Source organism: Acomys russatus, chromosome 4, assembly GCF_903995435.1.
Source record: "Acomys russatus chromosome 4, mAcoRus1.1, whole genome shotgun sequence".
In the NCBI taxonomy this organism is placed as follows: domain Eukaryota; kingdom Metazoa; phylum Chordata; class Mammalia; order Rodentia; family Muridae; genus Acomys; species Acomys russatus.
In genome coordinates this window covers 14,570,456-14,713,250 of record NC_067140.1, presented here as the reverse complement: position 1 = coordinate 14,713,250, position 142,795 = coordinate 14,570,456, and the positions used below count along the sequence as shown (strand labels likewise).

At 52.7% G+C, this 142,795-nt stretch overlaps 1 protein-coding gene across 1 annotated transcript; it reads left to right on the top strand.

Moving 5' to 3' along the window:
• Positions 1–54,320: 54,320 nt before the first annotated feature.
• On the top strand, positions 54,321–123,736 carry Cdh22 (cadherin 22). The gene is made up of 11 exons (XM_051143803.1): positions 54,321–54,889; positions 64,056–64,350; positions 78,934–79,053; positions 89,465–89,632; positions 92,508–92,701; positions 93,905–94,158; positions 99,676–99,812; positions 111,010–111,131; positions 111,227–111,344; positions 118,751–119,002; positions 123,056–123,736. Exons 1-11 carry the CDS (start codon positions 54,635–54,637, stop codon positions 123,595–123,597), a joined length of 2,457 nt encoding a protein of 818 aa, XP_050999760.1. The 5' UTR covers positions 54,321–54,634; the 3' UTR covers positions 123,598–123,736.
• Positions 123,737–142,795: the final 19,059 nt, after the last annotated feature.

The following is a 142,795-nucleotide window of genomic DNA, read 5'->3' as shown; positions in this document are numbered from 1 at the left end:
GCCAGTCACCAGGGAGGAGTGGCAGGGGTGGTGAGCGGGCCAGGGTGAGCTGGAGTGTAGGTCCCTGGGGGACCCACAGGAGTCAGGGGCTTGGCGTGTGCTGCCAGCTCTTTAACTTCAGGGTCTGTTTTACAGGCCAGGATGCCTGTTAGGGATGGCGTAGCAAAGGCGTACAGCTGCACCGATCTCATGATGCTTCAGCCACCTAGCTGGCACCCATACAGCCAAGAGGAAGAAAGCAGTCCAGGCAGAAAAGACATCGGGCAATGGGCTAGCTGAATTTGAGCAGGATTAAAGCTGTTTTTTCCAGGCCTTTCTGGACAGTGGGAGGATTTTTATCAGACTGATACTAGACGGCACTAAGTTTAGGCCGGGCTGTCTTGTTTGCCTACTTTTTTAAAAAAATTCTGTTTCTTTATTTATTTTTGGCTGGAGGCAGGACTTCCAGAGCTCTCTCCTAAAGAAGAATGGCTGGTGTGGCTCTCTTCCCAGGACAACTGACCTCCTACCTGCCTGCAGACTCCCAGCCCCTGAGCAGGGGCTCTGTCCACCTTGATGTACAATGATTGTTTCTGAAGCCGGTCTGTGCAAAGGGCCTTTCTGGGCAGCCAGCCAGGGGTGGCCACTTGAACAGCCCGCCCCTACCTTCGCTTGCACCCCATTCTTTTGAAGCCAGGCTTTCATAGTGTGTGTGGGGAGCAATGGGGGAGGGGCTAGATGCAGCGAAGTCTGGCTAGGGGAGTAGCGGGGACAGGGTCTAGTCTGCCACGAGTGCCTCGGGGCAGCTGAGCGGCCAGGCAGGGAGGGAACTTGCTCCCCTCCTGGGGGCGCTCCCTTCGCGCGGATCGGGGTTGGGAGGAGGAGGATCACTCCCCCGGGGGCTTTCCCGCTGCCGCGGCAGGGGAGACGAAGCCTCCCGGCCCTACGAGGGAGGGAGGGGCGCGGTCGGGGCGGGGGCCGGGCTCCCCGGCTGGCTTCGGGGTCCGGCCCGGCGGCCGCCTGCGGCTCGGCTCGGCGCGGCACGGCGCGGCGCTCCTGCCCGGCGGGCGCTGCATTCTCTGAGTCTCCACCAGAGGCTGCGGGAGGAAGGAAGGGATCCGTCCCTTGCACACTTCCCCCCTAGTCAGACACGCACACTCCCTCGCTCTCTCGCTCCTCCACACACGCGCGCACTCGCCGCCGCGGCTCCCCCTCTCGCTCCCGCTTTCCCTTGGCTCCTCCAGGCTGACGCCGCGGCCGGACCTGGCCAGGATCCCGCCGCTCTCCGGCGTCCCGAGGCGCCAGGACCAGGGTGCAGCCCAGCCGCTCCCCGAGGTAAGAGCGCGCGGCGCCCGCCGGAGGCCAGCCGATCGCCTCCAGGGGAAGCTGCGGGCCGGGAGGGCGCACGGGCCGGGGAGAGGCGGGCTCGGCGCGGGATCCGGGATAACGGCCCAAGCGCGCCCATCCCGCTCCCCTTCCCCGGCGGGGCGACGGGGACTTTCCCACGTCCAAACTTTCCCCGGCGCGGAGCCCAGCCCGGCCACCTCCCGGCCCCGGAGTCGCGGTCCCTGCGCCTTGAGCTCCGGGATGCCCCTCAGGCCGGGGACTGGGGGGGCGGTGGCGCCGGGGGTTCAGGGCCCGCTCTAGGGGAGGGGTGCGGAGATGGCGAACCCAGCCTCAACACCGGCCGGGACCCCTGCGTTCCTGCCGCCCACCCTACGCCTCCCGGGCTTGGCTCGCGGCCCCTCCCGGAGGCCCGGCGATCGGCGCGGCGGGGAGCGTGTGCGCCGCGCGGGTGCGTGTGCGGGTCGGGCCGTGGCGACACGCGCGGCTGCGGCCACCCCGGGGTGGGGTGAGCTGGACAGGCTATGGGGGGCCTTGCGGCCCTGCCGACGTGACCGCCCCCCCCCAGCTCCTCTCGGCCGTCGGATGGTCGTGGAGATAGAGGGGTAGCACTGCCTCTTCATCCGCACACGACTCGGGGGATTCTATCCCCGTCACGGAGAAGGACCGGGCTTCACATGCTCACGTCCAAAGCGAGCACCAGTCGGGACTGACCTTCGGGGCCAGGGGTGCGGAACACGGTGGATAGTGAGACTGTGCTGGCGTGCGGGCTGCTGGACCCTCGGCGGACACTATCCCTACCCGTGTCGCCCTTGTCTGGGGACCTGACCTCGCCACTCCCGCTGTAGCTAGTCGGGTCCCTGTCCCATCTGAGGCGCTGCGGGAGACTACCCTGTAGGGTGCAGCGAGAGGAACGCAGAAAGGACCCGGAGTCCCCCGAGGTCTCCCCAAGCCGCAGGGGCACCCCCTGCTGGTGGGCACAGCCTCGCCGGCTGAAGCCTGCCCGCCGGTTTTAAGCTTTCCACACTCGCGCTGCTGGGAACCCCACTGCTCTCTCTCTCCCACCCTTCCTGGTCGGTGTCGTTCGGCCGGCCGAGGGTGTACGTTCCAGTTCCTCTTTACCAGGGTCTGATTCTAGAGCTCCCCAGGTCCCAGAATGGCCGAAGTGCCCAGCCTGGCCAGAGGTTTGTTCACTAGCATTGGCTACTGCTTCTGCTGGGATGCTGGCTCACACCCTCTACTTCCCCTACTGTCCTGATTATGTCCTCTGTCCCTCGGTGTACCACCCCACCCACCCATGCTAGCCCGCCAGTGCCCACGCTGACTCTTGGAATGCAGAGGCTTGGCTCATCTCATCCTTAGTGTTTCCACCTTCTTTTACCCAGCGTGCCTCAGTTTCTCTCTGCCAGATCAGGAGGCGCCTTCGTCCCCAACCCAGCCTCCACTCCTCTCTGCTTCAGCAGAGTTCCCTGCTTTTTCTGGTAAGGGTCAGTTAATGTGGTCCCTTAAGCATTGCTTGGGATGCGGGGTGGAAGGTAGGGTAGGGGTGGGGCTCTGTGCTTTCCTTTCCATTACTAGTGACAGTGCCTCTTACTTAGCAGGTGCTTTATCAAGCCAGCTAGGTCTCTCAGCCTAGGCCACCTGCCCCTGGGTCAGGCTGGAGGTCACAAGGCAAGCACCATCAAAGGGCAGAATGGGAACGTGGGTACCCTGATGCCCAGGCCTCACTAAGGCTATGTTGGGTGAGTCTGGGGGAAAAGCAGATCTAATCAGCTTCTTGCCATCAGATTGCAGGCAAAGCAGGTAGACACTTGCTTCCATGTAGTATAGGATGTTTAAGGTAGATCCCCCCTCTCGGGGGACCTCAGCCATTAAATGCCTTTGATAGAGAAACCCAAGTGACAAATTGTTGTGACCCTGGGTACAAGTGTATAAAGTGTGTGTGTGTGTGTGTGTGTGTGTGTGTAAGGTGGCTATGGTTTTGGATGCTTCTCTGACCGTCTACTATTTGCACAGAGGCTGGACCTCAGCCTCTGCCCTCTCTAGGTTGTCTGTAACCTCACCCTGTGGGGTTCTGAGGCTCCCTGTGAGGGGCTGGGCTAGAGCTGGGACAGGGCTCTTCAACACAGCAAAGTTTGGAGCAGTTCATTTACCACACCAAATAGAGGAGTTGTCCAATTAAATTTCCTCTTTTGTCTTGAGTTTTCTCCCTTTTTCTTCCACCCGGAAAATCCATTGGAAATGCAGCCTCAGGTGTGGGGGTGGATAAATTCCTTTTTATGTAACTGCACCGATGCTGGGTGGCCTGGGAGTGGGTAGGAGCTACTAATGGAGGAAGAAGAGGGCCTTTAGGAGGGGCTAGGCTGAGACCCAAGTCAGGGATGTACCAACCCTCCCCAGTGAGCCAGGACAGGCAGCATCAGTCGTACATGGCTGGAAGGAGACCAGGACCTCAGTAGAGGCTCAGGAGGCTTATTTCTCCAATGCCCCCATCCCCAGTGAACAAAGGGGTGGTCCTTTCCACCAGCTTTAATTCCTCAGAGCACCCTTGAGATGGAACGCTTGGTGGGAGGCCTCTGCTTCTCAGAACCTTGAGTTTTGTTTCTGGTATCTCTAAAAACAAAACAAAGCAAAGCAAACAAAAACACAGCATAGGGTCATGCGTCACTAGCCCACCTATTCCTGCCCTGCTCAGACTCTGATCTTAACCTCGTCAACAGGACAATGGGTATTACCAGACTTTGTCTCATGTGGAAAAGGCAAAGACTAATGGGAAAGTTACATCGCAAAGTTACATTTGCACAGTGGCCAGAGTCTCTGTACATGGGAGGGAGACTGCATGGGAAGCTGGGGGGTGGGGTGGGATGGGGGGGTGGTACAGGACAGGAAGGCTGGAGGTTTGGCTGTCTGTACTCAGGCCGACTGTTGACTGTCTTGAGGGCACTCACTTCAGGAGAAGAGTAGGGTCTGTAATCTATTTTAAGCTCCACTCAACAAGCCAGGTGCCCTAAAGGCAACTGCATCTGGCCTGGAGGAAAGCACACTCCTCTCTAATTTGCAAAAAGGCTTGCTATGCTCTTGGGTCCTGGGCCTATGGCGCTGCTTGCCCTGAGAGACTGACTCCTGCTTGATTACCGCAAAGGATACGCATAGCGCCCACCCCTTAGCTGGGTTCTCTTACAGGGTACCATGCCTCCTTCCTACATCTGGGTATAGTCTAGATCTGCACATAGAAAGTTCAGAGCCTGGAGGTGCTACCTTTCACGCGCGTTCTCTCTCCAGGCCCTGCCTGACCTGCTGTCGCATTGAGAACACTTCTTGCTTTCCCATCAAACCCACCAGTCTTTGGCTATCTGTTCACTGCAAGCTGGGTTGGTGACTTGTGGGCTGTGTGGCTTTGGACAAGTTTCTTCACCTCAGCTGTTGGGCTGTACTGGGAAAAAAAAAAAGAAAGAAAGAAAGAAAGAAAGAAAGAAACAGGCACCAAACAGTTCCCTTAGCTCTGTCTGGGCTCTCAGGACATCCATAAACAAAACACTGATTACAGCAATACTCCTCTGTTGATAATCCCAAGCGCAATGGCTTCTCCCTCCTTTGGCGAAACTGTTTGACTACCTGGGAGCTAAGAATCAGGCTTCCTGCTATGCTTCCTGGGTGTGGAAACTACCTGATTAAGCAGCCAGGGGCAAAGGAAGCTTCTAGATTTTCAGGATTTCCTTTTGCCCCAGTTTCTGCCTTCTCTCCCCGAGCCCGTTTCTGTGGTTCCCACTCTGACTCAGGCATCCTGGCTTGGAGAAGTCTAAGCTGTAGTGGCAACCTCCTTGCCGGCCTCCAGGCCTCCGGCCTCCCTCCTACCACAGTCTTTGCTGCAGTCACAGCGAGTTCCCCAGCACAGGTGGGACCGCGTCACTTGCTTGATTAAAACCCCTCCATGGCTCCCCATCGCCTACTGAATTAAGTCCAGACTCCGCACAGTGACATTCAAGGTCCTTGTAATCCGTCTGCAACCTCCTTTATCTTATACCGTGGTGCCTCCGACCAGACAGTCTTGCGCGAGGCCCCACCTACCCTTCCTCAGAGCGTCCTGTGCAAAGATCTTTGGAAGCCTCTTGATCCAACCCAAAGCAGCATCTCTTCCTCATGTCCACGCACGCATCTGCCTGGGTGGCTGCCCATCCACTCATAACCCAGTTGGGAAAATACACGTGAACATGTGTCTGCTAATCATGTATATGTGCTAGGCATCGTGTTGAGCATGGGAGACACAGATGTTCGTCCCAGCCAGCAGGAGGCCAGTGGTCCAGGGTGGCCAGCGGACAATTAAGCAAATCTCATCACCCGTGGTGGTAAGAGCCATGGGTGAGCAGCAGAGATTTTCAGAAAGAGTGTGGTATAAGCAGGGCCCTGAAGGATTAAATAATGGTCCTCTAAGGAGCGAAAAGGAAGGAAAGGCTGGAAGGGAAGGCAGGCTCCCGCCTCAGGGTTGTGGAGGTCCCCTGAGGGGAGGGAGAACTAGGAGTGGGAAACTTCAAGCCCAGCTGCCTGAAGTAACCGCATGGAGGGTGGCGCCTTGGAGTGGGGGTCACAGAGGAGCCACCTATGAGGCTGCAGCAGTCTACGGGAAGCAGGGATGGGATGAGATGTCATCTTTGAGCATTGGGGACTCTGAGGGTTTTCAGAGGGAAGCACCTGGTGGCATTTGCCTGGAGAAGCTTTGGCCCCAGCTGTGGGAAAAGGGTATAGATTGGAAAGCCAGGTCCAAAGCTGCCATGGCTGGGCCTGCTATGAGGGCTTTGTGAATGCAAGACGTAGGGATGCCCATTTCTGGCTCACGAGGACATTGGGTCACAGGGATAGTGAATATGAGTCAAGGGCTACAGAAGTGGTAGGGCCCAGTTGGGGATAGATGCGTGTGAGAAACCAGAGGGACCTGCAAGTGGGAACACAAAGGAGACAGCTCTGAAAAGTCTGGGTTTCCTCGTGGAGGCTGGGAAACCTATCTGTGAGCTCCCGAGGATGAAGGGGTTCACCCTAGGGCTAGTCTAAAGTATGCAAAGGTTTTGTGGGCCTCCTAATTCTCAAGATGAGGTGCTGCCTGGGGAGTCCTGTGTGGCCGCCCAGTGACCACCCCTCTTCCTCAACCCTAGAAGGACAGTTTAGGGTTCCCACCCGCTGCCTCATTGTTGTCCCCAGCATGGGTCGATGTTCCCCAGCCAGGGCCACTTTGGTCCTCAAAGGGCATGAGGTGATGTCTAGACATGTCTCTGTGTCAAAGGCCATTACTGCTACCCAGTGGGTAAAGGCTGACGCTGCCAGATCTCCTACCACCCCCAGGATGTCCCCACCCCTGGCTGCTCCACCGCAGATAGAGAACTCTGACAGAGAATGGTGTGATAGCTGAGGATTCAGCCCTGAGGAAGACTCCGTGGAGACCAGTGTGGACATTTCCTCTGGTCTCCCGGGTGTGGAGCCTGGCATGTGGCACACAGCCAGAACTGCTCCTGCTGCATCAAGCTTGGGCTTAGGGAGGGGCTTAGAGCCACGCAGTGTGAGAGCCAGCACACCTATGGCTCCTGTACAGGGAGACAGCCACGGCTCTGAGGCCAAGGGCTGCTGCCCAGTGTGTAGTTCACTGGTCTTCTGGTCTTGTTTATTTCTATCATTTGTTTGTTTGTTTGTTTTTTCATTAGAGCATGTAGATTTTGTTGTTGTTGGTGGTGGTGGTTCTTTTAAATTTTTTCTTCTTCATCGTCATCATCGTTATCATCATCCTTGTGTGTGATGGATCATGTACATGTGGGCATGTGGACCATGGCACACGTGTGGAGGGCAGAGGGCAGCTTTGCAGAGTCAGTTCTCTCCTGCCGTCTTCACAGGGGCTCTGGGGATTGGACTCAGGTTGTCAGGACTGAGAGGCAAACGCCTTTACTTGCTGAGCCAGCTTGCTATCCCTGCAATGGTTGGTTCTATCTCCCTGCCGTCTATCTATCTGTCTGTCTGTCTGTCCATCGCTTTTTGAGACAGGGTCTCATGTGTCTCAGGCTGATGTCAAATCACTTTGTAATTGAGGGTGGTCTTGAACTTCTGATCCTCCTGCCTCTGCCCCCTTAGGTGCTGGTGTTACAAGCATAAGCCCCCATGCCTGGTTTATGCAGTGTTGTGGATCTATCTTGGCTTCACACATGCTAGGCAAGCACGCTACCAACTGAGCCATACCACCGTTCTTAGATGCTATATATATGTATTTTTTTTAATAGATGAGCTACAGATAAAATGAGAAATAATAACTTGCTAAGAACACTGACTCTGGAGCCCAACAGGGCTGAGCTCACAGTTAAGCGCCACCACTGATCATCTGTAGGACCCTCTGCCTCCTTGTCCAGGAAATCCCCTTACTTAACTTGCCTCCTGAGAGGGTGGGTGGAGATACTGACACAGGGCAGAGCACGTGGCTTAGCTCCTAGGAAGAGTATATTCGTGTGGGTGTTGTGCATGTGTACACAATTCATCCTGGTGTCTTTTTACCCGTGAACGTGTTTTTAATTAGCTGTGATCCCACAACCCCTTGGCCACCATCGATAGGATAGGTATCTTTGTTGACGTAGATGCAAAATATAAACGGCATCATGCTGTGCACATGTGCCTCTGTAGCCTGCCTGGTTGCTGGGTAGTGTGCCGTGAGCATCTCGCCGTTTCGATGAATAGACTTCCACATCACCATGTTTTAATAGCTGCCCAGCCCGCCATTGTGTGGCTGTCCATAATTCACTCGGCCAGCCCCCGCAGTTGGACACTTGGGTTGCTTCCAACCCTTTGCTATTACAAACAATTCTGCCGTGAGCATGCTTGTACACACATCTTCACGCTTGTGTCCAGTGATTTCCTTGGGGACTGCTTGGACATTTTTGGCAGGAGGTACATGGCACTGACCCGATTCCTTAGGCAGAAGTCTTTAAGATCCAGCAAGGCTGGGGCCCTCTGCGGAAATGAGGAGGGTGCTGGGTGCCAGGGGACCATTTGTGTTCTGGAGAGGCAGGCTGTGCTGTTAGGAAGCAGCCAGGTCAGTGAGTAGTAACCACAAAAGGCCTTGCCCCATCTTTGTTGTCACTGGACTGTTGGAAGAACAGGGGGCCAGGAGCGGGAGGTAGACCATGTGCTTGTTTGATGGGCAGAGTGGCAGACACCAGGCAGACAGGGACATGAGGTGGACAGGCTGAAGCAGGCTGATGGATGGGTAGCAGAGGCAGGTGGATTCAGGTCAGCAGACAGACAAGATGATGGACAGATGATGAGCTGGGCAGATTCAGGTGTCTAGAGGAAGGACTGTGGCCTCAGGGTGGAGCCCAAGGAGGCCACGAGCTGATGTGTGGTACAGACTGAAGGAACTGAGGGGAGATGTAGGTGGGGATAAAGGACTCCTGGTGTGCGTCTTCAGCCGCCCAAGCAGCTAAAAGACTTTAAGGTACCAATTGCCAGCTCATTGAGTAGACCGGAACTCTCCCCAAAACAGGGGCCTGCAGCGCCCTCTTTGGTCCAGTGTCAAGTCTGTTAGTTCACAGGACCCTCTTCTGGATGAGTTTGAAGGGAATAAGGGTAGGGCTAGGGACGTGGCTCAGTTTGTAGAGTGCCTGCCTAACAAGTATGAAGCTCTGGGTTTGGTCCCCAGCACAAGATAAAACTAGAGATGGTGGTGTAAACCTATAGTCTGGGCACTCCGGAGGTAGAGGCAGGAGGATCAGAGAAGGTCATGGTCATCCTTGGCTAGGTAGTGAGTTCAAAGCCAGCCTGGACCACGAGAGACTTTGTCTCTGAGCAGAGATAAACAAAACAAGGGAAGGGAAGGAGAGCAGTGGGCAGAGGGGCTGCCACTGCACAGCAAAAGGGGCCCAGCGAAGGAAGAGCCTGCCTCACTTCCAGGACAGTGTGCAATCAATCCCAGGGTCCCCTGAGGGCACAGGAGCCAGACTGCCACTTACCAGCACAGAGATCCCAGACATGTCACAGCCTTTGGGCTTCTGTCCGGACCTCTGATGTTTGTGGAAAGGATAGGAGCATTCTCCCATGGGGAAGGATCTAGAAGCCTTAAATACTGACAGTGTACTATTGGCACTTGTTACACACGCACGTGCATGTGTGCACGCACACACACACACACACACACACACACACACACACACACACACACACACACACACACACGTGGATGTGTCCTAAGAGCATCTCAACAAAGTGGCTCTCTGGACACAGATCATGGGGAACTGCCCTGGAGCACTGCTATGGTTGGAGAGGCTTTTGAGAGAAAGAGCTAAGTACAGTGGAGGTGGCTTGGTGATGTCTGGTGGCCAAGCTGACCAGAGCACAAAGGACATGCAGGGGAGGAGAGAGTGAAGCGCTGAAGGGAGGGCTCCGCAGTGATGTGATGTGACCTCCCGGGCTGAGGAATGCAAGTGATGGGGAGCCACTGCAGGTAGCTGGCTGGATTTTAGGAAGAACTCAAAGGAAAGAGGACACAGGAAACAGGGCACTGGAATGATCTGGAACATAGTGGCATGGGGGTTGCATGAGGTTGTGGAGAACAAGGGCAGAGGGAAAAGATCCAAGCAGTCACCTGGACCCCGGAGCAGCTTGGCTGCAGGAGATGCTGTGGAGAATAGAGAGAAATCTAACAATATGTCAAGCCTGGGTATAGTGTGTGTGTGTGTGTAGGAAAACTAGGACCCATTAATCAAATCAGGGGAGTCCATGCTTGAGAGACTCCCAGAAAAGCTGAGCCTCTGCTGACATGTCTCAGCCACCCAGCACCCTACATATGCCATCCAACCTTTGGTCATTTTCCAACCCATCACCCACCCACCTCCATTCAAGTGCTGAGCTGCGCAACACCTGCCTGCTGCCTCTGCCCACCTAAACACCCCCTGCTGCCCAGCCACTCGCTGTGCACCCACCCACGGCCATCCACCCACACTCGCCATCCACCCACCCACCTCCCATTGCCTTGCTTTGCATCTTCTCCCTGCCCACCTGTCTGCTTCCTCCTATCGGTGAAGTCACCGACATACTCATCCAGTCACAATGCATTTCTTTCAAGCCTACTACGTGCCCAGCTCAGGTGAAATCTTGACACACACAAACACACAAACATTGGCAGGTGCCTGTGGACGGAGACAGGGATTAGAAAAGACAGTGAAAAGAAGTGGACTCTCTAACCTAGAAGAGAGGAATTAGAAGGAGGCTCTGTGTCCTCAGAGCTGTGAAGGGTTCTGATGGACCGTGGCCTGGAGACAAGCTATGTTCCAGAAGTGTTAGCTTCTAACACTGCACAAACTTGGCTTTCCTTGGGTTCTGTGTATATATGCACATGCACAATCTTGCACACACATCTATCTTGAAGCCATAGCTGGTATCTATCTGATTCCACATCTGACATCTCCTCCCACTGGGGCTCCATTGGCCCCAATAATAGGCACAAAGCAGATGCTCTGTAAAGGCGTCTTGAAGGGGTTCACTAGACTCAACTGGCTGAGGAGTGAGGAATGGTTCCTAGGACAGGGCAGAGGAAACTGGCTGCACTTGAAGCTGGGTGGGTGGGGGGGTCAAGGCTAGCTAGATGGGGGGCTGCTATTCTGCTGCTGTTTGGCTCTAAGGGAGGGATTTCAAAACTGTGGGGGTGATTGAGGAAAGAGGATCACAGACCCTGGCTGGGACCTTGATGAGGGTCCAGGAGTTAGTTGCCTATAGAGCAAGAAGATAAGCCTGTGGTAGAGTGAAGGTGGGCTATCGCCTGTGGTACCCGGCCTCAGGGCAGCAGCAAAAGGCTGCGCTGATTCTCAAAAGAGCGCCAGCACAGGGACTTCTCCTTCAGCCCCACGCCTCCACAGCCAACGTTTGTCCCCACTGTGCCTCCTTCCTGTGGAGACTTTGTCCTTTCCTGTCCCCTCAGCCTTCAGCTGAGTGTCGAGCCAGAGCTCCCACTGGCTCCTGAAGGATGCTGTCTTTTGGGCCTAGGCTTCCCTCCCCACTGTCCCTAACAGGACATAGGCTTTATTTTACAAGTGTGCCAACCCCTACCTAGCCCCAGATGGTGTCACTGAGCCTCTGTTACCACCAGCCCTGGATCATGGCACTGTTCCTTTTGCCTTAATGAGCCACTGGCCACTTGGTCCAGCTGCTTGTCAGGTTCCCTTCCTGCTGTGAGCCCGAGTTTCCAGCAGGGGATTTCTGCCCCTCTCCCCATCCCTGTACATTCCCCTTGAAGACTCTTATCCCCCAGTTCAGCCCTGACCCCTCTGGAGGCTGGTGACACGCTCCCTCCCTAAGTGGTAGTACTTGATGTCCTCCATGAGTGGCAGTCAGCCAGTAGAGGTGCCAGCTTCTCCACCACTCCAGGGTCTCTGCATCCACTCCACAGGCCTTGGCAAAAAGCCCCTGGATCTGAGCCTGTGAGACCCTCCTACCACCTGCCCACCACTTCGGGGGCTTTGGAAACAGGGAAACTTGCAGGTTAGCAAGCACGATTGGGCTGGTGGTGGGTACCAGCCTTGCTGGCAGCTCCACTGGGCTTGGCTCACAGGCTGGAGAATCCGGGACTCGCTGTTTCTGGGTTAGGAAAACAATCACAAATTAGAGAAAATGTTTTGGGAAATTGCTCCGCTGCACAAGAGGGAGGCTGCTAAGAGAGGGAGCACAGGAGGGAGGAAGCACAGGAAGAAAGGAGCATGGGAGGGAGGGAGCACAGGGAGGAAGGAGACAGGAGGGAGGGAGCATAGGAAGAAAGGAGCATGGGAGGGAGGGAGCACAGAGAGGAAGGGAGCACAGGAAGAAGAGAACAGAAGAAGGGAGCACAGGAAGAAAGGAGCACAAGAGGGAGGGAGCACAAGGAGGGAGGGGGAACAAGAGGGAAGGAGGGAGCACAGGAGGGAAGGAAGGAGCAAGGAGGGAAGGTCATGGGAGGGAGGGAAAGGTGTGAGAGTGAGGGAGGACAGGAGGGAAGAGTGTGAGAGTGAGGGAGGACAGGAGAGAGGGAGCATGAGAGGAAGGGAGGGTGGGGAGGAGGGAGGGGGAGCCTGGGGAGGGAGAGAGGGAGCATAGGAGAGAGAACAGAAGGAAGGACAAGAGCAACGACTACCTGTCAGCTTCAGACTCTTTGCTTGACATTCAAGGACCCATTTTGTCACATGACACAGTTCTTCATTGACTGAGCCAGACACACCTTCCTCAGCCAGCTTTGCTCCAAGGCCGCCTCCCATCTACCAACTTTGCCAGACCCTTCCAGCTACTCTCTCTGAGTGTCCTTTCTGCCCTTTGTGTCCTGGTGGTCCCTGACTCATCGCTCTTGACAAGCAACATACTGACTGGCTAACATTGGGCAAATCTCTTTGACTCCTTGAGCCTCAGTTTCCCCATCTGTACAATGGGGTTGTTGGTCACAAATGAATGAGTTGACTCCTACATGGTGTCTGTCCCTCCCTCATTGGGCACCACTTTAATGAGGATGCCACTGCATGGCTTCCTGCCTTCCAGAAGCCCCGAGCTCTTGGCAGCAAGGCCAGCAGTTATCTCAGAAACATCCCAGCTCCCCCACTGTGGCCTGCTGTGTTCTTGTCTGTCCAGGTGTTCCCTGCTGAGCAGCTGTAGAGAAAGGTCCAGGAGCTAGTGGGACATGTCCTGAGAGGAGAGGTTGGAAGGTTCCATTTTATAAGTCATCTGGCCATCATACCCCATACCAGGCCTGTTTTCTGTCTGGAGAAATAATGAAAAGAGCAGCCAGGGACAGGAGTTCTGGTGTAGCAGGATCCTCCTGACTGCCAGACTCGGCACAAGTCACATGGCTGCCTCAGTTTCCCCATCTGTAAGAGGATGGCGATAATCAGTTTGTATAGTGCTTAGCATGGTAAGGCAGCAGGCTTCTGCAGAGTGAGCGTCACGTGGGCATTTTCTGTTGGGAAAGCGAGGTTAGTCTCAAAGCTAAGGGCTCTGTTTTAGAGCCTACAGGTGTCTGTCTGCAAAAGGCTGTGCTGGGGAAGGTGTCGGCACAGGTGGCTCTGAGAGAGAAACTCCTCTTCACCCAGTGCTGTGGTTACAGGACCTGGTAAAGCCATGCCTGGCTTTTCACATCGAAGCTAAGGATTCGAACTCAGGTCTTTGTGCTTGCAAGTATTTTTGCACACTGAACCTTCCCAGAGGTGATCTTATTCCCTCAGCTCACTGCCTCAGTTTCCCCTTCTACAGAGTCCTTCCACTTGCCCTTTGCTTCCTCTCTTTCTTCCAAGCCTTTCCCCAAGTGGAAGATGGGAGGGGCCACAGAGGAGAGTTGGAACAAACTGGGACTGCAGACAGAACTTTGGATTGGTTGGCCAGCGCCATTCTTTTTCCCGGTTGCCATAGCAGCCATTTCCCGGGGTTGTCAGTGATGAAACTCATAACATTGTTTTCAAATAATCCGTGTAATTGAAATAACAATTGAGCTGTTAACTCGTCTCTCACACTCAGGCTAGGACAGCTCCTCCTCCCTCCACACCCTCCTCCCCACCCCGGAAGTCTCCGTCCCTTCCTAGCTCCTCCCGTCTCCTGCCTTGGGGTTGGAGGAAGCATGGCTTCCGCGAATCAGTGTATGATCCTCAGAGCTCAGGAACCGCGAGCTGAACTAGGACTTGGAGATAAGACGCCCCCTTTTTTCCTCTACTACTCGAGGTCCAAGGAAGGAAAGAGACATAGCCAGGGCCACAAGAGGTGAACAGAGGAGCAGCCCCGAGTTTTTGGTGAAAGTTGTCAAGCGGTGGGTTGAGAAGAGCAGACAACAGGCCCAAGTCGTCGTCACCCACCCCCGCGCTCCCCCGTCCCCCCTCCCCGCCACTTCGCTGGTAAATAAACTGAGGCCTGCAGAGTAGCATATACAAGTGTTTTTCTAATTTTGGAAAATAGTGAATAGACCCGAAAGAGTGTTAGGCCATCCATCTCTCGCATCGCTGTATCCCCAAAGGAGGAGCTGTGACCTGGTACCCTTAGTCAGAGAGAGGACTTCCTGGAGGAAGATAAGTGACTCAGATTGAGAGGTAGGGACCCATTAAGGAGCTAGTGGGGAAGGGAATGGCTGAACATTCAACGTGCAGGTGTGGGGAACACAGGACCTGAGGCCCCTGCCTGGCGCTCAGAAGGTCTGGGATGAATTGGAGAACGGGAAGTGTCTGGGATCACACAGAAAGGCAGGGCGGGCAGACAGCTCCCTATGGTTGCTTCACAGAGGATAAAAGCATTAAAAAAAAAAAAAAAGTCTGGTCTCTGTCCAAGGTGTTCTTAGCCTGCAGACTGTGTGGGTGGCTGGGGTGGCAGGCACTGGCTAAGACTGGGGGTGGGGCAGTCCTCAGAATGCAAAAACAGGGGACAGCAAGAAGCTGGCTTCTCTCCCTGGAGTCTTGAGAGTGACATCTGCCCCAAGAGCCCTGTCACTCTTCTATCCTGTCATTCACTCTTACTTAATAGTTACTGACTACCTACCTACCCCCAGCCAGGCACCAGTTGGTCCCCCAGGACATAGGGATCAGGTAGACTTACAGACTACCATCCTCAAGGACTCTTTCAGACTAAGAGGATACGAATGCACATGAACACACACACACACACACACACACACACACACACACACACACACACCCCCTGGAACAAATTACTTGAGCGCAGTCTTGAAGGCCAAATAGGCTTCTGGAAGCCCCTTAAACAGAGGCAAGGAAGCACTGACAGTTGAGGGGGACACCTGAAGGCTTATGTGCCTGGTGGGTTGACCACCTGACAACAAATGGCAGAGGAGGAAACTGAGACAGTAGAGATAGGAATGCCACCTGGAATCAGGCCGCATTCAGGACTTTGGTCTGTCAGAAAAGCAGGTGAGAGCTACCTGGCTCAAAACACCTGCTTCGCGGGTTATTTTCACACCACTGTGGCTGGGCTCGATGCAGACCCACCTCAGATCAGCCAAGGGACCCAGGACTGGCGGGGATGGGGTGGGGAGGGGGGACCTGTGTGGACAGGAAGTTGGGGCTGGCTCTTACTGATGTGTGACACTCTCCTGGAGGGCCATGGTTCCCGGAGGAGGCTGGACTGAGCCTGTCACTGATCCCAGTGGCCCCAGTGACCCTGAGGAAGGTACCTCCTCTCTGATCTGGGGTTCATAGGATGCTTCTCCTGGCCTGGTCTTGGGACTGATACCCCATTAAAGTAGGGAACAGTTTGCTCCACCCCACCTCTTGGCAATGACTCGGCACACAGGACTGGAATCATCACAGCTGGGGGACAGCTGCTAAGCATCATCCTGGAACCAGGATGACCCCACAGTAAAGAATGGTCTCTTGGACCAGCAAGATGGCACAGCAGGTCCCTTAGGCCTGACGACCTGAGTTGGATTCCCCAGGACCTACAGAGTTGCAGGAGAGACCTGACTCCCCCCAGCATATCATCTCACTCCACACGTGTGCCATGGCATTCATATACCAATACACACTCCACACATGTGCCATGACATGCATATGCCAATACACACTCCACACATGTGCCACGGCATGCATATGCCAATACACATTTCACACATGTGCCATGGCATGCATATACCAACATAGATAGATAGATAGATAGATAGATAGATAGATAGATAGATAGATAAGATAGGTAGATATACAGATAGATGTGGGAAAAAAATGACCTGGCCCAACCAGCCCTCAGGCTAAGGTGGAAAAACAGAAATCTTTGCCTGTTTGTGCCAATCAGATGCAGCTGTGAGAGTGGGCACCGGTAGCTGTGCAGACGCGCACCCCAGCTGTCACGCAGAGAAGCACAAGTGGCCTTGATGTTGGACAGACCTGGAGGTTTGGAGAGACTCTTGACCTCTCTGGGCTGTGGCTGCTTCATCAAGGATGGTAATCATCGCACATATCCAGCAGACATTGAGAGGTTAGCTGAGAACAGACATGCGAGTGGAGGGCAGGGCAGGGAGGGAGACCGTAGCGTAGGAAACCAGGAGACCCCAGACTGTGAGAGCCTGACCTGAAGTCCTAGCCAGCTCAGAACCAGTTCAGAGCTGGGGAGGGTCTTAGGTAACTTTCCCAGGCTCTCTGAACCCCTATGGCTTCTCAGTGCCCACCGCATAGCATGTGATCCCAGCACTCAGGAGGTAGAGGCAGGAAGATCAGACACTCAAGGCCAGCCTAGGCCCCAGAAGACCCTGTCTCCAAGCAAAGGAAGGGAGAAACTATGGGGCGAAAGGCTGAGCTAGGCTGGAGCTGTGTGGGTACAGGCGGCTGTGGCTCTGAGAACATGAGCCTCTTCAACTACAATTGCCAGGAGGCAGAAGCTACCTCAGACATCCTGTAGGCCCCCCACCCGACAGCCTCATGGACTTTTTGTCACCCTCCCCAGACTGTGGGTTCCTGTCTTTCAGCAGGCCCTGCCCGGCTTTGACTGCAGATTCAGAACCTCAGCTTGTAGGACTGGCTCTCCTCTCCTTCGCCTCCATCCTCTCTACCCTCAGAGACCCTTTGTTCAGGCAGGGCCTGGGATAATGGCAGAGAAGATGAATCCACAGGGACACAGGGACAGATGGCCTCCAAGACCCTGGCCTAGTCGGATGAACCCTTTGCTGGCCTTTGCAGAATGCAGGAATGCTCTGTTTGGGGGGCTTTTCCTGGACACTGGGGTAGGCTGCTGAGCATTGATTAGTGCCAACCTCTGTGCACAATACCAACAGTAGTGCCCCCACCTGCTTATAAGCAAGAAATGCCCAGACAAGTGTCACCTAGGTGGCAAAGTCACCCTGCCAGACATCCGCTGTGCTAGAACATGGCTATAAAATGTGAGCCCTGTCCCAGTGTCCTACAGAGAGGTGTTGTAAAACCAATCAGTGTCCTCCAGTTGAGCTCTTTGTCCCCTCTCACTAGAGTCCCTGTCTCTGACAAAGTCTCCAAGCCAGATGGCGCTCAGCACAGTGTTCCTGCCCCAAACACTCAGCCCATCCAGAAACTGAGCCTACTCCTCACCCTGAGTTCAACCCCAGACCCCGTCCTCAGCTTTTCCCCATCTTTAGACAGAATTCCTAATGCAGAGGACTAGGTTTAGCTCAGCGGCAGAGGGCTTGCCTAACCTACACAGTGCCCTGGGTTTAATCTGTCACAAAAACAAAACAACAAACAAACAAACAATCCAAACAACAACAACAACAACAAAATCTCCCCCATCCAAACTTTCATGCTGAACACTAAGAGCAGGAGGAACAGATTTCTGAAAACTTCCAGCAAGGCAGGAAGGGCTCCAGGAGGGGTCCTTCATCCATGTATTTATCCAAACACTTGACGTACTCTGTGCTTCAGTCTGGAACAACAGTGGAGTGTGGTCCCACTGTCTTCTTGGGGAGACAGACAGACAGGCAGTCAGGTTGTGACAACCAGACATTTCCCTAGTAATTTCAGAGCTAAGCAGAGCAGTGTTAGGGAGCACTGCCCTCCATGTGGGGTCAGCACGCAGCCAGGAGGCCAGCCAGGAGACTCGCTGGTCTTTTGGATGGCTAGAAGAGGAAATGCATTGTAAGGGGACCGCTTGGGAGAAGGGGGGCTGTTGCTGTGGTGATCTCAGGTCAGCCATTTGAGCAGATCCCTGAAGGCTGGGACCGAGAGAGCCAGGAAGACATAAGGGAGGCTGCTATTCCAGGCCAAGAGAGCAGCAAGCGCAAAGGGCCTGAGGCTGGATCATAGCTGGTGAGTTTGGAGAACAGCCAGAGCCTTCTATGAGTAGACTAGAGGAGGAAGGAAAAAGATCAGAAGAACCACATGAGAGCTGAGCTCACTGGCTCTCAGGGGCCATTTCACTCTGAGTAAAGACAAGAAGCCAGAGGACTCACTGCAGAAGGTAGCATTACATTTTAACACCTTGGCTGAGAGTCGACTGCAGGGGTGGGGCAGGAGGGGGGGCAAAGGACAGAAGCAGGGAGACCAGCCAGGGATGCTGTTGTGATAATCCAGGTGAGAGATGACACTCCTTGTGGCCCAGGCTGCTGACAACCACAGGGGCATGATTGGTCAGATTCCGGATCTATTTTAAGACTGGCAGGATTCGCTGATGGATAGGATGTGGGTGTGAGATGGAGCAGAGTCAAGAATGACTCCCAGGTCTTTGGCAGATGCAGCTGGGATAAGGGAGTCACTAGTAAGCAACGGGAGAACGGGAGAGTTCGCGTTTGTGTCATTTCGTCGTCATTTGTGCAACACTGGCTTCAAGAGCCCTTTACTTCTCTGCAGTGGGAAGCCAGGTGATTCGACCGTTTGGCCGCTTTCGGGGAGAGATCTGATTTTGGTTCACGCATATGGGCTTACGGCAAACCTCTGGGCAACCCTCAGACCTTGGGTTGCACGTGGTCACCTAGTGACAGGTACAGACTGAAGAGAGAGTGGTGCTGGAGCCCCTGGGGACCAGAAGGTTCCCAAGCTGAACAGGGAGGTAGGTGCACTAGGAAGGAGAGGCCACTCCTGAGCTAGCCCGATGGTTTTCAGGAGGGAGCTGTGGAGCCTGGTTTTGAGTAAGTAATAAAAAGATTCCTCGCCTAATCAGATCTGGAAGTTTCTAGAGAGGGGAAACAGCCACTGTGATGGCTCAGAGACTCACCTGGCCAAGTGAGGGCGTGGTCCCCAGTCCTCCAAGACCGTGGCTTTCCCTCTTTCTCCCAAAATCAATGAAGAGGCCATCTTGGAAATCTTCATGATTGCTTCCCCTCCCTACTTCTGTGTGTGTCTTGAGAACTCAGTCTTCCGTGTATCTGCAGACAAGAGAGACATGCAACACACACACACACACACACACACACCCCGCCACTGTGGGCATTTACCTAGCCAGCAGCTTCTTTCTGAGCCACTCTGTGGGGGGAAAGATAGCCTTCAACTGCCGCCCGTATTGTCCTGAGGATGAAATTTAAAATTTAACAAGACTCATGGGATCCTGTGTGCTGTCCTCCTCATCTTCCCTGCTTCCTTCCTCCTTTGCCTCAGCTTGGTCTCCATTACCTGACTTGCCTGTTCCTCTTAGTTCATCGGTTTGGTGCGGTTGGTGCGGTCCACCTGCTCTGACCTTTGACCCATGCTGTTTTCTTTCTTCCACCCTTGGTCTAAAAAAAAAAAAAAGCTATCTTCTTGGGGAACCCTTCACTGGACCCCAGACTGGCCCCGTTGTTTGTCACCCCCTCCTGCTCATTTCTGTCTTAGTCATCACCAGGCACATGAGCTCTGAGTTAATGACTCAAGAGCTGACAGTCACGAAATGCTCCACAGCGATCCACAGCGCTAAGTGTTTTACATACTGCATCTGCTGTTATTCCTACGAGGAGGGCCTTCCCTTCTGCAGCGAGAATACTGGGGTGCAGAGGGGCCACTGGGACAACGTCATACAGATAGTGAAGAGCTAACCTGAGCTATGACTTCAGGGGCTCACAGACACTTGTGATTCCTGCTTGATCGTAGATTCTGTGAGCGGGGCTCATGTCTTGCTTACTGCTTCCTCCCAGGTCCCTCAGAGGACTCAGCGGATGGATGTTTGTTGAATCAAGTGAATGATTATCTAAATAGGGGTTTAAACAACACTGGGCTCCCGGTTTAAGAGTGCCAGCAAGAGGCCTGAGCCACAGACAGGATGAGCGCCAAGGGCTTCCAAAGCAGAGGGATGAGTGGAGAGTTGGCTCCGGGCCTTGGAAGCCATGGGCTTTCTTGAGCTGAGGAGGGTAGAGTTTAGATAAGTATTTGAGTAAGAGGCCGCGGCTGGCTGTGGAGAGGGGCGGGGCCAGAGGTGGGGTCCTCAGCCAGGCACCCAGGCAGGCTTTAGCCCCCGCCCCCTCCTACTTGGCCCCATTAGCATTCTGCTTGCGGCTGGGCTCCACAATTAACACAAAGGTACAGTCATTCATTCTGACTGGCGGACTCGGGGGATCAGCTGATGGGGGCTGGCTGCGCCGGGCTTCTGCTGGGAAGGCATGTCACAGCACAGCGGCCACCGAAATGAAAAGCTATTAATAACGATCCCGGAACTTCACTCCCATCAGCTGTTTGTTTAAAGGTGTTCGGTACTCGGGAGCCGCCTGATTTATGTGGGCAATAACGCGCCCCGGTCGGCCCCGCGCTTTTTAAAGCAGTGCTAATGGGGTGCGACGGGAATCCCCGAGGGACGCTGGGGAATAAGGCCCGAGGGCTAGGCCCAGTCAGGCTCTGACCTCAACTCCCTGCGGGGTAATGTCTTAGAAAGGTCTGGAGGTGAAGAGAGAGAGAGGGGGGGGGGGGGGGGTGGGGAGGGAGGGCGGGCGAGAAAGAGAGAGAGAGAGAGAGAGAGAGAGAGAGAGAGAGGGAGGGAGCTGGGAGAGTTGAGTTCAAACATCGTGAGCATGGCTCATGGCTCCTTTCTGCCTCGGTTTCTCCATTTTTACTTTGGGTTTTAAAAAAATGCTTGCATTGCACAGTTGGTGGGAGGAGCCTTAAGCAAACTCCTGGTAAAGTCTTAGTTTTTCTGCTCCTCTGTATGTGCATATATGTGTTAGGGTGTACATTTATGTGTGTAGACTTGTAAAAGATAGAGGGTCAACCTTGTGGGGTGTTGTTTCTCCGGCACTGTTAAGCTTGCTTTTTGAGATAGGGTCTCTCACTGAATTGGAGCTGGCTGAGACAGCTAGTTAATGAACCCCCACTCCCCACCCCACTCCACGTCCTGTCTGTGTGTGGGGCTAGTACTTTACCTACTGACCACCCCCCACCTGACCCCCACCTGCTCAACCCTCTCCTGGAAGGGGAGTCACTCCAGCCGTGCTGTTTTACCAAGCAGAGGCAATTGCACCTGATGCTGCGATGACTGGAGGCCTGCCAGTGAAGCTGGGTGAGAGGTGATGCCATGCTCCTTTTATAGATTTGGAAACTGAGGCTCAGAAGAGGATGTGCGCCTCAGGCCACACAGTCTAAAGCCTGCTGGACTGTGGGGATGGAAGATGTACTGTCCAGCCAGTGACACTTCAGATAGTTAGCAGGAGTCGAATGCGTTGATTTGGGATACAGGGGAGGGGGGACATCAGATGTTCAGCTTGGAGGCCCATGCTGTCCTTTAATCCCAGAAGATCAAGATCCTATCCCCAGCTTTGAGGACTTAAGGGGACATTGGATCAGACTACCTTTGGGCAGGCTTTCTCATCCTTGGGTCCTACTGATTATTAGATTGAACAGTTATGTGCGTGTGTGGGGAAGGGGGGTGTTCTGTGTACTTTGGGGTGTTTGGCAGCATCTCTCACCTCTTCTCCCTGGATACCAGCAGCAGCCTCCCAGGTGTGACCGGAGGAGCTGTCTCTAGATAGAGTAGCTGTTCTGAAATCTTCCATGGCTGAGAACCACTGAGGTCAAAACAACGTCGGCCCAGTAGAGGCTTGCATTGTGGTTGGAGCTACGGCCAGTGAACTGGATGTGTCACCTAGTCAGTGACCAGAGGAGAAATGTCATGTCTCCTTCAGCCTCTAGGGAGAACTTTCTTTTTGTCAGAACCAAACACCATGCATTTCTGTAAATGTCACTGACCTGGTCCACAGACAGGGTAGTCAGAGACCACACAGAGATGAGCTTCCCAGAATACACTGCTGCTACACATGGAGACCAAGGGTCCCTCCCAGGTTCTGAGGTGAATGAGAAAGCGGAAGGCTAGGAGTGCTCAGGGCTGGTAGAGTGTCCCAGCGGAGGAAGGTGCAATCCAAGCCAAGATAGGAGGCAGGGACAGGCAGGATAAGAGATGGGGAATATGGCCTGTGCCATCCTGAGGTGGATGCCCGCCCAGTGGGCCCTCCTTCCCATCAGAAATGCTGTTTCTTCATAGGACACACAGTGGCATCCGGCCCTGGTCATCCCGGGTCAGTCTCCTTTCACAGGCCTCGCTACACAGGTAGCAGAGACAAAAAACACAGCTTCTGGCTTCGGTTTATAGTCCCGTGACCTTGGCAAGTCACAAAACCAAGTGTAACAGCAGCCAAGACATTTAACAGCAGAGGCATCTGGCAGTGGAAACAGGTGACATGCGAAATAGCCAATGTCACTGTCTGGAGATGGGCGGCTTTGTGTCAGTACTTGGGTTTTAGGGGCCAGTCGGTCTGATAGATTAAAAAGCCCTCCAGTACAGTTATGTGTATACAATAGGCACTCAATAAAGCTTCGCGGAGGATTCAGGAGGTGCCCACACCGGAATTCCCTGCTCTAAGCCCCAAGCCTGGCAAGGACCCAGCTGCTGTCTAGATGCTGAAGGCCATCACTTCATGGACCTCTGTTTCCTGCAGACTCTGTGCACAGGAAGCAAAGGGGTGGTCTGGATGTAAAAAATAAAACCAAAACAAAACATGCCACTCACGACCAGAACCCATGGAGCATCTGCTCAACAGAGGCCCCAGCTGAGGCTGCAGACCCTGCATCCCTGTCCCTTCCCCTGGGCTCCTGGAACACTGACTTTCACACACCAAGGGGGACACGGATCTATCACTCCATCCTGGCCCAGCTAGCCCCGGCTCGGCATGTTTAGGTAGCTTGTCATTACAAAAATCCATTTTCTTATCTCTCCTCCCGTATCTATTTTTCTAATTCTTACTTAACGAGCTCCCCTGAAAATAAGAAAATCATTGGAACAATTTTCTTAAGTGTGAAAGATTAGTCTGAAATCGGCATTAAAGGGACTAATTGCCTTCACTCTCCCACCTTTCCCACAGCTGTTTAGGAGCGGCTGGTGAAAGCTCATTCGTCTGCTGCTCCTGGGAGTCAGTCAGCACTGGCTCTTCAGTGCCTGCCTTTGCTTGCAGGGTGCTTGCGTGTATTTGTGTGTGAGCTTGTGACTGAGAGAGGCAGGACACGGGGCAGACCATCCCAGAGCTCTGATTCTGTGTGAAGGGATTCCTTAGGACTCTGGGCGTAGGGAGGGAAGCGGTCAGAATCAGGTATGTGTGGGTACCAGGACAGGGGCAGACACCAGCCAGTTGTACCTAGAGGCAGGGATCCCCAGGTGCTCACGCTCTGAGGTACTATGAGCAAGTCCTTCCACCTCTCAGGGCCTCTGTCTCATCATCTGTCAAATGGGTAGGATAATCTGCAGCCAAGGTAATAACTGCAGTATATGGCTGCTGCAGAAGGCAGGCTCTCTCCACCCGGAGACTCCACCTCCTTGGTCCTCATGGGCAGTATTGTCTTTGACCCGTTTACAGATGGCCGAGTGGAGGATCAGAGAGGCTAGGTGAGGAGGCCACATGGCACAGGGTTTGGTGCCCCCAGATCACTTGGAGAGACATCTGGCTTCCCTCTGACCCTCACTTTTTATCTGTGCTTCTTACGGTGGCCTGGTGTGACGAGAGCCACATTGCTGCACTCCAAACAGGACGTGACTTGGAGAAGTAAAAGAGAGTAATGGAGAAACTTGCTTGAGGGAAGAGGGCTGGGAAAGGGCAAAGTTAGGCGGGAGCCTGTGAGGGAGTCTGGGCAGCCATCGGAAGCAGACTCCACATCTGTGCACCCCAGCTCTCTTGCACCTGACCAGGTCCCCCTTACTCCTGCCTGAAACACGGGAGAAGAGGCTGCAGGGTTTGTGACTGGGGAGTCGGTTGACACATGGTGGTGCCCAGCCGGGGTGGGGGGTTGAGGTGATAGTGCGGGGGGGGGTGGAGAAGGGGCCGCAGGGATTCCAGGCTCAGCCAGGCACCTGGTGCAGGGGAGGGGTGAGCTCCCTGCTCCTACCCACTCCCCTCTCCCTTCCCCAGGGTGGAGAAACTCACTGGGGGAGGTGGATAAGCTCCGAGAAGACCACGAGAACATCTTCCATTTTCCATTTAACCACCCGATATTGAATTATAAATAATTCATACACCTGCCAAACATTTGATTAAAAGAACCCAATTCGCACTGCATTTGTCAAGGGGTAAGAATTGCATGTGGTGTTTTTATTTTAATCTGTCCTTTAACTCTTTTACGAATATTTATTTATACTTGGCTGTCAGGTTTTATTCTATTTGCCCTGATTTTATTCGGGCTGTAGCTGGCATTTTTTCCTTTCCCTTTTTATTTTGTCACTTGTGCCTGGTAGTCGTGCATTTGAGAGCCCAGAGGTAATAAATAAGAAAGCGAGATTCCTTCCCTGCTCGGGTGCACTTCACCCCGCCCCCTTCTCCACCCAGTGTTTATAGACCCCTCTGTCCCTGGTGCCACTCACCATCCAGCAGGCTAATCTGCTGCTGGGCAAAGCCTGGCTTCCTGGCAGTGCCCATTTCTGTGTCCCACCTTTGCCTCTCCGCTGCCTTCTTCCTCCTCTTTGCTGAGCCAGAGACGGCTGTCAATAAGACTATTTTGTATGAATAAATGAAGGAGCATCATTAGAGCATCGGTGTATAGTATCTTTGGGGGATAAAAGAAAGATGGCGGCATCAGAATTCAATAACCAGAGTGACCGGTGGACCCTAGTGCTGGAGAAACCAGCAGTGTGGGCTGCAGCATCTTGCAAGGCACTTACTTCTCTTCCTCTTCTGCAAAAGGTTATCTGCAGCTTGGCGCCCGCATCAGACATGGGCAGAGGCACATAGGCAGCGTGGAGGAAATGGTAGCTGTTGTTTGATCATAAGTGGTCACCTCCCCTCTCATCTCGACAATAGTCCACCTGCCCTTCCTGCTTTTCCCTCGAGAGGGAAATTTCAGGCATGCGTGATCTTATCCTGAATGCCAAGTGTAGGGCGGCAGATGTGTCTGTGACAAACAAGAGAAAGGCACGCTGACCGCTTCCCTCGTTGGCTACCTGCTTTTGAAATAACACACGCACTGTTTGTCAGAGGGCTTACATGGGTCGGTGTGTGAGTTGACATAAAAACTTGTTTCTGCCAAGTGACTCAGGTGAGCTGGGAATTTACTGGAGACCTGTGTCAATGCTGTCTGAATACAAAGGTACAGGAAGTTGGAACATGAGAAAGGCTGCACAGTGACAGCAGCCATCTGGGCAAGAGGAACCTTTATTTTCCTTACATTCTCTTTAAAAATTTTATTATTTTATTTTATTTTTTGAGACAAAGTCTCTCTAGTATGTCCTCTTAGATACATAATATGTATGCAGATCCACCTGTCTATATATCTGAAGCAATGGGATTAAAGGCATGCTCCACCACACCTGGTTACAGAAACATATTCTTTATTTGTTTAATTTTTTTCTTAATTTATGTGTGTTGGTGTGAGGGTGTCAGATCTTGGAGTTACAGACAGTTGTGAGCTGCCATGTGGGTGCTGGGAATTGAACCCGGGTCCTTTGGAAGAGAAGGCGGTGCTCTTAACCACTGAGCCATCTCTCCAGCCCCCAGAAACATATTCTTTTCTTTTTTTTTAACTGGGTTTTCAAGACAGCATTTCTCTGTGTACCCTTGCTGCCCTTGAACTCAGAGATCTGCCTGCCTCTGCTTCCTAGGTGCTGGGATGAAAGGCATGTGCCTCCACCCCCTGACACAAAACCATATTCTTACACACGTAGACCTCAGAACCTTGTCTGTCACACAAACGTCTCACTGTGTTCCTGCTCACGGTCTCCTTGCTTTAGAGTTGTCTCAACGCCAAGTTCCACCCAAAGTGTTGAAAACCATTCTAAACATTTATTTGTTTGTTTATGCATTTATGTGTTTGTGTGTATGTGTCCAGAGGTCAGAGGACAACCCGAGACACTGTGTTCTCTCTTTCTACCATGGAGATCCCGGGGAATCCAACTTAAGTCATCAAGCTTGACAGGGTCATGTCACTTCCTTTACGTAATCTTTAATGGCTCTGTACTGTCTTCAAGGTAGAGTTCAAGATAGCCTCAGGAGCTTGGTTGGCATGGTGATGCAAGCCTATAATCCCAGGACTCAGAAAGTAGAGCCAGGACGCTCATCAGAACTTTGAGGCCCATATGTTCTGCACAGCAAGTCCTAAGATGGCCATGGGCATAGCCAGACCCTGTCTCCAAACAAAACAAATGCAAACAAGAAAGATAACTCCACAAAGATCTGACCCCAGCTGCCACCCAGTTAAACCATGGTAGCTTTGGTCAGCACTCATTGGTAAATCTAGTGCCACAGATTTCAGAAGCCATGGCACGACCTAGCCTGAGCACCTGCTTTCTGTCAGGAACTGTCATTGGCTCAGGGATCAGCAGTGAGTCAGACTCCTGCTTGGGGTGACCTGGCTCCCTCCTTACTGTCAGGGAAGTTTGAAAAAAAAAGAAAGAAAGAAAGAAAGGAACAGGAAGTAGAGCCAGACCAAGGAGGAAGGGGACAGGGAGAGTTCCCTACGGACCCTGTGTCCCCAGAAATCTGCACACTGGACTATTCACAGAGGAAGGAAGCCTCTTAGGCAGGGGAGCTTTCTACCAAAATGACAGGCTGAGACTCAACTCTCCCTCTCCCCAAAGCAGCACTCTGAAGTCTAAGCTCAGAGCCACGTCATCTTCAGATGCATTCCTTTAGAGTCCTGAGCGAGAAGGCAACCCCCACACCACACAGCAGAGATGCATCAGGACCACAGGTCTGCCATGAAGCAGCTCAGGGTGAGGGGACCCTCAACAGCTTAGAAGGTCTTTTCCTTCCAAGCTTGGGAATTGAGGTGATGGCTCAGATAAGGAAAGGGGCAGCCCCAGGTGTGGGTCTCAGCTGTCCTCAGGACAATTCAGTTTGCCTCTCTGTGCCCCGGATTCCTCCCCAGCTAGACATTTTGAGGAACAGGCAGGGCTGGCAAGATGGCTCGGTGAGTAAATGTCACTTGCCACCAAAGCTGATGACCCAACTCCAATCCCTGGGACTTAACACTGTGGAAGAAAAGAACAGACTACTGAAAGTTCTCCTGACTTCCACACGTCAGCCATGCATGTATGTACCCATAGGCATACACACGAGTGCACACTAAAAAAAAATCAATGTTACCTTTAAAAACTGTATAAGAAATATGTAACTCTAATCAGGTATGGTGGCACATAGTTTTAATCGTAGCACTTGGAACACTGAAGCTGAAGAATCATTGTGAGTCCCAGGCTATGTAGCAAGACCTTGTCTCAAACCGCCAAAGAGAGAAAGGTGAGAGAACGCATGAACCCACTAGGGGGGGGAGGAAGGCTAGGAGTAACTTGGCCCCTTCCTCATCACCTCCCAGTCTGGCTTTGTCCCCGCTTCCCCAGGAGCTGTGACAAGCTTGTGTGTCATCTTGTGCCATTTTTAGACTTCAGCACGCATTCCGTGCACCCACAGCATATAAGTAGCATTGTTTTTACGTTTCCTAATGTAAATGCATTCATTCTGGGTGTAGCACCGTGCAATTTGCTTCTCTCTCTCTCTCTCTCTCTCTCTCTCTCTCTCTCTCTCTCTCTCTCTCTCTCTCTCTCTCTCTCTCTCTCTCTCCTCCAACGGTGTTTTGAAAGCTATCTGTGTTGACGTGTTTAACTCCTCCGCCTCAGAAGCAATGCAGTCCTCGTGAGGACTGGGCACCATCCTCCCTCTGTCCACCCACTGCCTCACCTACAAGGGCTATGTCTTCCCTTCCCCCTTCTTACCCACGGGACTTTGGGGACCATCATCTTGTGACAGTCATCTGTGTTCAAGTTGCCAACACATGTCACTTTCTCCAGGCTCAGGAACACGGCCAAACTCTGTGTATTCTTCTTGCTTTACTCAATCTTTTTATCCCTGCATATATATGGGGCGTAGGGACGAGGGTGGCCCACATGCCAAGGCATTTGTGTGGAGGTCAGAGGGCAACTCGGTTGGTTCTCCACTTTACCACTATGTACGTCCTGGGCATTGAACTCAGGTCCTCAGGCTGGGTAGCAAATGCCTTTGCCCACTAAGCCAGATGATCTGAGTGACTCACTGGCTGACTCACTGACTCTGAAGCTGGGTCACATGTAGCCCACACTAACCTCAAATTTACTATATACATAACTGAGGGTGATCTTGAACTCCTGACTTTTCTGCTTCTACTCTTCTAGAACCGATTACAGATGTGAACCACCACACTGGGTTTATGCAGTGCTAGGTCTCAAAGCCAAGGCTTGGTATACTCTAAGTAACTCTACCAGCCGAGCCTCATGCCCAGGCCGTTTCCCCAGGTTTCAGACCAGAGTAGATGCTGAGGCCCAGGGAAGCTGCAGCGTCTACTTCTGCCAAAAGGCATAGGAGACAGGGTCGGTTCTGTCCAGCCCTTGGCTACCCTGAGCCCAGCATATCCCCTTCCCCCAAAGTCACCTTTTTTTCCCACTCCAGAACGTTTAAGACAAGAGCCTCTAGGAAAACAAACTGGGCCGGGTATGTGGAGGACACTGAAGGTCACAGTCTGTGACTGGATTCATAGCATCAGGCAGCCACCTGGGGCCCCGTCTGTGGCCCACAGACTTGAGAGAAGAGGACTTAGAAACATGGTCTGGGGTCAGAGATCACCCCAAAAAGCAAAACTGGTCACTGTCCAACCAAGGCCATTCCCAAGAGGGAGGATCTGGAAGACGGTCCCCAGAGAACCCTAGGAGCCCTGTGCCCAGCATCGTGAACCCCTATAATTCTTCTCCCTTCTGCTCCCGCTTGCCACCTGCACCCTTGGCCAGTGCCTCCCACCGCATCTCTCGCAACTGGACGCTCCTCTCCCTCCTCCCTCTGGGCCCCAGAGTCCTCTCCAGCTACAACCTCTGTCTCCCTCCTTCCCACAAAGGGTGGATTTCCAAGTTGTCTTGTTTCTCTCTCCCACTCACAGCTCAGTCAGCCCACGGCCATCTGTTGTCTCCCCCACCCCCACCTTCATCACAGCCCTTCCGAGGTCACTGGGCCCCCTCCTGCTGTCCAGGAAGGCTCTGTCCTCACCTCAAACCTTCCGAGGACCCTCACCTGGAACCTCTCGTTGCTCTGAACTCACCCCTCCCGTCTGCCTCCCTCCTCCTCTTTACCCACTCCTCTGTCATCTTTGCCAATTCACCCTCTACCAGCCCTTAATCTGTTTAACATTTATTAGCTTTAAAAAAAAAATACACAAATAAGTATACGGAGGAAAACAAATAAAAATGACTTAAAGTTCCACCAACTTGGGATTCTCTCCTTGGTATGTTTCTGGGTGCCTAGCTGTGTTCTGGGCACCACCAGCAGTTTCTATACAGAGAGAAAGGGTCAGAAGATGGGTAGGTCCCCACCCCTACCCCCACCCCTGACCAGGCGAGAGGTGACCCCTATTTATAGCCCTCAGTTCACTCACAAGCATTCTTGTCTGCTTCCTATTCTCAACTTGTGGGCCGTGACCCTTTGGGGGAGGGGTCACCTAAGACCATTGGAAAACGCAGATATTTACATATGGGCTTTACAACAATAGCAAAATTACAGTTATGAAGTAGCAACGAAAATGGCTTCATGGTTGGAGGGGTGCCAGCGCAACATGAGGAGCTGTGTTGAAGGGTCTCAGCATTAGGAAGTTTGAGAACCGCTGTTCTACAGGGATCTTTCTAACAGCCTGTCTCATCACTGACCACCCTTTTAATCTTGGGCCCCAGCTGGACTCCTCTCCTCGACATACTGGCCCCAAGGCACCTCAGCTGCTGTTGCTCAGCATCTGTAGGGTCCAGGTCCAAATCGCTTCCTGCTGGCCATGATTCCTTCTTAACTTTCACTTGCCTCTCCTCCTTCTCTTTTCTTGTCTTTTCTTCTTCTTCCTCTTCTTCTTCTTCCTCCTCCTCCTCCTCCTCCTCCTCCTCCTCCTCCTCCTCCTCCTCCTTCTTCTTCTTCTTCTTCTTCTTCTTCTTCTTCTCTCTCTCTCTCTCTCTCTCCCTCTCTCTCTCTTTGTCAGGGGAACAACCTACACCTCCCCAATTGAACACTGGCTTCTCAGTGCAGTATAGGATCCTGACAGGGACTCTTTCTGTTTCCTTTGATCATCAGATTGAATCCTGGGCTCCACTTCCTAATGGAGTTTAAGCCCCAGCTCACAACCTCTGTAACTCCAGCTCCCGGGGGGGGGGGGGGGAATCCAATACCTTTGACCTCTTTGGGCTCCTGCACACATGTGCACATACCCCTCCACACAGATGCTCATAATTAGAAATAAGATAAACCTTTAAATAAAAATAAAAAGGTAGAGGAGACAATGGCCCTTCCTCCCAGGATGTTCTGGGTGTGTGACGAGAAGGAGGCAAGCCTGTCCCACTCCTGTGGCAGCCCTTCTGAGCACGTGGGCCCTGCTCACTGTGCTGGTGGTGGCTGTGTAGTTACCCACAATCCCTCCTTACCCCAGCCTCCCACATCAGATCCATCACAGCGACTGTCAGGTCTCCCAGCCTGGCAGGCTTAACAGCCTCCCACCTGGTCTTTTTAGATCAACTCTGGTCCCTTCTCAGGGCCGTTCTTTGACAGCTGGAATGATCCTTTAAAAGGAAAATCTAATCACCATCACTCCCCTGTTGAGGACCTCCAGGGATCACCAGGGTGTGGCTGAAGCACAGGGCACCCTTGCTCAGGGCCCTGCAGACACGCATCTGCATGCAGCCGGTACCTTTCCACCGGTGCCTTGTTGAGCTGATGTGACACATTGCAATGTGCTGTGATCCTCTGTACACTGGCACCAGCCACCCTCCCCAGTGACATCTCTCCCCATGCCCTGTTTATTTCAACTAGAAGAGGTATTTTATATTTCCCTAAACCAGATGATACTTTCTCTCTTGCCTCCGGCCTATGCACATGATCTTCCCTTGGCCTGAGCCACACACACACCCCCGACTCCTGCCACCTTCCTCTCTCAATTCAGTTCCCCACACGCGGACATCGCTCTCCAAGAGGGCTTCCTACCTCCTGCTCTCAGAGCAGCCCTGGTAACGTTTAGGCTACTCTGATTTATAAGTGATGGCATCCGGCAGTCCCCTCCACCCGCTGTTTTGTTTTTGTTTTTCTTGCCACATTCCCTCTCTTAACAGGCAATTCCTCTAGGAGTAAAACTCTTGTCCCTCCAGTGCCCATGTGTCCAGCTCCCGGCGCAGAGAGAAATCCGGTGTTTGTGGCATCTCTTATGAATTCAGATACTCAACAAATATTTGTTGGTCATCTTTCTGTGGCAGAGACTCTTCTATGTCCTAAGGGCACGTGAGTGAAAAGAGCCAACAAGGATTCCTATCCCAGGGGTTCAATGTGCCGCGGAGGAGGGGCAAGGGTGACAAAGAGCTCAGTTAAGGGGCTGCATGGATGGCTCAGCCTGCAGCTCTTCCAGAGGACCAGAGTTCAGTCCCCAGCACCCCCATCAGGTAGCTCACAACTGTCTGCAACTCCAGATCTAAGGGATCTGAGGTCCTCTTCTGGCTTCCTTAGACACCTGATGGCACACACATGAGAACACCCACATTTAAAAGCACAGTAAATATGGGAGTATAGGGCCCAGGGCTGTATGAACTACAGAAAGGAGCAAGGGTATTGATGAAGGCTTGGAGAGGGGGCGGGCCTGCTACTCTTAGAGTGTCTGTATTACTTCCCTGAAAGGCGTTATTTGGACAAGGGTGTTCAAGGGCAGTGGTGTGTGTGTGTGTGTGTGTGTGTGTGTGTGTGTGTGTGTGTGTGTGTCTGTGTCTGTGTCTGTGCTTTGGGATACTGGCCTGAAGAGCATCCAGCCAGAGGGATTGACGATGCCAAGGTCCTCAGGTGGGAACAAGGTCAGCAAGCTGGGAAAAGGAGGGAGGAGGAGAGAAGAGGTGGGGCTGTGGTCGCAAAGGTCAAAGGGCAGATCATGTAGGGCCTTGTCCGACATTCTGCCTTTGATTCTGAAAGAAGCAGGGCCATTCTTCCCTGACAGCTTTACTGAGTATAATTTACATACTGTAAAATTCATCCATTGTAAGTGCACATGTAATGATGTCCAGTAAATTACTCTCCGGCACCCACCACCATCCATCCATCAGGATGTCTCCTTTTACTTCTTCTTGCCCATCACACCAGGCCCAGCCTCACCCCCATTACCAGGCCCAAGCAACACCAATGAATCTGCTTTCCTCCGTCTCTGTGGAGATGCCCTTCTGGACATTTCTAGAAAGGAAGGCTTGCAATTGGCATGGCTTTGTTCTTTTTGGCTTTTCTTCCTTCCTGGAGCCGAGTCAGACATGCTGGCTCTCAGAGAGCCCCTGTGTGGGGACAGACCACATTTTGCAGCCCCCACACCCACTGCCATTCAGGAAAGCACATTCTCCCCTCTTTGGCTGACCAGTGCTGCGGTGCTGCCGTGTCTCCGTGTGGGCGTGTGTTCCCTTGTCTCAACCGTAGATACGCTGGAGTGCAATGGCTGGATGGTAACGCTAAATTTGTGTTGAACTTTTTTTAAACTCTGCTTTCAAATGGGACACCATGTGGAGCTTGCTCTAAAATGAGTGGATGGAGGCCACCTTCCCTAGGCTTATTGACATGATTAGGCAAACTGTGCCAGGTGGAGGACAAAGTGGGCCTGGCACAGGTACCCTGGACCCATGCTTCGCTGGCACTAAAGGGCTCTAGGAGGACCTGGTCCAGGCCACCCCAGGCGGCCAATCCGGTTTTCCCAAGCCTGGAAAGGAGCCGAGAGGCCTGCCTCGTCCCCTCCCTCCACGAGGACCAATCCCCAGACAGCTTCGACGCAGCCAAAGCGTGAAAACCTCCGGTTTGGGGAAGCAGCCGCATCAGGCACGGACTGTTCGAAGCTGCGGAGCCCTTCTCCCCCGAGGGAGATGACAAAATTTTCTTTGCAATTAAAATTCCTTTGAAACTGGGACCAAAGAAAACGCAGAGCAGAAAGCTTTTCAAACGGAAGGGAAACGCTTCTCTGTAGCAATTACCATGCCTGCATTCCAACAGGCAGCTTCCTCCTCCTTCCTGCCAGCGGCGACGGCAGGGAGCTGCCCTGCCTGGGCTCTGAGTCTGCATTCACCGAGCCCTCAGGGCGGGGAGGGGGGGCCGGGGGCCCTTTTTCCTGGATGGTCCCTGCTCTTCTGCTCACTCATACCTTCTACGTCCCTCCCACGCAACTACCGTCGGTACAGGCTTTGGTCCACTCTCTGTGAGACACCTTCCAGGCCAGTGAAAGGCTCACCTGCCAAGCCGCAGCTCCCCGGTGTGCTTGCCCTAATCCTTCCTCCTACCGCTGCCTGCCAGTGCCCCTATCCTCACCGAGCACAGTGCTGCCTCTCACTGCGCACCATCTCTGTGGGAATGCCTTTAAAGAGCCAGGACGCAGCAGATTTAACATTATGTCTTTCTTTCAACCAACAAATAGGTTTTGTTTGTTTGTTTGTTTTGTTTTTTTAAGACAAGGTCTTGTTTAATCCAGGCTGAGCTATAGCCCTCAAGGTCTGCTCCCTCCTCCAAACCTGTTTCCTTCAGCTCACACCTCCCCTAAAGGTCACAGGGCTTTCCTAAAGTCTTACCAACTGGGGACCAAATGTTCAAACACATGAACCAATAAAGGACCTTCAAGTTTGCTTTTGTTTTGTTTTTTATTTTATCTTTTTCTTTCTTTCTTTTTTTTCCTACTTATTTATTTTTATTTTTTATTTTATGTGCATTGGTGTATGTCTGTGTGAGGGTGTCAGATCTTGGAGTTACAGACAGTTGTGAGCTGCCATGTGGGTGCTGGGAATTGAACCCTGGTCCTTTGGAAGAACAGTCAGTGCTTTTAACCTCTGAGCCATCTCTCCAGGCCCCCTCCCCCCCTCTTTTTTTTTCTTTCAGTTTTTTGATACAGGGTTTCTCTTGTAGTCCTGTCCTGAACTCACTTGTAGATCAGGCTGGTCTCGAATTCACAGAGATCCACCTGCCTCTGCCTCCCAGGTCCTGGCATTATTAAAGGCGTGTGCCACCACATCCTGCTTCAAGCTTGCTTTTGAGAAAAAGTCTCATGTATCTCAGCCTGGCCGTGAACTCAGCAAGTGCCTGAGGATGACCTTGACCTCCTGATCCCCTACCCTGAACCACCACCTCTAGAGTGCTGCTGAGAGCACAGGTGGGCATCCCATGTCACATTTATACAGTGCTAAGATTCCGGCCCAAGGCTTCTAGCAAGCTAGGGAAGCACTCTCCTGGCTGAGCTATGTCTCTAGCGCAACAAATATTTATGAAGCCATTAAAATATGCCACATGTTGTGCCCCAACCCTTAAAGATTTAGCCATCTCTGTTTAGAAACAGGGCACTGAGGTTTGGGGACAAACCCTTCAGCTAAAAGGAGCTAAGAGTGCCGGATAAAATACAAAAAATCATCTTATTAAAGCATCAAAGAGCTGACAAGCGGGCCCTTTGTAAGGAATTACCAAGAATTATTAGGTCAAAACTGGAGGGAAAACAGAAAGCTGGGACTTTAGAGAGCAGAGGAGCGGCGTTTGCCCTCAGGACACTGGCTGATCCCAGAAAATGTGAATTCGCTTTTTAATGATCTCACAGCATAAGGGAAATGGAAGGCTAAGTTCACAGCCTGAAGGAGGAGGGAGCCGGGCTGCACACCCTCCCCAGACCACTGGGCCTCTCAAGGGCCCTTAAGGTACAGAGGAAACGGGGCGGGGGGGGGGGGGGGGCGGGGAGCAGGTAGGGCTCATCTGAGCCACGCGTGCAGGGAAACCCAAAGCTCTTAAGTTTTAAAGTCGAACCCACATGCAGGTGCTTTTTCAAAAAAGAGAAATGCCACTGTTACGGGCTTCAAGTTCTCTCTGGAGATTGAAAACTAAAATACAGCGGCCATCACATAGTTGAAGGTAACCGGGCACGTGAGAGAACAACACGCAATGAGCTGAGCAGAGGGCACAACACAACAGAACAGGACACCTTTGCCTTTCTGGGTACACGGTCCCCAGGGAAGACAAATGGCAAGCCTCTCCAGGACAGTCGCAGTGCTCCTGTGCCTCCATTTCCCTGGCCTCTCAGCAGCTTTGTTGTCTCTGGTTGATCCCTGGTCAACTCCGTGGCTCAGTGTTTTTGATGGCCCTCAGCCCTCTGCTTCCTCCACTCTACCCCATCTGTGCTTCCTCTCTTATGTGGCGGTGCCCCGAGCCTGCTCCGTCTCTCCTCAGCGACCTCGGCATCCCCTCAGCATTAAATGTCACCCGCAAGCTGAGGAAGCTCTGATTTATATCTCCAGTCTGGGCTTGTCCTTGGAGTTCTTTCCAAACAGTTCCTTGCACCTGCCTGCTACACTGTAGACACGTCTCAGGAACGTGTCAGGCATAGCCCATCCACACGTCTGCTCCCACCCCAGCCCCTGTTTCTCGGTTCCTTCCTTCTCGCTAAATGTTGTCACTGTCTACTGTGAAGCGTAGCCTAAGGGTCACCCTGAGTCCCTGGTTGGAACTGAAGTGGGGGTGGGAGGGCAAGCAAAGGTGGCACCAGGTGGTCAGGTGGAGGAATGTTCAGGACGAAAAGCGAAGGCTCTTGCCAAGATGAGCTCTCAGCCTTCTGGCTTGGGCCGCTGGACACATATTGGGGCCATTCACTGAGGTGACTTTGAGCTTGCTGGCAATGAGGCTTAGTTAGCAGAGGCATCTAAGTAAGGTGGGCATAAAATCCCACACTTAAATTCAGAGGACAGGTCAGGACCAGAGCACTAAGGCTGGCAGCCATCATGACGTTGAGGGTAACTGAGGGCAGCTGCGTGAAGAGGCTTGCCCAGGAACGAGTGAAGGGTCTTGGTGGGACTGAAGAGCGAGCCTATGGTTGCAAAGGAGAAACGGTATGATGGGAGGTGCAAAGGGTGCCACTGTTCGGTATGGTCTCAGATACCATTGAGGAGGAGGGACATGCGGACTGGGGACAGTAGGTGGACTGGGTGGCATAGCAGTCATTGATGACCTCAACGCGTTGAGGGTGAACACCTGGTTCCAATGGGTTGAAAAGGGCATGGGAGATGAGGCAAGGAGACAGGGTCTCTTCGACCTGAGTTTTCTAGCCAAGGGAAGAGGTTGGTAGGAAGAGACATGAGCTTAGTTCTTGCCAACTAGAGTCTTCCGGGGGGGGGGGGTATGTCCAACCCTAATGTTCAGGGGCTCATTAGAGAAAGGTGATGACAAAGTGGGGAGCTTGCCCAGAGATGGAAAGGAAAGAGATTTTTTTGGCTTCTGGTCTGGCCCAAGACAAAAAGGGGACACTTCTAGTGATGACCATCTTGCCATCAGGTCCCAAGGTGGCTTGGAGCATCATGGAAGGAGTCGGGACTCGAGAGACCTAGCCCAAGTGACCCCAAGGCAGACTCCATCTCAGAGAAGCCAGGGATCAACGCTGCCCATTGCTTTCCCCATAGCTATGACCAAATACCGGAATAAAGCAACTGCCGGAGGGTTTATTTTTGGCTTGAGGTTCGAGGAGACGCAGCCCATCATGGTGGGTAAGGCTTCAGGGTGGTGTCTCTGTGGGGCCGGACACACGAGGTAGCTGCCCCATCATGGCTCTGAGGATCAGGAAGCAGAGGGAGGGAGTGCTCATCTGACTTTCCTGTTTAATTCAGTCTGGGAGTCCAGAACACTGGAAGTGGTGCCACCCACACTGCTGAGGTGTTCCCTCCTGGATGAGTCATCCCTGGGACCGCCTTCATAGGTGCGTCTCCCAGGTGATGCTAAAAGTCCAGACAAGATGACAACAAAGCCAGCCATCACATCCGTTAAGCTGGAAGCCACACAGATCCATCAGCCTGACCTATGAGGTCAGACGGAACACCTCCTTACAGGTCCCATATGATCTTGCCTTGTCAAATCTCATCCTGGCATGCCAGCGAGTTGGCTCCGTGAATGGGGGTGCTCACAGCCAAGCCTGACAACCTGGGTTTCATTCCTGGGATCCATATGGTGGGAGGAGAGAGCTGGTTCCCTCAGGTTGTCCTCCGACCTACACGTGGACACTGTGCTAAACACGCTCAATGGGTACATAAATAAAATGTAAAAGAAATTTCGAGAGCCTTGTGCTGGGGTCAAGAGTTCATTGTGCATTCACAGGTAGCAGCAGGGGACAAAAAAGCCAGAGTGTCCAGCTGGCTTCTCAGAGCCTCAGTTCAGGAAGGGGAGAGAGCTTTGCTGCAAAACCAGGGGCAGAGACAAGGGGACAGGTGGACAGGTGTTACCTGTATGGTTTGGTCACATTGCCGGGCAGCAGGTGGGGGGGCTTCTGTGTGGAGACTTGCAGGGGTCTCAGAACTGGAGGTGAACCCCCCCACCCCCACACACACAGCGGCTGCCATGATTGCCCGTTCACTCTCTCAGGCTCTGATCCTCTCTCGCCTGTGGAAAATAATAGTCACGGCCCACCTGGCTCAGGCACTCGACTTTCCAGAGATTGACTTTTGTATTTACTGTCTACTTGAGCTTTAAAAGAAAAAAAAAAGTCTTGGAGGATTTATTTTCCCCATTTTACATAGAAGAGCACTGAAGCTCAGAGAGGGCAAGTAACTTCCCTTAGGTCACATGGCTGGCAGGAGCAAGTCTGGGGACCCAGCCCAGCCCAAGTGTGACTCCTGCATGGGCCCCACCAGCCCCATTCCTACCTTCTCTGTAGCAATGAGCAGATTTTACACAGACTTGTGTGTGAGTTGGCTTGGACCTCAACAGCATCCCCCGGAGACAGCTACCAAAAACCCATCACTGTCTTCCACAGCTTTCAATGCAGGAAGAAAAGGATTAAGCCTTGAACGCAGTGTCAGCCTGAGCAGGGAGATCAGGGAAGAGTCCTTATCTGCCAGCTCCATTGCTAGTCAGGAGAGGAAATGGAGGAATGCCCCTCAGGCTTGCCTATCTCAGCATTGTCTATCTGTTGCCCCAGATGGGACCCTGGCTCACAGTCCACTAGGCCAAATTGGATTGCAACATATAACTCCAAGCATCCAACCTGCAGCCATGGGACCTGGTAGTAGCAGCCACTCCCCGTGCCCTTTGCCCACCTGACTGGGACACACTCAGCTCAGTGAGAAGGTTTCCCTGGCAAGGCGCCCAGTCTAGCTGCATCTCCCCCTCTCAGCTTTCCGTGGGCTGATACATCCTCCCCAAGACTTCACACGAGCTCCTCCCCAGGGCCCGCAATGCCTACAGAGTCTTCCAGGACAGCTCAAATGTCTCCTCGTGCAGAACCCCCCAGGAACTAGTATTAAGCAGCCTGGATTGAGCTGATGCCCCAATTAGACTCCATTTAAGAGATATAAGAGATGAACTGGCTACACAGAGAACCCCTGTCTCGAAAAACAAACAAACAAAAAACAAACAACAACAACAACAAAAAGAGATGAACTGACCCTGGCCTTGGCCTGCACAGGTCTAAGGATACTGTATAGCAGGAAGTTATAAGCCCAGATGTCCCCAAAGGTGCAGATAGGTAGGGATAGTTCTTCGTGAGCACAGTCTGGGTGAGAGAGCATCTAACTCACAGCAGGCCCCAGGAGAAAAAAGGTAGGCCATGTTCCCGGCATCCGTTCTTGTGTCTCCCGGGCATGTAGAGCAGGTAACGTAGACCGTGGAGCCCCAGGGTAGATATGTGGCTGGGACATCAGACCGTGTGATCTTGGGCAAGCCATTTGCCCTCTCTGTGCTTCACATCCACAGGGGGTTGAGGGGGTGTTGGTATGAAGGTAAGGGGTAGGGAGAGTGAAACAAGAGGAAGAAAAGCCCCAGAATCAAGCAGAGAAAACCTGGGTTGAACAAGGCAGCGTGCAGCCAGAAAGAAGGCAGAGGGCCTTAAATGCTGAAACAGTGTCAGTGAGGGGCAGCCAATCCTGGTCCAGCCTTAGGTAACTGTGCTAATCATTAGAGAAAATGCTCTGCTGCCAAGGGAGTGATCTCCTGGTCGCTGGAGGAATGTGAGCAGAAGCTGAGCTCTGCAATGGCCACCATGTCCCAAGACTGCAATAACCGGTTCTGGAAAGAGACCTGGTCCCGTCTACAGCAACCGCAGCCCCAGAACCAAGGGCTTCTCTAAGTTGACCTCACAGCCCAAGCCCCAGATGTTCATACATATCCTGGGACAAGGATGGCACCTGTATCAGTAGTGAACAGGAAGATGGGACGTGCTGGCTGGTGTGATGGGTCAGTGATGGTGTCTGTGCCATGGTGACAGGGGAGACTGGGCGTGTGAGATGGAAGCACTCGGTGTGGCCAGTGCTGCTGTTATCACAACCTCAAGTTTCTAGAAGCCCACACTCCTGCCTTTTCCTCTCCCTGCCGTGTAGGCGGTGGTGGCCGAGCTGAAGCCTGGGGCTGCCGAGGAGGCTCCAGCCTGCAGCCTCCCCAAGGAGCCTACCATGGTTACCAGCTGCCTGCAAGGAAAGGCCATAAATCCTGAGCAGGCTGGAGGGAGGGGGGAGCCACGTGGGGGGGCGGGAAGGGGGGGCAGCTAAGTGGAATTGAATCTTGTTTAAGGAGGAGACCCACGCCTCCCCGGGCCTGTAATTTACTGCGAGGTTGACAAGATGAAAGCGGAATGTTCAGTGGCATAATCGCCGGGACCTCAGGGAGCTGCGGGAGATGAGCCGCGAGGCCAGTGGTGTCGGCCTGGCTTTGAGAGAGATCTGGGGCGCTGATCCCGCTGTGAGCACAGCAGGCGGTAGGCCTGGGGCTCCCTCCTCTGCGACTGGCAGGGCCTGGCTGGCTAAGCCCTGGCTCAGGCGGCATCCTGCCTGCTGTCATCTCTAGAGCTGAGGTCAGGTCCCAAGTCCGTGGCGGATCTGAGTCAGTGGAATGCACCGCCCCCCAGGATGCCTGTGTCTGCAGCTGCAGACAGTTGGTGCTGAGGCCTTAATGTGGAAATGTCCCAGCCACAGTGAGCATCGGACCCTAGGCTGTTGGTGGGCTGGACAATGCAGCATCTGGTGGATGCAAAAGCCTTGTCCACAGAGGCTTCCATAGGACTTTCAACTAGCACACAGAGATCAACCTCAGTGCCCTCTTCCAGGCAGCAGACCCCTGCCCACCTGCCATCACGGTGTGCGCATACCCATGCATGTTAGTGTGTGTGTGTGTGTGTGTGTGTGTGTGTGTGTGTGTGTGTGTGTGTGTGTGTGTGTGTGTGTTGAGAGTGGTGGAACTGTGGAAACTTTTTTTAACAGATGAGGGAGGAGACTCAGTCCCAGAGAGGAAAGAGATATTATGGTAGCCACAGAAGCTGGGTTTGCGACTGTCACCTCTTTTCATCCAGCTCTGCCACTTTGCAGAAGGGAAGTGAGGCCCAGAAGGTTAGGGGTGTGGGGTAGCCTGGGTCAGAGTGAAGATGTGGAGGAAGTGGTCTGAGGAGCTAGGATCTGTCTCAGGGGCTGGCCCCACACTAGGGGCACAGCCTACCATCCCGTGCCTTGGTAACTAAAGACGGAAGCCTGGCAAACACTGTGCCAGTTCCCAAAGCCGAAACAGTAAATTAAGCATGGCGACTCTTGCCTGTGGTTCCAGTATTCGGGAGGCAGAGGCAGGAGGATCAGAAATTCAAAGTCATTTTTTTTTTTTATATTGTGAATTTGAGACCAGCCTGGTTTGTTAAGAGCCCATCTCAAAACATAATGTAGGGTCGAAGAGATGGCTCAGGAACCTGCTTGCCACCCAACTAATGAGGACCTGAGATGGTGTCCTCAGCACCCACAAAAGACTGGGCACAGTGTGTGCATCTGTAAGACCAGCCCTGGGAAAGCAGAGACAGGGAGACCTCTGGGCCATAACGGCCAGGCAGTCTAGTCAATCCACAGTCTCCAGTTTTACTGAGAGACCCTGTCTCAAAAGAATTAAGTAGAGGAGCTGAAACAACGATTCAGCAGTTAAGAGCACCGGCTGCTCTTGCAGAGAACCCAGGTTGAGTCCCCAGCATCCACTTGGCAGCTCACAGCCACCTGTAACTCCAGGTCTAAGGTATGCAAGGCCCTCTTCTATCCTCCACAGGTGCCACGTGTGCCCAGACATACATGCAAGGAAAACAGCCACACACACAAAAGGAAAGATAAACGAATAATGGAGAAAAAGCAGTTGAGGATGACACTGGGCATCAACCTCTGGCCTCTACATGCAGTAGAGTGTGCACGCACAGACACAGACACACACACACCCACATCCACCCCCATGTATATACCCACACGTATATACATAGAAACTTGCACACACAAAAATGAATAAAATATAAAACAGTAAGAGTTCGCCCTGGTTATGGAAGTGAGCTAAAACATGTCAGAGATGCCTTGGGTGCTAGATGCCTGATTCCCTGGCCAGGGTTGGCAACTCTGTGCCAAGAGTTGCTTCAGAGCCTTCCCAGAGCGGCCAGGCCAGGCTGTGCAGCCAGACTTCCTCCTCCAGGTCCTGGCTTCCCTGCTTACTGGCTAGCTGTCACCCTCGTCAAGTTACTCTACCTTTCTGTGCCCTAATTTCTAGAGGTGACCATGAACTTCCTAGTGGCTTGGACAGCACCAGGATCCCTGTGGAGTAGTCGGCCCAGCAGGCAGAAAACACAGGTTTTTACTTTCAACTCATCCAATGTACATGCCCTAGCCTGTGGAAAGTTCTGGAAATAGTCTGTGTCTTCTAATGCTGTGGTCGTTATCAGATGTATCAGATGCCCCAGGCCTGGGTGGGGGCTGAGTCCTAAATAAGCCTCCATATGTGGCTGCCAAGGCCTGAGATGAGCACTGGGAATCAGTTATGGCCTTCTGTTGTGTAGAAGCACAGAGAAGACAGAGACTGGCCAAAGGTTACCCAGCATGGTGGGATTGGAGCCAGCTCCTGCCCTGTCTACCTTGCCTTCCTGCCCAGGGAGCTTTCTCCTATCCTGCAAAGGCACCGACGCCTTAATGTCATCTGCTTGGGTTGCAGTAAAAATTAACTACCCTGAATACGAGCCTCATCACACAGCTTCTGAGACCAGGGAAGCTGGCAGGAACGTGTCACATGAACCCCTGGGATATCCAAGTGATCCCCTCTTGACCCCTAGAGGCTCTCCTCCCCCAGCAGCTCACCTCTGCCTTGCTGAGACCCACACACAAGGTCCACAGCGGGTGGTGGTTGAGACTTTGAGTGACAGAGCTGAGGGAGGGGGTGAGGTAGGCTTCTGTCCCCACACCCAGCTCCCTTCTGAATTTGACTGCAGGGTCCCTCAGGTCCCTCCATCCTCTTTTCAGTCTGGGAGGTAAGTTTATCATGAGGTGAAGCTTCTTGCCAAGGAAGAGGCAGGATGTGGGCACAGGGACCTCTCTGTGCCCCCAGGGCATCTGCTCTGGCTGCAGTTGCCTAGTCCAGCAGCTGGGAAAAGTAGAAAGCACCCCAGAGGGGACATCAGGACCCTGGTAGCACGGAGAAGCCGGGACCAAGTGTATGCTCAGTGAGCGTGTGCTGAACTCCTAGAGATCGCAGACAACACCAGGGGACACACAGCTAAGGAGTAAGACGAAGGAAGAAAACAAAGAAGGAAAGAATAGAAAAAGCCAGAAGGAAGAGCAGGAAGACGGCAGATGGGAATAATGTAGTGGAACACTATACAGCAGTAAAAAAGATCCGGATACAGGAGCAAAGAGGAATCTTGTAGATACGATTTGGAGGGAAAGGCCTGAAGGAATGTATATAGTAGGAGCTCAAAAGCAAGTAAAACAACAAAATAGCCAAACTGCAGGGAAGCAGGCCCCAGGCAAGCAAGTCAAGGGGCTATTCTCAAAGGCAGGGCAAGGGACTTGTTGCTGGGTCTCAGGGGACAGAGGGCAGGGTTTCTGGAGAGGCGGTGACTTTCAGGGTTTTGATCGAAGGGTAGATCCATTTTTCCATTTTGTAATTATTAGTTACAGCATGCGTTAATGATTTGTGCCTTTTTCAGCATCAAGACTGAAATTCAATTTTAACCGATTACGAAAAGTCCAGAAGGAGGGGAGGGTGAAGGAGGAAGAGAAAGCTGGAAGAGAGGTGGTGATCCACAGGGGGGGGGGGGCAGGCAGCCTCCCTCCTGGGGCTTTGCTTGGCTGGCACCTCAGCGGGTCCCTGCCCCCCATCCGGCCACGTTTGTAAAATGGAATAAATATTGACACGGCCAGGATGGTATTCAATTTGTCCTGATCACTGGGCTGCGGTGAGTTCTGACAGGGTGCGGTGTAAAACAGCAGCCGGGATGTAATTTCTACTGTCAACATGATGTACAGCGAGGCTGTGCCTGCAGCACTGCAAGCGGGCAGGGCGGGGGCGGGGCACCAGGCAGGTACAACCCGGACACCTGGGACAGGGAGTGAGCATGCTGGCCCTGGCAGGTGAGCAGCAGCCAGCCCCAGGAAGTACTTGTGTGTGTGTGTGTACACGTGTGCGTGCGTGCACGTATGTACGTAGGCACAGAGCTTCTAGCTGGCATGGGAAGTCAGGCCTTGAGCGTCCACGTTGGCTTGGGTCAGAGAAGAATATAGTCCAAACTCAAGTGTGCCCTTCCCAGCAGCCACTGGGCCCCTGCCCTTTGCCCATCTTTAATCGTCTTTCCATGCCACAGCCTATGGGAATTCCAGATCTACCACCAACTAGCTGTGTGACCTTGGGCAAGTCCTCAGCCTCTCTGAACCACTGGCCCTGCTTTCTGTAATAGAAATGCGGAAGCCCGCTGTTGGAAAATACAATGAGACGGTTGATGTGGAGTGTCACCGCGTTTAGCTGTCACCTCTTATTATTAGCTAATTGGATGACTCCCTGCCTGGCACAAAGAAGAGGCTCTGTGAGTGTGGCCCAGCATCGTCTGCACTGACTCATCGTGCCTCTCTTCCTTCTCCGTAGCTGTGACCTGTGGAGGCTCATTCCCCAGAGGACCCAGCTCCCGTTTCCCACAGCCTCCTTCTCAGAGGATGAGGGGGACGGTGATGACTTAGTTTATGGGGTTACATGAAGAACAGAGAAGGTGGCGCTTGCGAAGTGCAGGACGCGCCTGGCTCTTAGTAGGTGATCAATAAACGTCAGTGAAAACAGAAAAAAAAATAAAATAAAATAAAACCGGGAAGCCGTCCTCTGGCTGCCTCCTCCCACCTCCCTCAGGTCAATCCATCATGGAGTCTGCTTCATTCTGCTTCCTAAATATTTCAGAGCTGTCAGTTTCTCTCCTCCCACAGCGGCCTCCCAGGTCTGAGCCGCCACCGCTGTCGCCCGCCCCCCCCCCCCAAGACGCCACCTCCGCCTTCTGAGGTTGCTTCTCAACCACAGGCACAGCCGCCTCTTCAAATGCAAGCTCACTCAAGACCCCCCCTACCTTCTGGCTCTCCAGTCTGAATCCCAAACCCTGTGTTCCTCTCTACAAGGTGGCTAGTTTTGTTTTTGTTTTTGTTTTTGTTTTTGAAGACAGGGTCTTCTAACCCGGCACAGTGGTTCACTCCTTTAATCCCAGCACTGGGGAGGCAGAGGCAGGTGGATCTCTCTGAGGCCAGCCTGCTCTACAAAGTGAGTCCAGGACAGCCAAGGCTACACAGAGAAACCCTGTCTCGAAAAACAAAACAAAATTAAAAATACAGAAACAAAAATGGGGGCAGGGTCTCCTGTAGCTCCTGTTAAGTCCTAACCTTGAACTCCCGATCCTCCGGCCTCCAACTTCCACACCCTAGGATAAGTGTGCATTACCTTGACAAACAAGGAAAGTTCATTTTTATTGCAACTTGGCCATGACCTTTCAGCTCCTACCTTGGCCTGGAATGCTCTTTAGACTGTCCCTGAGTGTATCTCATGGGGCTGCCTGTGCTTTATCAATTGGCAATAGTACATGTATGTCTGTGGGATCAGGGCATGGGTGAGTGTATACGTGTACCATCTGTACACACGCAGGGTGGTGGTGGGGGCGCAGTGTTGGGACATGCACTGAGCTCAGTGGACACCTCAGCCTCCGGTATGCATCTGGCATGTAGTAGCTACTACAAGGTAGGGGGCAGCCGTGGGACATACACTGAGCTCAACGGACACCTCAGCCTCCAGTATGTGTCTGGCATGTAGTAGCTACTCAGTTAATATTTCATAAGCCCATAAATGGAAGTGGCAGAGGGAAAGGAAACTGCAGCCCTGCGGTCCAGGGAAAGAGGTGGGGCAGCAGCTGACATGCCTGCCTTTCCTGTCTTTCTTCCCCTGGACCATACAGCCATACAGCTGTGCCACCTTTCTCAAGCCCTCACATGCTCAGGGCCCTGAAATAAAGTGGGAATGAGGTTAGAGGGCAGTGGCTGAGGTGCCCACAGCCAGCAAGCTAACACTGAAAGCTAGATAAAGCCAATCTCTGAGCTCTGGGCTCAGGAGACTGTGAACTCCCTAGGGCAGGACAAAACAGAGGAAGTGGATGAGGGAGAGAGTCACTGGGCACGACAGAGGACACACCCACCCTAGTGACAGGAGCAAAGGCAGCAAGCACATCCTAAATAATGACGCCAGATAAAGATGTCGTTGGTCAGTGCAGACTGCTGCTGTGACGGAATGCTTCCCCAACTCGGCTTTCTGGACCCAAGGTTGATTTGGAGCTCAATGTCTCAGGGGCTTTCATCCATGGTTGATTGGTTCAGAGTATCATAGCAGGGAACAGGTGATGAGGCAAAGCTGCTCCCTATGCAGTCTCCAGGAAGCAGAGCAAGAGAGGCAGAGTGAAGGTAGGGGCTGGGCAAAGTATGTCCTTCAAAGATGTGTCCTAGTGACCTGCTTTCTCCTCACAGCCCATTGAATTAGAGTCTAGGAGTGACTGACCACTAATGAGGTCAGAGCCCTGATGATCTTATCAGACCCCCAAGGCCCTACTTCTGGTCCCCTCCTCATTGGGGTTAGAACTTTCTACCTGTGAGCACCAGCAGGAATTTCAGATCCAGAGCACAGTGAGCCCCTGGAGATAGGTGCATGACACCAGGCAGTGACAGAGTGTAGAGATCGTAAGTTCAGGTCCTGAAGGGATAGCCACATGCCTAGTGGCAAACAGTCTGAGCTTTGGATCTGACAGATCCAAGTTCAAATCTAGGCTCCAAAGCAAGTCTGAGTGTGACCTGGGCAAGTCATAGAACCTTTCTCTGCCACAGTTTCCTTATCTGAAAAAGGACTGGACCCCTCCAAAGTCTGGCAGCGAGCAGGCAGAGCCTGTGACCTACATGGGAACAGGTGAACCCAGCTTGACTCTACAGAAAGAGGCCGGGGAGATTTTTGAACATGTTGATGGTGCCCCATGGCATGCTCAGCAAAGATGAGGTGGCTGAGACTCTGGGTGGCCTTTGTACATTCAAGTTAAAGGGGCTGTACCTGGGGCAAGGAGATGCAGGGTAAGGGTGTTCGTTTATTCATTCATCTATCCACCCACCCATCCACGTGTTGTGTTGGCAGTGAAGGGTCTCAGCTCTGATCCTCCCTCCCTGTCTCCCATCTATGCTCACTGGGTACATCTAGCCTCCAAGCCGAGAAGTCCTAGAAGGCCCTGATCCCACAACAGTACCGATGCTGGGGATGTGACCTGACTCGGGCAACACATATACTCTTCACTGCCTAAACTCATGCTCCATGTGCAGCAAGTTTGCTGAGGGCTGGACCAGCTGTATTTTTATTTACAGTCCCAATGTACCTTCTGCTTGGAGTCCTGAGAGGGAACCAGGTGCAGGGAGGCTGTCTGTCTCCACTCCTGTCTGGGAGACCCATTCTCCCCAAGGGTAAAAACTAACTTGGTGGAAATCACAGCCCCCAGGGAACAGGCTGCAGCTGGACACAGTGTGCTCCAGGCTCAGGATCCAGCAGGCATTGTGCCCTTGGGACTTGAATAGGGCAGACAGGTGCCAGCCTGCCAGGCAAAGTGCCCACTGGCAGCCCTGAGAGCCAGGAAAGCATGGAGAGAGGACACAAGTGTGCCTACAGTGCCAAGGGGAAGGAGTAAGGGAATGAGAGAATAAATGGATGGATGGATGGATGGATGGGTGGATGGGTGCATGCATGGATGGATGAGTGCATGCATAGATGCATGGATGGATGCATAGATGAATGGGTGCATGGATGGATGGGTGCATGAATGAATGGGTGCATGGATGGATGCATGGGTGCATGGGTGGATTGGTGCATGGATGAATGGGTGTGCGGATAAATGGATGGGTGGGTGCATGGGTGCATGGATAGATGCATGGATGGATGGATGGGTGCGTGGGTGCATGGATAGATGCATGGATGGATGGATGGGTGCGTGCATAAATGAACATTCTACCCAGCATCTTCCTGCCCCAGGAACCAGCCCCTCCCAATGGCTCAGGCAGCTGTGTTCTGCTGTGTCAATCAAATCAAATCTCTACTCTCCTTGGCACAGGACCTCAACATTGGTCACATGTGGCCCTGAGTAGCAACTGTTCACCAAAAAAAAATGTATGAGCGAATTAATGAATGAGTGTGTGACAGTCTCTCTGAACCCCTTTCCTGGCCAGGATACTTGGAATGCATTAGGAGTCCAAAGGAAGGCAGCAAGTGTCCAGAAACAGAGGGACTGCTGGTTCTCCAACATTACTGCTCAACACACCAACCTCCGCATCTGACCTTGTCCCCCTAAGGCCAGCACAGCCACCCTTAGTTCCAGACAAGAAAAGTGAGGCTCGGAGAACCAGTTGGTTACCCAGGCCCCTCACAGCAACAGCCAGAAGTCAGGCCCCAGCCTGGCCATGTGGCCTCAGGAGTGCTAAGGGTTCGATTCTGCCCCTGCAGCTGGGGCTAGGAGATGACCTGGAGCCTGAAGGCACCTGAAGGGGCAGACCGGTGTGACTAGCCCTAGGCTGCACCGTGGTGTCGTCTCTTCTACTTTGTCCGGCCTGGAAGTCACTGTGCCCAGCCCTCTTCTGGCTCCTGGCAGGATGATCAGCTGGGAGACAAATATCAAACAGGCATGAGAAGCCCTTGTCTGTCCCCAGGGAGACAGCCAGATGACAAAAGAGAGTTGGCACCCTTGCCTTGGCAATGGTGGTGCCAGGGTACTGAGGAATCCAGACAGGATGTGCTGGCCACGCCACTACTGCAGGGTACAGAAGGACAGAAATAGCATGACAGCAGTGGCCATGCCCAGAGCACAGGCAGAGCAGAGGACAGCCGAGTCAGAGCTTCTCTGTGATGGGGAAGGTCACCTTCTCCCAGGCAGTCTGAACTCTGTCTAGAGCAAGCCTCTCCTGAGGCTTGTACTTCACCCTGGAAATAGGCGTAGTCCCCACTGCCTTAGAAGCTTGTCCTCACAGCTGATGGCAAGCCCAAGATGTAGCCTCAGCTAGACAAGTCTAAGGGTGTCCTGGGGAAGAGGATGACAACCTAGAGGAAGCAGGCACAAGATAATGCAGTGGTTCCCCAAGATCAGTAGAAATGAATTTCTCTGTCCTTTCTCAGTAGAACTTTCCAGCCTGGAGTAGCTAGCTCTCTTTATCATTCCAAAATGGCTGCTGTTGCGCCAGGCATTGCCTACTCACACACGCAGAAAGCAAAAACTATCTTCTTAAGGCATTCCCTTTTACTAGGAGTAGAGATGTTTTCCAAGAAGCTTCCCAGAAGATAGCCCTTTTTATTTTATTGGCCAGAACTGTGTTATAGGATACTCTGTAAGCCAATTACTAGTGGGGAGAAGGAAAAAAACGGCTCTTACTGGTGTACAGAGGAGAAGCTCAGCGCACAAGGCCCCAGGAAGAGTGGATGTCGAAATGAAACAGAAACAAGAAAGGACAGAGGTCGAGCCAGCTCTTCCCAGCCAGCTGTGGTTTTTCACTCCTCATCAAGCTCTTCTGCCCCGTTCTCTTTCTCCCCTCCCCCCGACTTTCGTCTTCCTCTCCTACCCATGCTTGAATCCTCCACTCCTGCGGTCTGCTCACTGTGCTTTTCGTTTCTTTTAAGTGTTCTCTGCTACTCATCCGGGGCATGTGCATCTCATCCACAGGGCTTGGCTCGGAGTCAGCATTCAGTACGTATCACTGAAGAGATGACTGGGAAGTGATACATTTCCCCAGTGCAAGGAAAGTGATGCAAGAGTGCGCTAGCACCCAGATGGGGACTTCTTGAGGGCACGAGAGTGTCTTTATTGTCACCATCATTATAGGAGTCTGAGCTCCCTGTCTGGCTTGTCTGGTGTTCAGAGGGTTTGGGAAAGGATGGATGGATGGATGGATGGATGGATGGATGGACGGATGGACGGACAAATAGTTGAATTAAGTGGAATGAATAGATGGATGGAATGGATGGTTGGATGGATGGCTAAGTGAAATATTGGACAGATGGATAAGTAGATGATTGGATATACAAATGAATGGCTGGCTGGATGAATGTGTGGGTGAAAAGATGGATGGATGGATGAATGGAGGGATAAATAGGTGTACGCATGGATAGATGGATGGACGCATGCAAGCATGGACAACAACTCTCCCCTCTAGATAGCGATTTCCCTATGGTATCTCTGAGGCAGACTACTACCCTTTTCAGTGTCCTTTGCTGGTCCCTTCTCTCTAGCTTCGCTGTATACTTCTGGGTTTCTACACGATCTCACCTGAATTCCTCGTCCGGATCTCAAGCTCACCCTGCTGCTGGAACTCAACCCTGAGCACCTGACCCTGGGCAGCATGGCGCTGCCTTCCATAGGCTGCCAGCTGTTTAACCGATAGTCTGACACATCCAGCTGTGACTGTGAAGTGCTAACACGGGCCTCTCCCTCTCCTTACACCCTCTCCCCACAATGTCTTCAGCTCCACAAAAGGAGACCCCACTGTGCCATGTCCAGGCCACTTGGGCCCCCTTTCAGACCTGCCAACACTTTCCACAGTTAAGCCATACATCTCAGCATCTGCTTATACTTTCCCAGCTGCCATGACTCTGCATGTATACACATGTGTATTTCTCTGTGTGTGTGTGCACGCGCTTACCATAGTCCTATGCTCTCAAAAGTCGAGAGACCCTACAGTTTCAACATCCCCACCCCCACACTCTTTACCCCCCCCCACCTGCTGCCCTGATGTTCTCCCGCTTTCAACATGCTTGGATCTCAGGGCCTTTGCTCTACCTCGGGCCAGACCGGTCTTTTTAGTTTAATGGCAGCTCCTCCCTGCCTGAACAGATCTCTTTTCAAATAGCATCTTAACGGCAAGGCCTTCCTTGGCCACTCTGTACAAATTAGCATTTAAAATAATTGATGAGTTGATAGATGACAGATAAGTAGATGGATAGATGATAGAGAATGCATAAATTTTTGCATAAATTGTTGTCCTGCTTTGTTTTCTCCACAACAGTTGACCATTAGCTAATACAGTTTTCTGTTACCTTAACAGAATAGTGAAGGCTGGATAAGTTATGAATAAAAGAGGTAGCCGTGCCTGATGACCCATGCTTTTGATCCCAACACTCAAGAGGCAGAGACAAGCATATCTGTTAGTTTGGGGACAGCCTGGTCTACATAGGGAGTTCCTGGCTAGCCAGGGCAACATAAAAAGACCCTGTCTCAAAACAAATAAACAAAAAACACACAAGATTTTTTCCCCATCCATGGTCCCTAGAGGTTGGGAGGTCTGAGGATATGTTGAAAGTGTCATGATGGCCCAAGGTAAAAGAGCAAACAAGAAAAGAGACTTGGGGCTGCAGAGATGGCACAGCGGTTAAGAACACTGACTGCTCTTCCAGAGGTCATGAATTCAATTCCCAGCAACCACATGGTGGCTCACAACCATCTATAACAAGATCTGATGTGCACTGTATACATAATAAATAAATAAATAAATCTTAAAAAAAAGGAAGAAGAAGAGAGACTTGCTCTGTCTCCTAAGAAACTGAGCTCTAGAGATCTGCATTAATTCTTCAAGATGACCCAACCACTCCTTGAAAGCCCTGCATCCCAACACCCCCACAGTGACACTCAAATCTGAAGGCAGACTGTATCAGAAATGTCCACTGTTCGTGTCTGTGTCTCCTGTTCAGAAACAAGGTCTCTGTTTGTTCTGCCTGAGCCTAGGTCAGTGACTGGCAGAGCCTCATAACCTGTGTGACAAACTCCACTGCTGAGTGTGAAATGGTGTGTATGCACTCGCATCCTGAGCAGGGAGAGATGCTGTAAGAGGCCAGGCCAGCTTCAATTGAGACTCGGTTTCTTAATCCCATTTGGGATTAAAGAGTTTGGAGCAGGAAGTTGAGCCATATGACCCAGGGAAAGACCGCCAACACGCCTGGAGGCTCACACAGAGTCAAAGGAGAGTTGGCTGGAGCCTCAGGGGCTCCACTGGTGCCCTCATGGTCAGACAGAATGCCAGGGTAGGGTACTGTGGTGGGTGCCCTCCCCCTCCCCCCTCCCCCCGCTACTGCTGCACTGGCAGGCTGTACTGGTTGCAAGGAGCTGGCAGGCAGCCAGGGAACCTGGCCAGCTGCCCATAGGGAGGGCCCGAAGGCTGAGGTATAAAGGCCCAGGTCAAAAGGAGGGGAAGATGGAGGAAGAGGGCCAGAGTGCACAAAGGGCTAGCTTTATTCTTCCAGCTGCACCCATGAGGGCCTCGGGTCTGAGTGCAGGCCTTGGCCACCTTCCACCAAGTGCACACCCCTACCTCATGCCCAGCTCCTCAAACACAGAGTGCCTAACACCTGGACTTCAGGTGAGCTTCTGCTCTCCCTAGTCTCTCTCTGGACCTTTACCTGCACTGCTGCTTGCTCTGTACTCGGCCATTGTCACTCCTCTGAGAGACCCTAGAACCCTTTTCATGGTTCCCCACGTCCTCCAGTCTTTCTGCCATGCCTTTTCCTTCTACCTCGACTCATAATACCTGAAATAATGCTGTGGACTCACCCTTTACACTCTGCTCCCCTCCCCACATACCCGGAGGTTAATTCCCCACTGCCTGGACTCTGTTTATTGCAGTGTCCTCAGTGCCCCACTCCGGTGCTGGTGTCAGGGAAGCGCTGGTAAATATTTATGGAGAAAGCAAAGGGGCACCAGAAACCGTGCGTCTCTCCTAGTCATAGGTCTCATCCTGCTGCCTCACACAGATGTTAAAAGTGTACTGAGGGAGGGAGGGAATGAAAGAATGAGATTCTTTTCTGCCTCCTAGATTGTGTTAGACAGTACTGTTTGATGAATGAACGAGTGATTTGAATCCCAGGGTGCTCCCCCTTATAAGAGATGTTATAAACAAAGAAATAAAGGAAGGAGTCAGAGCCAAGGGCAGTCCACTGCCTGCAAACACTGGGGGCGGGGGGCGTCCTGTGGCCCCAACCTCTCTATAAACTCCAGTTCCCCGGCATTAGCACCACGCATCCATCCTTGCCCCCTCACGTTGCTGCTGACCCATGCAGCCGTGCGACTGCCTCCTGGAGCCAGGGGAACAGCTCCTGAGGCAGGCACATGCAGGGAACTCATAAGCTCCAGGAAATGAAAGCTTTGGAGGGCACCCCTCCTCACCCATAACTCCAGCCATCATCGGAGGAATCAGAGCCAGGTTCCCCCAAGGCAATAGTGCGGCAGAGAGAGCAGGGACACCTGGGTGGAAGAAGTCACACACAGGGCACAGAATGGGTAGGTGGGGACTGTAGAGAGAGCTGCTCAAAGAGAGGCCACAGACCCAGTCTTGGTTAGATCTGGGCAGGGCCTAGAAGGGCAGAGGGTACAGCATATCACAGCCTGTCCCCTCCTGTGTTTCTGTGGCACCGTGGCTATTCACCTCTGGCCCTTGTATTTGATGTTCATCACCATCTGGCCTTGAACCCTGGAGACCCCAGCACTCAGAACCTAAGGAGGAGTTGCATCTGTCACCCCACCTCAGCTCCCAGGGTTTCGGTGTCACATGATGGCGTGAGACTCCCCACTGTGGTACTACTCAAGGAGGTGGCCCTTGTTTCCCATCCCAACCATTCAGAGCCCTTCCCTGTCCTCAGCAGGCCCCACTCCTACCCTCTGCCCTGCCACACCCTTCACAGTCACTGTGTCCCTCCTAAGCCAGCCTGCACTCAGAACATCGCCCCTTCCTTCCCAGATATATGCTCCGGTGCCTCTTCCTCCAGGAAGCTGCCCCTATTCCTGCCCCCCCCACCCCCAAACATCCACATCCCTCAGTCTTCCGTCTGTCCTCTCATAAACTGGCCACACGCCCCTCACGTCATGGGATGGCCTTGTCTCCTGTGACACTGACCTTATCTATCTTGATTCCCAGCGGCTATGTGGAGCCTGGCTCAGTGCTGGGGCCAGTGGAAGGAAGCTTTTGAATGGAGCTGAGCTGAGCTTGAGCATGGGGTGTGGTTGTAAGCCCTCCCTCCTTCCCTCCCTCCCTCCCTCCCTCCCTTCTTCTCTGTACCTAAATCCCTGGTGGAATCATGGCTGTCCCACAGACACCCACATTAGGCCATTATTTCTCATTATGGCTGCAGTAGGCGTGAGCGGCTCAGATCCTTCCTTGCTGAGAGAAGAATCTGAGGGGAGGCGAGATGGATGGATCTATGGCTAGCCTGTGTTGGGGGGGGGCGGTAGGGGGTGGAGGCGGGGGGGGGGGGGTGGGGGGAGTGGAGGGGGAGACAAGAAGGCTGAGTAGGAGAGTGGAGGAGACACCAGGCGCAGGAGATGTGATTCTATCCAGGGTGCTCCAAGCAAGGCCCTCTAGGGCTCCAGGGATCTCTCCCCACAAGGGGTAAGGAGATGGCAGCTAGCTACCAGCAGGCTTCCCCTGGGTCTCCTCCTGCTAGGGAGCGCTAAGGAACAGCCCTGAGCTGCACCCAGGATGCCTGGGGCTTCTGCCTCTGGGAGCCCGTCTAGAAGCTGCTCTGTGGGGGAACTCCAGAGGGTCCCCCTGTGTCACAGAACTAACTCACCAGGCAGGAACCAGGGAGGCAGCTGCTGAATCTACTGTGGGAGTCTGGAGCAGCAGCCAGAAAAGTTGGGGGGCAGGGATCTTAGGAGGTGTGAGAAGGTATTCCTGGGACTTGGAGAGGGGTTCATCTGCTACCCAGTCAGCCGACAAACATCCCTACTGTGTTTGTCCCTGCTAAAGGATAGGCGCACAGTAGGTGTTTAATTAGTTACAGCAAGGCCAGTGACTGTGGGAGCCTGCCCTCAGACAAAACCGCAACCTATGCATTCTCTTTTGTCCCACAGGTTCTCGATGGATCTGGATGACCCCTAGTCCCAGAAGGAGTTCAAGATCCCTTCGCTCCCACTGACCACACCGTCTGGGCGCAGCGACCATGGGACAAGCCCTACATAGGAGCAGTGGCCATTCTGCCTGGTGACTGGACCCAGGGCCTTACTTAGCGAGGGGGGCGCGGGCCAGGACCGGGTGTCCATGCCCGGGTGCGGCCGCGCCCCCGGCATCCAGTCCAGCCCGGCATCCTCGAGGCTAAAGTCACCATGTGACGCATCACCGCTGCGGTGCCTCTGGTCCATGCTCCGGGGCCTGGCCCGCGCTGCCAAGCATGAGGCCACGGCCGGAAGGGGCGCTCCGGGCGGGTGCCGCGCTGTCGCCGGTGCTGCTGCTGCTGCTGCTACTGCTGCTGCTACCGCTGCTGGGGCACCTGTGGGCCGCAAGCACACCTGCCCCATCCCCCTTGTCACCTGGGACTCAGCAGGACAACCAGCTGGGCACAGGCCGAGTGAAGCGCGGTTGGGTGTGGAACCAGTTCTTCGTGGTGGAGGAGTACACGGGGACAGAACCTCTGTACGTGGGCAAGGTAAAGTGGGGCCCACTTCCAGCCCCAACTCTGGGGATACCCACTGGTAGTCCCTGTCCCTGCTTCCTTCAGCTGTCTCCTGCGCCATGCTCTCTCCGCAGCCTCATGCCTTTCCGTTGTAGGTGTAGTGCGAGAGCCGAGCTCATGCCTGGGTACCGTGGGGCCGCCAGCGAGTTCACAGACCATGTCCCCATTTGTACCCTGGCCTCTTTCCTGGACCCTGATAACTTACCCAGGATCACGCCTGAATTTGAACCTGCTTCCTGCAGAGCTGGGCTCTTCTGTAGCTGTGCCTCCTACCACCCTATCACGCTCATGGTTTTCACTTTCTGGACTACATGGCTGGCCTGGTCTTATGCCCTTCCAAAAGGCCATCCAGGCCCTAGGCATCTCCTATAGCCCCTCTCCCCAAGCTGTTTCCTCTCCTCCCTCTCCTACAAGGTACCTGACACTCACTACACAGTCTCAACTCAAATGCTGCTTTCTCAGCAAAGCTCTCCCTGACTATACCATGCTAAGACACAACACACACACACACACACATGCATGTGCAGGTATGCCTGTGCACTCACCCCTGAAGTCCCTGCATCTGTCCTTCAGATGCATCCGTTATACACGTGTTTGTTTGATTATGCAATTGACACGTGTCTCTTTCATCAGAGCATGTTTGGTCACCATTAATTCCCCAGTGCCTGGTACCACTGAGACTCACACACTGTTGAGTGAGTGAGTGAGTGAGTGAGTGAGTGAGTGAGTGAGTGAAAACTGCCTTCTCAAACTCTCTAAGCAAACGTGGTTAACCCAGCCAGGGACCGGGGCTGTAAGACTGTAGGGACATTCACCTTTTCAGTTCCTGCCCCTCATGCAGCCTGGGTGTACTGCTGGGGAGACAGCAGTATGATCCAACTCCTGCTGTCTGCGGCCTCCAAGGAGTCACAGACACCCTGACCCTGACGTGTGAAATTTCTCACACGTCAACCCTGGAGCCCAGTAGGCAGTGAGTTAACGGGATTGCTGGCTGGCTTCACGGTGGAGAAAAGCCCTGAGCCGGGTTTTAGCATAGGCGTATGAGCCCACCACGCTGATGGAAGAGGTTGCAACCTATTCAAAGCCTCGGAAGCCTAGAAAGACTGAAGTATCTGGGGACTTGCTAGCAGTGGAGACGGTGAGCAGAGGTGGTAGGAGGACAAAGGTGGTACCCACCCAGGGATGGTTCTCTGGGTTTTGCTTAGGCTGGCAGTGGGGAATCCAACCCAAGGGCGTATTGTGCTATGCTAGCCTGAGAACAGACTAGCGCAGATCTAAGGCTCAGAGGCCGGTGCAGGAAACACTGCTTTCCTGATGCAGGCGTCCCTGCTGCCTGGTGCCCATACTGTTCGGAAGAGGGCAGCAGATCCCCTGGAGCTGGAATTATGTGTGGTTGTGGGCTGGGTGCTGGGAAGTGAACCTGGGTCCCTCTGCAAGAACAGCAAGCACTCACAACCACGGGGCTATTTCTCCAGCCTCACACACGGATCTTTACACACACACACACACACACACACACACACACACAGAGAGAGAGAGAGAGAGAGAGAGAGAGAGAGAGAGAGAGAGAGAGAGAGAGCTCTCTTTTCATCTGTAAACAAGGGATGCAAGAGCCCCTGTGCCTAGCTTCTTGGGGATTAAGAAAGACAGAGCCCACGAAGCACTCAGACCCATGGCTGGTTCTCTTGGGGACTTTGTATTACTCCCATATAAAGCATGTAATCGGCCAAGTACAAGGTAAAAAGCATTGTTCTTTTTTTTTTTTTTTTTTTTTTAGACGGAGAGACTGAAGTCAGAGAGGGCAGAGACCTAGAGTGGACAGGAGCATCTGCCAGGGCTTGCACTTGTAGCTTCTTGAGTGTTGGAGGGACAGAGGCCAGCCTGGGCTGTCATACTTAGAAACTGTTTGCTCCCCGTAATACAGGGTTTCTCACTGGTCAGGAACTCACCAAGAAGCCTAGGCTGACTAACCAATAAACCAATGATGGCCAGGGATCTGCTTTTTTCTGCCTCCTCTGAACTGTGATTACAGGTGCGTTCGCACCATGCCTGGCTTTTTAATACAAATTGTGGGGCTCAAACTCAGGACCTCAGGCCGCTTTGCAAGCACTTTAGCATGTGATTTTACAGCCCCAAGGAGAAATGGCTAGCCCGAGGCTGAGTCTCCAGACTTGGCGAGCTGAGACAAAAACCTGGACCTGCCTGAGGTCTCGAAAGAGGCCCCAGTGGACTCAAACATCTGCTTAGAGCTAGATGGGGTGACTGGCCCAGCAGCTGCATTCTCTGCAAAGGGCACCCAGCCACTCAGGAAAGCTGAGCCACCGATTGGCTGCTTGCATCTTTGCCTGGCCAGCCTTGGGGGTCTCCACAGCATGAGCGAGTCCCATCAAGTCACCTTGAATCACAAGGTGTTGTCAGTAAGGCCTCCTAATAAGTCCTTTCATTGTAAGAAGGGGAAACTGAGGCCCAGGGATGGAAAAGCTTGTGCCAAGGCCAAATGACAACACAGATACATCATCAGGCAAGCCATCAGGTATCCGAACACCACTTCAAGTCTAGAATTCAAGTCAAGCATCTGCTGTGAGACGGCATTGTGCTGGCCCGTCCTCTGGAAAGGTCTCTACCACTGTTGTGGATTGCCAGCCCCCACTCCATCCCCTTAGCATAGAGCTCAGCTCCCCCTACTGCCAAGGCCACCCCCACCCCAGGGTACTATGTAGGGAGCAAGGAGAAGGTTTCACAGCTTTGAAACACTTGCTTTCTCATGGAGGGAGACTAGTGTATGACCAGCGAGCCGGTGGGAACTGGATTCCGGTGCCCATGTTCTAGTAACCCCTATGCTCAGTCCCTAACACATTTTCTCATCGCTCATTGGAGGAGGTTGTCAATCTTAAGAATAAGAGCGTGGGGTTTTTTTTCTTTTTTTCTTCTCTCTTTTTTTTTTTTTTGTTGTTGTTGTTGTTGTTCGTTTTTGGTTTTTTGTTTTGTTTTGTTTTTATTTTTAAAGCCACCCATCCCTAGCCAGCCAGGCCCATGCATACCCCCTCACTCTGCCAGGAGAAAGGACTTCTCCATGGCTCCTGTGGAATTGCTGCTTCCTGGTCCCCCACCCCAGGGAGTCACTCCGAGCATCAGTCCTTGTCGAATTCTAAAGGTAGCTTAGCAACAGAACCAGGCAATGAACCCCGCGTGCCCAACGGTAGCCGCCGCCTCCTCCTCCATCATTCACCACCAGGCTCCTGTCAGCACCCACAGGAACCGCCAGGCCCTGCAGTTCTTAAGGTTGTCGCAGAGGCCCCAGCAATAGCTCCCTGCACAGCCCTGCCCGGTTGGGGCATTCCCAGCTACCTCATCTCGCCTCAAACACCCCCCAAAGCAACCTTCCAGCATTTCCATAAAATCTGGGTACTTTCACTAATCCCCTTTCTGAACTGTAATTTCCCCAGAGGTCCCTGTCAGCTGGGTGTGGATTTTGTAGGATTTTACTTTTTTTTTTTTTTTTTTTTTTTTTTTAAGATAGAATTATGGGGTCAGCACTTATGACCAACTTCTGTGGGCGGTGAGATCTATTTTAGATATATGGCAGGATTAGAGTGGGGAGGAGAGTGGATTTAATTAAGTTGCTAATATTTAAAGAAAATTGATGAACTCTTGGTTTACGAGTTGTGCCTGTGTGAACAGACCCTTTGCAGGGGGGGCGGAGAGCAAGCATGGAGGGGGAGGCTCCTCATTTCATTTGCTTTCTGTTTAAATCCTGGGCTCGTTTTATTTGCGTAGCCTCGCTGTCCGTTTAATTGTCTTTAATAAGGAAACCCTACCTCTGCTCGCATTTAATTTTGATTTAATTAGGAGGAAGTAATTAATGGCCCCGCAAATCCCATTTGCAGCCCCCTGGGATGAGGCACCATCACGCTCATGTTTTTGTGTTTATGACGGAGGGCTAGAGTTGGGGATGCGGGGGTGGGGTGGGGGTTCCTCCTCAGAAACAGGCCACTCTGGATGTGGTAGTAAGAACAGGGACACGGTGATCACGCTGGGTTCAGAACCGTCTCGTGTGAGCTTCAAATAGGGTCTATGCCTTCTCTGGGCCTCAGTTTGCCTCTCTGTATAATGGGAGAGAATAGCATGTACTACAGAGTTCGCAGAAGGACGCTGTAGCAGGCACAGGCGGTGCTGAAGGCTGTAGCGTTGTGTGCTTAGAGGACCCTGTAACTCCACTGTCGAGCTCGTGCGGAAGTTATTTCCTTCCCCCTCAGAAGTAGGCGACTCTCCAACTCCAGACTCAAGTGGGACACTTTGATAGAAATATGTAAGAGAAGGCAAATGGGTCCAGAGATCCCAGAAGGCTGGTAGGAAATTCTAGTGACACTATCTGCCCTTGGTCCCCGTGCCGGGTGCTGCTGCTGCTGCAGAGATGGGGATGCAAACCCCCCTGCTGTGCCCAGAAGGAGATTTTCATCTCACATTTTGAGTATATACACGCACTGAAGCGTGCACACTCACTCACAGTTGTGCACACTCAGCTCTCCCATGCCCATGCCCATGCACAGCCTTGAGGAGCTCAGACCCAGCAAATCAACCTCCCCATTGCCCCAAAGCTCACGGTGCCGGGGGACACCCAAGCACAACACTGACAGGCTCAGGGGAGTGTGGCAGGGAAAGACCTGTGCATGGAGGAAGCCCAGCATGTGGGCCACATCTGAGAGGGCTTCCTGGAGGAGGAATAGAGTAGGACTTGGAACTGAGAAGACACTGGGAGATGGCCTCTAGGCCTCCAATGAGGGTAGAGAGAAGTCTGTGGTTGGTGCTCGTGTCAGAAGGTAGAGAGGGTGAGTTAGATGACCACCCGCCCCCTCCAATCCTTCCTGAGTCTAGAGACAGGAAAAAAAATGCTGATCCATAATAAGAACCTACTGTGTGCTGTGAGCTTGCCTATATTATCCTATGAATCTGCCGGCTACGTTATTAGCAATGGCGGCGCCATTACAGATGAGAAAACTGAAGCTCTGAGAAGGGCTGCCACTCACCAGGCCTGTCAGTAGCAGGCAGGGGTGGGGAGAGGTGGGAGGGGGGAGGGGGCAAAGGTATATGTGTGTGTGTGGCTGCTCCTGTCTTCACACCCATCATCCCTCCTGATGTGTGACTTGAGGTCTTTTTCCAAGTGGTAGAGCTGAGACTAAGGGAGATGGGGGGCGGGGATATCCTCTACTGGGGCCACTGTGAGGAGCTGACTGATGAGGACAAGATTAGCCCACCTTGGTATCTTCCCCAGGAGCATGCAAAACCATCTACATACTGTGTACTGAGAGCCCACAGCAGGAGTAACAGAGTGGATACTCAGGAAAGGAGAGTGCCCGCACAGCTGGGAATCTTGAGCTATCTTCCAGGGCTGAGCCAGGAAGTAGCCCAGCTGGGCCCCACAGCTCTGAGCTCTGAGCTCCTCCCTCTCTGGGCTGATTGGCAGTCTGACTCAGTAGTCTCTGACAACAGCTACTAGACCTTAGTGTCACACACTTCACAGAACATCGATGACATCAGTGCTGGGTTCCACTCCCTCCTCCCTACCTCTCATGAGAGTGGGAGGGAGGTCTGTGTGGAAATTTCAGGGTGATGGGCTGTAATGCCAGCACTGGGTCTGGGGGGTAGGGGGAGTAAAGGGAATAGGAGGATCATGAGTTCAAGGTCATCCTTAGGTACCTAGTGAGTTTGAGGCTAACCTGGGCTACCTGAGACCATGTCTAAAAACAAGGGGGGGGGGGTGACAAAATGTTAAGGGATGTGAGACCCGTACATCATTAGATCTAGGATACAGAGAGGGAAGGAGGCCACCGTAGCCAAGGTGCTTGGGTCATTGCGAAAATGTGTTTGTTTAATCTTTACTGTGCCAGGTAGAGAAGGCTTGAATGCCTCGGGTTGGGAAACAAGACTCAGAAGAACAAAATGAACCCACCCATGGCTACAACACCTTTGAGCCTAGCTTCCACACTGGGCCACGTGACAGAGATCACTTCCGTCTCTGTGCTTCTGTGCATGTCTCCCCATCTGAGACATGCAACAGTCATTTTTGCAGGCCAGTGAGGGACACCCCTGAAGATAACAGCTGCTCAGGTCCTCCCGCAGCCTCATCTTTTGGACCACAATGCTCCCAAGTGTTCGCTGATCGAACTGAGAAATGGGCAGAGACACCCTAAGAGAGGCCACACCCTGCCTCTCCCACTGTATCTCCCCAGAGAGAGGTGATAAAAGAGCATAAACAAACAGAGACAGGTCCCCTCATCCCAGACACTGCCAATGATTCAGGGCCAACGTCTGAGATAATTTTATTGGGGGCATTAAACTGAGTTATGAGGTTTTTACAATCCAGCCACTTATGAGAAATCTATTAACAGTAACTGGACAGGAAGAAGGAGCCCAGGACAGGCATTAATTGGGGCGATCTATAATAGGACGGGGACCCGGAAAGGTTCCACCAGACGCCTCCATTTACTCCCGGCAATTTCTGCTGAGAATCAGCAGAGTCGCCAAAAAGGGAGAGATGCCCATTAATCGGCTAATGAAATATGAAAATGTTTATGGGCCATTCAATCTTCCAAATGGCACTTCTATGATCCACCTTTCAGACGCAAAGTTCTATCATGGAATTTACACCCCGGTCCCTCCTGCCTGGCTGGGTGGGTTCTCCTCTTGATGAGTTTTCTGGCACCTGTTCTGGGGATGAGGGGGCTGCAGTCTGCCACAGCCAGGCCTCAAAAGTGCCATAGGGACCAGCTCCTTCGTGCCCCATCTTCAGGGAAGCTTAGAGAGGAGCACAGGCTGCTCGCTCGATGGCTTCATCCAGATGGGTTTTCTTCTGCTCAGGGCTGGTTGGAGATTTGGGCATTGGAGGGTGAAGTCTTAGGTGTTTTTGTTTGCAACAGAACGGATTCTTGCCACTTCCTACCCCAAGAGATGCCAGTGCAGTGGAAACAGCCCGGGGTCTGGCGCCTAGCGGTACCAGGAGGAAATCTCAGTTATAAATAGTGAGTGTTTAGTCTAAGCATGGCTTCTGTGTGTCAGATACTTAATGTGTCTTGGGCAGGGCTGAACGTTAGCTAGTGCCAACAGGTATATTTGTCGTGATTACTAAAAAAAAAAAAAAAAGCCAAAAGCTTACCTGCCTTCCCTACATAGATTCCCTCTGCTGCCATCCCTCAGCCTTTTGAACCTCTTGGTGACACAGCAGTCACTGGGGTCATAGACAGCTCAATGGGACCCATTTCCAGACCCAGTTCTCTGGCAGCACTCTGCCTCTTGCGTTGCTGGTGCTGGGCACTTGGCAATAGCCTTAGGGGACTGTCAACCTAGCTCCTCTAGGAGGGTTTGCTGTGTCTCAGGTGCAGTGGCAGGCTCAGGGGCGAGAGGCACAGTGACTTTACTAAGACACAGAGGACTGATCTGAAGTCAGTGCTGGCCTTCTACCTCTAGGGCTCTCTGAAGACGCTTTAGAATGGAGTAGGGGAATGCAGGGAGGGAGCACAAGGAGGAAACATAAGGAGGGAGCACAGAGAGGGAGCACAGGGAGGGAGCACAGGGAGAGAGCACAGGGAGGAAGCACAGGGAGAGAGCACAGGGAGGGAGCACAGGAAGGGAACACAGGGAGGAAACACAGGGAGGGAGCACAGGGAGGAAACACAGGAAGGGAGCACAGGAAGGAAATACAGGGAGGGAGCACAAGGAGAGATCATAGGGGGAGCACAGTGTAGAGCACAGGGAGGGAGCACTGGGAGAGAACACAAGAAGGGAGCACAGGGGAGGGAACATGGGGGAGGGGGAGGGAACACAGGGAGGGAGCACAGAGAGGGAGCACAAGAAGGGAACACAGGAGGGAGGGAGCACAGAGAGGGAACATGGGGGAGGGAACACGGGGGGGGGGGGCAGAAGCACAGGGAGGGAACACTGAGAGGGAGCACAGGGCAGGAAGCCAGGCAGCTCCTCAGTGGTCTGGCCTCCCTAGGAAATGAAACAGAAAAATCTGCAGAGTTTGCTTGAATGGGGTTTGTTTTAAAGAGTCCTAATGCAGATAAATGTGCTCCATGCCCTGCGCAAGGCCTGATGGGTGCAGGTGCCCCTGCAATCACATCTCGCCCCCCCACACTCCTGGTTCCTACAAAGTGGCAAGTCATGGGCCCCACCTTCCATATACAGAGATGTGTAATAAGCCCGGGGGTGGGGGGGACTACAGTGGAAAATGAGGTCACTGAGCAGCTCAGGACTTGGAAACTGGGAAGCCCCCCCCTAGAATAAGTGAGCCAGGGCCACATTTAAAAAGCTGAGGTTTGAGAAATGCGACAGTGGTGATCTTGTCAATAGAGCAGTGCGATGATGATGCTCGGCTGTGCTCAGGCATCCTGGAGGGGAACAGAGGAGGGTGCAAGTAGCTTCCTGGTGAGACGGCAGGTGAGCGGGGCCTTGAACGGTGGCAGGATTTGCAGTAGGCAGAGAAATAAGGATGTGTGTTCCAAATAGGAGTTCCAGGACTACAGCAATAGCTCAGTGGGTAAAGTGCTTGCCTCGAATGCGTGAGGACATGAGTTTGATTCCCCAGATCCCAAGTTTGAAAGGCAAAGTATGGTGACAAACTCACGTCACCCAGGGCGAGGGGCCTAGAACAACGAGATCCCTGCCCCGCCCCACCCCCATCAGCCTTCTTCAAAAATAAGTAAATAAATAAATAAATAAATAAAACCATAAGGATGTCCTCTGACATCCTCCCTCACAACCCCCAACACGTGTACACATACACAAGTGTGCACATACACAAGCACACAGTAGGAGCTGCAGGGCTATGCGAGCTGCGGTCCTGGACTTCGTTCCAAAGGCAGCAGGAACCATGGGAGTTTTTCAAGCTGGGGTGGCTTAGGGTGGGTGTGGTTATCATCTAAAAGCTCATGGCTTTGAGGGCCTAGAAAGGTGGGCTATGGGGTGTCGTCGGAGTAAGGTGAGAAGCTCAGATTGGCACAGCTTCTGGGCCACTCTGTTCATTTGAAGGAGAGATGTGCTTAGGAGCAGCACCCCCTCCCCATGGGCCTCTGTGGGGGAGGTGTCAAAGAAGAGCCTCCCCCTCCCCAGTATTCAGCCTGTCTTCTTCCCACTTCCTCAGATTCACTCGGATTCTGACGAAGGCGACGGGACCATCAAGTACACCATCTCTGGTGAGGGTGCAGGGACCATCTTCCTGATTGACGAGTTGACGGGTGACATCCATGCCACGGAGCGCCTGGACCGGGAGCAGAAAACCTTCTACACGCTCCGGGCCCAAGCCAGGGATCGCGCCACCAACCGCCTCCTGGAGCCCGAGTCGGAGTTCATCATCAAAGTGCAGGACATCAATGACAGTGAACCACGCTTCCTACATGGCCCCTACATTGGCAGTGTGGCCGAGCTGTCACCTACAGGTGGGCTGAGGGGAAGGGTGAGGCCTGGGTGGGGATGCCCCAAGGGAGGCTGGCCTGTGCTGGTTGAGTACTGCTGGAAGGGGCAGGAGAGGCTGAGTGGCTAACCCTGGGCACCAAGGACAGACAGGAGCAGGGTGCATTTCTGGCTACATAGCTGGCCCACACATGACCTCAGCTACATCCATATGGCCAGCACCCATGTGACATGGTCCATCTGTGGACTCAGTGACAACTTGAATGCTCAGGTACCAGCTGCACACCCAAGCCCTGGGTGCATGAAAGCTCAGCTAGACATGTGTACACCGTATACTCAGAGACACAACTCCACATTTGACATGGTCACAGCTCTTCAAAGCTCAGCTGCACACACACAGACTACTAAGCTGCTGGCTCATCTCCAGGCTAAAATGGCAACAACTAGGTCACTACAGATCAGGACACAGTCTCACACATGTGTATAGCCACCCACCCCAGGCACAGAAAATGACCCTCAAACACAGCAAGCTGCTGGACAAACAGCCTCCACCACAAACACAGGGGAAGCCTCTTTAGGGACCTCAGGCAGGTCCAGGTTTTTGTCTAAGCTTGCCAGCTTCATTCACTTGACCAGGATGCCCCAGCTTAGAGGCCCTGCTGCCTGGCTACTCCAGCCCACATCAACACTGTGAGGCACTGACAGAATGAATCGCTCTTTCTGGGTGTGCCTACAAACACCCAGGGGCACTGCACACACCAATCTTTAACAAAAGAAACACACCACTGCCTGCAGATGTGAGCCGGTCTTGTTCAGAACGCATCTGAATAGAACAGTGTGCCCCAGACTGAACATAGCATGCATCACGGGTTGTAGGCCTCAGGCTCCACCTCTTCCTCATCATGTTAGCCAAAGAGGTCTGCAAGCCAGGCAGGCAAACAACAGAACCCTGGGTCCCAGGCTATCTTCTCCAGAAGATGCAGGCTGGATTGGCATTTCTATGGATCTCTAGCCCTGTGGCCGCACATCAGAAGACAGGATACTTAGATTTTGGGGTAGGACATAGTCAGCCTCAGTGTGTCCACGTTGGACCAAACTTGGCTCAATAAGCAGATCACTGGTACTTAAAGGGGAATGTGGGCCAGAGAAGATGGTGTGTGTGTGTGTGTGTGGGTGTGCACCAAGGAATATTGGGAAAATAGAGCAGCAAAGGTGTGAAGCCTGTGTGTACACAAGTACACGCATGTGTTTGATGTGCACATGCTTGCTAGCTGAGTGGTGCCTCACAACCGGCTTGTCCCTATGACTGGCCAGGTATTTGTTGACATATAGTATTCAATCATTTAAAATAAATTGCTGAGTGCCTACGTGTGCTGGGCATCGGGGTGTTCGCTATATATAGGCAAACAAGAGCCCACACATTCACAAATAGCATGTTCCGGCTAGAGATGACAAACACTCATAAACAGAAAAATGACTGGCACAGTAAGGCCTCTCAGGGGTGATGTCGAAGCTGTGAGGTGAGAAGACGGGCATTGTGGGGGGAGAAGCATGGCGAGCAGAACGTGCAAAGGCCCTGGGGTGAAGTTCCCTTAGTATAACACAGCCATCAAGAGACTGGGTAGCGTCTGCCCTTGATCCTGCACACGCTAGGCAGGCTGTGGTGGGTCCCCTTCAGAAGAATGATAGGGTCTGACTTAGTTTTAACAGGATCTCATCATTGTCCCATGAAGAAGTGACAGGTATGGGGAAGACAAACCCAGGAGCTGGTTGCTCGGGAGGGTGTTGCGGTTAATTTACCAGTATGGCCTAATAATGTTTATTGTTAGGCCTATAATTATTATTACAGAAGTATTTTCTAACCCGCTAGCAATCAGTCAAGACACAGACACTTGCTAGCATTTTAAAATAGCCTTATTTAACCTGGGGCAGGGCAGATATTAATCCCCTAAACGACTTTCCATAGTGGGGCAGGTATCCCATACCTGCCCCAATCCCATGCCACCTGCTTCTAATAATGTCTATCTCCCATCCATAATCCCCAATACTTGGTTATGTTCTTCATCTGGGCCACATCTCCATCCACGCCAGCCATGTGCTTCTCCTCCACCTAGCCCACAAGGGCTCAACCTCCTCTTCTCTCTCTCCTCCAGTAGGTCTCTCTTCCCCCCAAAATTCTCTCTGTCTCCCCAAGCCCTGGAACCTTAGCCATGCCTATCCCATTTGCCCTGCCCAGATGTGATGGCCTTTTATTGGTCAAATAGGTTAGGCTCTTAGGTGAGGCACAGCCGGGAAGCAGTAATTAGCATAAAAATGCATCAGACCAGCTTCCAACAGGAGGGGGATAGGTACCGCAGTTGCCAACTCAAGGTGGTCCTAGAAGGGACGCAGGAAAAAAGCCGACGGTGGATGTGCTTTGAACGCTACCTCGAAGGTGTTCGCTAATGGGTTTATAAGTAGGATGTGTGAGAGAAAGAGAACTCAAGACTTACCGTTGGGATTTTGACCTGAGTGATGAACTTGATGGAATTTCTATTTCCTGCACTGGAAGAACAGCTCTGGGAGACGAAAGGAAAGTGGGGGTTGGTTTCTGGTGTGCTAAGATGGAAGAACTCATTCGGAAGCAGAGCAAAAACCCTTAAACTGTCAGTTGGATAGACCAATTCATTGGGGAGCTCTGGGCTGGCGAGACCCAGGAGGCTGTCGGTGGCCGAGACGCAGGATGTTCCCGAGATGCCAAGAGCTTAGCCATGAATTGTGTACATGGAGAAACTGGGGCCCCAGAAGGCCATGGTGTGTCCAAGGTCACAAAAAGGCCAGAGGCAGCGCAAATCCCCGCCTCTCCAGGCCCCAGGCAGTCCTCGAGTAATCTCTGGCCCAAAAGGACATGGTCTTGTCTATCCTTTCCCCAAACTGACATATGGAGAGTTCTTTTTTAATTAAAAATATATACATATACATATGCATATATTATAAGTGTGTGTGTGTGTGTGTGTAATGTGTGCAGGTACATGCAAGCCATAGCTATATGTGGAGTTCATCAGATGACTTTTGGGAGTTGGTTCTTTCTTTCCACTGTGGGTTCTAAGGACTGAGCTCAGGTGGTCAGTCCTGCATGACAAGTACCTTTATCGACTGAGCTGCTTCACCAGCCTGTCCTTCCACCTTTTTTGAGGCAGAATCTCTCTTGGTTCTGCTGCTGTGCTCTGTACTCCAGCTAGCTGGCTCCTGAGCTTCCAGATGATTCTCCAGTCTCTGTCTCCCATCTTACTGTAAAAAGTGCTTGGCTTATAAATGCATGCTAGTACATTCTTCTCTTATGTCGGTCCATGGCTCAAATTCAGGTCATCAGGTTTGCCTGACCAGTGCTCTCACCTACTCGGCCGTCTCTCTGGCCTGCATGCTCTTGCACAGAAAATACCAGAAAGCTGCAGCGAGCGATGCTAGGAAAAAGAAAACAGGATTATATCTATGTGACTTTCAAGAAAGCCTTAGGAAAGTTCTGTCTACCATACTGCAGAGAAAGGCTGCCTGCGTCTCGGGCTGACACAAAGGGCAGGTTGCATTCGCCAAGGTGGCTCAGCCCACCCTACCCTGCCCCATCTGACTAGCAAGCCAGAACTGCTGTCAGCACCCCCACTGAACAGATGGGAGCACCAGAGCCCAGAGGGAAGGAAAGGTACAATAGTATGGTGAAGCCAGCGAGCATGAGAAACGACCCCTGTCTGTGGCTTCCAGGCTGCTGGAGAGGCACAGGTCCTGGTTTCACAGATGGGGAAATTGAACTCAAGAGGAGGACAAAAGTGCATCCCAGGTCCCACAGAGTGTAGGAGGCACTGGCCAAAGTCCCAGCCTGAACTCGCCGAGCACTCAGAAGAAAGGAAGGCAGGGTGACTCACTTTGGACAAGCTGGGGAACCAAAGAGGGGGCGGGAAAAGGCAGAAATTAAATTAGTTGATTTTATTTGAGTAACTTTTTGAAGAAGCAGATCCGGGGCGCTGGGTGCTCATGGAGACTCCAGGCGGCTTTGAAAATCAGTCACAGTTAACTGAGCCTCCTGATCCGGGCTGAGCAGGGAGGGGCCAACAAGCTGCAGTGGTTCGGGCAGCTTCCGAGATCAGAGGGAGCAGGGACGCAGCTTGCAACATGAAAGGCAGCTGTGCTCGCAAATTAAACCACTCAGAGCTTAAAAGAGAAGGGAAGTGAGCCCGGGGCCGATGAACCATGCTTCTGAGTGGGGGGAGGACCATGCCAGCCCACGCTGGGGCCGGTGCAGAGAAGCAGACAGTTGGCAGGCCCGACACCCCCATGACCTTGACCAAGTGTCTGTCCTCCCCCAGGGGTCAGAGATAGTTGCTGAGCACTGGGGGACAGTGGTCATTCATGCCATAGGCACATGCCAGGCACTGTGTCCTGCATTGGGGATTGCCACACAGTAGGGTAAGGGAGTGCCAAGAATGGGACTGGCTAAAATGTGTAGAAATTCTGCTCTTTTTTAGATGTATGTTGGGGCGGCTATGTATGAGTGCATGTTCGAGTATGTGAGTGTGTGTGTGTGTGTGTGTGTGAGTGTGTGTGTGACACAGAGCATGAGTGCAGGTCAGAGAGCATCCTTTCATTGGGCTTTGCCATCCACCTTGTCTTTTGTTTGCCCCTGTATGGCCAGGCTAGCCGGCTTGTAAGCTTCTGACGATTCTCCTGTCTCTAGACCCCCATCTCACTATAGGAGCACAGGGACTACACGTGTGCACTATCTTACCCAGCTTTATGTGGGTCTGGGGATTAGAACTCAGGTCCTCACATTTGCACAGCAAGCGCCTTATCCACAGAGCCGGAAATACTCTTTTTTATGAGAGCGCTGAATCACACACTGAAGGAAGGAGGCAGGGTTTTCCGACTCTGCTGCATACCCAAATTACCTAGAGAGCTAGTTAGCATCAGTTGCCGAATCCATCCCCCCCAGGGGCTCCTTTCATTCTTCTCTCTTTGCAGCACTAGAAATCAAACTCAGCTCCTGCATGGTAGGTAGGTGCTCCACCATGGAGCTCCGCCTCAGCCCCGCCCCCAGGGTCTCCAATCCAGCAGGCCTGACTGTTAGAAATGATAACAAATTCCCAGGAGCTGCTGCGGGTTGGGTGCCACACTCAAACTGCCGCTACACTCAGAGAACACTGCAGGCACAGGGAGATATGGGTGCAAAGACCCTGGCACACACTAAGCTCACCGGATTTAAGGATTTCTGGAGGAAGAAATGGGGAGAGAGACAGTGCTTGGGTAACTCAGAAAACAGGTCTTAAGCTCAAGTACATAGGCCGTCATGGCCACTGGAAGGCTTTCAGTGGACCCTGAATGAGATGACATCATGGCCACTGGAAGGCTTTCAGTGGACCCTGAGTGAGATGACGTCATGGCCACTGGAAGGCTTTCAGTAGACCCTGAGTGAGATGACGTCATGGTCACTGGAAGGCTTTCAGTGGACCCTAAATGAGATGACGTCATGGCCACTGGAAGGTTTTCAGTAGACCCTGAGTGAGATGACGTCATGGTCACTGGAAGGTTTTCAGTAGACCCTGAGTGAGATGACGTCATGGTCACTGGAAGGCTTTCAGTGGACTCTGAATGAGATGACATCCTGGCCACTGGAAGGCTTTCAGTGGACCCTGAGTGAGATGACGTCATGGCCACTGGAAGGCTTTCAGTAGACCCTGAGTGAGATGACGTCATGGTCACTGGAAGGTTTTCAGTAGACCCTGAGTGAGATGATGTCATGGTCACTGGAAGGCTTTCAGTGGACCCTGAATGAGATGACATCCTGGCCACTGGAAGGCTTTCAGTAGACCCTGAGTGAGATGACGTCATGGCCACTGGAAGGTTTTCAGTAGACCCTGAGTGAAATGGAGACAGAGATGTGACATGATCCAATGCATATTTTAAAAGAATGACATAGCTATATGTTGAGGGAGGTAAGCTGAGCAGGGGCACTAGCTGGACAGGTAAGAAGCAATAGTGATGATGATGATGATGATGATGATGATGATGATGATGATGATGATAGGAAGGAAGAATGTCGGGTGTTTCAGAGACAGAGCCCATAGGGGCCAGTACACGACTGCATATGGGGGAGAGAGGTAAGAGCTCTGAGCAGCTCAGTATTGGAGCTGCCATGGAGTCCTCCTCTGGCCGGCTAGGACTGGGGTGTCCACAGTAGACCCACCTGGCTTTGAGTCTGAGTGTTCACAGAAAGCCATAGCTAGAGACAAATTGGCAGAGGAAGGGACAAAAGCTTGGGCCATAATGAAGTTGGCAAGCAGTGAGTCTGGACAGAGAAGTGATTACTCCCCCCCCCCCCCCCCCCCCGTGGTCTTTCAGTGTAGGAAGCTCAGGTGCATCCCCCTAGGGCATCATAGCCTGGCTCAGATACAGTGAGAGCATTCCTGCATCTTCCAGGATACAGGAATCTTCCAGGGCTTCCAGACCCAGATCCACTTCTCCAGTCATCAAATGGGCAACACTGTGCTTGGCATCATTGAAAGCACAGAGCCTCAGCTTTTAGTCCCAGCACTCTGGAGGCAGAGGCAGGCAGATCTCTGAGTTTGAGGTCAGTCTGGTCTACAGGGCAGCCAAGGCTACACAGAGAAACTCTGTCTCAGAGAGAGAGAGAGACAGACAGACAGACAGACAGACAGACAGAGACACAAACACACAGACACACAGACAGACACATAGACACACAGACACACAGAGACAGACACAGAGACACACACACAGAGACAGAGAGAGAACAGGGAAACCGAGAGAGGCAGAGAGGGACAGAGACAAAGAGACAAAGAACACAAAGCCTCTATTCAATCTGTCTTTATTAACCACTGCTTTATTCTGGGCTCTGTAGGAGATGCAAAGAACAATGAAATCCGCCCATATTTATTAGCACCCACTATATGCCTGGCGTCCAGTGTACTTGACTCTGAGAGCACATGAGTCACGTGAGGACAAGGACATGGCTAATGTTTGCTGGAATTTACATTGCATTGAGACAGAAAGAAAAAAATGAGGAGATTCTTTGGACTCCTGGTACCCGCTTCACACACTGCACTGGATGTGCAGGTTGCACAAAGAAACAGGACACCATCCCAACCTCAGAATAAGAGTCAGTTCCATCTCCTGCGACTACTTCAATCAATTGGTAGTGACTGGAGAGCCTGAAGGTTTCGTTTGGGCTCGGCAGAAAGGAGTGCCACAATAGATTAGCGATGTCTGCTGTAAGGGTAGGGTGGGGGACGCGTTGTACATCACAGTAGCAGTGGTGTGGCTGGGCCATGGGACTGGAGTTCAGCAGAGCGTGGATGTCGCAGGTCCACAGTCCCATCTCCCTGGCTTTAGTTCCCCTGTGAGCTGCATCTATAACAGGTAGAAGGAGCCTGCTTTACAGTACAAGCCGCACTCCTTGGGATATTCAGTAAATAATAGCTATCAGCTAACACTGCTTTCACAGAGTGATTCGCCTTCATCCTCCAATCCCGGGAATAAGCAGGGCAGGTGTTACTGTCTTCATTCTGCGGATGGGGAAATAAATGCAATGAGAGATAAAGTGACTCATCTGAGGTTCCATAGCCAGAGCTGAGACAGTCCTTGGAACCAGAACTCTTAAGTTGCTGAACTCAGCATCCGAGGCTTTCTTCAGGGGAAGACTGTTGCTACCCTTCCTTGCTTGGAATCACTTTCATATCCCTAACCTCATTTCATCCTCCCTGGGCTCTCTCTCTCTCTCTCTAAGTACTGACACCCCCATTCTGCAGCTAAGGAAACCGAGGCCAAGAGTAAAAGTGGAAATAAAAGTGTAAGGGCCTGCAGTCTGTGTTCCAGATCTGGGACTTAAAGAGATGGTGGCAGAGACGAAAAGAGGAAGGCAAGAGACAGGGTGGCTCCCGAGGGTGTCGTTTTTACGGGGAGGCAGGAAGCAGTAAGCGAGGAGTCGCCAATTGCCCTGTCCGCAGCAAGAGAGAGTGTGGCTCAGCAGCCCTAGGGCCCAAGCCAGGAATCAATCGCTGGCCTCGGCAGAGACGACTTCTAAAGATGTTTTTAATTAAAGTCCAGGAAGATCTATATGTGCTACTTCTTCTTGCTTAGCAACAGCACTAGCTCTTACTCCCCCGCTGGAGGGACAGCGAGGGTGGGAGGTACCTGGTAGGGACAGGTGGCAGAAGGAGGGCCCTGGCCCTTAGGAATTGATCCCCAGGGACCCCAGGTAGCCTGAACAGGGAAGAGCATGCCCACAGTCACTTTATCTCTTCCATCAACAAGTTATCCAAAGGCTGGTGGCCCAGCAGGTTAGGTACTTGCTCCGGCCTGAGGGCTGAAGCTCTAGCCCTGGGATCCATGTAAAGAAAACCAACTCCACAAAGTTAGCCTCTGACTTACATACACACACACACACACACAAGCACGCACACACACACACACACACACACACACACACACACACACAATACCAGGACACACGTGCCCACCTCTCCCCCAACACACACCACACACACATAAAAACGAATAAAATTCAGAATTAAAACTAATTAAAACAAAAGTGACCCGTGCATGACCACTGTCTCTGTGCTAGGCTCGGGACCGACATGGCACCCAGTGCAAAGCTGATAAAAGCCACCACCACTTTGCCCTTGGAAGTCTAACACACTAGGTTGAGTGAAGGAACACAGCTGATGACAGGCAAAGATGCTCATAGGTTGAGGAAGTGGCTTTGCAGAGAAAACACTTGTGATGCAAGCGTGGGGACCTGAGTTCAGATCCCCACCACCGGGGTAAAAGCCAGAAGCAGTGTTGTACCTCCCAAATCCTGGGGGCCGGCAGAGGCTAGAGTGTCCCCACGGCTTGCTAGCCAGCCGGTCTACCTTAGTCGGTGAGCTCCAGGTTCCACGCGAGACCTCGTCTCAAAAAATGAAGTGTACAGAGTTGAAAGAAGACACTCCGTGTCAAGCCCTGCCTCTACCACATTTGCCTTCTGCCACTGGCCTGACTATTGCTGCAGATATTGGCATTATCAGTGTCCCAAACCCACGAGGTCACTGAACTCCATGATGTCAGCCTCACATGAGTGCTGAGAGAACAGAGATCTTGTGGGCTTTAAAATAGGGTATCAGGAAAAGCCCTTTTTGAGGGGCAACAGATTAGATACACACACAGCATTTGCCTAACCGGACAAGCTTTTGGCTGGGAACCATAAGGAAAGATACAGTGAGGGGAAAGAATTAAAAGACCCTGAAAAAGATTCCCTCACCTCATGCTACGCCCCACTTTCCTGTGTGCTACCACCTTTATCTCATTTCTGTGACTCTAGCTTGCTAAATTTCTTATTCTACCTCTTCCTGCCATAGTAGCTGCCCCACTTTCTGTCCTTAAGTATCCCGCCCCTCATCTCACCACCCTGACCCACTTTCCTGCCCCTCCTCTTCTGTGTCACCTCCCCTGTTGCTGGTCTCTGGACTGGTCTCCTCCTCCCCTGTCCCGCAATCCCCGCCCCCACCCCTTCCCTTGCAGCTACTTCCCCCCCACGTCCCCGGCGGATCATTCATCTACATTAGAGCGCCCCAGCTGGGCAGCTAGAAGCAAGGTCAAGACCAGACCAGCCAGCCCACATTATAAGTGATGATCTAAGAGGGAGCTGGGAGGAGGCCGAAGGGCGGGGTTGGAGAAGGGGCTTGCTTCCTGCGCAATCTGAGTGTTCCCGGGGACTCGACAAGTGGTTTTTAAATTTTAATAGAAAGCATTCCACACAGTGCTGGCAGCAGCAGGGGGTAGGATTCTGTTTTTACAAATGTTGGAGAAGCTAAACGTGAGCCCAGGGTATCCCCAGGCCCAGCGGGGTAGCGGGGAGGTAAAGGAAATGACAATTAGAAACATCTTCATAATAATGACACTCGGTCGCCTCAGCCAGGGGAGGACTCCGAGCTTTGCCAAAGCATTTAATCTCTTTAATCTCATTAAGGGGTCTCCACGTCCTGGATGCACTCAAGATAAACTATTATTGACGCTTGACGGATAGGGAGCCTCTGGGGTGGGGGTCCTGCAGCCACATGTGGAGCCTGGGAAAGTGTTGGGGTGAGAGTGGCCTTCCAGCTCCACTCCACACAGCAGCGCCTCCTCCAGGAGCCTGTGTGTGTGTGTGTGTGTGTGTGTGTGTGTGTGTGTGTGTGTGTGTGTGGAGGGGCGCCTGTACTCCATGGATACCCTGTTTTAAGAGACCAGCCAGAATGAATGACAACAGAACCATCGGATATATCAGATATGAGTAGCAGGCAAGGGCCCTCTCTCTGGTGTCCGGTGGTCTCCTACTCAGGGCCAAGGACACACCCCTAAGTGCCTCCTGACCATCCAGAGAATGGAAAATGAGGTCCAGTATCTACCTGGCCCATTTGCCTCTTAAATCCATCATCTCTTCTAAGCACAGAGGGAAACAAAGGCAAGAGCAAGGATGTGCTGGGATGTGACCCAGAACTGTAATGCAGGAGCCCAGGTACACTTCCTGGAAGTGTGTGGGATGCCACCTCTTAGAAGGTCCCACGTCTCACACTGGCTTCAGCTGGGAGGAGCTTTAAGGACCTGGAGCACAACTCAGGCTTGCTGTACTTTTTTATGTCATCTTCAATGCAAGTCCAGTGTGTCCGGATGGTGACATCCTGGCCAGGAAGATCTGGGTTGAAATCTCTCCCTATTGCGTACTGGAGACGTGACCTCAGGGTGTCATTGAGCCCTTCTTTTACTCAGTTCCCTTCCTAGTTCAGACGGGAGGGGGAGGGGGAGACAGGGAGATCCACACTACATCCATTCTGAGCTCTGCAAGTAACCTATAAAAAAATGCCCTTGCCTGGGCTCCACCCATAGAATCCTATTTAACTGGTGAGGAACGAGGCTCTGCGTCAGGTTTTGTTTTTTTTTTTTCCTGCTCCCAGAGGATGCTAATGTGTGGCCAGGCTGGCACCATTGGAGTCTGCGCTTTCTAAGGAACAGACTCCCCAGATCCAACATTCTGCCTGGATGGATCTCTGGTCCCCGAGATCCCATTTGCCCAAAATCAGGCAGGTGGCTCTGTGGGGAGGGCATGAGGAGTGGGGATGGGCGAGGGGGCGGGGGGGGGGGGGCAGGCGGCGGAGACTGGACCATGCAGCACCCTGGACAGCAGCCCACCCATCTTCCCAGCCCCGCCCATCTGAGACAGGTTGGCTTGAAGAACCTGAATTCCACTCCTGCCTTCTACTTTCTCAGAGTCTTCCATCTTTCACTCAGCAGTTTTTCTCAGCTCCAGTCTCTTTATACCCGGAAGGCAGGACGTGTGAGTTTTGACTTCAGATCCACCCTGTTTTGAAATCCTGCCTCACCGACCGACCTCCCAGCCAGCGGACCTTCGGCAGGCACTGTCCTTGGTGCTGACCATAGGAGTCCAAGCTCTTGACAGGATCCAACACTCTTAATTTCTGCCTCACAAATCAGAAAACTGAGTGCTAAGAGATTTATCATCCAACTCAGACTCAGTTGTAAAGTGGATTTTTGTTTGGTTTTTTTTGTTTGTTTGTTTCTTGAGATAGGAACTCATTCTGTAGCCCAGCCTGGCCCCAAATTTATGGCCCCTTGAACGTTGGGATCATAGCTGTTAGTCATCTAGTTCTGGATTTTTATTTTTTGGTTTGGTTTTGGTTTTGATTTTTTGAGACAGGGTTTCTCTGTGTAGCCTTGGCTGTCCTGGACTCACTTTTTAGACCAAGCTGGCCTCAAACTCACAGAGATCCACCTGCTTCTGCCTCCTCGAGTGCTGGGGTTAAAGGCATGTGCCAGCACACCCAGCTGAGGCTCTGGAAATCTTGTGTAGATTTCATGTGATTATGTATGTAAAGGGCTCGTAGCACAGTGTGTGGTATGAAGTAATTATTCTGTATAAGTAATGCTATTGCTGTTGTTGAGTAATAATATCTGAGCGTGGGTTTCCACTCACAAGAGCTACACACTGACTTTTAGGAATTCTGTGGGACACTTGACACCACGTTGGTGGCTTGGTGTTGGGCCATAGAATGAATATGTACACAAAAGCCAGAAAGCGAGATTTGTCCTCCACCCAGGCCTGCATCTATACCACAGAAGAAGCATGACAGTGCATTGTGGGCTGCTTGGCAGAAGCTGTGACGATTGACCTAGGGGACAACCCCAAGGTGATCTCATAGCTGCCTCTAGCCTGGTACCCTTCTTTGAGACAACTCCAGGGAGCTCCTGACTGGCGGGGAGAGGATGTGTGGCCTAGGAAAGCCATTTCTTCGGGGCCTGGGGGAGCCCTGGTGAATCACTGACCCTTCACCATGCCCACGTTTCGGCATTAACTGTAATGGCTGCCATAAAGAATCCCGGATTGGGGAAATGATTCCAGCATCCCCAAGGGAGTCCCTGGGATGCAGTCAGGGAGAGAGAGAGAGTGCGCTCAGCCATGTCCCCAGGGAGTCACTAAGCCCAGCATTGTGACTTGCCTGTGGGGTGGAAGGAATAGGCAGGGAAGAGACAGGGAGGCAGCCCTATTTATCGAGCACCCATCGAGAGCCTGACACTTCTTGTATCCTCTCCCACTCCGATGCCTCTGTGAGGGAAGCCTGGCTGCACCACTGTACACAGCTGGAGAGGGGGTGATGCGCAGGGGGGGGGGAGCCTCCTGAGACTGCCACCTGCAGACATTCGGTTCTTACGTCTGCTGGGTGGTGTTCTTGGTTCTGAAACAATTTGTATTCTTAACACGGTCTCAAGAGCTTGGGAGGGTGTTGAGGGTGTTCATGGCTTGTCTCAGATCAAGGTCCATCAATGATGATGGCTCAGCACACCAGACTCACCCCCAAAGTCACTGCACCTGCACTGACACAGAGCCCAAAAGGGCTCTGACAATGTAGCCCTGTGTTCAAATCCCACCATGTCCTCTCTCTGTACACTCAGACAACTCTTTTCTATCTGGCCCACTTCCTCACCTGTAACATCAGAGGTTTACCACGCACCCCCAAGATACTGTATGGACTAGAAATGCCATAAGGGGCTGTGGCTCCAGGTACGCAGTAGGTGCTCAACAGAAAATCCTTCCTTCCTTCCTCTGCAGCTGGAGCTGTGTCCTTGGCCCTGAGTTGGCAAGCCTCGGGCATAGCATCATAGGGAAGTGTTTGCTCTCTCTCCTCAACTTCTGGGGGCAACTCAAGTGTGGTTGGCATGAAGTCGGCAAAGAGAGGTGCATTGCAGGCCCTGCTTGGGAGGCTCCGGCAGCTGGGAGGGGGACCCTGAGAGGAAAATGAGAAATGCAAAGGAGTGAAAAATAAATACATGTGTCTGTCTGGGATGATGGAGGGCCCCGGGGCTGGAGGCGGGAGAGGCGGGCAGCAGGCTGGGCTCAGCAGAATTGCTGTACTGGCACTTGCAGACTTCCTCATTAGCCAAGCAGTGAACTGGCCTCACCTCCCAGCAGGCTGCTTGCTGGTCCAGGGAGCCCAGCTCAACCCCAAGAGGGTCTCACCCAGCACATCCAGCTGAGGACATCACCCAGGTGTAGGGTTTCAGTCTCCTCCCCTTTGAGTCATAGCCTGAACTCCAAAACTCTCCCCATCACACACACACACACACACACATACACACTTTTTTTTTTCTAGAGAGGTTCCCATGGTTGTTACATCTGCCCTTCCCCCACTGATCCAGCCTCACGTCCCAAGCCCTGCTTTCGTCAAATTGAACATGATGTCAAATTAGAGCCATCTCTGGGACAGGCCGGGAGAAGCTCCCGGTTTAATGAGGCAGCGTCGAAAATCAATAACTTAATTGCCGCTGTTTGATGGACTTTTATCCAATTTATGCTCTCCCCAGCAGCCTACGTGCAGAGCATGAGGAAAAGTGTGTGTGTGGCTTGTGGGGGGCAGAGCTGTCTGGGCATCGTGGGGAGGGGCAAGAGGGCATGGTGGCCTATAGCTAACCACTTTCCAAAGGGGGGGGGAGCTAGCCACTCTCATCCTCCTGCCTGGGGGCCAGGAAACGCCAGTCTCTGAGGCCTGGTGAGCTTGGCTGTACTTCTGCTCTCTGCTGCCGAGATGGAAGACAGGTGGCAGAGTCCAAAATGAATCCAGAGGGGCTAGAGTGACTAAAAGCCCCCAGGGGCCTGCTTTCTAGTCCCAGTTCTGACGGTGCCTCATAACTATGTAGATAATGACTGTGCTCCCTGCTTCCGCCTTTGAGGGACTGCCCTCAGCTGCACGGTACTGGGGATATCAGATCCATCCGCCCACTTGCCCTGCAGGCCAAGGCCTGGCGTTCTGCCCATTTTGAAGGAGAAACCAAAATTCCCTTGTTGGTCCTACATCTGGGAACCAAAGAGTACCTCAATCCACATATGACTACATGGTCACCTGTGTCCCTAGGAAGGCCATGGGTCACGAAGCAGGTTGGGCCTCAATATAAGTGGCAGGCCAATGACCTTAAGGTACATTCCCAAAGGGTCTCCTTCTCTCATAGTTTCCCTGGGACAGGGAGGGGACAGGGCCGCAAAGTTCCAGGTGACCGCTGTATGACCATTGTCTTGCTTGGTCCTCCGGGCCCAGGCACGTCCGTGATGCAGGTGATGGCCTCTGATGCGGATGACCCCACTTACGGCAGCAGCGCCCGGCTGGTGTACAGTGTGCTGGACGGCGAGCACCATTTCACAGTGGACCCCAAGACAGGTGAGGGGCGGGGCTGGGGCAGGGGGCGTGGTCAGAGAGGTAGAGCCCAGGGCTGATCACCAAGCTTGTTGACCCAGCAATACTGAGGAAGCACAGAGCATGCATAGGGCGCCCGTCTTGGGTTCCAAGAGATACTAGGGTTGTGGGAGGGTGGGCAGCCACACACAAAGAGGGGAGAGCAGGGGAAAGTGGGTGGAGTCTCCTCCAAGAAGAGGAGTAAAAGGGAAAGGCAAGAGGCACAGCTGTCCATACCCTGTAAGGGCCTCATGTGTCTGAACTTGGCCCCTTGGGACTAAACTGATTGTGGTGTGTTACGGAGCCACCAGTGTGTTCTGGGAGGAGCTCCCTTTAGGCAGGTATGAAGCTCAGCTCCCATGGCTGCTGTTGATCCAATGGAAAGATGAAGTGACACGTTTCTTATTTAGCCCTCACACACCCGCACCACGGAGCGACAGTGCAGTTCCCACCACCCCCCTCTCCATTCACCCTGAACTTAGACCCCGATGATTCCCTGAGAGCCCTGGGAGAGTGCCAGTGAAGACAGAGGCTCAGAGAGGCAGGGCACTAAGCTGATGTCACACAGCTGACAACGGCTCCGGCTCCGGCAGGACATTCTCACTGCCCCAGGGCTAGGAGGAAGCAGGGATGGCTATGGGTGACCCATGGAACTGAAAGCATAGGATAGACATTTGCTGCGACGATTAGAATCTGACGTATCCAACAATGAAACCTCAGATGGAGAGGTGAGGGAGGGCACCCAAAGAGAGGGCATGGGGCAGGTGAAAGCTGGGAGTGGGGACGTGGGGCTGAACGTGTCCAAGCTGGCAGAGCTCAGAAGCTCAAGTTGAATCTAAGGACAGTGTGTGTGTGTGTGTGTGTGTGTGTGTGTGTGTGTGTGTGTGTGTGGGTATGGGTGTGGGTGATGGAATTGGCTTGTTCGTGTGTTTGTTTGGTTTGGTTTGGGGAGGAGAGGGAGGAATCTAGACTACGGCTTCTGTTTAATTGTTCTCTTACACACACTGTCCTCCTTATTCTTGCCTCCTTGCAAAAGCAACACATTTCAGGAAAACATTCAAATGGTAAAGACATGCTAAGAAAAGAGTGCTCCCCTCCCCATGCCCCAGCTCCCGCAGCCCCACAGGTAGCGGCTGATGTGTACAGTCTGGACAGTCTCAGACTCATTCACTTGAAAAACATTAAGTCATTTTGAAAATAGAACATCTCAGGGTTCAAAATTCAAAAAGTTCAAATGAGTGTTTAGCAGCAATCCTTCACCTCAACTGGCCCCCAAGCCGGTTTGCCTGTGTCCCCAAGGCAACCGATGTAATTTTCTTGTGGATATTTGCAGAGCTGTGCTATGCATGTACAAGGAAATGGGGCACATGTGTTTATCTCTTTTTTTTTTTTTTTTTTTTTTTTTTTTTTTTGCTTTGCACGGAAGGTGGCTATAAACACACTGTACACATAGTAGCTTGCTGCTTTTTCTTAACAATACATCTTAAAGATGGTTCCATATCAGTCCACAAAGAGCACCCTTATTCTTTTATTTAATGCCTGTTATGGATATACTGAAATTTATTTCACTAGTCCCCTCCTGATGGACATGTACCCCATTTCCAATCATTTGCTGCAACAAACAGTGCTACCGTGAATAACCTCACACATGCATTATTTTGTGCCGGTGTGAGTGTATCTGCAGGGTAATTTTCAGGAAGTGAAAATGCTGGGTCACAGAGCACATGCATTTGGAATCTCAACAGATAATGCCTAGAGGTGCCAGATGACACTCCCCTCCCTCAGAATGCCGTGCCCCGGTTCTCTCCTCCTCACTGATGCTGTGGGTTCATTGATGACTTCTGAGCAGGGAAGTGACGTGTTCAGGTTTTCATTTTAACAAGATCCCTTGGGTGGCAGCAAGTGAGCTTGGCTCAGAGACAGAAATTGGAGGCAGAGAGGCCCTAGAGCCCAGGTGTCCCAAACACAGAGCTCCCAAAGACAAAAGTCAAAAGCTGGTACTTGCCCAACACCCACTCGGATGTTAGGAGGCTGGAGTTGTTGAAGATTGGGATTGAGTGGGTAGAGATGCTGAAGAAAGAGAAGGGATGCAGTGAGATCCCACAAGGGCCAGACATTAGACAGACCAGATCATGTGTCCTCCCTCACCCTGGTGTCCTAGAGACGTGTACATCAGCGGGTGCCTCCTGTGGAAACAGGAGGAAGTGAATTGAGAGGAGTCTACAGGAAAGAGGTTGGCCAGCGTGTCCCAGGGTCTGGAGCAGAGCTAAAGAGTCCAGCTTTAGGAACTGGAGAGATGGTGCAGCAAGTAAGAGCACTGGCTGATCTTCTAGAAGACTCAAGTTCAGTTCCCAGCACCACATGGCTGCTTACAGCTATCTGTAACTCTAGTGCTCGGCATCTGACACCCTTTTCTGGTCTCCACAGACACTGCATGCATATGGAACACATACATACTCACAGGCAAGCATTCATACATGCAAAATAAAAATAAACAAGTGTCTAAAAATAATAATCCAGCTTTAACTATGCCAGCATTATGAGGGAAGAGAGGGAAAGAAATTTCTAGAAGTTTCAGCCACCCATCTAAATTATGAACATGGAGCTCTGAGAATGGTTGAGGCTTTTGAAATCTCCTATAACTATGGGAGACTTAGGTGAAGGGGGGATCAGGGGCTCCAACCTGCCCAATGCCTGCCCTTTGCCAGATATCGCTGTGCCCCCTTTTCTCTCTTGCGCATCTTCGGCTTTCTTTAGCGCCCATCCCCCACCCTGTACTCATGAGCTTGTAGGAATGCAGGGCGAGACCTCTTTCATTCCTTCGGATACTAAATGAGAGGTCACCTCAGGCCTAGGTGTGCACTGGGCGCTAGGGAGACAGCAGTAGGTTATCCAAGACTGCCCTCCAGGAGGTTCTACTGGAGAAAGAAATACACAAAACAAGTACATGCCGAGTAAAGCATAATGCTGGACCGAGATGGGCTCCAGCAAAGAGTAAGGATTAGATGGAGATGCACACACTGGAGCAGGCTCTTCTGTGACCTTGGAACACAGACCCAGGTGAAGTGAGAGGGCCATGGGGATTCCAGGGATAAGCCGCGAGGTCATGCGGACGGATGAGGAGTGTGTGATGCGCTCAACATAGCCCTTGGTACAGGGGTGTCTGTGAGTTTGTGGCCAGCTCGAGCTACAAAGTCATAGGTCAGAGTAAGAAGATTATGGAGTATTTGGGAAGGGAGTGTGCCAGAGCCAGGACTGAATTTTAGGACGGGCAGGTAAAAGGTTAGACTCTATGAGAGTGCAGAGGCTTCCACTTTCTGAGGGGTACCCCCCACACACTGCTCAGAAGGGTCAAAATGGATGTGACAGGTGAGGAATCCACAGGCCCAGGAAAGCAGAAAAGGGACTTCTTTCAAGCCAGGTGAAGGAGTCCCAGTGGGGTACTTTTTGCAATCTCAGCATCTGCATCTGAAAGGGTCCACTCTGACATTTCTCAGGATTTACTGGATCTCACCCCCCCCACCCCGTACCCCAACCCTAGTGCTACAGTCACCCTGGCACCACTGCCAGCCCCAGCTCCATTTTCCTAGCCAGGAATATTCGCCGATGCAGGGCTATATTTAGCTGCCACTGAGAGGTACAGTCTGTTCTCGCTGCGCAGCTAGCAGGGAGCAGAGCCGCATTGAGGCCTGAGAGGAAGGTGTGAGGAAGGGAGGAGGAGGAGGAGGGGCTGCGCCATGGGGCCCAGTGCCAGAGGAGGAATTAACTTGTGTGTTTTAAAGGCCAGGCCTGCCAGCCAACCCCCCACAGGGGCGACAGGGATGGCATTTGCGGACTAATGAGGCGTCATGCAGGGTCCAGGTCCCCTTCTGCAGCATCTCGAAGAGATGGACGGGTTGGCAAAGACAACAATTGGGCCTGGGAGTACTGAGTCAGAACACGGCAATGGGCAGCCTACCACCACTTCAGCATGAGCCGAGAGACTCCCTCAGAGATGTCATGACCTTGACCACAAAGTCACCCCTGTGCCAAGGATGGCCATTGGTCCTAGAGGGGATACAACTCCGACCTGCTAAGCATCTGCTGTGTGCTGGGTCCTGGGGTCGGGGTAGTGAACTCTTCTCCACTTCAAGCCTTGTAGGCTTTTGTTCCGACAGAGAAACTAGAAACAGCCATCTGGGTGAGGAGGACAGGGAGGAGGCAGAAGAGGCCACTCAAAGAATACAATTGCTGCCGGTTGGTGGTGGCGCACACCTTTAATCCCAGCATTTGGGAGGCAGAGACAGGGAGATCGCTGTGAGTTCAAGGCCAACCTGGTCTACAAAAGTGAGTCCAGGACAGTAAAGAGAAACCCTGTCTCGAAAAACCAAGAAAAAAAAAAAAAAAAAAAGAGTTCAGTTGCGCTTCACCCCAAGCCCTGTAGATAACCTTAGGCTGACAAAAGACCAGCCTGAATCTCCAGCCCCTGGGGCTTGTCCATAAGTGTGCCCAACCCAAGGTGCAAAGAAAAAAGCTGTGCCAGGAGTCTCTGAAATGTGAGACCTGGGCTGAAGAGATGGCTCAGTGGATAAAGTGCCAGCTTGAGGCCCTGAGGTCACATCCCTAGAACCACATAAAGCTAGAGGTAGTAGCAGTGTGTGTGTGTGTATGTGTGTGTGTTTGTGTGTATGTATGTGCATGCTGTGTGTATGTGTGTGTGTGTTTGTTATGTGTGTATGTGCGTGTGTGGTGTGTGTGTGTGTATGGAGTGTGTGGTGTGTGTGTGTGATTGTGTGTGTATGGAGTATGGTGTGTGTGTGTGTGCGCTATGTGTATATGTATGTGTATGTGCATGTGTGGTGTGTGTGTATGGAGTGTGTGTATGTGTGTGTATGTGTGTATGTTGTGTGTGTATGGAGTATGGTGTGTGTGTATATATGTGTGTGTGCTGTGTGTATATGTATGTGCATTTTTGTGTGTGTATGTGTGTGTGTATGTGTGTGGTGTATGTGTGTGTGCTGTGTGTATGTGTATGTATGTACATGTGTGTGTATGGTGTGTGTGTGTGTGTAACCTCAACAGTCCTATAGTGAGAGAAGAAACAGAGACAGAATGTTCAGGCACTTGCAGGCCAAAGATTGGGGTTCTAAGCAGAGAGCACCACACCCTGTCTCCAACAAGACGAAAGGTGAGAATGGATACTCAACCTTGTCCTCTGCCTTCAACAAGTGCGCTGTGACACGTGCGTGCCTGCGTCCCCAAGCATACTGTCTTAGTTACTTATAGAACGTTTAGGTATAGAAGGACCAAAGGTTCCAGGGGACTATAGTCCACAATGGCTGAGCAAAAGCACGGTGGCAGGGACAGCTCATGTTTGTTATCACAGTCAGAAAGAAAGCAGAGAGGGAACACTCAAAATAGTGAGAATCCTTTGGAACCTTGAAGCCCACCCTTTGTGAAACACCTCCTCCAGCAAGGCCACATCGCCTGATTCTTCCCCCAAACAGCTGCCAACTGGGGACCAAATATTCAAATGCCTGACACTTTTGAGGAACATTTCATTCAAAGTCACACACACACACACACACACACACACACAAGCCCTGACTCATCAATGCCTCAGCAGCCCCCAGGGGCAGGTGTTGTTTTCTCTTGCTATGATAAAATGTCCTTTAAAAAAAAAACTTAAGCCAGAAAGGGTTCGCAGCCCATCACAGCAGGAAGCCAAGGCAGCAGGTTGAAGTAGCCAGGTCACAGTGCACCCACACTCTGTAACAAATGCAAGCTGCCCCTCCCTCTCCCATACTGTGCAGTACAGGAATGGTCCCACCATAATTAAGATGGGTTTTCCCCAGTTCAATTAACATTATCAAGATAACCCTGTACAGGTGTGCCTAGAGACCTGCCTCCTAGGTAATTCTGGATCCTGGCAAGAAGCCATCTCATCTCATAGAACAGGGAACAGACTCAGATAGGGTCCAAGAACTTATCCAAAGTCAGGGTGGGTTTGTAAGCAGTGGAGAGACTAGCCACGCCTGTGTCTGCCTGGCCCAATCGATCCTTTTTACGTCCTTCATATCCAATGCCGTGTGTTCCTAGCACATGACAGACCCTCAGCAAGTGTCAAACGAACGAATGAATAACGGATGAACAAGATCATGGGATGATTGGGAGTTTTGTGCCCCCATCCACGCCTCCCTCCCTGTGCATTCATCTTTCGGTATCTGACAGGGGTTGGATCCAAGCCTCCAAGGCTGTTGAAGCGTAAGGTGACGTGGTGCCGGCCTGTCACCTCACACATCCTTTCATGTACTCTAAGTCATCCCCAGAGGACTGAGGACACTGTACATGAAGTGAATGTAGGAAGTTGGCGTCTCACTCTCCTGCTCAGGGAATAGCATCGAGGGCAAAGCACTGTGTGTGCAGCGCAGGCACAGTTATCTTTCTTCATATTTTTCCATATGTGGTTGGCTGTATCCAAGGAGGGTGGACCTGCAAATTTGAAAACCTGCTAATGCCGATACGGAAGGCTTACTGCAGTGTGGCTTGTCGCCCCCACCCCCATCCCAGCCAACTAGTGAGGCACGATGTCCACTTGCCCACCCTTGAATCTGGTGGTCTGCTTCTACCCAATAGGAAGCGACAGAAACATCTACATACAGATTTATGTAGATTCCATGATTAGATCTTTTTGTTTGTTTGTTTGTTTTTGAAGACAGGGTCTCTCTGTGTTAGCCTTGGCTGTCCTGGACTTGCTTTGTAGACCAGGCTGGCCTCGAACTCACAACGATCCACCTGCCTCTGCCTCCGAAGTGCTGGGATTAAAGGCATGTGCCACCACCGCCCAGCTGTCTTTCATTTTTAAAAAGTATCTTTTTTGCATGTGTTTGTGCACTCATCTTGTGTGTGTGCACGTGTGTAGGCGTGCGTATAGAGATCAGAGGACAATGCGTGGGTATGTGGGACTTGGTTCCCTCTTCCTACCGCGTGAGAACAGAACTCAGGTCATGGGCTAAGAAGCATCTTCCTTTACCTGCTGAGCTGTCCCCAAGCCCTCTCGTCCTTCTACTTCCGTTCTCTTAGAACACAGTCCACCTCACAGAAGGATGGCAGATGACTGGAGGGAGAGGGAGCCCTTGTCCCAGCAGATAGAGGGAAGGTGAGGTCATCTTGGACCTCCCTCTCAGCCAAGTAATTCCCCTGGGGAAGCACTAGTCTCGACCCAGCCAGCCCAGGACAGCTCAGCTAATCAGATTTCTCTATTAGTTACCTAAGACTAACCCAGTGGCTTATTCTTTGTCCGGTTGTGTGGACTGAGTGAACAGGTCTTTTGGGAGAGTCATTTGTGGGACAGCCATGGCTGTCAGAAAGTTGAGGGTTGACTCGGCTGGCAAGCCTAGGCCTCGCCCCGTGCTCCTTTCATCCTGCGTCAGTGTGCAGGGGCCTCGGGATTCCTAGAGAAAAGATCCCTAAGCCGGAGCATGCCACATGCTCAAGGCCAGATCCAGTGGGCAGGACTGACCCAAGGTTGTGGGTACTGGAAAATGAGTTTCATCAGAAATATCACCATAGCAACTTCACCTCGTGGGTGACTCAGGACAGGGTCTAGAGGCCACATGGCCCCTGCTGCCCACTCCAGGATGCCCAGAGACTCCTGAACCTCATTCGCTATGAGAGATCATGTTCCTGGTCTCTCTGGACAACATGGAAGCTGGCTATATGGGGCCCTCCTCAACTGCTCTGGAAGAGCCAGAGTTCTACTTCAGCCCCCCACTCAGAGCTGGAGATGCTGAGCTTTGAGATACACAGTGGCCCTAAATCCTGCTATCAGACTACCATTCAGGGTAGCCCTAGATGTAAAGTGGCCTTCAAGCATCCAGCTAGTCAGCTCCCTGCTGGATGTGGTGCACATAAGTGCATTCCAGCACTCGGGAGGTGGAGGCAGGAGGATCAGGAGTTCAAGACGAGCCTGAGATACAAGACCCTCTCTCGGAACAACAACAGTCAGCCTTCTTCCTTCCCTGCCTCCCTGCCTTGCACCTCACCTGACAACCTGGTGGCCACTATACCTGTCTGCCATTTGTCCTTGCTTCCTGTTGTCTGTCAGCATTGACTACTCGATCTGGCTCTGACAAGCATTACCTTTTTTCTCTTTCTCTCTCTGTTACCCTCTTTTCTCTTTGGTTCTGGCCCTTTCCTGCTTTCCTTCTCTTCTTTTCTGTCTCAAAAGGACCCCCTCTCCAAACATCTGTCTCTCCCCAGGGTCCTGAGCTTCTCTCTCCCCCCTCTCCCTCTTCCCTTCTTTCTTCCCCTTATATTCTTTCCTTCCTTCTGCGATCAGAAAAGCAGATCACCCTGAGCACTGCCTACCCCAGTTGCATAATACACCACACACACACACACACACACACACACACACCACACTCCACATCACATATACAACATGCAACATACACACACTGCACACACGTCACACACGCACACTACACACATACATAACACATGACAAACACACATACACACCACACACATGACACACCACACACCACACACTATACGCACACATACCACATATACCACACATATCACACATACTACACACACACATTACATACACACCACACACAGCACACACCACACATACCACACAATGCATACCACACACACACACAACACACACACACATACATATCACATGCCATATATTACATATACCTTACACACACAGCACACACACATACATACCACACACAGCACACACCATAAACATACACTATATACACACACTACACACACACACACACACACACACACACACACACACACCATATAACTTACACAACACACACACACACAACACACACCGGCCTCTCCTCTTGTCCCATTACCTTTACTGGAATCTGGGGACTTGATGACATCAGGAGCCGGAGCACAGGTTTTATGGGGCGCATCTTGGGGCTGCTGGTGCATGACTCCACCTGGCACTCAGACCCGGGCACCACCTGTCACCACCTGTGCTTGGCAGGTTGAAGGGGGCATCAGGAGAGGCTCTGAATGCCTCATCAACCCCCCTCCTAACCGAGGCTCTAACAGTGACAGGAAATGAGGCCTGACCATCTTCTCCGCGGAGTTAACCTTCAGAATCTCCATTTCTGCTTCTACACAGGAGCAGCTAGGAAGATGGTCTGTTTAGCTCTTCTCTGTGGCCTGGATGGAGAACCCAGGCTTGGGGGTGGGGGAGGAGTGGGGGATGAGCAGGGGGGCACATGAACAGGCATGTGTGACTGTGGTCTCTTTGTATAAGGCACACCTGTGCACAAGTGAATGTGACCCTCGGTGACTGTTGCTTAAATGCTAAACACTCCAAGCAGGTGCTTGGTACCAACCTCTGCAGGTCACTAACAAGCCATGCAGGCGCCCTGCTCACACATACCAGATCTTGGGGGGAAACTGAGACCCGCTATTGGATTGGCTACCCAGGGAGGATACCCAGGGTGAATTCTGTTCCACAGGCCTCCTCTCAGCAAAACCAAGTGGTCTTTTGTTTGAAGCACAAGTCTGTATGTGGAAGTATGTGTACACATGTGGCAGGGTGTTAATCTGTTGGTGTGTAGAGGCATGTGGCGGGAGGGCGGCGGGGGGGGGGGGGGTATGGAGAAGGTGCAGAAAACTCATCTGCTTGTCTGATTGCCCAGTGTGGGACTATGTGTGTGAGAGAAGTGTGAGGGTGTCTATGTTGAAGTGTGCACTGGCTGAGGAGCTCTGGGAGCCCAATGGCCACATCTTAGTTACCAAGGCAATCTGTAAAAGAAAAACATTTAGCCAGGCATGGTGGCGCACACCTTTAATCCCAGCACTCAGGAGCAGAAGCAGGTAGATCTCTGTGAGTTCAAGGCCAGCCTAGTCTACCAAGAGAGTCTAGGACAGCCAAGGCTACACAGAGAGACCTTGTCAAGCCACCCTGACCCCAAACATTTCATTGGGACTCACAGCTCCAGACTGTGAGGATCCGTGACTGTCATGGTGAGGAGCAAGGCAGCAGGCAGCAGGCAGCAGGCAGCAGGCAGCAGGCAGCAGGCAGGCACTGGAACGGTAGCTGAGAGCTCATCTGGTTCATAAGCAGAGGCAGACAGCACACCAGGAATGGTTTTTGAAACCTCAAAGCCCACCCTCTAATGACACACCTCCTCCAACAAGATCACACCCCTTAATCCTTCCTGAACAGTTCCATTGACTTGGGGGGCCAAACGTGAAAATATATAACTTGTGGGGGCCATCCTCATTCAAACCACCCCACATGTGACTTTTGTATCCATGGCTCTGCCTTGACCTTCAATACACAGCCCAGCATAACTGTGCCATGCCTTGGCCCTGGCTAGAGTCCGCCACCGTGTCCCCCGCTCTATCTCACCCACAGGTGTGATCCGGACAGCTGTGCCTGACCTCGACCGTGAGAGCCAGGAACGCTATGAGGTGGTTATCCAAGCCACAGACATGGCAGGCCAGCTGGGAGGCCTCTCAGGTTCCACGACGGTCACCATCGTGGTTACTGATGTCAACGACAACCCACCACGCTTCCCGCAGAGTAAGTAGGGTTATGTCTGTGTGTCTGTCTACCAGCCCACATGAGAGCCTCCTGGCCCAGCTTCCATTGAAGCGTCCTGCCTGAAGGGAAGACAACCACCTGGGTGCTTCTATTTCCCCACTCACCCTATATTCCTCAAGCCTGCTACCGCAGAGGGAAAACCCTGCCTGTCTGGTTTTTCGGACAGAAGAACTGCTGTGGCCTCTCCATCTGAGAAGTCCCTGCCCACACTCTTGTCTGTCCATTTGCCCTCTCGCTGGCCATTTAGGGCCTCTTAGCTACTGCTAGATTCATGACCCAAGCTTGTAAAGACGTGTTAAAGGCTGATGGGGGTTTGATGGAGGGGGTGGCCACTGCATGCAGGCAGAGGAACACCCATAGTTAAGCCCAGGGAAGCTGAGTCTGAGGACAAGGTTTCCTGGAGCCTGGAGCCTGGAGCCTGGAGCCTGGAGCCTGGAGCCTGGAGGCTAGCGGTCTGTGCAGATGAAATGAGAAGGCTTGCCTCTTCTGGCACAATTTGGAATAGGGGGCCTCTCTGGATCACGCCCTCACCTGTCTGTCAGCCTGACTGGCTAGGCTGGCCCAGGCTCAGGCCCAGGCACCACTAGCAAGCTGCAGCTGCAGCTGGCAGAGACTAAATGCCGCTGCTGGGAGCTGCTGATTCCTATCAGGCGAGTCATTACCCGAGGTCTGCTGCTCTCATATTAAGCCCCGCCACAGAGGGCTGACCCCCACAAGATAAGTGGATGCAATCCCTTAGCTGAGCTCACAGCAGCCATTCAGCACAGGGTGTGCCCTGGCACAGGCGACAGACACCGGGCCCAGAGGCAGGCGGGCAGACCCCAGCACTCCTGTTCCCAAAGGGAAAGCTTCAGGGTAGCCAACAGTAACAGGCTCTGGGCAAGCAGGCTCTATGTGAGGGCCAGAGTAGGGAGGAGGCCCCGGCAGAAAGGCTGCTAGATGCATTCCTCCCTCCCTCCCTCCTTTCTTCTATCTTTTCCTCCTTCCTTCCATTCCTTCCTTCTCTTCTTTCCTGTCTCTGTTTCTTTATTGTGCCTATAGAGGAAAGAGAGGCAAAAACTAGAAAAGCCCGGACACTCAGCCCCCTCGCCAATGGTATCAATCACCACTCTGCCTGCTGCTACAGTTCCCATGCTTTTCTGAGCGTCTTCTCTCCTATCTATGCATTGCCCGCCAAGCACTTGAGTCTAATCTGGCCCCTTTGTGAGCCTTAGATACGTAAAACCATGTGGCATACATTGCTGTGTGCCTTTGGCTTTCAAAACTGCATCCCTAATCTCAGGTTGTCTCTTCTAGCTGTGTTCCTTTTCCTTGTTGTATAGTATTCGCAGTGTCTCTATCCAGCTGGATACTTGGCTTGTTTGTAGATGGAGCTACTCAGTTGCCCGTGCTTCCTAGTGCCCATCTGCAAATGCTTCTTTAGTGTTGCTGGGAAAGATAGGCTCATGAAAAAATGTGCTTGCCCCTTGTGCCACATCCTCACCACCACTGGATGTTGTTAGAGTCTTTAATCTATAAGAACCTGGACACTGCCTACTTGTAACTGCAGCTGGTTTTTACTTAGTCACCACCACCAACATTGTGCCTCTTGTGGGGGCAGGCAGAGTCACTCACCAACACAGACCACCCAGGAGACAGCTTGCTGTGTCTGGTGAATGAGATCCATGACACTCATCTCCCACACCACGCACTCAGTCCAGAAGGAAGAGAGTTTGAGAGATGGGCAGTAGCACCTGCTAGAACGTTCTTGGAGGCCACCCGGGAAGGACAGGAGCAGCTGAAGATGCAGGTGGGGGCCAGGTACCTGCAGATGAGCCATGAGTTGTGGTGAATAGTCACTGCACCGTCCGGTGGGGCTGAGCTATCCCCATGGGCTGGCAGCATGCGTGTTGTGGGGTGGGCTGAGGAACTTGCCGTGCCTACCCCAAGGGCAGTAGGGAGCTATGGAGAGGTCAGAGCAAGGATCCTCTCAAGGTTGCTGTGCGAACGTGAGACAGAGGCAGCCCCTCCACATGAAGGTTCCCGGGCATTTGATAGCCCCAAGAGGTAAATTCCCAAACTTGACCTGGGCAGACCATCACTCAGCAAGGCACTCTTACGTTGTCGCAGGCTCTGGTCAGAGAACAGGATGCTACTGGCACCACCCTCTGTATCCTCTTCACCCTCTAGGGCCATCCCTGCCACACAGTGCTCACTTCAGAGTGGCCGCACCTGCCATCTCTTCCGTCTAGAATGTTTTCCCAGCTCTCTGCTGCTTTTAGCTCATTCCTTCACCCCTCTATCAGTGAGGTTCTGCCCTCTCATACTGTGCACTGTTTGAGAGTTCCCGGGAGGTGACACAAATGCCATCAGTGTGAGACGGCACAGGCTAGTCATTTCTATGCAACCCAGTGCACAATACTTCACACCTCACAGGTAATAACATCTCTGTTGTCATAGCAACACTACTGTCAGGAAGATGTTCTTCCCATTTCACAGATGAAGGAGCTGAAGTACAGGGGTACAGGTCAGAACTTGCTCCAGAGCCTGAGCCTTCATCATAAACTTCCTCTGTCCCACTTGCTGGGCAAGTGGAAAAACAGAAATCAATGATCACAGGGTTGGCCGGATACCATCCACCATGAAGCCTAGGGGTGGAATGAGAGACTTCTAACCAAATGGCCTCTGCCCTTCATCAGAGGGCAGTCTGCAATTCTCACCTGTCCAGGGAAACCCACACCCCTCCCCCCCCCCCCCCCCCCCACCCCCCCCCCCGTGCAGATACAGCCCCAGCCCAGGCCCACCCAGGCCCCTCCTCCTCCTCTCCCCTTCTTTGGCAGAGGCCTGGGTCAGCCTCCTTGCCTCTTCCCCACAGAGATGTACCAGTTCAGCATACAGGAGTCAGCGCCCATCGGCACAGCGGTGGGCCGAGTGAAGGCTGAGGACTCAGATGTGGGCGAGAACACGGACATGACCTATCACCTGAGAGAAGAGAGCGGCAGCGGAGGAGACGCATTCAAGGTCACCACGGACAGCGACACTCAGGAGGCCATCATAGTAGTGCAGAAGGTATGGCTGCCTTGGGCAGGGTGGGAAGGCAGGCACTGTAGTGACTCAGGGTGCCAAGCCTTGAGGGCTATACCCTCAGCCATGCTCCCCAACCTGAGTCCCCTGCCTTGGTCCATACGTTGTTGCAGACCTCGGTGTGCCCCCAAGAGGTTCAATGCCCTGCCAAGGTCACTCAACTAGGACAGCTCCAACACAAGCTCGGAGTTCTGGCTGCGGAATGGCCTGTGTTCAGTCTTTCGATCCCCATGTGCCTCAACTGTAAGACTGGCCCCCTGTCACAGATGAGAAGTTGGGAGCCCAGCGCAGCCCACAGGCCATGGCACTCCATAGTTTCTCAGAGTCCACAGCACTCGGACTCATCCCAGTAGGCTAGTTTTCTCTCATCCCCACGCTCTGCAGTTTGGTGGCTCCAGTAGGTGCCTGAGGTGTCTGTGGCGGAGCCAGCAATGGCTCCACTGACCCGCCTGATGAATGGCTTAGTTTTAGAAGCCATTGTTCATTCTTAGGCCAGCCCCCAACTCCCTGCATCCCGATTGCTCAGGCAAGAAGACGCTGGGCTGTTGGAAAGAAAGCCTCCTTGCCTGCCCGGCAGACTTAGGCACTCCAGGAAGCCTCCCCACCACCAGCACCACCATCCCTAGCTCAGCCAAGGTGCTATTCCCTTGGGGAGCTTCATTAACTCCTCCAAAGCCAAAATAGGGCCTGCCTGATTGTCCACAGTCACCTGCAGACAGCCAGGTCCGGAACCCAGGGCTGCAGACTTCCTATCTGTGTCCCCATTTATCTCTCCTAGCCCTGGGAGCCACACTGGCCTAGCTTTGAGTCCTAGCTTGCCAGGGGACACCTACTCAGGTGTTGCTGAACCCTTCTGGCCCCAATTTCCTCATGGATAAAAGATCGCTGCCATATCGCTCCTACAGGTGGCTATTAAACAGAATGACTTACGAAGACATTCTGACTGGGCATACAAGGAACCTGGGGGATCAGAACCTTTTAAAGTAGTGACTGTTTCCAGGCAAAACAGTCCCCTACGAGCCCCCACCACCACACTGGAAAGGGTTGGTCTGGGCCTCTGACAGCTAGCACCGTGGTGGGCTGAGCCAACTGTGACCTTGGCTGCTGGCTTGTTGTACCCTCTTCCTGACAGTGCTATCTATCACCTGGCAGGCCCGTTTACTGACCAGCCTTCTCTGTCTCTCCCAGCACCTGGACTTCGAGTCACAGCAGGTACACACCGTGGTGCTAGAAGCCCTCAACAAGTTCGTGGACCCCCGCTTCGCCGACCTGGGCACATTCCGAGACCAGGCCATTGTGCGTGTGGCCGTGACCGATGTGGATGAGCCCCCCGAGTTCCGGCCACCCTCTGGCCTCCTGGAGGTGCAGGAGGATGCGCAGGTGGGCTCCCTGGTCGGCGTGGTGACGGCGCGGGACCCCGACGCCGCCAACCGGCCCGTCCGGTGAGACCCCCCACCCGGGGCCACGCCTGCTGCCTGCTGTCCTGCCCAAACCCTCCCACCGCCACCCTCACAACCAAGTCTTGCTGCATGCAGTATGGAGGCCTCCTCTGTCCCTCACCCTCCTCTCAGATTCAGGATGAAAGTCAAACTTCACCTTGAACCTCAGCCTGACCCTGAACTTCCCAGAATCCTACGGGCCTTCTCCCTCTTTTCTTAGCAGGCTCCAGCTCCTCTCAGCTCTCCCCATCAGGGAGACTGAGAAGAGAGACAGAGAGAGCAGCGGTGAAAGAGGGACCAGCTGAAGAGCCTGGGAGGAGAAGGAGATGCCAGGCAGCGCAGACAAGAGGCACTAGAGAGAGCTGGGGAGCCTGAGAGCCAGGGAGCCCGAGGGCCAGAAAGCCCAAGAGCCGGGGAGCCTGAGGGCCGGAGTCAGTTCTGGATCAGGCCGAGGCAGGGCAGAGATGCTGTGCAGTGGGATGAGGGGAGTCATTGGAGGAACTTGTGAACTCCAGGCTTTAGGGAGGCCCTGGTTGGAAAACTCTGATAGAAAGAGAGGGAATAGAGGTTGTGGCAGAAACAGACACGGAGAAAGGGAGAAAGGGTGGGAGGATTAGCCAGAGTCAGATGGACGCAGAAGAGGCTCCGTGGAGTCCTGCTTCTTCCCAGCCTCCCTGCTACATGCTTAACGGGCCCAAGCTGAGCTCTGCTGGGCAAGAAAAGGAAGTTTAAGAATTGCATTTGGCACATGTCTATAATCCCAGCCCTGGGGGCGGGAGGTGGGGGGCGCGCGGGGGGCGATGAGGCAGGCGGATATATCTGTGAGTTTGAGGCCAGCCTGGTCTACAAAGTGAGTCCAGGACAGCCAGGACTACACAAAGAAACCCTGTCTCAAAAAAACAAACAAATCAACCTAAACGAATAATTAAACAAAAATAATTGCATTGTGCGGTTACATGGAACGGATGTCATTCCTGCATCATCTATGTTCGGAGTGGGGTGGGGGTGGGGGAGACAGACTGTACAGTCTTACATGCCAGCCTATGGGATGCAAAGATCCCACCTCACTTAGCTGCCATAGTCAGTCACACCGAGAGACAGCCTCCGGGATCTGGGAAGAATTCTTGGAGCTGGCAGGAATAGACCTGAGCTGGACCTCTGGGTCTGGTCAGGGGCCGGGCATTCCAGTAGGGGAATGTTTTTGTGCAGATGTAGTTACAGAAAGATGTATATCACGGGGTCTCGCGGATAGGATAGGAGCTCTCCCTCCAGGCAGAAGCCTAGGATAAGGACACAGCTCCTGCCTCTCTGGCACCAGGCACAGCTTTTAAATGCTACTTGACCTCTGGCTGCCTTCTTTGGAGAGGACAGTGTCACCCCTGTTTGTCAGAGAACTGGAGACCAGAGCAGGTTGGCTTCTGTAAGCATGGCAGGGAGGGCGGTGGCGGGGTGGCGGGGGACGGGGACACAAGGGAGAGGTCAGTCAGGTCAGTGTTCCTGTCTGCAGCTCCCTCCTCTGCGCTTTGCTCCTCACCCTCTGTTCCCTTTTCTTTCATCCCTGCTGAAGGGACAGACTTTGAAACCAGCGTCTTACCCTCCTTCATCTCCCTGTGCTGGGCCCCCCGTCCCTGGTGCTCCTCAGATGTGGACGAACCCGCAGGGAGCTTGAGACAGGTCCAATTTAGCACCGCAAACAGCTTCCCCCTGCACATCTCAGAGCCAGGCCTGGTACGTGCTGCGACACAGCCAAGGGCAGTTTCAGGGCAGAGCTCCCTGGCTGTGGGGCACAGACCTGAGAAGCAAGGCCGGTACGGGACTGTGTGCAGCTGATAAGGGTCTCCAAGCCACCTACGAGTCACTGTTGCATGTGCTACGACAGGATCCTATCCACACCAACAGTTACTAAGTGCTGATACAGGCTATAAAGAAGCTGGGGGTGACAGGGTCTGGGGGCTTTGGGATCACAGGGGTTACTGTGCGTTGAGTGGTCAGGCTCTTGAGTGTGAGGTGTGGGAAGGAGCAACAGCAAATGCAAGGGTCCTGAGGCAGGCAGGGCATCAGTGTGCCCCTAGAATGGAGAAATGAATGGGGGTGGGGTGGGGTGGGGTGGTTCTCCTGAGAGAGTGCCTGGCATAGTGCGCTAAATGCAGTTCAAAGGAGGGGAGCTTCCTGCCTGAGAGCAAGACAGAGGATGCCTGGTCACAGAGCCAGGGTGGGGCTAAGGGTCCTCAAGCCCTTGCTGTTCTAACTTCAGCACACTGTCACCCATTCACGCGCGCGCGCGCGCGCACACACACACACACACACACACACACACACACATACACTCACAGTCACACCCACAGTCACACCACAAACATACAGGACTCATGGCTGCCCACAACTCAGACAGGACACATGGCTCTGTGCATGTGCCTGAGGCCCTTCCAGCTTTTTCCTTCCTTGCCACACACAGAGCCCTTCCCTCCCACTCACTCTCTGGCACCCACAGCCAGAAGTCAACCAGCCAGCATGGCTGCTGCTGTGGCCTGTTGCCCAAGTCTTAACTGCTTAATGGTGTCCCTGTAGTATCCCCACTCTATGGGGACAGCTGCCTCTTCTTAGGCTTCAGCCTCTGCCATCCCCTCTACGAGGAACAAAAGAAAAACTGGAGGAAGAGAGAAAGGAGGAAAAGAATGGGAAGAAATAGGAGGAAGAAGAGGGAGAGAGGTGGGGAGGAGAGGGAAGGGGCAGGAAAACAGAAGAGAGAGGAGGGACAATGGACCTTAAAAGTGCCAAGATCTCAAAGGATTAATTTATTGATGAGTTCATAGCTAAATGGGTTATTGAAAAACATAACCACACACCTTTTAAAAATCTCCTCTACCCATACACATCCTTCTACGCTCTGCCACATGCCTTCACTCAGCCCTAACAACAGGTATGAAATCACCTCCCCTTAGTCCTGACTCCTTCAGCACCACCCCCCCCCACCCCACCTCCACCCCTTCATCTGCAAAGGAGGCAGGGCTCTCTGGGTTCCTTTTAGCTCAGCAACACCCAGGGTCTTGATCCACCTCTCGCCCATGCAAATATCTGGCAGTGTCAGGCTGCAGGCAAAGGGGACCCGAGGCTCCGTAATTGAGGTTTTCCTTTAGTTAGTTCAACAGGCTCCTAAGAACCCCGAGTCTGGAGTCCCACCTCTGGGTACAGATTCTAAGTCTACAGCAGGCTAATTATGCACCCCCTAGTCTGAACGCCCATGGCTGATCCATATGGTACCTTGATGTAAATAAAGGCAAGGCCCCTTGAGAAGATGTGCTCAAGGTTGGGAACCATAGCCTGGCAAGTAGAATCTTGTGCCTTTCACGTGACACAGCCTGCAGCAGCCACACTCAACTTATCCCGGTGGCCTCGGCGCCCTCATCGGCAAGGTGGGGGTGACGTCAGTAGCTCATGGGATGTCTGGTGGGGTTCCATTCTCTTACAACCCTGAGCAGCCCAGAGAAGGCATTTGCTTGTCATCCAGGTCACAAAGGGCGGGGGAGGGGGAGGAGTGCAATCTCAGAAGTGTCCAGTGCATGCCAGAGAAAGGGGGTCAGTTTGAGTCCATCCAGGCCAGCGCCCCTGGCTAACCAGGGTAAAGGAGGCAGTGTACTTGGCAATCCAGAACAGGGAGGGGCAATACCTAGGGGTTGGGAGAATTTAAAATCCTCAACACACATGTAAAAAAGCCACGTGGGACCATACACACCAGCACAGCCAATCAGAGAGCTTAGGTTCAGACTTTGTCAGAAGAGAATAAGGTAGTGACAAAGGAGGATACCTGATGGCTCCCACAAGCATGTGCACATTCATGCACTTAAAATCCACTGTTGGGGGGGGGGAGAGGGTGGTGGTGGTGGCTGGAGCAATGGCTCAGTGGTTAAGATCACTGGCTGCTCTTCCAAAGGACCTGGGTTCAATTCCCAGCCCCTACATGGCAGCTCACACCTGTCTGTAACTCAGGGTCCTCCCACGCAGAGACCTATATGCAGGCAAAGCACCAATGCACATGAAATAAAAAGAATCTGGGAGCGGTGGCGCATGCCTATAATCCCAGCACTCAGGAGGCAGAGGCAGGGAGAATTCTCTGTGAGTTCAAGGCCACCCTGCTCTACAAAGTGAATCCAGGACAGCCAAGGCTACACAGAGAAACCCTATCTTGAAAAAAATAAAGAAAAAGAAAAATGAAATTAAGAAAAAATTCCACTCTGACTGTGGAACGTCCCTCTGCAGTTTGCCACATGCCTACACACACACACACACACACACACCAGCAAATAGGAAATCACCTTCCCTCGGTTCATCCAATTCATACCAGGGTGCTAAGTGGCTCTGAATTAGATGTTTAAACAGACTAAGGGGGTAGAAGACTAGTTCAAGGTCACACAGGGGAAGCAAATGACAGGAAATGCAAAGGTGGTATGCTCAGGTCTGGGCACTTGCCATTATCCTCTGTGGAAGAGATGGGGAAACTGAGACCCAGAGAGATTTGATCACATATGCAGCCCAGACTTCACCAAAAGTCACCTCTCAAGGCTCTGAGCCCTTCGGGCACTGCTTCCTTTGGCCTCGGTTTCCCTCTCTGGCTTGAAGGAAGAGCAGAGAGGTAAGGTCTTCCCTTCCTTCCTGGCTGCACAATGCGCCTTTGCCTGCACGCCAGGCCTTTGTCTGTGCGTAGCCACGGCGCCCCCGCCTGTGTTATCAGTGCGGGAAGTGGCGGCGGGCGCTGGCGGGGCCTCTCGGGGCCTCCGCCGCCTGAGACATGTGTTGGACACGGGCCTTTCAGGCCTGGAGCCGAAGCACAAAGGCCCGGGAAGAAGGCGGAACAAAGGGTTTTTTCACGCAGCAACTGAAAAGCTGCAGATTAGCAAAAGCGCTGCACAGGCGGGAGGAGCAGGGCCAGCCTCACACTCTCCCAGGCCAGGCTCAGCTGCCCCGGGTCTGGGGTCCACCCAGCCTCTGGAAACATTCTAAGCTGTCTCTACCCTCTCTCCTGCTCAAAATTCTCAGAACCCTAACTCCTGGTCCTAAATAACTCTCCCCACCTTCAGCTCAGCCATTTTATATCCTTTGCTTTTTCCTCAGCAGTCATTCATCTGCCACCTTTGCCACCTCTGCCACCCCAAATGTCCCTTTAGTTCCCTCTCTCACTGTGAAACCCAATTCTGAGCTCTCCCTTTTTAAGAAAGCAGAGAGAGACATCCGTGACTCTGTCCCACGGATATGCTTTTCCGCCCTCTCCACAACTGTGGGATACAAATAGGTAGCCTCACTGACCATCCAAGGGCACTAACACTCAGAATGGCTGCCCCTGCCCCCGTTCCTGCCTTCCAGCAGGCATCAGCTCTAGAGAGATGCTAAGACAGGTCACATTCACCCTGCCCTCTGTGTCTAGCGGATGGTCCTTCTCTTGGAGTAGGGTGGAATAGTGAGACATGGGCACAGGCTCCTGGCACTGGGGCACGTTTGATCAGCCCAACCCTGTCCCCCACTCAGGTACGCCATTGACCGTGACTCAGATTTGGAGCAGATCTTCGACATCGACGCAGATACTGGCGCCATCGTGACTGGCAAGGGGCTGGACCGTGAAACCGCTGGCTGGCACAACATCACCGTGCTGGCCATGGAAGCAGGTAAGTTGGGTCTTGTGGGTGAAGAAGCAAAAATGAATAGGCAAGGCTAATCATGGCTGGGGCGGAGCAAAGGTTGAGCTGTCCATCAAGGCACGTGGGGGCGGGGCCAATGGTTGAAGTGGGGCAAAGATCCCACCTGGGAATAAGTATGGCAAAAATCAGATCTCCAGGAGGGAAGATATAGTAGGGCCCACTAAGCCCCACAGGAAAGGGCAGGTATGGAGGCCAACACTCTACTCTCATTCGCTGGGCACCTACTGCAGGCTAAGCTCTATTCTCTGATCTTGCAAAGGAAAGAAAGTACCTGCCCTCAGAGGTCACAGCTAGGCTAGCCACAAACTGAGAAAGCTGAGAAAAAGTGTACTTAGTATGTCAGACCATGTGACATGGTGCAATGGAGCAGTAGGCTGAGAGGACTAAAGAAAGCTGGCAGTGTTGAAGATTCATTCACAAAGACCTCAGGATGGTCAGGACACCGTGCCCTCATCTAGCGGAGAGCAGTTTGGGCAGGAGGAATAGACTGCGCAAAGGCCCTGGGGTGGGTGGTAGCTGCCTGGCATGTTAGAGGAATTGCAGGAGGCCAAAACAGAGAGGGCAGAGCAGTCTACCACTGGTGGGGAGGGGTTGGAGCTTACTCATCCTGAGGTTGGAATGAGGGAGGGCTTTGATTAAAGGAAAGCGGTCTGGAGAAGACAGGGGCTTTGAGAGGAAGTCGGGAGCTTGGTCAGAAGCAGTGGTGTTGCGAGAGGGGTGATAGTCCAGGCTGGACCAGAAAGAGCAGGAGTGGGAAAAAGCTGCCCTGTGGCGTAGGCTGAAGACCCAGAGGCAGAGCCTGCTGATGGGCCAAGTGAGGTGCTGATAGAGCAGGGTCAAGAGTTTCTGGAAGTGAAGGTCCCCCTTGGAGCCCCCAGGTGGGCGGGGTTTGAGTTGGGAAAGGAAGGGAAGGCCTTGAAATACCAGCCTACATAATAAGTAAGGCTGCAGGAGTGAGGAACGGGGTGGGGGGTGGGGTGGTTCTCATGGGACACCTGGGCAGAGCCAGCCAGTGCCAGCCAGGCCTCCTCTGCTTCCGGCTGCTCTCCAGTGGTGCCTGTCACCTCTGCAGGTCTTGTCAGCAAGCTGCTAGGAAGGGTCGCGACTGATTCGGGAGATTCCGTTGATCCCTGAGTCAACCTTAGGGCAGCCAAGGAGACCCCTATCCCCGAAGCCCTCCTGCCAGCCTCCCCATTCCCCCCTCCTCCCAGTGCCCGCCTTCTTTTCCTCCTCCCACTTCGGATGCCCCGCTGGCCCGTGGCAGGGCCGAGGAAGTCCCTAGGCTGAAGTTCCCGTAGTCTCTTTCAACTGGGGTTTAAAGGAAAACACAAAGCCAGCTCAGCCCTCAGTGCGGCGTCTGCGAGTCTTTGAATCCACTCCTCCTCCGCTTGGAAGAGAGAACAAAGGTGGCTGAAGAGGAAGTAGCGCTGGACTGGGGCGGGGGGGGGGGGGGGGGAATGGAGGGGGGAGAGTTCCTCCACCTTCTGAGCCTCCCTCGCCTGCTCCAAGGCAGCTGCCACAGAGGCTCTTCAGCCAGCAGAGCAGAGAAGGCGTAGACCTGACTGCCAGGTAGAGGTTGCCTCCTCGCTTGGCCCGTAGATTGTCACCAGCCTGACAGCCTGCCACTAGCAAGTCCCTTCTTGGGTTAAACACAGTGCTCTCCTCCGTGGGTCTCCCTTTCTGCTCTCAGAGGCTCACTACCTACTGTTTAGCTGACCGTGGGGATCGGAGGGAGACTAAGAGAAATTGGTGACCAGTCTGGGCTTGAGGTGTCCCTCTGAGTGGCAGTCCACAGTACCTGCCCACTCCTCACCTCAGTCGGTGTTAGAAAGCCTTTATCTAGCTCTTCCCTGACTACCTTGACTGTGCACTTGGCTTCTACGCCCCCAATGGCGGCCAGTCAGTCCCTTTACAGTCTAAGGAGTGCTAGTTGCACAGAGGCCACAGTGTGTGAATGAGGAAACAGACTCAGATGAGGTCCCTTGTGCAAATTCCCATCTGGGCCTGGCTTACACCAGAGCTCAGCTCTCCCTACTGTGCCCCGGTCACATTTCTTTGGTCTGGAGCTGGGGAGTGTACAAAGTGCCTTCTGAGCTCAGAGCCCCCAGTTTCTGCATAAAAGACAAACATGATGATGCAATCCCAGCACCAGGAGGTGGAGACAGGCAAAGCCCGGAGCCCCCAGGCCAGCCAACCAAGATGAATGGGCAAAGCCCTAGGTTCGGTGAGAGACGCTGTTTCAACAGTAAAAGGCAGCAAGGTGGGTCAGTGGGTAAGGCCCTTGCCTTTAAACATGGCAACCCTGAGTTCAGTCCCTGGCACACACATGGCAGAAGGTGAGAACCAGCTCCTGCAAATTGTCCTCTGACCACACTTGTGCAGTGTGGCCTGTGCGTGCCACACTTATACATATGCCTACACACACACACACACACACACACGTACAATAAGAAATAAGGTGGGAGGCTAGAGAGATGGCTCAGCAGGAAGACTGCTTGCCGTGCAAAAAGTGAGGACCAGATTTTAAAACTCCAGCGCCCACATAAATGTTGGGCAGGCGTGGCAGGGCCACCTGTGATCCCAGCTGCTCACGAGGAAGAGACCAGAAAATCTCCAGAGAAAGCTGGCTAGCTAGACTAGCCAAACTGGCAAATCTGGGAGACCCTGCCTTAGAAAATCATAGAGAAGATGTTGGCATCAACCTCTGGCAAAATACACACACACACACACACACACACACACACAATCTGTGGCAAGTAACCCCCACTCACATCTTCAAGCCATGTTTTATAGAGTTATCCTATCTGTTTCACACATGAGGAAAATTTAGGCCCCAAACCACAGAGCAAATCCACTCAGGCCCTGGGTGACTTAATCCTTCACACCAGAAGTCAGCCTGAGCCTGGGGTGCAGAGCCAACCCCACAGGCTCCACCCTCAGGCCCTGTGTCCTCCTGCTGAGGTGTCATCAGAGCGCCCTCAGAAGCAATGGGAATGAGCAAGGGGGTCACACAGCCCCACCTGCTCCCAGGCGGAACAAACGAGAGGTGACAAGGATCAGAGGGGAAATATTTATACACGCTGCAGCGCTCGTGAGCCCCTCGGAGGATGTCGCCCTCAGCCAGAGCAGCCTCCTGTCACGCTGGATTACCTCAAAGGCTCGGGCCCACTTAGTATGCTGGCTCCTCTCCCCTGAACCTCTGAGTCATCCATCCTGCCCATGCAGACGCGCCTTCCACTGACATTATCTTTAACGTTTTGTAATCATGAAATATTAATGATCAATATTGAATTTAAAGTACAATTTGTGTCTGGATCCTTCGGTGGAAAGGGCAGTTGTAAAGGGATAATCTTGGGGGGCACTTGGAGACCCAAGAATGAAGGAGGAAGGGCTAGAGGTGAGGGTACATGCAGCAGGCTCCACCAGGGTCATCAGCTCACACTTGGCCAGCAGGGAAGGTGCCCAGGACAAGGAGTTGCCTAGATAAGTTGCGATAAGTTGCAAGTTTGCTACAAGAGTCACCCTGGGCCAAGCCACATCTCACAGCACCCCGAGATTTCCTTCATACAGCCATGCTTTTGTTCAGATCTAGATACCAGTAGATGTCAGCAGACTGTACCCCTTTTTGAGGGGAGGTTATGGTCTGCACCCTGTGGCCAGGCACTGGGGTGGGTGTGGGAAGGAATGGGCTAACACATGAGCTTAGGAGAATGGGGCAGTGAGATGAGAAAATTTTCCCTTTGTGTGGTCCTCGGCTCTATGAGCTGGCACTTCGCTCTTCTGCCAGCCTTGTTTTCCCTTCTTTGAGCGGGCTACAACTCGTTGCCCTATTGGAAGGCAGGAGGGACAGAAACTGCAGATCACGGTTGGCCTTATTCAAAGGCATTGGTCAGTGTCACAAATAAAGCACCATCACCCTGCCCCCCTGAACTAGGTTTGGAAATCACATTTGTCTGGTTCCGGTAAAGTGCCTGACAGATCCTTAGCAGGTGTTATTAATAGCTACAGAAGGAATCTGAGGCAGGGGGATGTCAGAGATGATGACCCAGTTTCTACCATACTCCATTTTACATGAGGAAATAGAAACCAAGGAAGGAGGGAATAACTACCCAGTTGATTCTCTCTGTCCTTTGCTCCTTGGAGCACTGTGGAGGGAGTGCAGGGGCTGGGGAAAGGACAGGTAGGAAGAAGGGGTCATAGTAGATAGGGCTCCAAGGCTCCCCCCCCGGGGGGGGAGTCCACTTCTGTGTCCACCCAGCCAGGGGCTGCTTATCTGATGCCCTGTGGAGATGCTTTGCTGAACATATTTGGCAGTGTCTTCCCTGAGTTCCCAGAGGGCAGGGGAGAGGGCAAGGAGAACCAAAGTATAAACTAGGGTTTTGGAGAGATCTGAGGAGCAGGAGGGAACTGGCTCACCACTGAGGGAGAAAGGGGGCTCCAAGGTGGGTCTCTAGTAGAGGAATGCTTTTTAAGAGCTGGGATTTTTTATCTCCTTGGAAGCCAAAGCTGGGAGGCTTTAGAGACCCCTTTGAGAACAGAGAAATGCATACGGCCAGAGCAGGGAGCTGAGGAAGGTGTGCAGATGCTTGCTAGTGAGTCCAGGGAAGTTCTTGAATGTCCCCTGTGGAGCCAGATGTTGGGGTAATGGGGAGCAGAAGAGCCCTGTAATCAGATGTGGGGTGTTCCTGGGTTTCTTGGCCTGGAGAAGGGTGGACAGAAGGGAGCAAGAACAGACTGGTAACAGCAAGGTGACTCATGCTAACTCCATATGGGGTGCCAAGAGAGGGTCAGAGGGCATAGAAGGCAAGGTGGACTGAGGAGAAGACTCAGGGCAGCACTGTGTGGTAGCCACTGCTTTGAAGGACATTGACTTGCTGTCCTCAGGTGTGTAAACCATGGCTGAGCTTCTCTGGGGATGAACGATACTGTCCAGCATCCTTAGCACTTAGCAGATGCCAACAGGGCCAACAGATGTCCAGAGTGTCAGGAGGATAGCCCACTCTGCCCCAAGGGAAGGAAAACTTCTCCGAGGCCCCCGCCCTAAACCCCAGAGATACTGTTTGCACAGCCCCTGCTTCACCTCCAGTCCGTCTATTCTTGGAATAGTCAATCCCAGCACAAAGATGGAGACCATATTCTGCACACTGGACCTAAGCAGATGATGAAAGCCCTTGAGAGAGACAGAGAAGGGTACCAGAGCCACCTGTTCCCACAATGGGGGTATGGGAACAGGGCAAGAAGTGCCAAGAGACCACTCCAGGCTGTCCCCACACCTTTTGCTGGATCCTTTTCTGCTCCCCACCCTCCTCCTCCTCCTCCTCCTCCTCCTCCCACGCCTGCCTGGCCAGTGGGTAATTGAGAAGATCAATCTTTCTGCCCAGCTAGCTGGCTCTAATCAGAGCCTGGGCTCGGAATGCAATCTAATTCCCTGGGGAGGAGGGTAGTGCCACCGAGCTGGGGGTTATGAGGGAGAGGGCCCCCCCGACTCCACTTCACACCCCTGCCTGCCCCACTAAGTGGGTGCAAAGATGATCTTTCCCTTGGCGTTCTCCCCACTTCCCACTCTCGAAGCCTTACGTCATTTCTTCTCTCTGGGCTCCTCTTTCTCTGTGACGCCCAAGTGTCCACCCTCACTGATTTTGCTGAGGTGGCATTGGTTTCCCCTGCTCCTTTCATGGTCCCTTGGAGGGGTACAGCCACATGATCCCCCAGACTCTTCTCTAGGTCTATCCCGAGCACAGGGCCAAGGCATGGATACCACAGACAGGGAACGTCCCTCACTGCACACAACTGTATTAAGCACCTATTATGCACCTTGCACTCAGTGTTGTACAAAACTTCTGCTTACAGAGGGGACAAAAACAAGATGCGGGCTCTGTACAACATTTGCTTTGCAAGCACAAAGACCTGAGTCCAATCCCCAGAAGCCATATAAAAATGCTAGGCATGATGGGAAATTCTTGTAATCTCAGAACTAAGGAGGAAGAGACGGGAGGATCCCTGGGAGTCGCTGGCTAACCAGCCTAGCCAGCAAGTTCTGGTGAGAGACCCTGTCTCCACAGAGGTAAATGGCTTCCCATAGAATGACATCTGAGGTTGCTCTCAGGCGTCCATGTAAGCATTCACACATGCATACACACACACCCGTACACACACACATACACACACACACACACAGAGGTACACACACACAGATGCCCCTGTACACACACATGCACACACACACACAGACACCTCTGTACACACGCACGCACGCACGCACACACACACACACACACACACACACACACACACACTTTTAAAACAGAACAGTACAAGGTACCTGGTAAAATGCCATGGCAGCAAGTACCACAGGAAACTGTGCGTGTGATGTAATGAAGCCATCAGGAAGGAGCTGAAGGGCACAGCCAGGGCAAAGGGAGGAAAGAAGAATGTGGAAAGAGTGCCAAGGCCCGGGAGGGGCTGGTCTTCTAACCCAAGCCAGGAGATCCTGTGGGAGAAAGTACTGGGCTTTGGGTTGAGGGCTGAGGCAGTCAAGGAGAGCTGCCTGGAGGAGGCAGGACCTTTGAGGCCTTGAAGGGTTCTGACCGCCAAGGTGTAGGAAGACTTTGTTAGTTGGAAACTCTCCCTTTAAAACCAGACTCCTTCATCCAGACCCAGCTCTGTCAGCTGTTCTGGTGGGACTTCGGGGGGGCTGCACCTCACCTCTCTGAGCCTGTTTTCTCATCCACAGAGCAGCACCAATTTGTGCCTCAGTCCCATGGCTGACAAGATGAAGCAGGGTGGCACAGATCTTGACAGTGGCTTGATATGTGTGCCCTGCCTTTCTCTGGGGAGGGTGACACACTCCTCCTGGTCGCTAGGCCACAACCCGTGCCCTCTTTCCTTCCCACCGGCCTCATTCGTCTCTGCTTCTTTGGAAGAAATCTGAAGCTCCTCCCACACCCCCAGCCCCAGGGCCTTTGCACATGTCAATTCCTGTCCTCCCAGAGGAGTCCTTCCTCCTTCGTCCCCCACCCTTGTCCTCTTCCCCTGGTTGCTTCTCAGAAGTAATGTCACTTGCTCCATGTTAACGGTCCCCACACCCACTGGGCAGGGCTCCTTGCTTCATTCTCTGGGTTTCTGAGCCTTTCACTTCTTATCACACAGTCTGGAATGGGATCTGTCTCTGCCTCTAGACCAAAGGACTATCTTGTTCTTGCTCATTTCTGTGTCCTTGGTACAAAGGAGACTCCCATTCCATGGTCGTCAGCAAAAAAAAAAAAAAAAAAAAAAAAAAAACCACAAGCCTCCATCTCAAAATGTCCAATCTCACCCCAGCTGCTGTGCTCAGAGGACACCGGGAAGGTGAGAGGCCAGTCCCAAGGCTCTTTGGCCCTAATTCCTCTCTTTTTACGAGCCCAGAGCTTTCCTTTCCAGCCTTCTCCAATCCCTGGGGCTCCACCTGCCACCTCCCCAGATGCAGAGCGAGCCAACTGAGTAAGGAAGCACCAGGCCAGAGCACGTTTAATTTTAATTTAGGAATCGGTTAGGGCTGCAGGCCTGCTCAGCTCTGTGCTGTCAATCAGCCTTCCTCAAGGCTGCATCAATTAGTTTAAAAATATTGAATGTAATTTTGCCTGACACAACATATTGCAGCTACTGCAAAATATAATTTATTTTAGAAGAAGAAATAATTAAACTAATTTGCATGTCAGTCAGTTGAACTAAGATGGCAATGGGGGAGGTCCAGGGGAGGGCAGGAGACCTGGCCCCTGGAGCGGGCACCTGCCTCTGGGCACTGGGTGAAGTCTACTGTGCCGGGAGTCTCAGCAGCTGCCACTGGATCTCCAAAGACCCAGACAGCAGGCGGTCCCATCATTGTGTCTGGACCACACACTTAGAGTAAAGAGGCTGGAGGCAAGCCCAGGGATGCCCCTGCCCTTCTCCTCAGTTTCCCATCTGCAGAACAGGTTTGATGCCACCTTTTTGTGGACTGTGTGGAGGCCCACATGAGGCCATTGGCAGGAGAGGATGCTGTAAAGTGGACAGAGGTCAAGGTTAAACACTGCTGGGCACTTTGTTTTGTAACAGAACCCTGGAAGGTGCTAGGGGCAGGCCGTACTGTTATTAGTAATCATGAAGGGACACAAGTGACCAGGCGGGGCTGGAAAGTACCAATCAGGGGTCTGCCATTCAGCCCAAGGCAGCATTTGCAAGCTGGGGACACGATGAACCTCCCCGGGCAATGCCAGCCTTCAGCACAGGCATTCTCTAAGGCTTTCTGGGTGAGTTTCTAAGGGTGAGAGGCATTGTCTAATGTTGAGGGCACAGGGGCCAGTTTGGAGCGATGGTAATTCCTGGCCAGGCCCAGATCCTTGGGACAAACACTACCAGTAGAAACCCCAGTGATGTGGAGGTTTTTTTTTTTTTTTTTTTTTTTTTTGGTTTTTCGAGACATAGTTTCTCTATGTAGCCTTGGCTGTCCTGGGCTTGCTTTCTAGACCGCCTGCCTCTGCCTCCTGAGTGTTGGGATTAAAGGCATGTACCACCACACCCAGCAGTGGAGGCACACCTCTTAAAGTAAGTGACCTCAGCTGTCCACTTCTTAGATCTGAGACCCTAAATCTAGCAAAAGGATAGAGGGCTCTCTGTAGGAGGTGACCTGCATGTGACATATTGGAAGAGAAGGCCAGGAAGGCCCAGGTGTAACCCACAACAATGGTGTGGCACCAGAGGTCTTGGTAATAGAACCTGGGTAGAAGGTGACTGCCCTTTGTGAGAGGACTGTCACGCTCCCAGGTCTTCTTCCCCACCTCTGCTCCAGCCCCACAACCCTACTACAGAGGCAGGCTGCCAGAGAGGACACTCAGGCCCTCACTAGCCCCACCATCAGCTGGGAGACAGATCCCTGCCTGCCTCCCCCTCCCTCCCCCACTCGCCCTCCCAGAAGGTCTTTGGCCATGCTCTTAAAGTAAGAGCTCAGCCTCTCTCTGCATCTCCAGTCACAACTTGCCCTCCCTCGGTTCCAGAAGAGCCCCTCCAATTGCTGAGGTGGCAGTTCTGGGCAAACTGAGAAGATAGTGTGCCCTCAGCTGAGGGGAACTCCAGAAAGGGGTCAGCAGTGCTACTGAAGGACCCCTCCTCCTTCCCCTGGCTCCCCAGAGTTGACCCACCTGCCTTCCCACCTCCAGTTGTATCAGCCCTCCAACAGCTGCAGGCAGCATCCAGCGGCCTCTGAGCTCAGAGGAGGCAGCAGATGGGTCCACTCCCTCCAAAACTCACCGGGTGCCTGGCTGACTGGGAACTCCCAGACTGCCCCAAAAATAGCTCACTGCGAACCCAGCTAAAGACTCCTGCCATCCAAGCATCTGCTTAAAAGTGGGGTGCCATTTTCTCCTGGGGTCGGGGGAGAGGGAATGGGGAGAGATGCACCTACAGTTGAATGGCAGGTAGACAAGGTCAGCAGCGAGCATGCTAGCTGAGGAGAAAGTAACAGTACACTCAGGGATGGGGGGAACTTCTCAGAGAGGCCAGGCTGAGGAGGCAGTTCCCTGTCGGGTGTCTGATCACTTACTAGATAGCCCCAGGCCACTCTTCTGTGCTGTGTTCACTGTCCCAAGCACTTTAGAGACGTTAACTGCTAGCCAATCTGTTCTGCAAATGAGCAAGAACACTGAGGCATAGAGAAGTCACTCGGTTGAGATTACAGAGCTCCTATGTGGCAGAGGTGGGCTTAGTCTTTTTTTGTTTGGTTGGTTGTTTGGTTGGTTGGTTTTGTTGTTTTTCGAGACAGGATTTCTCTGTGTAACAGCCCTGGCTTTCCTGGATTCCCTTTGTAGAGCAGGCTGACCTCGAACTCACAGCGACCCGCCTGCCTCGGTCTCCTGAGTGCTGAGATTAAAGGCATGCACTACCACACCCCGCCCGGCGGTGGGCTCAGTCTTAACCACCATTCCCTGTCCATCACTTTCCAGGGACAGAGACTGAAACCAGGGAGGGTCTTGCCCAAGCCCAAGTTCTGGGTCAGGTTTCAGCCATGCTTCAAATCCAGGCCTCTTCTCCATCACTTCAGGTTTCACTCATTTGCCCAACTGCGAGAAGCGAGCTAGTCTGCCGCCTTATGCTGGAGACCCAGAGCTGGGTAAGACAGGGCCAGCCAAATTTGCCTCCTCTGATTCATCTGGCCCTCGCAGGGTCAGGTGTGCTGAGAGGAGCAGTTATGGGGTCCCAGTCAGTCACCAGCTGACCCATCACCTAAACACTCCTTTGAAGTGTGGGGGACTCAAATTATAATAAACTACAAGCCGGGTGATGGAGATGTGTGCTCTGGGAGTTTTCAGTAATCTCTAGGTGACGGGGCAGAGATAGTCATGGTGGTGACATAGTTGACACAGTGCTTGAGGCCAGGGCTTATCTGAAGGTATCCCTGGCGACTATGGTAGAGGTGACAGTAATAATAACTGGCTGGTTGTGACTGCACTGGAGATGATGCTAGTGTTGCTGATGGGAGCAGTTTGGGTACCGGTTGTGGTGGTGGTATAAAGGGGAGGGGCAGTGGCCATGAGGCTGATGGTGGTGGAGGGATGATGAGGGGGGATGTGGTGATGATGATCCTACTGGCATTACCTACCGGAGTTAGGAAGGACAACGTCCTGGTAGTCATGGTGATGGCCCAGTAGCAGTGACGATACAGGAATGGTGGTAGCAGTGAAAGCACGAACGACAAAGACGGTGGCAGTGCTCCTGGTGGTGATGATATTGGGGGTGGTAGCAGTGGTGAGGACTATGGTGAGGATGGAGAGGAGAGCGGTGAAGACGGGGGATGGTGACAGTGACGGCAGAGATGGAGTGGCGACAATGAAGAGGGTCATGGAGGCGGAAGAGAAGGACGTGGTGGAGAAAGGCGTGGTGGAGAAGGGCGTGGTGGAGAAGGGCGTGGTGGAGAGGTGGATATGGGGATGGTGGCGGGTGGTGGGGTGTTTAGCAGATTGGGATAGGGATCACAGGTTAATCACTCAATTCCTGATGTCCCTAGTCCCGGTCTTTGTGCCCATTTGGTTAACCCACAGTGTGTCAAGTACGCGCCCCCCACCCCCGCCACCCGCTGCCTAATCTAGAAGTAGGTAGGTCGGCTGGTGTCACCCCTGCCTGAAGCTCTTGCCCCCTCCCGCTCTCCTTACAGACAATCATGCTCAGCTCTCTCGGGCATCCTTGCGGATCCGAATCCTGGATGTGAACGACAATCCCCCAGAGCTGGCTACACCCTATGAGGCAGCTGTATGTGAAGATGCTAAGCCAGGCCAGGTACCCAAAGGGCCTGGGGACCAGGGCTGCTGTCACACCAGAGCCCCTACACACACTCCCCCTCATGCTGTATTCTGCCTCTCCCCACCCTGCAGTTCATCCAGACTATCAGTGTGGTGGACAGAGACGAGCCTCAGGGTGGACACCGCTTCTATTTCCGCCTGGTACCGGAAGCACCCAGTAACCCTCATTTCTCTCTGCTGGACATCCAAGGTGAGCCACCCACCACTCCCAGGGTGCATGAGGCAGGGGGCTGGCTTATTGCCTCCTTCCTCTGTTCTCCATTAGAAATTGAGGCTCTCAGAGAGCCGGAGCTGGGTCTAAGGTCACAAGGTATGAGTCAGGCCAGGGCTGACACCTGGCTGCTGGCCAAGCCCTGAGGAACTGGGGCCTGAGTTGGCAGAGTGAGGGGCTGCATCCCAAGGCCAGAGAATGGCAGTTGGAAAAGATCCTGGAAGATCATCCAGAGGAAATTGGATGGACATTGGAGAACAGTCCCTGAGCCAAGTGACAGAGGAAGGCAGCATTTGACAACTCCTCCCCACACACAGACCTGTGGTTCAAACATGCTCCCAATTCAAGTCTCTTGTGGCATTCCCACAGACACAATGGAGGGAGGCTTTCCCCATTTCAATTGTCTCAGAAGGAAAAGGCCCAGAGCTCTGCAAGGGCCTTCAGAGCCTACTGAGATAACTGCTTTCAGTTCACATCTATACTTTGGAGTTTCATAGCCACACCTTTAGGGTGCACACACACACACACACACACACACACACACACACACACACACTTCTATAGACTATAGATGATCCGTGACTCAGTTTCCCCCAGAAGAAGCAAATGACTCACGTGTCTGAGCTGCATCCTTCATGATGCCCAACTCTGTCCCCCAGAGATCTTCACGACATTGGCATTGGAACCTTTACAAAACAAAGCTAAGGGAAGCAGATGTCAATAATGGACAGGTGTGAGGACCCCAGGAGGCAGCCCAGGCTCACCTAGGGGCTCTCTACATAACTGCCTGGAAACTCTTTAAGCCTTAGTTTCATTGGCTGAAAAACAGGGGCTAGTTAAGTACCACTTTATGTGGTCAGGCACCCCGGAGGGAGGAAGGCTACCGGTTGGACTGCAGACCTCAGACTCTCGCTTTCTACTTTCAGTCTCCTAAGCTCTGTTGAGACATCATAGCCCCTGTGTGGCAAGTTCTGCTCAGGGCTCTGGAAATTCAATGACAGATGGAAGAGAATCTCCGCCCTTGTGGAGTTCATATTCTACTGAAGCAAGACAGAAATTAAACAAATCAATAATATGTCAGGCATAACAAGTGGCCGTGGAGGAGGATTAACACAGCCTTGTTCCTCAAGAATCTGGGCCTTGTTCTGCTTGTCGTAGGCCTTTGGGTACCAAGAGCAGCGCTGGCACCTTGTAGGTGCTCGATAAAATGTGTGGCACGAAGCTGAAACCAAAAGGTAGTCTGGGAAAGCCTCTCTGAAGGGATCCACAAAGAGCAGGCAGCAAAATGGGTAGGGAGATGGTTCAGTGGGTAAAGAGCCTGCTGCGCAAGAGTGAGGACCTGAGTTCAAATCCCTAGCACCCATTCAAGCTGGGCACTGTAGCATGTGTCCATAGCCCTGTCACTGGGAGACAAGAACAGGGAGAATCCTGGGGGCTTGCAGCATAGTCAGTGAGTTCCTGTCCAACAAGACCCTGTCTCAACAATTAAGGTGAAAAAACATAGAGGAAAACACCTGACACTGACCTCTGGCCTCTCGCACACAGGCACGCACACCACACATACATGCTCACACAAGTCTATACCATGCAAACATATACTCACATACATGCAAATAAGTCGAAACTGCCGGGCGTGGTGGCGCACGCCGATAATCCCAGCACTCTGGAGGCAGAGGCAGGTGGATCTCTGTGAGTTTGAGGCCAGCCTGGTGTACAAAGCAAGTCTAGGACAGCCAAGGCTACACAGAGAACCCCCTGTCTCAAAAAACCAAACCAAACAAACAAAAGTAGAAACTAAGAGTAGCCAGGGAGTGAGCCACACAGATAACTGGAGTGAAAACTGTCTGGTGGCAGAAACAGCATGCTTCCAACAAATGGAAAATAGGTATGGAGTGGAGGTAGGCGGGGCAGACCACTCTGGTTCTTTCTGGTCCTTGAACAGCCCTGTGATCGTTCCCAAGAATTTTAGACTCTGCCCGCTACACAGAGACGCCTTAAGCCCTCTGAAGCCAAACCATCTGTATTCACAGGAGCCTTATTAAGAACTATTACCGGCCAGCGGCTCTACTCTGACAAACTGATCTCAAGGGACAAGGGCAACGGCTAGAGCTGGACCCTGGAGTGCCTGCTCTGCCTAGCATCAGGCCCTCCAGTGAGGTTAGGGCTATGGCTTCAAGAAAGGCGAAGGCTATAGGAAGAACCAGGCCTCAAAACCACAGCTATTTTAATCGTTTTGGAAGTAATTCAACAACCAATATAACTCAGGCCACACATCCGCGCCCCCACCCCACCCCTGCTCCCCAGCCTTGGTATACTGAGCTGGCGCCCAGGGACACTGTTATCCCTGTTTCTGCCTCCTCAAGTTCAAGGATCTTCCCAACCCCAGGGCCTGAAGTCACACACACACACACACACACACACACACACACACACACACTGTTTCTCCTATTAGGGGCCTCCTGAGCTCCCTTCTGGAGTCCTCTATTGTAAGCTTTGGGAACAAGGTAACTTTAGCCTGCTAAGGTCAGAGCAGCCATGGAAGCTCTCCTCCTCCAGTCCCTCAGCCCCTTCCCCTCAATGTCCCCCCCTTGTCTCCCCATCCACCCACCCCCCGCTCCTCACCGTATAAATATCTTAGGTGGCAAGCGGTTACCCCAACCCATCTGCTTCTTTGTACAAATGTGTAGCCAGTTTGGAGATGTGATTTATAAATATTGCCTTTGCAGCCAGGGATTGATGCTGATGGATGTCTGGCCAGATGGATGGATGCTGTTCCTGGGCACGGGTCCCACATAGAAGGGTGGGGCGGGCCCCGGGGTGGTCAGTGGCATCCCAGAGGAAAGCAGCTAGACGTGGGTTAGGGCCATACCTCTGGGATCCCCTTCCACTGGGCAGTAGAAGCACGGCAGGACTCTGAGTGCTCAGACATCTGGCTACATAGTGGGAGACAGTAACCCAGATACACCATCCCTCTCTGTCTTGCTTGGCAAATTGGAAGCTGGGCCAGGGCCAGCCATTCATTTCTCAAATCTGTCTACTTCTCTCTGCTGCCACTACTGCTATTGTCTCACACAAACACACCAACGCTTCCGACCTGTAGTCCATGTCAGCGGCTGTATCTTCCATTATAAGTGTGCTTGGCTACCGGGCAGGTTCAAGCTAGGACAGAAACTGTGTCTATCTTATTCACAACCATGTCTCCAGGGGCTAGGATAATCCTGACACACAGAGAGTGCTCAGTTCAGACTTGCTGTGGAATGAATGGATGACGGCGTCACTGGGTCACTTCTTGGCTTAAAGCCTGCGAATCAATGACCTCCTGCTGCTTTTTAGAAAGGAGCATGAGTTCCTTACAAAAAAAAACTGGCCCACTGAACTTCCTAGGGTGGGCTTCTGCCTCCCCTCCGGCCACAGGCTGTACTCCAGCCTCAGCACCAGCTTTTGGGACATTGTCATTTCCTGGACTCGCCCACCCGGAACGTTGACTCTGGCGTCTGTCATGTCTCCTAAGAAACTCTCCCTGACCTCCCAAGCAGGGTCAGGTCCTGTGAAGCGGTCTTCCTACCTTGGCCCTTCCCAGCACTCCTGTAGTAGTCAGTAGTCCTAGACAGAGCCGTGGGCTCCTCCCCTTAGTGTTTGTCTCTCACATTTTGAATCTGCGCTCAGATCCAGGCAACAACTGATTTAGCTCTCGCCATTGTTTCCCCTCAGCAGCCTGCGGACAGCCTAGCTGGCAGCAGTTAATGAAGAGCTGTCAGAGAGAGAGGGAGAGGGGCGGGGGGGGGGGGGGGAGGGAAGGAAATGGGTTGGTAGATGGGCAGTGAGGGGAGATGGATGAACGAGTGGAGGTTGGGGATGGTGGAAGAAGAAGGACGCGCGGATAGGTGAAGGATACATGGGAACATGGCAGGTAGATGATGAAGAGTGGATGGATAGATGGAATACTGAGGATGGGCGGGTGAGTGCTGGAAGATAGACAGGTGATAGATGGAAGATGGCGAATAGATGGATGAATGCTGGAAGGTGGGCGAATGTACGAAGGCTAAAAAGTTGATGGGTAGATAAACCTACGGACAGATGATAGAGGGTGGTGTGTGTGTATGTGTGTGTGTGTGTGTGTGTGTGTGTGTGTGTGTGTGCGCGTGCATGTGTGTGATGAGTGATGGGTAGTGGATGGATAGATGGATGGATGAAGGCTAGAGAAGGGATGGAGAGAGGGATCTGTGCATGAATGATGGAAGGTAGATGGATGGAGGATAGGTGGATGATGAAAAGTCTTTACACATGAAAGCTAGAGAATGGATGGGTAACTGCATCTACGGAAGGACGGTGGAGGGTGGATGAATTGATGGATGGGTCAATAGATGGGTGATGGATGGATGGACAGGAGGATAAATCAGTAGATGAAAGATAGATGGGTAGACAGATGGACAAATGGATGGATGAAGAAACAAGTCACTATGTTTTTATTTTAAAGTGGGGGGCTTATGGGGGTGGTGAGTGTTGGTGGAGGCCAGAGGCATGAGATCCCCTGGAGCTGGACTTATAGGCAGCTGTGAGCTGCCCAATATAGGTACTGGGAACTCTTGTCCTTTATAAGACTAATATCTGTACTCTTAACAGCTGGGCCATCTCTCCAGCCCCATGGTCACTTCCTTAAAAGTTTTAAAATTACATTTATTTATTTTGTGTCCAGAGTGGGCATGCCACGTGGCATTTAGGGGTCACAGGATAAGCTTGTAGGTGTTGGTTCTCTCTTTCTGCCACAGGGTCCCTAGGGACCAAGCTCGGGTCATCAGACTTAATGAGAGCTCCTTCATCTGCTCAACCATCTGCCGTGCCAGCCACACAAGTCGCTTCTTGCTGAGCCTCAGTTTCCACACATACAAAGGCAGACCCTGCCCAGCCATGGTTGGGAGAGCTAAATGTGGCAGTGTGTATTCAAATGCCCACAGGCTGACCAACATACAGGGAGCGTCCGGTCGGTGCTGATGCTGTCTCGACTTCTCTTCACTCCCCCCCTGCACTTCAGCCTCCTTTTGTCCCTGGCAGGAGGTAGTATTTTCTTAGCCTGGGCTGCCTCAGCCTTTACAGGAGGCCCCAGAGAGCAAGCCAGGGCTTAAGGTGCTGCCCCATGGCTGCTGCCACTTAGCCCAAGAGTTGTGGTCCCTTCAAAGTTTGTTCCTTGAGACTGGAATAGGGCCAGGCTCCAGCTGGCCATTGGTGGAGAAACAGGCACACATTTTGCCACATCCAAGGTGACAAGTGCCACAACAGAACTGTGTGTGGACCCCAGTCATCCAAGTGGGGCACTGGAGTCCTAAATCCTTCCTACCTAGGGAAGTGGCGAAAGAAGACCATGGAGAGGAGGTGACATCTGGGTAGAACACAATGGGTGAGCAATCTGCACAGGCAAGAAGGCAGAGATGGGGCCTGGAGAGATGGCTCAGCAGTTAAGAGCACTGACTGCTCTTCCAGAGGTCCTGAGTTCAATTCCCAGCATCCACATGGTGATCTGATGCATACTGTATACATAATAAATAAATCTTTAAAAAAAGAAGGCAGAGATGGTGTCCCAGATAACAAGGACTTGTAGAAGCAAGGCAGAGACATCCAGATGGGGAGCAGGTGTGGAGTGCAGCCAGTAGGAGAACTGTTAACAGGCATTTACGAAGAACCGCTGTGTGCTGGGGACGCGTCTATTCTATCCCCGCTCCACTGCCTGGCGAGACCCTGGTTCTGTTTACTGATGAACATGGAGGAAGCCAGTGCTCCACTGAGTGCAGAGAAATGGTCAACTGTATAGCAGTGGATGGAATAAGACACGGGACCTTGTTTGCCTATCACCTCATGGGCCATCTTGTCGCATCTGGCCCTCTGCTCACCTCCTATGTTTGTCCAAGGTCGTGAGTCAGTCTTCCCAAGGGTTCTTTCCCTACCGCTATGTTCATAGTGAGGAGGACTGGACTTGGGTAACTGTTGGGAAGCAGGAACTATTGAGAAGGCGCGTCGGGAGAGAGACTGGCTCCATCCTGAGCTAGGATTTCCTTATAAGTGAGGACCAGGAAGATTTGTTTGCCTCTCCATACAAGCATAGGTTTCCTTAAGCTGCCTAGGACCCACGCACAGAGCTAGGAGGGGCTCTGGGCTCCCAAGAGCTCAGGTGAGAGCACATGCCAACGGCCAGGGTAAGGAGAACTGGGTCTGGCAGGCAGGCGGGCAGCAGCTTAGTTCTGAGGCTCTGAGCCCTTCAGGTTCCTACACCGTGCAGGACTAAGACGTGCCCCCAGGAAGCAAGGGTCAATGCTTCCTGACAGATGTGGAGGAGTCAAGAAAAGGAAAGGGAGTGCAGTCTGTGTTGTAACACCAGCTGCCCTTTCCGGGTCCTGCCTGCACTGCAGCAGGCTGGGGTTGGGCAATAGGCACCATGTGTAGCTCGCCCTTCTTTCTGAGCATCTGTTTACAAGGAAAATATTGGGTAGGAGAGCTTGATGCTTTGGGACACTTCATCTGGCCATGAAGGCTGCATCCCCACCCTGGAAGCTCAGCATCTTTTTTTTTTTTTTTTTTTTTTTTTTTTTGGTTTTTCGAGACAGGGTTTCCCTGTGTAGCCTTGGCTGTCCTGGACTCACTTTGTAGACCAGGCTGGCCTTGACCTCACAGCGATCCACCTGCCTCTGCCTCCCGAGTGCTGGAATTAAAGGCGTGTACCACCATGTCTGGCGAAACTCAGCCTCTTAATGAGACAGAGAGAGAGAGAGAGAGAGAGAGAGAGAGAGAGAGAGAGAGAGAGACCCCTGTGCTCCAGAACTTCTGACTAACACAGAGGGCAGAACTGCCCCCTCGGCCACAGGCACCAGTGTCCCACAGTGCCAGCCAGTGTTCCCAGCCACCTCTGATGACCTTGGATTTGTCAAGGTCCAAGAAACCACAACCAAGAACCACAGGAGGTCTAAACGCAGAGTGCATTGGAAATGGGAGTAGAATCCAAATAAAGCAAGCTGTTGAGATCAATGGGAAAAAAATTGGCATAGCCAAGGCCAGGACCTTGGTCCAGCTGGGGACAGAGTGTTGGATTAGCTGGGGACAGTACCTTGGCACAGCTGGAAGCAAAAATCTTAGAATTGCTGCAAATACGCTTAAGACAGCTGGGAACTGAATCCAGGGACGGCTGAGGACACCTGAGGGCTCAGTGAGCACAGGATCTTCAGCAGCCAGGGCAGAAGAAAAAGAGTTACAGGGGCGGGGTGGGGGTGGAGGGGACAGACATGTGGATCCTTGGAGAAGCAGCAGTTTGGAGAGTGTGAAGGGGCAAATCTTAAGGTGGGATGAGGATGTGGCAGGGCCAGGATCCGAGTCACACACTGTCCACTTCTCCCGTGCAGATAACACGGCTGCGGTGCACACACAGCACGTGGGCTTCAATCGGCAAGAGCAGGATGTGTTCCTCCTGCCCATCCTTGTTGTGGACAGCGGGCCACCCACACTGAGCAGCACAGGCACCCTCACCATCCGGATATGCGGCTGTGACAGCACCGGCACCATCCAGTCCTGTAACACCACCGCCTTCGTGGTGGCAGCCTCCCTCAGTCCCGGAGCACTGATTGCCCTCCTGGTCTGTGTCCTCATCCTAGTCGGTGAGTCCAAGAACCCCCAAGAGCCCCCCTCCCACCATTAATGGACCTGGATATCCTGCCTGAGAGACCACACCCTCGGGGAGAAGCCTCGGTTTCCCCTACATACGAATAGGCTGCCTAGGAGAAATAGCTCAGCGGGTAAGAGCACTGTCTGTTCTTCCAGAGGTCCTGAGTTCAGTTCCCAGCAACCACATGGTGTCTCACAATCTTCTATACTGGAATCTGATTCCCTCTTCTGGTGTGCAGTGTACATGCAGACAGAGCACTCATACATAAATAAAATCTTTAAAATAAATAAATAAATAAATAAGCAAGCTGGCTAGATCCATCTCCAACCTCTCTACCTGTAGTTCCTCTGAGAAATCTCTGAAGTGTAGATCATGGCCCAATTGGGACAGAGTTTATGCAGTGCCCCACACACCTCCTAGCATTTAAAAACACTCATATAGCCCAGGCTCATAGTTCATTCCTGTAATCTTAGCACTTGGAAAGCTGAGGCAAAAGGATTGTTGCAAGTTAGAGGCTAGCCTGGGCTATGTAGTAAATTCCAAATTAACCTGAACTATAGAATGGCATCCTTTATCAGTAAAAAGAAGCAGGGAGCTGGAGATATAGCCTAATTGGTAGAGTGCTTGCCTACCATACATGAAGCCCTGGGTTCAATTCCCAGCACTGACTAAACCAAGTGTCATGGCACAGGACAGTGATCTCAGGTTCCCAGAAGTAGAGACAAGAGTGTCAGAAGTTAAAGGTCATCTTTGGCTGCACAAGGAGTTCAAGACCGGGGGTGGGGGTGGGGGTGGTGGGAACACATCAAGAACACTTTTTAAATTCCCTTGTCTATGGCCACTTTTTGTTCTCCATAAAGAAAAGCCTGGCTGCCTTTTGTGGTGGCGCATGCCTTTAATCCCAGCACTCGGGAGGCAGACGTGAGTGGATCTTTGTGAATTCAAGGACAGCCTGGTCTACAGAGCAAGTTCCAGGACAGCCAGGGCTGTTACACATAGAAATCCTGACTCAAAAAACCTAAGAGAGAGAGATGGGGTGGGGAGTCTGGGGGCATGGCTGTGTAGCCAAGTGTATCAACCCCTTTCTCAGATGGAAAAACTGAGGCTCACAGAGTTAAGTGGCTTGAATAAGGTGACACAGGTGGCCTTCTGATTTAAAATTAGGCCTCCTTCATCTGTGTCCCTAATTCTGCCACCTGCCATGAAACAAAACTAGGGACATCACCTTACGGCACCTAGGTCTTGAGATACTGGGGACACTGGTACCAGAAGCCATTTGAGCCTCAGCGTCTGGTGAAAAGAGATGTGAACAGCCTTTGGCTACTCTCACAGTCACAACCACCCAAGTGCAGGCAGGTAGACGGAGCAGTCAAAGCTAGGAGTTCTCTGCAGATCATGTCTGCCAGCCCTTGCCCTGTCCCCTCCCCCCCCACACACACACCCCTTTGTACAGCTCATCCTCCAGTGACCTGCTGCACCTCTTCAGATCCCGCAGAGGCTCTGGACAGACTCTGCCTAGCTCCTCCCTCCCCACCACAGCCCACGGCTCAGAAACCCTTTTTCCAGAGGGTGCACTTTACAGCAGTTTCATTTTCCGAGGCAGTGCAAACAAATTTCTGCCTAATTGCCCACAAACGAAGAAAGTGCACATCAGTGCTCTAAAGGTGATGGGCGGAATCGCTGATCAGGTCTGGCACATCTGTCGCCCGCCGCCCGCAATCACCACCATCTGCTCTCGTGGGCATCCCCCCTCACAGCTCCAGGTCTCCAGCTCCAAACATTGTCCATCTATCTTCTCTCTTGATGCCTTCCTTCCCTCCAGCCCTCCCTCAAGCCTGTTTCCATCCCCCACTTCCTTCCCCTGTTGTAAGCTAGCATCTTAGGTAGTGAGCTATGGCCTTCACAGCTGGCTCTGGCCACAGGCCTGGTTGGAACAGCAAGAAGAGCCTAACCCTTGCCACAGAGTTTGGCATGTGTCTGTCCACCCATCTATCCTCCCATCCATCCAGGGAATCCCTCTTAGGTGCTGGTCTATTTACACAATAGGATCTATCACTGAACAAGAGTCTTCTCCTCCTCCTTCTCCTCCTCCTCTTTCTCCTTTTTCTTTAATTCCTTCTTGGGGCTGGAAAGATGGCTCAGCAGTTAAGAACACTGGCTGCTCTTCCAGAGGACCTGGGTTCCACTCCCAGGGGCTCACAGCCACCTATAACCTTTAGTTGTAAGGGATCTGACACGTCTTGTGGCCTCCACAGACACTGCACACATGTGGCCCGTACAGGCAGGCAAAACGCCCATACACACGAAATGAAATGGATTTTTAAATGATTATTTATTTCATACGTGTATATACAATGTATCTTGGTTGTGCCCCCACACACAAGCCCCCCAAGCCTTCCCTACATGTATCTTTCCCACCCTCAGGTTCTCTTTGAGTCTTTACAATAACCCACAGAGTTCAGTCAGTGCCGTCTGCATGTGCGTGGGAGTGTGGCGGTCGCCTGGAGCATGGTCAGCCTGCCAGTGGCCACATCCCTGAGGAAAAGTGACTCTTATCTCAGCCCCCACTGACCACTGATACCTTTAGGCCTAAAGGTGGGGCTTTGTTGGTCCCTCCTATCCTTGCTGGACTGTTGACTGGCTCCACTCTGGAGCAAGTCACCATGGCAGCGGCCGGGAGTATGACAGCAAGTCAAGAAGACGGCACCTCACACCGCTGCTCCCTCCTTTCCTCCAGCTCTTATGCTCTTTCTCTCCCTTTCTCATCATGTTTTTGAGCTTTGGTGGAGGGAGAGGGGGGTAGTGGGAAACAGAATAGTTATTTCCACTTTGAACATATGGAGTTTGAGGTTCTCTTGGTCAACCAAGAGGACCAGGGGTTGCATGTGCCTGGGCCCCAGGCTGAGGCGGAGATGTTGGAGTTGTTAGCAGAGCCACGGGCATGCCGGAGGGTGCCAAGCGGAGGGTGCCAAGCGAGGGAGGGTTATGAAGGAACAGGTCCCGTGGGGAAGACTGCTGGGGAGCTGGGGAAGCCAGAGGGAGAACCTGCCTGAAAGACGAACTAAGATATTAGTGAGGAGGGAGGAAAAGGAGAGAAATGTGAAGTCTTGGAGGCCAGAGGAAGAAGAAGTAGGTAGAGTCAGTCATTCATGTCCCCTCTCAGTCAGGTCTCCAGGCAACTTCTCATTCATTCATTCATTCATTCATTCATTCATGCATTCATGCATTCCATTCATTCATTCACTCAGCAAGCACACATCCAATGCTTGTTCCATGCCGGGCACCAAGCTAAAACCGCTTTCAAGTCCCACTGGGTGTTTACTGGCAGGACCTGGCCTGTGGTGAGCTGTGCCTCTCTAGTGAAGGTAAAAATAATAATAAATAAATAAATAAATAAATAAATAAATAAATAAATAGGGCAGAGAAAAGGCCTCAGAAGCAGATTTAGGGCCCACTGAGGACCCACAGTTGTGATGGATTCCCTGCAGCTGCTGCTGGTAAAGAGGCTACCCAGAGAACCAATGAGTCAGAGAAAGGACCTCTTCTTCCCCTGGGGGCCTGGAATTGACTCACCGGGACTAAAGCTCTCCGAGAGAACCCTAGGGGTCCTGCCCTGAGACACTGAATGAGAAGCAGGGACACCCAGGGTGGACTTTAGAGAAGGGCAGGGCGGAAGAGTTGCGACCGACCGACCGGCCTTACAGCTGGTGCCTTCAACCTTACAGCACCTGGAAGTGAGGGTGGAGGCTCAGAGGTTAATTCTGGCCTCAAATCGGATGAAATCCTCAGCACCGCTCTGCTTGGCAACTCCAGTCCCACTAGCCAAATAGCTGTAATTTGCATACCTCCTGAGATGCATAGCTCACACTACCTACCTTGACTGTCAGCTCAGTTCTCGGCTGTAGGAAATTGGAAACCTAGGGACCCTTCAAGAATGAGGAAGCTCTGCCATGAGTTTGGGGGATGGAGGGGGTCCAGGCAGTGCCCTATGCTGAGCTCAGTCCTCACTCTGTCTCCCTATGTCCCCCATCTCGATTCTCCACAGTGCTGGCTCTGCTGATCCTCACCCTCAGGCGGCACCACAAGAGCCACCTGAGCTCGGATGTGGATGAGGACATGCGGGACAACGTAATCAAATACAACGACGAGGGCGGCGGTGAACAGGACACAGAGGCCTATGACATGTCAGCGCTGCGGAGCCTCTACGATTTCGGGGAGCTCAAGGGCGGCGACGCGGGCGGGGGCGGGGGCGCGGCCAGTCCCCCGCAGGCCGCTTCGTCCTCCGAGCGCCACTCGCTGCCTCGGGGGCCGTCCAGCCCAGAGCCAGACTTCTCGGTGTTCAGGGACTTCATCAGCCGCAAGGTGGCGCTGGCGGACGCGGACCTCTCGGTGCCGCCCTACGACGCCTTCCAGACCTACGCGTTCGAGGGCGCGGGCTCGCCGGCAGCCTCGCTCAGCTCGCTGCACAGCGGCTCCACCGGCTCCGAGCAGGACTTCGCCTTCCTCCGCGCCTGGGGCCCACGCTTCCGACCGCTAGCGGCGCTCTATGCCGGGCACCGCGGGGACGACGAGGCCCCGGCCTCCTAGCCCCAGCCCTGCCAGTCCGGCAGCGCGGCCCGACAGAAGGGGATCTGCAGGGCCCCGGCTCCGCGACACGCCCACAGGGGGTGCAGCTTGTGAGGACTCAGGGGTGCGGGGGTGATGACCGACGTCAGGAGAAGGGAAGGGAACCCCGCCTGCGCGGATCTGGGGTTGGACAGGACCGCGGAGGAGGAACCCGGCGTTGGGAGAGAACCTGGAAGGAGAAAACAGAGGATGCTATGCCCGCCCCAAGGCTTTCTGGCATCCAAGTAAAGATGAAGGAAGGGCTGTTCATTTACTAAGCACCTACTGTGTGCTGAGAGCTACCCAGAGACCGACTGCATTGTAGAAACTATGAGGTGGAGTCCCGAAGGTGCCAGATGGGAAAGCCCCCCAGAGAAGTGCTTGTGACCTGCCTGGGGACACCCAGACAGCAAGTGATGGAGCCTCTGGCACCGACCGGCTGCTTGGCCTTGGACAAGTCACCTCATTTCTCTGGGCCTCAGTTTCCTCATCTGTCAAATGAGGTTAATAACAGCACCTACCTCGTAGACTTGAGAGGATGGAAAGGGTTCATGTGTCACGTTGTTGGGCAGTGCCTGGCACACAGTAGGTGTTCAATAAATGCTCGCCTTTGTTACTATCCTATCCTTGTGGTTACTAGCGGCCTGCGCCTGCGCGTCCGCGCTCACTCCTTCATCCCAGTACCATTCTGCCTCCTCCCAACATTTCCAAGGAAAGAGGACTTCCTGGTCCTCCTCTGAGGGGGATCAGATGGGCCCAGCAACTGCAGAATCTTCCTGTGCCTTGGGCTACATCAGAACAAGATCCCTGGCAAGACAGCAGTGACACCATTTCTCTGCTGCGGCAGCTGGATGGAGCCTTTCCCTCTAAAAGCAGAGGTTCTCAACCTTCCAAACACTGTGACTCATTAATCATGTTGTGATGACCCCTCCCCCAGCCACAAAATTATTTTCATTGCTATTTCAGAACTGTAATTTTGCTACTGTGATAAATCATAGTGTAAATATCTGATACGTAGGATATATGATACGCAACCCCTGTGGGGGAGGGGGTCGCGACCCACGGGTTGAGAACTTCTGCTCTCTAGACTCCTGGACTGCGTACAGATAGTGGCACAGATATGTGATCTCAGCACTTGGGAGACTGAGGCAGGAGGAGTGCCATGGGTTTGAAGTCCGCCTGGATCATGTAGTGAGTTCCAGGCCAGTCAGAACTACATAGAAAAACGTTGTCTCAAAACAGCAAAAGGACAAGACAGGTGGGGGGGTGGGGGTGTAGCTCCGTTGGTGGAGTGCTTGCCTAGCACGCACAGAGCCCCGGGTTCCGTTCCAGCGCCGCAGGAATGGGCCGCGGTGTTGGATTCCTGTAATCAGAGCACTGGAGAGGGGGAGACAGGACCATCAGAAGAAGTTCAATCCGTGAATTTAAGGCTAGCCTGGGCTACACGAGACCTCCTGTTTATAAGATAATGGTTGTCTCCTGTCTTCTCTCCCAGCCCCTCTGGGATGAATTCCAGCTCTTGATAGTTGGCCACCCCTGATCCAGGCCCCCTACAGCTGAAGCTGCGGATTGCTTAGCTGTGAAGTGGGCAGGGGATGGACACTAACAAGGAGGCAGTGGGTGCTGAGCTCCAATCTCGGTGCCTCCTTGGCATGTAAGAAGTGTTCAGTAAATGTTCCTTAGCCTTACCATGTCACCTTCCCAAGGAACTCCCACTCCTTCTCTCTATGACACAAAGGTCCACAGAGGTGGTCTAGAGGCAGCTGGTGTGCCCTGACCACCACCACATCCCTACTTCAGAGACCAGGAAACAGCCTCACAGCAACAATGTGAGAAGAATTACAGAGATAAGTAGTTATTTTGTTGTTGCTGGTGGTGGTAGTGGTGTGTGTGTGTGTGTATGTGTGTGTGTGTGTGTGTGTGTGTGTGTGTACACATGCCACATTCCAAATGGAAAGAAGACAACTTTTGGCAGTTGATTCTTGCCTTCCATGGTGGGTTCCAGGACCCATCTCTGGTGGCTAAGCACCAAAAGGAGACTGGATAATTCCTGGGGCCCCCTGGGGCCCTCTGGGTCTTGAAATATGTGATGGGTGAAGTGGCCAGGCAAGTGGGGTCATCCCAAGGAACTACACCAGTATCTGCAAAGGCCAGGTTGTGTAGACTGCAGCATTCGGCTGCTTCCAGCAAGGGGACTGATCCCTTGAGCTAGCTCACCATGAGGAGGAGGGCATTAAGGCAGGGAAGGGTGTGGAGAGATCATGAAGGCTGGACTAAGGCGCCTTGGACTTTGCTCATCTTGAACCTTGGTGAAGGATGCCCAGCCACCAGCAGCTGAAATCCACACTGGGCCCATGTGCAACCATTGAGTCACCTTAGGGACAGGGAGTTCAGACAATCTTAGCCCTGTAGACATTTATCCTGTCTGCTGAGGACCACTGTGGTGGCTGATAGCAGGTGATGACATAATGAGATAAGGGATGTGGGAGTCACATTCTTCCTCAAAGGGACACTCAACCTCCTACTCCTGTAGTTAATGAACATTTGGGGACCCAGGTGATGTGTAGTCACCTCTCACCCATGCAAGCTCAGCTCTTACAGAGCCCAAAGACAGCTCTGAGGCAGCTCATTGTTACGTCCCTTGCCAAGATAGAAACTAAGACTAAGGGGGGACAAGGTGACTGACTGGCTCAAGGTCAACCAAATGTTAACATGTGAGACAAGACAAGTCCCCTCACCTAAAACCAGTTCCATCCCCACACACTAGCTGACTTGACTAATTCTGATCCTGCCAAGCAGGGAGATGGCCTGTTCAGAGGGACACAATGTCACAATGTCACCCCACACATGACCTGGCAAGGCCAGAGTGAAAGAACTGGGCAGGAATAAAGAATTTCACTGATCACCATGATGAGCATCCCAATCTGTTGTCTGCCTGCTGTGTGACTTTGACAACTTGCACACACCCTCTGTTCCTCTGTTCTCTTACTCATTAGAGTGCACAAGTTGTTCAAACAGCAACTCCACAAAGTGGGAGTGAGGTCAAAATGCAATTTCATATCCAGCAATATCCAATAATGTCCCCCAAATTAGCTCATAACCAATGTGGTAACCTCGGTTTATAGGTGAGGAAACCGATGTGCAAAGAGAGGCAAAGAGAGGACGACAGGCCAAGTCCGACAGGGTAAAATAAGTGGAGACATTGGGTTTAAAGATGGGTGCTCTGAGGCCAGGCGTGGTGGCGCACGCCTTTAGTCCCAGCACTCGGGAGGCAGAGGCAGGCGGATCGCTGTGAGTTCGAGGCCAGCCTGATCTACAAAGTGAGTCCAGGACAGCCAAGGCTACACAGAGAAACCCTGTCTCAAAAACCAAAAAAAAAAAGATGGGTGCTCTGGTGTGGCATCACCACCCTCTGAGGTCAGGCACACTGTCAGCCCTCAGCTTGCCCTGAACCATCTAAATGTCACCATTCACTGCCACTGCCATCCCACCCAGTCTGTGGTCCTCAGGCCTCTGCCAACTTCTGCTGGCTCTGGGGTAGAGTTACAAGGAGAAGTCCCCACCCCCACCTCTTCCCCTTTATCCCAGCTGCTGCCCAGTGATGGCTTCCACAGGACACTGAGGCATCCCGTATGATTAGTCCCTTCCCAGAGCCTACAGGTGCCCATCCACACCAAGCACCTGTAAGCGTCTCTAATGGTCTGGGGTGACTGTAGAAGATTTGACGGTTGGCCTCATTGGCTCAAGTCCTCTGCCTGTTTTAGGGGGAGAATAGCACTGTCAAGCAAGCACCAGGCACCAAAGAGGCACACCCAGCTAAAGACCAAGGCCTTCTGTTCATAGCATCTGCCCCCTGCACAAGGCCACTAGGAAAAATGAAAGGCAAACAAAATCCCCTTTCGATGTCACCAGTGCCATCATGAGAGAAGACTGCGGAGGTCTCGAATGAAAAATGGATGTATTAATGTAATTGACTAAGAATTCCAAAATCAGGCTGAGTAACAGCGCCGGCGCTGGCCGTTGGTGATCATGCATACTTATGCGGCACTTGCTGAATGCCTGACCCTGCACTAATTAAACAACATTGCATGATTAATATGAATCCATCATATGAGACTCACTGATTCTGTTCCATGTCTACCTCTTTACATAACGTGGCCTGCTTCGCTTAAAGGTGTGGTTCTTTTGAGCCCGGTTTTACAGAGCTGATACAAAGAACCCCAGACTCACAGATGTGGAGGGCTTTGCTCAAGTGCACAAAGCCTGGGAAGCCAGGCAGCTCAGTCAATAGAGTTTGCACCTGGCATGCACAGTGTTCTAAGGTCTCTTCATACCACCGCATAGACATGGTGGCACAGGCCTATAAATCCAGCACTGGAGAGGCAGAGGCAGGGGGTCAGGAGGTCAAGGTCATCCTTGGCTACGCAACAAATTAGAAGCCAGACTGGACTACATGGGGACCTGTCTCAAAAGAACAGAAGAAAGAAAGAAAGAAAGAAAGAAAGAAAGAAAGAAAGAAAGAAAGAAAGAAAGAAAGAAAGAAAGAAAGGGGGAGGGAGGAAGGGAAGAAAGGAGAGAGGGAGGGAGAGAGAGAGAGATCGCAGTGTGGTCCTGAGACTGTTACAAACACGTCCACCCAGCCATAGCTCTGCTGCACAGCAACAAATGAACAAAGATAGGGCTGAGACACAGCTGAGAAGAGGGAGTAACACTCCAGAAAGGGGGCTGGGCTGAGAGCAAGGTGGAGGTAGAGTAGGTTGGTCCACCACCATTCAACACTGTTCTGAATCTCTGGTGTATACTGATGTGTCCTCATGTAGCTGTGGACACAAAGCAGAGAGAAAGGAAGGCAGCCTGGACACCACAGGTCAAGATCCAGTGCCCGCCTCCTGACTCAGGCAACTCAGAGAGCCGGCTGGGCGCTGTCACAGGGGGGCGGCTCAGCACCCGCATCCGTCAGCCAGCCGTCATCACGGCCCACCCCTGGGTCACGAATCAGCAGCCCTACTTACCTCCTGCCAGGCAGCGTGCTCCAGCCAGCTCTGTCACTGGCCGCTGAGCATTTTGCAAATGTGGCCCTGTCAGCCCTGGGTTGAAGTGGGGGCTCATGCTCCAGTGGCTTCGGCAGCGTGCTGGCACAGGATGCACTCACACGGTGCACCTCAAGACGTGTTCCTGTCTGCGTCCACCATGCAGACATGCATGTGCACCACTGAGCACCCCGAGAACACCCCATAAGTCTGCAAATGTAATCACAGGCCAGCATTTGTATGCAATGGAGGCGAGCATTCCAGTGTGCATCTGTGTTTGCACACAAGGCATGCAATGTATCCGTAAACATACTCTCTTGCAAGTGTGCACATGTGTCACTAGTTCCCTTCAATGAGTGAATGTATTTTCCCATTCAGGCCACACCCATGCATATAGGTGTGACCTTCATAAGCTCCCGCTCAAAGCCGTTGTATATGTTGGCACAACGGATAGCTTCATGTGACAGTCAGAACACACATGTCCACTTGTGCATGTGCAGGTTTGAGAAGTCAGCTACAGGCTGCAAAGCCAAGTTCACAGTGTTCTTGATTGTGCTGATTGGTGAGGCAAGCTCCATGTATGTGACATGCATGCGCCTACCTGATCACATACATGTTCTCCAGGTGCTCAGAGGGATGCCAGGCATGCACACACATCCCAGCCCCACATACCCTGAGCCTCTGACACCCTGTTGCATGTCCCCTCACTTTCAGACACCTCGTCCTTATACACCCAACCTCCTCTACCCACGTGCACCTTAAGAAGTAGCCACAGGGCACCCTTAGCCAAAACACTGAGCTCCTACTCCCCAGGCCAGTATGCCACAGGCAGGCACGTGCCACCATGGCCCACCTCCCACACACCAGAGAGGCAGATTCCCTGGCATGTGAGTGCACACATCCCCCAAGCATGCAGCCTGCCCCAGCCCCAGATTGTCAGGTGTGCCTGGGACAGCAGGAATGGCGCCCACACGCAAGAAATCACCACTCACGCAGAATCGCATCTGCCGCGGACGCCTCGTCTGCTGCGCAAATGATGATTAAATGTTATTGTGTGAGAGAAAGCAGCAAGGAGGGACTCATTAGCTTCATTGTCAGAAAGGGCTCCACAAGCCTACTAGCTCCTAACTCGAGGGCTGGCTTAACCCAATGTATGCTGGGGGTGCCTGGGTCTCACATGGGATAGGATGAGAGAGAGAGAGAGAGAGAGAGAGAGAGAGAGAGAGAGAGAGAGAGAGAGAGAGAGAGAGAGAGAGAGATCCCAGCTTGGACCCACGTGGGCTGCAGAAAGCACTGCAGAGGAAGTCTTCAGGCTCAAGAAGCGACTCTCACCACCTTGTCTTCATTTGCTGCATGGCTCTGAGCCAGTCCACTCACCAGATAGTTTTTCACTCCTACCATGACCTGAGAAACATGGAAGTTCAGGGGCCATGGGTCTTCTCGGGACATGGGCTCCCCAGATGCATTCCAGCTAGGGAGAGGTTTGGAGTTTGAGGGCTAACACAGGCTGCAAGGCCTGGTCAGCCCCTACAGGAGCCTTTACAAAGGATGGGCAGGGGGATGTGGCACTGATAGGGGTGTGTGTGTATGTCTGTCCGTCCGTCTGTCTGCCTGCCTGCCGGCCTGCCTGTATGGCTATCTGTCTGTATGGACAATGACTGGTCACCTGTGAGACCTGAGTTTCTGGTAAGCATGAATGGTTTGTCTGGGGTTGGTATCTACACATTGTACTTAAGATCCTCTTCTTCTTCTTCTTCTTCTTCTTCTTCTTCTTCTTCTTCTTCTTCTTCTTCTTCTTCTTCCTTTTTTTTTTTTTTTTTTTTTGTTGTTGTTGTTGTTGTTGTTTTGTTTTGTTTTGTTTTGTTTTTTTAGACAGGGTTTCTCTGTGTAGTTTTCACTGTCCTGGACTCGCTTTGTAGACCAGGCTGGCCTCAAACTCACAGCAATCCACCTGCCTCTGCCTCCCAAGTGCTGGGATTAAAGGCGTATGACACCACGCCTGGCACAGGACATTCTTCTTAAGTAGAAACATTTGCTCCTCATTTCTCTGCGACTCATGTTACACCCGGAGCCTCGTGCGCCCCTTTGTGAAATCTAGCGATTGTACGCACATGTGTACCTTTAGAAAGAGCACTGCTACTGTGTCCAGGGCAGATTAGAAAGAGGCGGGGACATGTGGCAAAGATGAGAGGAGGGCCCGCCCTCTTCCTCAATCAGAAAAAGCCTTCATTTTTAACTGGCCACGAGAATGTCTGTTAGCAGAGTTCATCCCTCCCCAGCCTCTGTCACAGCTGTACTTCCCACAGGTGGATTCACAGCCAACAGTCTAAGCAAAAGTGACAGGCAGCAACTTCGGATCATTGTCTACAGGCTGATGACCCATGCTTTTTGCCTTTTTTTTTGTTGTTTCCTCCTCCCCTCCTCTCTGCTGGCTGAACACAGTGGAGGTGGCTGTCACTCCAGCAGCCACTTTGGTCCATGAGGACAAAGAACACATATGCTATCTAACTGGAGGGACATAGAAGACTGGGTTCTTTTAAACCTCAAACCAACCTTCCCATCTCCAGACTGGGTAAACACGAGTCAGCCTCCAGCCTGCTGAGGTCACTGTTGTTTTGGTATTCCATCCCAACCGCCCAAGAGGCTGACATGGCGATCTCAGAGCGATGTGTGGAGGCTTAAATAGAGTCAGCAGCAGTGCCGTTGAGAAACACTTGGAAGGCCTGCAGGAACTGCACTTGATTGGATGTGGGATGGCCAGAAGAGGAGGTCAAAGGCTTGAGTGACAAGGGCAGGGAAGCTGGCCTCCCAGGTAGGTCAGACAAAGTCAGCTTAGTTTGGTTGAGTTAAATTTGAGGGGCTGCTAGCCAAGAACACAAGACTTGAAAGTTTGGTGCTGGAGCTCAGAGGGGAAGCCCCCCAAAGGGCTCAGTCTGTGAGAGAAGGGGAAGTGGAGGGCAAGACTACAGGCTCCATGCTGTCAGGGCTCCAGGGGGGAGAGATACTTGGACATCAGTTTCTCATTGCTGGCAGAGCAAGTGAAAACAATGCACGGCAGAAGTAAGGGTGCGGATAAGGAAAGAGGCTTGGCCTGGGCGGAAGGATGGGGGCTCCTCACTCTAAGTGGCACGGGCTGCTTGCAAGATAGCGTGCTGGGAGAGGAGGGAGAGGAGGCAGGAAGCTGTGCTTGCCTTGGAAGAGGCAATGAAGTCAGGATTTGCCAGCAGCCCTGGGAAGCTGTTCACTTGGCCATTGTGGAGCTGGGAGAGGGATGGTCTCTGCCACCTGGGAGTTGGCGGGGGTGGGGAGAAATGGGGGATAGTGGGGGGAGTGGGAGGTGTTGGGGGGAGGAGAGGAGCCAAAGCCTTAAGTCAGCTGTTGGAGCTACAGTCTAGGCACACGCGGGCCATCATCGCACAGGTGCCCGTGGGACAGTCTGCAGGTGAGAAGTGAGCTGAGGGTAAGGCATAGTCATGCTTCTAGGACTGGATGGCACAGCGGAGCCAGGGGCTTTAGAAAAGGAGGTGCTTCACGACCCTGGAGGCATAGTGGGGTGGAATTGAGGACTGTGAGAGGTGATGGTCCAGGCTTCAGTTCTGGCTGGCAGACAAGCCTCTCCCAGGACTTCTTCTCTTCACTTTACTGGACATACCTGAAACACACATGCTTACTACATGCCACAGTGCACACACCACACACACACACACACACACACACACGATACATATTACACATATACATGCCACACACATATACACCATATAAACACACCACACACCCTAGCAAACACACCAAACCACACAGCTCACATACATATACAATATAACACATCACACATGCGTACCATACGTATACCACACACACACACACACACACCACACGTAACACACACACAACACAAAATACATGCATCATACACACCACACACACCACATAATCTACACATACACACCCCTATATATACACATACACACACCACATATACACACGCCACATATATATATATATACACACCATAGACACAGACACAACATGCACACACATCACACAAACACACTCATGTTGGATGGTTCACTAACAGCTATTAGTGAACAAACATACATGCCACATACCTCATGCACAGACACACACCACGCACACCACATATACCATATCTCAGCTCTAAGGGATCAGATGCACAGAGGTGCCCATGTGCACGCACACACACAAATACATTAATAAAACAAATACTTTAAGGTTTTTTTTAAGGGCTGGAGATGTGGCTTGGCTGGTAAAGCGCTTGCCTAGCATGCAGGAAGCCCTGGCTTTGATCCCCCAGAACCTCGTGAACCAAGCATGGCATGCATGTCTGGATCTAAGGTATGTGTGCTCACTCATGCACACACACGGATGTCGTGAGAGTGTATACATGCACAGTCATGCACCATAAACACAAGCAGTGACAGAGAGAAGGCAGGAAGCCGGGGCAGTGACAGGCAGGGAAGAAGGTTCATGTCAGATGCTGTACAGCTGGAGAGATGCCCCTCCCCTGCTAGCCTCACAGAGGGGCAGAGGACCAGTAAGAATGTGTACATAGGGGCTGGAGAGATGGCTCAGTGGTTAAGGGTGCCGCCGGCTCTTCCAGAGGTTCTGAGTTCAACTCGCAGCAACCACATGGTGGCTCACAACCATCTACAATGTGATCTGATGCCCTCTTCTGCACTTAAAGAACTCATATACAATAAATAAATAAACCAATCTTTAAAAAAAGAAAAAAAAAAGAATGTGTGCATACCATCCCACAGGTCCTCCTAGCACTTGTAAACTCCCAGGTGCACAGTGACACCCTGAGACAAACAGTACACCCACACAACACCTGCCTGCTCTTTCCCAAAGTGTCTAGCCTGAGGTGTCTTAGTTTTATGCACCCCAAACCCGGAGTGGAGAGGAAGACGAGGAAAAGCCTGCAGAACACCAGAGCACAGGTCACGCGAGCGTGAGGACCTCTGAGGCCCACTCCGGGTCTCCACTCAAGCCGAGGTTCCCTCCTGCAGAGCCTGAGGTGGCCCAGGTTCCTGGCCAGCCTGCTGATTTCCCAGGAGAGAGGGCTGTGGCCCACCTGTCAGCCTGCTGTTTGTCACCGTCACAGTGCACTGACATTCAGAGCAGGCGCCCAAGATGATCGCATTTAGCTGTAATGTGCCACAGACTGCACTGACATTTGGAAAATATTCCACCTCGGGACCCATTCGACTTCTAGATTCTTTCTGGAAGGGGAGAGAGGCAGTGTGTGTGCAGGGGTGGGGGTGGGGCCGGCCAGGACCTGAGATGCCTGTCACATCCCCGGACCACAGGACCTGAGAACCCCAGAGCCCCCCACTATCAAAACCCAGGAGCTCTGACCACCCTGTCTACATCCCCCTGAAAGGAGCAGGAATGAGGGAGACTCAAGGCAGAGATGCAGACTCAGGAACAGGGACATTTCCTAGGAGGAGCTAAAAGGGTCCCTGCCCTGGCTGTGGAGCGGCCAGTAAGCACCAGGCAGGAGACAAATTTGACACCAGTGGCCTTGAGTGATGATGGACACGGATCTCAGAGAGATCAAGCAAGTTGTCCGAGGTCTCCCAGTTAGAGAGAACTGGAGCTGGGATTGAGACCCACTCCATCTGGCTCTAGAATCGCTCTACATCCCATGTCGGGTTGGCCTGGAGGTGGCCCGGCAGACGCCAAGCACTCCTGGGACCATGCCCAACTTTTCATCCTGTTCCTCCCCTTCCTCTCTCTGGCTCCCTCTTTCCTCTCTCTCCATTAGGTGGGACCAGCACTCCCAGGACACAGCGTGGGCTTCCTGGGAGGGAGCCTGGGGAACTGCTCTGAACCTTGGAGTTCAGAACAGCGGCATCGGAGAAGGGGCGGCACACGCAGAATCCATGTGACCAAACGTGTTGAAAGCCAACTGCTGCCTTTGAGCCAACAGTGTTCAGACCCTTCTGACAGCTGTGAAGGGAAGAGTTTGGGTGGAAGCTTCCTTGCTTTGACCCAGCCATCTCTGAGGTAGCGCCCAGCATGGGAACTGGGCAACTGGGCTGCCCAGGGAAGCTGGTGGCAGCTTAGAGGTGTCCCTGCCTGTTCCCTAGAAGGGCATCCTAGAGACTGTGGATAATGTGGGAGTGCCGGAGAGGTGGGAGGGAAGGAGGGAAGGATATTGAAGAGCAGGGAAAGATGGCATGTCCCTGCCTTGTTCAAGAGGTAGGGCCTCTTAAGAGTTGATTAATCTCCTTAAATAACACCAAGTCCAACTTCCCAAAAGGCAAAAGAAAGTTCATTTAATCTACTTGAAATGATTCCTGATCTTCTCGGGGTGGCAATCAATAGGAGCACGCGTGCACGCTCCTCATAAGTAATTCTCAGTAATTACAAAAAAGAGGGTTTTGTGGTGGAAAAATGACATTCTGGCTTCAGAGCAAAACCCCCAGGGAAGGGGATCAATTGGTCTTCAGCAGGAAGCCATCCTTGCCGTCGGGCTAGGCTGCGGGGGACACAACCCTGGAGTCATAGGATGGGCAGAGGTCCACCTGCCTGTTGGAGCTCAAACTGCAGAAACCACTGAGGGTCCCTCACCTTCCGTAGTCCATAACCGATGCCATGAGGGCACAACTGGTGCCCAGCGCTAGTGGCTTTGGGACTCGCACAGTGTACACCCTTAGCACCTCAGGAGCCATTTCTGTGCATCCCCACCGTGTTTAGCTCCCCTGCTCTGGTGTAAATCACTAGTGATGGTTCTGAGGACACTATAAAGTGACCACCACGGCATCCTGACAGCCCTCCCCTGAACGTCCAGGTGCACCATAGTGTCTGGCCCCAAAGCCTGGCTCAGCATCCCCGCTGCCGCTCCATGCACAGGTCCACCGTCCTTGGCTGGCCCCGCACTGCCATGGAGGCTGCACACACACAGGGCTCTGTAAGCATCCAATAGTAGAGGAAAGGATGAGGCCACGATCTTCAAAGGACAGGAAGTTCTTCGCCATCTTATCCACCACCTGGTCCTCAGGGCCTGACCCAGAGCCTGGCTAGGATGTCTCCATAGATGCACAGAGGGTGCGTGCATGCGTATGTGGGCAGCTGGAGGTGTGGGAACGCATGTAGATGACATTTGCAAATAAGAAAAACATCACCTGGTGGCACAGGTCCTGCTAGTCTATAACACCAGGGAGTCAGCCCCAAGACCACAGAGCCCTGAACAACACCCACTTGAGAGGGAGGATGCATCCACTGTTCGCCCTCCCCTGGTGTTCTAGGCTCTGTGACTTCAGCCTTTGGCCCTTTGTGGTAAGGCATGATGGCAGCAGTAGAGGCAGAGTCACCCCTCCACCCCACTCCTTCACCCCTAGCCAGATACAATTTTCCACACTGTCACCAGGTCTTAAAAGGAAAGCTCGTTAACTGTGATTTCACACACACACACACACACACACACACACACACACACACACACGGGGGCAGGTGGAGATTGAGAGAGAGAGAGGGAGAGAGAGGGAGAGAGAGAGAGAGAGAGAGAGAGAGAGAGAGGAGAGAGAGAGAGAGAGAGAGAGAGAGAGAGAGAGAGAGAGAGAGCACCAGCCACTGACTGCCTGGTCACTCTGAAATCAATAGCTGCAATCAGTGTGGACTGGCAGTATCTAGGGAAGTGGCCCAGGCAAGACCTTTTGGTGAGCAGCCCCAGCAGGTCACCCTGGCCATGCATCTATTCTACCTGATATCCATCCAATAGCCGCCACTCTGCATCCCTCACCCACCTGAGTCCTCTGACCCGTGTCCTAAGGGCCGTTGTTGGAGTCACTCCAGTCACAAAAGAGCTGAGTTAGGAAAATGAGTGTTAGGGCCATAAGGGAAGTTGCCCCGAGCAAGGCTGCAGCAGTCAGCCCTCGTGCCCAGGGTGTCCTCACACCAGGATTGGCTCCTGTGGAAAAATGTCCACGGACTCTGAAGCCCGCTCAGCCATGGATGGCACTGCCACCAGGCAGCTCAGAATGGGAGCAGCTGCCCTGTAGATGGGGTGACCACCTGGCAGCAGGGAGCAAGCCCCCATCAGAGATCTGTAACCTCTGACCTCTGCCAGCCAGCTGGTCACCTCAGAGATGCCAGAGGGCTGAGGGATGTGACTTTCGTGTGGGAATGGCAAGAAGAGGCTGAGCTTCAGAGCCTCTGGGCCCATTGCCAGAAATAAAAAGTAACTCTCAAGCCAGGCGAGGCCCTGCAGCCTTGCGTGTGTCAGCCACACCGCTATCACAGCACCCTGGCTCTGAGAGCACGTTATGTCCCAGAGCCCGGAGCCTTAGATCTGTGATTGAATCGATCCATGGTGCCCGGTCTCAGCCACTCAGATACCATATTTATGATGTCTGTCATCTACAAGTAGCACTTGGACTGTTATTTGCTTGTGTTTTTCTTCTCCCAGAAGCCTTCTTTTTATTTGGAATTTTATTTTGAAACCAAAGTTTACAGAAACCCGTAAGGGGAGAGATCGGTTTGGGGAGACAGGGACTGTGATGTCAGCACCCGCAGGTAATGCACAGCCATTAGTGCTTGGTTGGCAGGGCAGCCTGCCGAAGGCTTCCATGGAACCCTCACAGTGTGCAAGGCACACCTGCCGAGGTTCTCACAGGGGCGACAGTGGCCAGATGTCCCAGGGCTAAGCACCTGACCACTGCATCTCCACTGCCCAAAAGCCAAGGGCTATGGGTATTTTTTTATTCCTTTGCTTTCTTTAGTGTGTGTGTGTGTGTGTGTGTGTGTGTGTGTGAGAGAGAGAGAGAGAGTTGTGTGTGGGTATGATGTGTATAAGAGATGTGTGTGTGTGTGTGTGTGTGTGTGTGTGAGAGAGAGAGAGAGAGAGAGAGAGAGAGAGAGAGAGAGAGAGAGAGAGAGAGAGAGAGAGAGAGAGAGAGAGTTGTGTGTGGGTATGATGTGTATAAGAGATGTGTGTGTGTGTGTGTGTGTGTGTGTGTGTGTGGTGTACTGGGTACTTGTAGAAGTGAGAGATGGCATCTTCCTCCATCATTTGCCACCTTACTTTTAAAGTATTTGCCCCTTTATTTTGTTGGGGGTGGGGCATGTGCCACATTGGCGTGCATGTGGAGGTCAGAGGACAACTTTTGGGAGTCGGTTCTCTCCTTCCTCCTTGTGGGTTCCAGGGATCAAGCTACGGTCATCAGGCTTGGAGCCGGGCACCCTTACCCACCGAGCCATCTTGCAGGTAACACCCACTTGCCGTGTCCTTGAGCGGGTGTCTTCCCTTCCCTGCATCTTGGCTGGACATACATCTCTGTGGATGCACTGAGCCCTGGCTCTCTAGAATTCTAGCATCTGGATGGTGAGGACCACATGACCTAAGTCGGAGGTCAACAAGCTTTTCCTATAGGGGGACCCAAGAATAAACCTTTGGGGCTCTGAGGACCAGCTAGCTATCTGTTATCCATCCGCCAGCAGTGTCACTGCATGTGAGCACAACCACAGTCACAGACAGCAAGTACACGAGTGGACATGGCTGCGTTGTGGTAAGGGCAAGGGATGGCCCTTGGCAGGGACTTTGCCCACAACTAGTCTGGGTCTAGGAAGATAAGAAGTCCTTAGATAGGGGAACTTCTCATTGGCCCCCAGGACTTCCAGAGGTGAAGGGTCCCTTCATTGTAAAACTAGTCTCTTTCCAAGTAGCTGCGCTCCCCTAGCCACCTGATCGCTCTCCTCAGTGTTCTAGAGGCTTCCTAGGCCGTGATGCAAACTATTCTCTGAGGTGAGAATAGAAAACTCCAAGCTGGCTGTATCCCTCACTTGCCTCCGGCTTGGCGAGTCTCTCGAGAGCACAGGTTCTGACCTGAAGTCTTGAAATCTCACCCCCAGCCCTCATCAGCCTCTTCACCGCTGGACCCGCTTCAGCATTTAAGAGTACTCTGCACCCACCTGGCAAGGTTAATTGCAAGGATTAACAAACTAATCTCTGCAAAGCACCCAGCAGGGGCCTAGAGCGTCTCAGTGCCCAGTGTCACGTTATCGTTATTGTTATGGACAACAAAACGTCGATGCTCAGGATCAAGTCTCTCAGCCTCACCCTACCCGTGGCCATCCCTCCCCAGGAGGTTGCTGCACAGATCGCAACCAGATTCTCAGAAAGCAGTTTTAGGGTGTTGCTCACTTCTTCTTTTCTTTTCTTTTCTTTTTTAATTCTTTAAGTTTGATTGCAAGTCTCCGTTTGTCCTAAGTGCTTTGAGACAGAAAGAGAGTTGGGGGTGAACTGGGTCCTTCCTGACTCCTAGCGCTCTGCTCACCCCGCCCCTACTCCACAGAGCTTGCCTGGCTGCACAGGAAAAGAGAGGCCTGTGTCCTGCTGGGCTGATGGCGCTGAGTGTCTTACAGGGCCCCCCCCCCCAGTTCTGCCACATCCTAACTGTGGGTCTTGGACACACCCTTTAAGCACTTTGGTTTCTGTATCTTCTGCCAAGTGGGTAGGGAGGTGCAGTCTCCCCGGGCTGCAGGAGGGACCCATGGGGACATAACCAAGGCATGTGAGCTCTGCTCGTGTGGGTGACACGGGACCTCAGTGTTTAAACCGGCCACCCCTCCCCAGCCGCTGGGTCCAGGTGAGGCTAGCCTCAAGGCCTCCCTGGCTGGCGCTTCAGGCTCAGACCTCTGGAAATGTTGCAGCTGCCACTCAGCTACAACCCAGCTGGGACCCACTGACAGCGTCTTGATTTCAGCCAAAGCGCTTTTCCAGACCGGCTGCTAATTAGGGCTAATGGGCAGCTCTCCCTGCTGGCTCCAGCTGCCGCCCCCGCCCCCTCCATTAAAGGCAGGAGGAGAGTGAGGGTCGTGGGCAGCTGTCCTAGACACCCTTGGCAGCTCAGCCTTCCAGATTAAACCACGCCCCAAGGCCACGCCCTCCCAAGCCTCTTGGTGGGTGACTTTCTTCCTTACTTTCTCACCTGACAAAATATTCAACCATGGCCTTTACTCTCACTCTATATTAGGTCCGCGGGGAACACTGAGGATGTGCAAATGTGCCAAAGCCACAGCCTGTCATGGCTACATTCATAGCTTGCATTACTTCCAGCTGATTGACTTTGGGAAAAATATCTTAACCTCTCTGAACCGAGATAACTGCACTCACTCACCAACACCAACCCCAAAGGGAGGTTATGGGGGCAGGGATGGGAGGGGTAGGGGATGAAATGAGATGTAGTGGGGTGAACACAGAGGCCAGCAGCGCAACCACAACCACAAAGGTGGTGTGAGCCAGGATCTCCCCGCTTTGGCCTCTCTACAGGGGAGGTCACTGCGTGGCAGCCACTGCCCTCATAGTGAATGAGGAGCAAACACTGTGGAGAAAGCCACAGCCTCCATATAAGCCGATCTCTGCCGGTTAAGGTCACTTGCTGACAACTTGACAAGCTGAGTTCGATTCCCAGGACTCACACAATGGAGGGAGAAAGACAGCTCCCCCAGGTTGTCCTCTGACCTCCACGTGCACTGTGGCATAAGTGCACACAGATAGATGATAGATAGATAGATAGATAGATAGATGATAGATAGATAGATACAGATATGTAATTTTTAAAGAGAAAGAAAAGAAAGAAGTGAGGAGGAGAAGGGGAAATTAAATGGAGGGGAAAAGGAGGAGAGATAGTGGAACTGGATAAGAGAGAGGGAAGGAGTGACAGAGAGAGAGAGAGAAGAAAAGAATGAAAAGGAAGGAAATAAGGAGGTGCAGACAAATGGGCCAGAATCCTGGCTAAGAGGACACATCTTAAATGGCATGCGAACCTGAGGGACAGGGAGCTTGGCTGAAGGCTAGTGTGGCAGGAGAGTACCAGTCACAATTAAGAGAGACAGACAGGAGGGCAGGCTGGAGGAGCGGCCGGAATCCAGCACAAGAAAATGGAACTTGACCCTGAGCCCTGGCAGCGGGGATTGTTCCAGGATGCTGAGGTATAGTCTTAGGAAGAAGGTCCCACCCATTGGGCCTGAGCAAGCTGGGGACAAAGAGCTTGGGTCTGAGGGCCGAGAGTAGAGTGTGAATTATTTTGGTTTCTTTAAAAACACAGTTATGTTATATAAGCCTGTTTGTTGTTGTTGTTGTTGTTTTAAATCCCAGGTGTGGGATATGCTTCAGTTTGTCCACAGCCGTTAACTATGATTGTCTCGTGCACTAGCAGGGGCGTGATCTTCGCCAGCTGCAGATAGTTTAGTTCTGGGGACTCTGGGGAGGAAGTAAATGCCAGAGGGACAGCTGCTGCTGCTGCTGCTGCTGCTCTTCCCACCCCCCCCTCACCCCTGTTGCTGCCCCAGCTGCTGCTGGACTGTCCTGCTGCTGCTATTGCTGGACTGCTGGATATCCTGACTGCGAAGAGTGGACATGCCCCAAGGAGCCCCACCCTAGCCAGCAGGATGCAGCTAATAGAGATCTACAGCCCCCCTTCCCACTAACCTTGTGTCTCTCCTACCTGGTGTGGGGATATTGGAAGGACTAAGGGCTGGAAGAGAGCTAGAGGTATAAGAACCCAAATAAAACAGATAAACAAATATGCCAACAAGTGAGGAAAAGAAAGAGCTGGCCCAGCCCTAGTGGACTTCATACATAGGGTTCCCCAGGGACTAAAGCCCGTATAATAGTCACCCATCGGGGAGGTGGGCCAGGCACAGGCAGTCATCAAAATGTGTTTGCATATTTGCTTAATAAAATAAAGCTGTAATGTACTAAGATGGGTAATTAATTGCCCATCACATTCTCTCTCATCTCTTTTCCCTCCTGCCCACATTAGCACTGTGGCCCCACATCGCTTTCCTCTACTTCCTTCCTGCTGAGTCAGCAGATTCCCGCCTCTTCCCCCCCCCCCCAATTCCCCCCCACCCCCGGGCCAATAAATATGTGCTTATTAAGTATGAGCTGTGGTCAGTCAGGCCTGCCCTGCTGCAATCTTGGCCTGTTCTGCCTGAGGGCTTTAGGTGGTACCTATGGCCACTTTAGCTATTTATTTTCTCAAGGAAATTAAATTAGATAGTTTGATAGTTTTCGATGTAATTATGAACGAAATTTACATGCGAGATTTATGACAAAGGGGTCATTAGGCACTCAAATCCCAAACACTGCCATTAGCTGGGGGTCCTTACATCTTCTCCAGCTATCCCAGGACTGAGGGAGTCTCCCCCAGAAGAGGGGATCCCTGAGGGGCCGGAGTTCAAGATAGCTGCTTGGACCCCCAAATGGCAGCAGTGATGCGTACATGTCAGTTACACACGTGAAGCAAGCTAAGATGGGAAAAATCAACCTGGTGGGCGTGTGTTTTACATACATGAAGGAATGGGAGCTGGTGCCACCTCAGCCTCAGTCTCCCCATGTGGCACAGTGCCTCCCTCATCTTCACGGCTCTAGGAAGTAAATGAGATACTGTAAACACAAGAGCCCCTCGTAAGCTGCCTTTTTTCAGCACCTCTGTCCCTGTACCGTTACCATGTACAACCCTCCTCACGACTGTTCTAAGAGCTCAGTCCTTCTGCTTCCTACACTTCAGGGGTGAGGAAAAGCGGGGAGTCAAGTGCATTGTAACCTGGCAACCATGCTTGAAACCAGACCGCTGGCTGAGCCCAGAGACTATGGCCCCAACTTCCAGAGCGCAAGGCTTTTTCTCCTGGCATGTCCCAGGTGGAGAGGCCTGCTGTGTCCACAGTAGTGAGAGGCATGAAAAAGCTGAGGCTGCAGCGGTGGCACCAAGGTCCCACTGCGCTGAGCCAGGGCTGGAAGATCCAGTCCCCACCCGCCCCTGCCCCAGCACCACCGTTCACTGTTCGCTCCTGGCGCATGCATTCACCTCCCCACGGACAGGATAATTAGCAGAGGCTGATTAGTGCTGATTGAGGCCCCCCTACAGGGCGGAGGAGGGAGCTCTGGGGTGCTGCTGGTCCCTCTCACCTCAGCCTTCACCTGCTGGGCCCTCATGCACACAAGGCAGGCTACCAGGGGTGGACGGAAGTGGGTGCCTGTTGCCTGAGTCTCCAAGGGACATGTGAAGATTCCAGGGCCACAGGAAATGTGGTCTATGGCTAAGAAACAGGCCCAGTTTAGGAGGTTTCGGGGCTGGGGAGAGGGGTGTGGGGGGGGGGCCTGGGGGGCGGGAGAG

Coding starts and splice junctions, on each gene's coding strand:
- Cdh22 (XM_051143803.1), top strand. CDS start 54,635: ATGAGGCCACGGCCGGAAGGGGCGCTCCGGGCGGGTGCCGCGCTGTCG. Junction 79,054..89,464: donor CACAGTGGACCCCAAGACAG/GTGAGGGGCGGG, acceptor TCTCACCCACAG/GTGTGATCCGGACAGCTGTG. Junction 99,813..111,009: donor CGTGCTGGCCATGGAAGCAG/GTAAGTTGGGTC, acceptor CTCTCCTTACAG/ACAATCATGCTCAGCTCTCT.